Here is a 130,165-nt window from a genome sequence, read left to right as displayed (position 1 = left end):
CAGGGAGGCGGCGGCAGGGGGATCTGGAGGAGAGGCCAGCCTCAGCTACAACCAAGTTTGAGATCAGCCTGGGCTACATGAGACCCTGTCTCCAAAAGTGGGGTGGTGGTAGGTTCACAACTGACAGGAGGGGACAATGTGAGGAACAGCTGGGCGGGAGGTCATGGAGAAGCTGTCCATCCGGCTGTCCTCCGGCTCAGGAAAGCTTAGTCTGTCAGATGACATCAAACCAGCGTGTCTGGAACAGTATTATCAAGGGCTTCGGAAATAAAACAATGGATGTAGTGTGGGCAGCCAGGAAAGAAACAGATGATTCTGGAAATTACAGGTTCCTTCACTAACTTTAATCCTTAAACCAAATACTGTAAGGGAAAAGTCAGCTAAGACCTGGGGAAGGGCGGCGCCTTCTCCGTGGGGCAAGTCCACCTGGGGAGCAGAGCCCCGAGTTCCATGCCAGCCCGCTCTTTCCAGGGTGCTGCCCACCTGAGGGGCTGCACTGGGCACACACGTCAGAGAGACCCAGGAGGGAGGCCTGTGAGTGGCAGACTTCTGCTAGGGGACCAAATTCCTTTGAATTACTGGAGACCTCAAGGTCCTCAGGAGCCCTGAGCAGAGAAAGGGGTTCACTCATCTGCCAGGTTAGTTAGGTTCGTGACTGTGATAAAACCCCGATCAAAAGCTACTTGGGGGAGAAAACGGTTTACTTCTTATGCTTTATAGTACATCGTTGAGGGATGGCAGGGATGCAGGCGGGGATCTGGAGGCACAAAAAATGAAGCAGAGATCATGGCTGAACGCTGCTTGCTTACTGGTTCCCTCAGCGACCTTCTTTATACTAGTTAAAGACCACATGTCCAGGATGGCATCCCAGGCCCCAGTGGTGGGCGGGACCTTTACATCAGTTAGTAATTAGGAAAATACCCACCAACTCGTCCACAGGCCAATGGGATGGAGGCAGCTCCTCATTCGTGGGTTCCTCTTCCCAGGTGTGTCAAGTTGACAGCTGAAGCTAGCCGTGACACTGGTGGCACACCGGCAGATGGTGGACTTCTTCCAGTGCCCCAGGTGTGGTGAGGAGGCTGACCATAGGCAGGTCCAGATCACCATGCACCATCTAGGAGATAACCAAGGGGCTCGGGATGAAGCTCAAAGGAAGGGCACTTGCTGCCATGTACAGGCCCCGGGTTTGATCTCTAGGACTTGTTAGGCATCCTGGTGCCATCCCAGCACTCAGGAAGCTGAGGCAAGAGGAGTCTAAGTTCAAAGTTAGCCTGAGCCGTCTAACGAGTGATCCTGCATCATCACCATCATCATCACCATCATCATCACCATCATCGTGTGGGCCTCCCTGGGGGAGAACCTGACCCTGTGGTGTTGAGGAATAGACACGTGGGGGAGAGAGGGTAGAGTGGGAAGAAACCAGAACGGTAACCAGGACAAACTCAGAGAGCACATGGCAGGCAGAGCCTAGATGTCAAATTTAGCGCTCCAAGTAATGGACAATTTTTATAGTGCATAGAGTTTTATTAATTTGTCCCATTTATTTATTTTTTACAGTCTTCTACAGAGTGAGTTCCAGGACAGCCATGGTTTTGTAGAGAGACTCTATCTCAAACACACCACACACCACACACACACACACACACACGTCCATCTGTCTACTGTGGGAAGGCAGGTATAGGGACCCACAATATTTCTGCATAGTAGGTACCATATGTGACCCTCCGGACATGACATGGGGACTCTCACCCAGTGACTCTCACCAGTCAGTATGCAGGTGTGTGGGCTCTGACTGACCTGGGGGGGGCGGGCAGATGGAGAGGCTCTAAACACCCCTATTAGAAAGTGGGGGTCTGCAGGAAGAGAGCTGGTGAAAACAGCCTGGGATCCCACAGCTCAGTCAAGTAAGTGGATCAGGTGCCTCTCCTTAAACTGTATCCCCCGGGGGCATCTCTAGAAGGAGACAAAGAGGTCCTTTGAGTAGCCAGCTGAAGCTTCCCGCCTTCATTGGCTCTCTGTGGGGCATCGTCCTCATGCCTTAGAGCTATAGCCTCCTTGCTGCTGGCTGCACACACAGCTGTTACAGGTTCTGAAACTGAGGCCTAGAGAAGAGGACTCGGGATTTGGCCGGGGGAGTGTGAATGGGGACGGTCCACCCACTTATACCACCCTGCCTTCTGTCTCTGCATGAGGGAGCTCTGGCTGAACCAAACTCAGCTCACTTGGACAGACTCTGTGGGTGGCGCAGTCTTGCTCACCTGTGTTATCACAGGAGATACGGGCTTATTTTTCCGTCCCGTTCACTAATGCCCCTCCCCCTGCACTTGGCAGGAGATGATATAGAACGCCTGAGCGGTCCTCACCAGGGCTCCGTTTCCTCATTTTTTCTGGCATGGTATTAACAGTACTGGCTTATCATATTAACGAAATGCTCAGCATAGGGCCAGGCAGCCACCAAGGTGTCTGTGACTGTGTTGTGTCCTCAGGAGGACCCGCCCACCTTGGCTGGCACCCGGGCCTTCCTCATAGTACTGGGAGCTCACGGTCTTCCTACGAAGGAGAGGCCAGTCCCCTCACGTGGCTGCCCACGGTCAGCACGGCCTTCAGTTGCCCTGGCTCCCAGGTGGCCCGTTGGTGCCTCTTTATCCTCTTGGCAAGCTACTTGTACCGTCCATTTCTTTCCTGTGTGGTCAGAGATCATTAGTTGTCTGAAGCAGTATCTCTCGACTTGTTTCACACACTGGGACATAAGGACCTGGCTGACTGAGACCAGTGGGGCCTTCCTAGCAGCTGTCACATGTTTGGGGAACAGACAGGACCTAGAATTTATTCCAGTTATACCACAGGACATGAGTCTCTGAGGGGTCCCTGGTGGCCATGCCTTGTAAGGACAGTGGCTCTGCCGCCTCCTGCATTGTACTTATTGAGGACTCTCCTCACAGGGCTGGGGCAGCCCCAACTTCCTGATCTGGCTCTCTCTTCCTCTTGCCAGTGCAGGCCTTCTCTACCTTGAATTCTGTCCATTGTCTTAACGCGGTGGCTCTCAATCTTCCTAATGCTGTGGCCCTTTAATACAGGATGTCCCCCAACCAAAACATTATTTTCATTGCTATTTCATAACTGTGATTTTGCTACTGTTAGGAATCATAGTGAAAAGATCTGTGTTTTCCAAAGGTCTTAAGCAAACCTCAAAGGGATCACAACCCACAAGTTTAGAGTCACAGCCTTAACAGGAAGTAGATCACGGAGTCTTCCCGGTGCCAATACACAGGAGGTTTTATGTAGACCAGGCTAGCCTCAAACTTGCTACATGACTGCAGAGGACCTTGAACTCCTGATCCTCTTGCTCCTCCTCCTGACTGCTGGGATTATGGGTCACGACCAGCTAAACATTGGCTCTTCTTTCTCTTGTTGCTTTTTAGAGACAGGATTTGTCTGTGTAGTCTTGGCTGTCCTGGAACTCACTCTGTAGACCAGGTTGGCCTTGAACGCAGAGATCTGCCTGCCTCTGTCTCCCGAGTGCTGGGATTAAAGGCCTGTGCTACCACAGCCCGGTTAAACATTGGCTCTTTCGGTACTAAGTGTATCTTCTCCTCGCTCTTACCTGCCTCAGTGCAAGATGAATAGGTGAAGTAGCGGCACAGAGGTCAGAGCACACCGGGCAACAGACGCAGAGCAACCTTGCTGCCCTCTGCTCAGTCCCCCCACGTTGCAGTACCAGTTTCCACCGCATCTTTCTTATCCCTGCAACTTCTCTTCCTGTTTGCTTTTCACTTCGTCATCCACTCTACTAAGTTAGCGTTGAGCTCTTGCTCCTCCTGCCTCGGCCTCCCTAATGCTGCGATTACGAGCGTGTATCACCATGCTTGGATCTCAATTGTTTCGTTTTGAAAAAAAACACACACATCTATTTTTTATACCTTTTCATATTTCATTTTTATTTAGCAATATATCTATATTAGAGGGATGCAGGTGGGCACTGCTCAGCAGCAGAGCCCTTGCTGATCCTCCGTGTGGTCCTAGGTTTGAGGTCCAGTATCACAAAAGCGAATGAATGAATAAATGAATGAATGAAAACTGCAAACCCAGCAAAATGCTGAGGACCGATGAGTTGAATGGAACCAGATGATGTTATCTGGCTGACACCAAATTGCTACTAGCGGAGAGATGACCAATTAGTGCCGGTCTTGTCTGAGACAGGCCTCGGGATGCTGCCATGTGCCGGGCGGTGACTCAGTTCTCCCCACTTCTCTCTGTTACTGCGCACTTCTGTTTGCACAGTGGGCTGTTACATCACTTGGACCTCACTTGGCTTCCAAGCATCATTTACACGTTAGCCCCGCCTCTGTTCTCGCCTTGCTCGCCAGCAGCAATTAAAAAGGCCTAATCCACGCCAACACAATCACAGACACAAATGCAAACTTGGGCAGTGAGATTCCATGTCAACAGTAAATTGTAAGGTGGCCATGCTGACGGGACTGATAATGAGTGTAATTGCAGTGGCTTGCCTACCCGTCAAGGCCTCACACACACACACGGCTCTTTCTTTCCTTTTCTTGTTTTTTTTTTTTTTTTAAACTCCTTTTTTTTTGTTGTTGTTGTTTTTTTGGTTTTGTGAGACAGGGTTTCTCAGTAGCTATGGAGCCTGTTCTGGAACTAACACTTGTAGACCATACAGGCCTCGAACTCACAGAGATCTCCCTGCCTCTGCTTCCCGAGTGCTGGGATTAAAGGTGTGAGCCACCATTGCCTGTCTCTTCTTTCTTTTCTTTTCTCATACATCCTAGACCTGCCTTGAGCTTCCTAAGCAGAGGAGAACGACCTTGAACTTCTGCTTCTCCTGCCTCCACTTCCTAAGCACTAGGAAGGTACAGTACCATGTCTGGTTTAAGTGATGCTGGGGATCAACCCCAGGGCTTTATGCATGCGAGGCAAACACTCTACCAACTGAGTGATATCCTCAGCCCACACACAGGGTCTTATTTATTCCTCTCCAAAGGCTAGTGAAAGAAAAGAATCCATTTTACAGATTGGAAAACTCAATCTTGATCTAGACCTGATGTTATAGACCTGAAATCTCAACTACGTGGGAAGGAAAGTCAAAAAAGTTGGCAAATTCTTGGTTGGGCAACTTACTGAGACCTTATCTCAAAGTGAAAAGGGGGCTGAGGACGCACTACAGAGCTCTGGGGCAGAACTTGTCTAGTCTGGACACAGCTCTGTGTCCAGTCCCCAGAGCCACAAAGAAACCACCTTTCTCCCGGCAACTGGAAGACAGAAACCACTGCTCAGTCTTAGGGGCACTGAATATCTTGCCAAAGCTACCTGTTTAGGAAACATTGTCACTGTTTCAAGCTGTTTGTCTAACTCTGGGGACTACTAGGGCAGGTGGGTGGCAGGGCCAGGGACCCAACTATGGTCTTTGCCATCAGTTCCTGGCAATGGGAGCTCCCTCTGGCCAGACCTGGAATGAATGGGGCCTGAGGCAGTAGATAGAAGGGAAGCAAGGTAGGTGGTCACGTATCTGCTGGAATCTGGACTCCGGAAGTACTTTCTCGGGTGGCCCGTGTGACCTGGACGCCTCTCACCCACATCAAATGAGCAAACACACACACCACAAATGCCATTGAGAAGATAATGGCCGAAGTCCACGACTGTGACAATGAGTCTGCGTCAGGTGCTGGCAGAGGAAGGACTAAAAGTTCTGTATGATCTTGCAGAGTCCTTGGCAGGCCAGCCTGGGCTTGGGACTGGCAAGGTTGAAGATGGGCGTATGTGGGGCTGGGTTCATAGAGTTTTGTGGCAGATACTTGCCTAGCCTTTGGCACACACCCCCCACACACGTGCACAAACCCATACGGAAAACACACTCATGGTCATTGTTCCCTGGCAGCAGCCCCCCTTCCCCTCCTGCCTCACTCCCTTCCCCACCTCCTATGTTCCTACTGCCCTTTGCTTATTCCCTGTTCTGGGCCTGTTGGCACCTGAAGTTGGAACTCTGTCTCCAGAAGAGGCACAGCGTAGCCAAGCAGGCCTGGAGTCGGGGCCTCCAGCCAAACTTAGATCCCAAGTCACAGGCAGACCTGAGCGTCATTGGATTTCTTAGGCGTCAAGCAGATCCCTGGTTCCAGTACCAGGATTGCTGACCTGGTGGTAGCTTATGACAGGGACTGGCTGCCACCTTCCTGAGCAGCGGTCCAGGGTGGGTAGTTGTCCAGGAGGGTTATCTAAACACATCAGGCTGAGCCCCAGCCCCATGCACTCGCTTCTCTAGACAAGAGACTCCAGACAAGGATCATAGAGCTCAAGAACACATCAGAGCAGGGCAGGTCCACCTTCTCCATTCCAGTACCAGGTCTGAGGATGCCAGCCACTCCCACTGTCGGATGCGGCCACCTGGTTCACCTCTGCTCCAGCCTGGGCCCCACATAGCCGTCTGTCTTTGCTCATCCTAGACTAACACAGTTGACTGTAGACACTAGACTCCCAGTAGCTTGCGGAACGTGCCAATCACTAGCAAAGCCCAGGTCAGGGCCCCACCCTGCAGTGTCCAGTGCCATCACGTGATTTGCTGTGAGCAGGTGTGTGCATGGGGGGACTGTTCCTATTCTTTTACCTGGGTTTGGTCTCTGCTGGGATCTAAACTTTTCCTACTTAGGAAAACATTTACTTTCTTACATTACAAAAGAAAAAAACCAAAAAAAACATTTTTTGTAAAGACAACACTGCCCTCAGCCTGTGCCCTCCTTACCTTATTTATGCACCAGGCCACACTGGTAACCCTGGTGTTTCTGTCTGTCCAACCACCTTCCCACCACAGTGTCTTTGCCCCGCCCAACCTCTGCCCGAGCCCCTCTTCTTTCATGCCCACTGCAACCCTCCTATCTTCCGGAAGCTTCTCCCATGTCACCTGAAGCTATTTAACTATGTTAAAAGCACACACGGCCCATGGGCCGTCTTCACCCCCCTCGCGTTTCCCACGGTGTGGTGTCTTCCGCCACTGGGTAGACTACACTCGAGTCTCCTTTGTTTATTTATTGCCTTTCTCCCCCCCCCCCCCCGGAACAGCAGGTCCAGGCAGGCAGGGGCTTCTCCGTTTTGTTCACTCCTGTGTCTCTAAGGACCAGAAACGTGCGGTCACCCACTGGGTGATGCATTGATATTTGCTGAATGAATGATTTCACCGTGGAAAATTGCATGGCAGAAGACTTGTTTCTACATAAAACCATGAAGAAGTAGAAAATGAGCCAGGAGGTGGTGGCGCACGCCTTTAATCCCAGCACCTGGGAGCAGAGGCAGGAGGATCTCTGGTCTACAAGAACTAGTGCCAGAACAGGCTCAAAGCTCCAGTGAAATCATGTCTTGAAAAACCAAAAAATAAGTAGAAAATGCCTAGGCGGCCCATGCCTGTATCCCAACACACAGGAGGGAAAGACAGGAAGATTGGGAGTCCAAGGTCACCCTCAGCTACCCAGTAAGTGTGAAGTCAAGCTGGCTTCTGAGACTCTCTCAACACAACTCAAAACAAGGCTGACTGCGGTGGCGTCTACCTTTCACCCTCACTTGGGAAGCAGAGGGCTTCAGAGCACTGAGTTAGAAGCTAGTCTGGTCCAGGGGTCCATGTCAGCCAGGGAGACCCTGTCTCAAACAGACAAAAACCAAACCAAAGGGGCTGGAAAGATGACTCAGTGTTTAAGAGCACAGGCTGCTCTCTCAGAGGACCTGGGTTCAATTCCCAGCACCCACATGGCAGCTCACAAATGTCTGTAACTCTAGTTCCAGGGGATCTGACACCCTCATATAGGCATCCATGCAGGCAAAACACCAATGCACATAAACAGACAAACAAAACAACAATAACCAAAAAGAAAAAAACAACCCTGGAAGATGCCTGGACTCCGCCACCCTTCCAGATGAGCTCACTGTTTCTGGAGACAGTCAAGTGGAAGCCAAATAGCCTTTAGGGGAGGGATTATCCTTTATGTTAGGATTATAATCCTAACGTAGGATTAGGAACATTAAATTTCTCTGATCAGTAAGGTGGCAGTGTCAGAGAAAGGCAGATCTCTGTGAGTTCGAGGCCAGCCTGGTCTGTAGAATGAGTTCCAAGGCAGCCAGGGCAATGCAAAAAAACCTTGTCTCTAAAACCAACAAACACCATATATATTCTCTGCTTAGGAAATTTCTGGAAGTTTGCAGAACATCTCCTACCTTCCCTGAGTGGGAATTTTGAGACCACAAACGACTTTTCTAACGTGAGGCTTTTCTCTTGGTCCTCGGCCCTGGGTGGGGAGTCCTTCGACCCAGAAGGCTTGGGAAACAGGGTGGAGTGGAACCGCCCATCAGAGCCAGATGGTCTCACAAGGAAACAGCAGAGGCCTGCTCAGGGCTTCACAAACAGACACGGGTGGGGTGCAGCCAGCCTCCGTGTGTACCAGCCTGGGTTTATTCAAGGACTGCAGTCCCAATGGACACGGGGAACCTCAAACGGGTCCCCCTCCACCTACTACACATCCTAAAATCCCACCAGGAGAGCCATTTAGGTTTCTGAAATTTTGTTTGAGACAGGGTTTTTTTTGCTGTGTAACTTTTTAAAGATGCTGCATGGTCCAGGTTGGTCTCAAACTAAAGGTGCTCTTTCTGCCACACGACTCAAGTGCTGGGACTACAGGTGAGCCACTACACCTGGCTAGTGTTCCGCTTTCAGTGTGCGTGTGTGCATGTGTGTGTGTGTGTGTGCGCGCGCGCGTGCACAGCCAGGGGTGGGTGGAGGCCAGAGGCTAACCTGAGGTATCATTGTTTGTTTTATTCATTTATTTATTTATTTGGTTTTTCGAGACTGGGTTTCTCTGTAGCTTTGGAGTCTATCCTGGAACTAGCTCTTGTAGACCATGTTGACCTCAAACTCACAGAGATCTGCCTCATTGCTTGCTTGCTTAAGACAAGATCTCGCCCTAGAACCCAAGAGTCCTGCGTAAGCGAAAGGGCTTGGTGCTCCAGGATCAGTCCTCTGGCTCCTGAGTTCTGGGGTTACAGGTATGTCCTACTGCCTTTATTTCCTGGGTGGATTTTTAACCCAGACCCTGTAATTATTTTAAGGACTGAGCCATCTATCTCCCCAGCCCCCGTTTTCTGTTTTTAAAACGTCCTCACGGGGCTGACTGTGGCCCGTCCCAACTAGAGTGCCTGTCTAGCAGAAGAAAAGGCCTCAAGGCCAGTCCCCAGCACCTTTGAACAAACAAGAAAACTAAAACCAGACTATGCTCCAGGGAGAGCTACGTGTTCTACACGGCAGCCACATAAACCAGGTCTGATGCATGTATGTCATCCCTGGCTGTGAGGTAGGCTGAGGTCAAGGGAAGCAGGGACAGGACTAGGAAAGGAGGTGACCTCAGAGTCTGTTCTCCGTGACAGGAGTCCTCAGAATTGAGGCCTCCAGACAAGGGTTGTGGCCTCATGGATAAACCCCTGTGTGGGGCCCTAGCCCTTATCTGGGGCAGGAAGTGGCTACGGGAAGCCAGAGCCAATGAGAAAACCCCTATGTGCAGCTTTTTCCCTCAGGGCTCATCTTCACAGAAACAGGTTACTGGGACGTCTCACCTACGAGGGACATTAGGGGAACTTCTTGAGGGTTCACCGAAACAGGCCCCGTGAGCTAAGCAAATTCGCAGCCCACAGTCAACACTTCATCTTAGCTGTGGCAGGCATTGTCAGTCCATCACGAGGGACAGAACCCTTTGTCCAAAGTGCTCTGGACAGCCACGGCTCCTCTGTCAGGATTTACCCACGAGCCCTGGGTATGGTGAAGCAGGCCTAGAATCCCAGGGCTTGGGAGGCCAAGGGAAGAGGATTATTATGAATCCAAGATCAGCCTGAGTTACTTAGGGAATTCCAGGCCAATCTGGGATACACGATATGTTCTGGGCTAGCCTGTGGTACACAGCAAGACCCTATTAGTTTTTTAGACTGGGAGCTGTGGCCCCGGATGCTGGACCTAAGAAAAAGTGCCCATGTGTGACATGCCAGGCAGAAGATCCCATGGCAGTCCTAGATGTCAACAAGCAGAGTGTGAAGACTGCTTGAGTGACCTTATAAAATGTGGGCTTTCTGAGTCCCATGAGTCAGCTGGGCAGCACCGGACAGATGTTAGCAGCAAATGGCCTGGGGACCAGGCCCAGATGGGCAGCTGACTCCTCCTGTCCATTTGAACCTTTGGCCTCAGTGCCTGTGTCCTAGGCTGATCCCACAGTGCCAATGGTACCTTTGCTGGATTACGACATGGGTGACACATATGTGTCCTGTCTCTCGGATTAACCATCCTGGCACAGATGGCAGAGCCAATGCAGCAGAACAAGTTTGCCTTAGGGTGGGCCCCGCTCTGGACAGGTCACCTCTACCTCAGATTCCTGATCCGTTGCTGAGGAATCTGACTCAGAAATAAGTTTGTGGCGCCTCAGTTTTTTCATCCATTAAATGGGGATGATCCCTACCCCGAGACCATATCACAAGAACAGGGTGAACTACGTCTATAAAATGCTTGGCGTGATGCCTGGCACACACCGGGTGCTCACACAGGACAGTTGGCAAGAAGGCATGGCTGGAAGACTTTCCCAGCTGTAAGAAGCCAGTCTGTGCCCCATACCTTCCTGTGGGAGCTGTTACCTTACACCTGTTGAGGAGATACCGGAGGCCAGAATACATTGGCCAGATTGGGAGGGTGAGAAATTTTTTCTCCATGTGGGAAATGGTAGAGGGGGTTGCTCTTAAGCAAACCCTCACAGAGGCCTCAAGTTCCCTGTGGCCTTGCTAGTGTGTGACCAGGGCCCTTCTCTTTCCTATCTTCCCAGAGAGGATTCTCAATATCTTCTGGGACCAGGGTGGGTAGCCTCAAAATGTGCCCAGTTGAGAAGAATGTACCTGTCCATTCTGCACCCTCATGTACCCCAGGCCGTTTGTTGAACCTCAGTCCCACTTGTCTTACCAGAGAGGAATGGGAGGCTCCAGGTGGGAGGAAGTGTCGTTGTCGTTTATATTGATTTACTGATTTTTATTTTGAGACAGGGTCTAAGTTGCCCAGGCTGGGCCATGAGCTTTTATTTCTCCTGCCCCAGCCGCCCTAGTATTGAGGTTAGGCCTGTATTCCCTACCAGACCCAGCCAAGGCCAGTCATGGGCTGTTTGTTTCTCTTATGTTTTTCTCAGTGTGTGGATCTGAGATTCCTTTCTGCAATGCATTTTATCACTAGCTGCCGCTCTTTGTCCTATGCTAAGGAGCACAGGTGAGGTGCCAGGTCCTAGTCCCAGCCTTGGAAAGCAAACAGGAACCAGCCTGGTCTAATGTCAAGTTCCAGCAGGATAACATAGGAAGATCCTGACTCTCTCTCTCCTTCTCTCTCTTTCTTATACACACACACATTCACACACACACACGCACACACACACACATCCAATTAGTACAATCACCTCTACCAGATTCCACACACCCAGAGCCGTGAACACACAAGGTGAGGGCTCTACACTCCCAGCCCTGCTATGGCTGTCAGAAGACCAAATGAGGAGGCCTCAGGGTTGGACTGCGTGCAGCTGGGAACTCAGCACGCCTGTCTATCCTTCACCTATCTAAACGGCCATCAGCCTGGGGTGGGTGGGTCCATTGCTCAGTCTCTAGTCAGCTTCCTTGTTCCTCAGTCCTTGGACACCTTCTTGCAGTCACCTGATAGAATTCCGACCTCGAGTCAAAGGCAGCTGACCTTGAGAAACTCAGGCCCACGGCCCCGGGAGTGGGGGTAGGAGGGGGTCTGACCCCCCCCTCCCCGAGGAACTGGGCCACAAGGGAGGACAGTGACCGCGAAGGTGAGGTTTTTCCCACATCCTTTAGTCGGCTTCGCTGCAGCACTGCTGACTCAGTCCTTTGGAGGACTAGGAGGAAGTGGCTTTCTGAACAGTCCCTGAGGCCTGGGAGCCCATGCCCCACCTCATGTCCCCACCTGCAGGGTCTCCTCCCTCTGGCAGACCTTCACAAACACGGCAGGCTGTGGCCACAGACGTACCATTGTTGGGGCTCTGCCACCTCACACTGCTCTGAAGTAGCTTCAGTGAGGCAGATCTGCCCATACAGAGTGCTAGTGACCGGCCAGAGACCAGCGGCTTCCCTCCACAGTCTTCAATTGCAGACACTGGAAGGGCTCTTGACATTTGGGCGGGGACAGTTCTTCGGGTGTGGCTGTTCCTACCTCTGTTTAGCAGATAAAGACCCTTCCTCCAAAGACTTCCTGTGGGGTGGGGCAGGAGAGTGGAAGCCTATAATGCCAGCACTTGAGAGGGATTAAGTTCCAGGTCAGCTAGAGATGCGCAAGACGCGTCCTCAGAAATCAACAACAAAAGGGTCCCTGTCCTGGCGAGGACAGGGGCTGGACTCACATCCAGACGGTCTAGGATCCCGCCACCACAGACTCCTGGTGAAATCCTAATATAATCCCATGTCCACTACCTAAGAATGGTCCCAGAAATGTGTCCTGTCTCAGACACTATTCTCTATTCTGCCTTCTCCTGAGGTGGAACCCGACTTTTCTCCCCAGCAACTGCCTGCTGAATGAAACATGGTAGAAGCCATACTGTTGGCCTCCAAAGTCAAGAATCCTCCTCTGCCCCCATGCTTGGTGTCTCAACCCTCTCTCTGTTGTGGTGAGGAAGCCCAGGTTACATGGCAGGGTCACACCACCGGGATGTCCAACTGATGCTCAGCCTCTCTGTTGGTGTCCCCAGCATTAAAGGCCAGCTATGTTTGTGAAGGAGCCCTGGGGATCCAGCTGTGGCCCTGAGGGCTTTACTCAAAGGACTGACCCAAGAACCCGGAAGTCAGTGCTTGATTCCCTTGAATAGGAAGCCAGGAAAGTTTCTGCTTCAGGTCAGAAACCACTGGGCTTTTGTCCAAGAAAGTCCTGTGATTACAGCAGGGGCCTTAGAGGCCTTGTGCAGAGTGGAGAAACCAGGGGTAAGTGAGGAGACTCCTGACCCAGTCCAGGCCTCTGTGAGGGGAGGCAGGGAAGTGAGGGCAGAAGGGAGGGTGGGACACTGGAAAGAGCCCCAGCTGCAGGACTTGGGCCTTCAAGCCCTGGGAGGCCGAGACAGGAAGGTGCCTGAGTTATAAAGTGAATAAAAGGCTGGGCAGACAGCTTAATGTGACCCTGTCTCAAAAGGAAAAAGACAGAAAAGGCTGGCTGACCTCTGTGGAGATTCCGACCGAGCGAGAGTGAAGACTTGGCCTAATTATGGTGCTACAGGGGAAGCAGGGAAGTGACTTCCAGAAGGTCTGACCTACACACACCTATACTGTGGTAGGGCTGCATTCACTCCCACACACTGCCCCTTCCTCACACACACACACACACACACACACACACCCCACCTACACACATATATCCACACAAACCCCACATACACATACCCCCATATACACACAACCCATACATACACACACATACTCCACATACACAAATACCCCACATACACACACACATTCACACACACACCACCTCCCACATACTCAAACACACACACATTCATACCCCCCACAGACTACTAATAAAAATTAAATAAAATTTAAACACACGCGGGGCAGTGATGGCACACGCCTTTAATCCCAGCACTCAGGAGGCAGAGGCAGGTGGATCTCTATGAGTTTGAGGCCAGCTGGGTCTACAGAGCTAGTTGACAGGCACCAAAGCTAGAAAGAAACCCGGTCTCGAAAAAAAAAAAAAAAGTAAACACATACACAGAGAAAAAGAAAAATTTAAAAACAGGGAGACAAGAGTTTTCTTTCCCTTCCTTACAAATTGTCTCCAGCGCTCAAGGGTTAGGCAGCCGCACTTTTCTGGGCCAGTCTATGGTGAGAAGAGGCCTCCTCCCAAAGACTCTGACTTAGCTCCCACCCTCCCAACAGAGCCTGTGACTGCTTGGTGGGCCTGCTGGGAATTGGATTTCACTTTCCATTTTGTTCGACTGTTGTTTGATGGCTGTGGATTGAGCCTGGAGCCTTGTGTGTGCTGAGCCCACACTGCATCTGAACTACAGCTCTGTTTGCTCCCTCATGAGTACACTTACCTTGGTTTCCGTGGTCAAGTCCCAGGCTTGATAGATGTGTTGCAAATCTTTATTGGGATGTATCTTTTTAACCTTTCTTAAATCATTTTTATTATTGTTGAAGCATTAAAAAATTCTGTTAATGATTCTGTTATCATTTGAGACTACTTGGCCTAGACTGGCCTAGAACTTACTATATGGCCCATGCAGGCAATTACTGGTATGGACCACCATGCCCGGCTAAGAGTTAAATGTTCGTGTTCCTTTAAAAACAAACATTGAATTGTTTTGTATGTGGGTATTTTGCCTACATGTATGTCTGTACACCGCATGTATGCCTGGTGCCCTGGGAGGCCAGAAGAGGGTGTGGAGGCCCTGGAAACATCATCCGGGTGCTGGGACCCAAACTGAGCACTGTCTGCAGCCCCATCCATGTTTCTTTGTGCCTGTTTTTACTTTTTTCCAGAGAAGATTTCAAGTATCCCAGGCTGGCCTTTTACGCATTAGCAGAGGGTGGCCCCGAACTCTTGATTCTCTGGCTTCCAACCCCAAATGTTGGGTTTCAGGTATCCAGAGCACCGTTGAGTGCAGAGCCCAGTGCTTCCTGTCTGCTATCCAAGGATTCTACCAGCTGAACCCAACATTTAAATTGGTTTTTGTTTGTTTGTTTTGTCTGTTTAAGACAGGGTTTCTCTGTGTAGCCCCGGCTGTCTTGGAATTCACTCTGTAGACCAGGCTGGCCGCAAAGTCAAGGACCTGCCTGTCATTGCCTCCCTTGACTTAAAGGCCTGTGATACCACATCTGGCTTTGTGTACTCCAGGCTGGCCTTGAACCCCCCACATAGCCGAGGATGCCCTTGAACTCCTGGTTCTCCTGCACCCACCTCCCTTGTACTGTGATTTCTTTTCTTTTGGGGGCAACACTTGGGACTGAACCCAGGACCTTGAACATGAGCTCCACCCGTGGCCTTAGGTCGGAGGAGGGAGGCGCTGTCACGCGCTCCGCAGCGTGCACAGCTGGATTTACTCCACAGAATCTTATCAAGCTGCACGCTTGGAAGAGAGTGCTTGCTTTGTGTGCGCAGTAAGTTTCAAGTGGACTTTAACAAGGTGACTTCTCACTGGGAGATCACACAAATAGCCCCCTGTATTTTCCTCTTCTCAGAGTTAAAAGTCTTGTTATTTGTGAGCCCCGAACCCACCTGGAGTTGGGAAGGAGCTAATTTTACTCGTTCCATATGGACCACCGCTTGCCCCGACACCGTTTTTAAGAGAGCCTGTTTTCTCCTGGTAGCTGGCGTTGCCTCTGTCAGATGGTGAGCTCTCCTGTTGGCACTGTTCCGTGACTGCCCTGCCCCCATTGCTTCTCTCCTTAGCCTGATGCCAGCGTCTTTCTGTCTCACATCTTTCTGTCTCACTTTCTTTAAAAAGATTAACCATCTAATGGGGCACAGTGGCACCTGCCTGTCTGCTGCTTGGTGAATGGGAGGTCTGGATTACTTTTTGCGGGGGAATCTTAGAAGAAAGCAAAAGTCTCCCAGTGGGTCCGACCAGTACTAGAAGCCTGGTTGGTGCTGTTTGGTCATTGTTTCCTAAAGTCTTCATTATTGTTCTTTTACCTTGTTTTTATTTATTTTTAAATGTTATTTATAAGATGGGGGTAACGGCGAGTGCCTTTAGTCCTAGTTCTTGGGAGGCAGAGGCGGGCAAATCCCTGAGTTCAGATCAGCCTGCCAGGGCTACACAGAGAAACCCTATCTTGAAAAACCAATAAAAAGGGCTGGAGAGATGGCTCAGCGGTTAAGAGCATTGCCTGCTCTTCCAAAGGTCCTGAGTTCAATTCCCAGCAACCACATGGTGGCTTACAACCATCTGAAATGAGATCTGATGCCCTCTTCTGGCCTGAAGGCAGGCATACACACAGACAGGATATTGTATACATAATAAATAAATAAATACATATTTTTTAAAAGTGCACATATTTTTAAAAAAAGAAAAACCAATAAAAATTGTTATTTATATGTGATTGTGTGTGTGCATGATGTGGGACATGTGTGCTCCAGAGTACTGAGGTCAGAAGGTGGAGGTCAGAGGCCAGAGAGCATCTCTCTGGAGCTGGTGTTCTCTTTCTGCCTTCACATGAATTCTGGGGATCAAACTGAGATCGTCAGGCCTGAATGACACTGCTTTTATCCCCGCCCCCTCCACCACTACCCCACTTTCAGACATCTCACTGTCCCCCCCAGACATCTTACTGACCTCCCCCTCCCCCACCCACCTCAGATATCTCATTGGCCTTGTTTTAAATGAAACTTAAATCAGAAGCACTTTGCATGGGTGTGTGCGTGTGCATGAATATTTCGCTCGCATGCATGTATGTTCACCGTGTGTGTGCCTGTTGCCCTTGGAGGTCAGAGAGAGTACTGGATCAGCTGGAACTGGAGCTGTGGAGGGCGTGAGCCAAGCGGTGTCAATCAAGTGCTGGGAACCGAATCCCAGCTTTCTGCAAGAGCAAAAGTGCCCTTAACCACGGAGCCCTCTATCCAACCAACCCCATTTGGTTGTTTTTTTGAGACAGGGTTTCACGTAGCCCAGGATGGCCTTGAACTTGATTCTTGGTCTTTCTAGTGTTGGAACTTCCTTTTTGCTAATTATTAACTAATCTGTGTGTGTGCATGTGTGTGTGCATGCCTGCAGGTGCCACGGTGCTTGTGTGAAACTAGAGAACAACTCCTAGGAATCACCTCTCTCCTGCCACTTTGTGGGTCCCGAGGATCGAACTCAGGTTGTCAGGCTTGGTGACAGGTGTCTTTGTTTGCTGAGCCCCCTCCCGAGTGGGAGCGCCAGGATTTCAAGTCCCTGCTGCCACATTCAGTTTTGATTTTAAGACCATGCTACCACATCCAGCTTCACTGGAAGATGCGAAGGGAAGAAATGGTGGGAAGGGCGCTGTGACCAGTAGACTGGCCAGATAAGGCCAGGACCGAAAGGTCAGGTTTCCATCCGGTAACTGCTGCCGTGTCCAGTTGAGCAGTAAACAGCCTTAAATGTCAATGGTCGGGAGACGGAGATTAATGGACAGGACTCTACGAACCATTGAGCATGGGGTGAAGCCAAACTCAGAATCAAAGATGACTCCTTGGCTCAGTCCTAAATGAGAGGAAGGCAGGGTAATCAGCCGAGACAGGAAAGGCCTGGGGGATGATGGGAGCTTGGGAACATCGCTTAAAAATGTCCACTAAAGGGACTGGAGAACTAGCTTAGTGGTTAAGAGGACAGGCTGCTCTTCCTGAGGTCTGGGACTTGACTCTTAGTTCCCCGGCAGCCATTAAGAAGCATCTGTAATTCCAGTTGCGGGTGATCTGATGCCTCATTGGGCAGGCATTCATATAGTGCACACACATATATGTATGCAAAGCACCTGTACACATAAAAATGAAAAGTAAAACATCAAGCTGGGTGGTGACGGCGCACACCTTTAATCCCAGCACTTGGGAGGCAGAGACAGAAGGATCTCTCTGAGTTCGAGGCCAGCCTGGTCTACAGAGCAAGTTCTAGACCAGACAGAGCTACACAGAGACACCCTGTCTTGAAAACTAAAACATAAAAACAAACAATTAGTCTTTAAGTACCTCCTGCTTATGTTAGGTACTGCTGGTTCTCTTAGGGCCTCGCACTAGGTCCAAAAATGCTGGATCGCTTGCCAGCAGTGAGGCCCGGGTTGGTGACTTCACCTTCTGAATAATTACATCCTCCTCTGCCTCTTTCTGCCAAGGCCTCCTCCAGTTGCTGAGGGTCACGGGTGACGATGCAAGCAAAACCATGAACTCGGTAAATGACAATTCCTGTTTCATGAGTAATAATGATAGAGCTGCGATCAGACACACTGCTTCCTATTCCTCTCAGGAACTCAGTCCTCTCGTGTAGCCCGAGCTGGTCTTAAACACTCTCTGTAGCTATGGCTGTGATGTGACTTGTGGTCTGCTTGCCTCTGCTCTCCTGTGCACCATTCAGGCAAAACTCACCAAGAGGAGAGGTGCGGTGAGGACCGGAGGGGCCACTGTAACCTTGGGTCTGAAATCAATGTCAACAGACAAGTTTGTCAGTAGACAGTTTTTGCGTGGATCTGAAGAGGGCAGCCAGCTGCAACTATTCGGAACAGAATGGCGGTGCTGGTTCTGAAACGGCAGAGTGAATTAGGAAGGTGTGAACACGAAAACAGAACAGAAGACAAACGACTAAGTCATCGGTGGAGGGGCATGTCTTTTGGCACAGACAGCACTTAGGAAGCTGAGGCAGGAGGATCACCATGAACTTGAGGGCAGCCAAGTCTGCAAAGCGAGACTAAGTGGGGAAGGGAGGGGGAGTGGAGTAAAGGAGGGAATACGGGTGGGGGCAGCTAACGCTAAGGGCCATTTGAGGGTCATATGGAAACCTATTGTAGAAGCTTCCTAAAATATATACATATGTGAAAGAAATGGAGTCACCAAATAACGGGAGAAAAGGCTTCAACTAGACATCATTTGCTACCAACTGAAATCTCCTGTGTGGGGGAATGGGTTACATCAAAGGGGCCCCCACAGGAACCCCGAACATCTCAGGCTATTGCCAAGGTGATTGGTTGCACAAACTGATAAGAAGACCGTATTGCTAAAAACACATATCTCAGTGGACAATGGTGGCTGATTAGAACATTGACCCCTACTGATTAGCGTTCATGGTACTGGAAGGTGCCCTGCATGCTAACAGAGGAGAAAGATAACCACCAACCTAGCTAGAAACCCTCTGAGCCACAATGGTGACCTGCCTTTAAGATACACCCGTGTAGTAGCGGCACAGTGTGGGAGAAACCAACCACTATCTGCTTGAATTTAAGCCCCTCTGCCTGAGACAGAACCCATGCTTGACACTGCTCAGGAGGTCAAGAACCTGAGATTAGATAAACTATGGGCCTAGGAGAAAACCAAATACTATTGTTCTCCTGAAGGAATGCAGCTGTGAAATGACTCCTAATGCCACTCTGCCGTACCATAGATCAGTGCCCCGCTCAGCCACCATCAGAGAAGCTTGCTGTTGCAGTAGGAACTACAACAGAGACTCACAACCGAACAGTGCAGAGAATGAGAGACTTTGGAACAGGATGTCTTCATACAACTCCTTTCCTCAGGGCTCAGGGAGCTATGCAGAAACCATGTCCTCCAGACACTACAGACCTGATAGACACATGAACTCATAGAGACTGTGACAGTACGCACAGAGCGTGGACAGGGTCAAGCCAGACAGGGTCCCGGTGGACATGGACCCCTCCCTTAGCCAAGAAGCCATCTGCAATTGACACCTTCTTATGAAGGATAAATTACTTTTCCCAACAGCGTCTCACTGAGTATATTAGCCATATTTAAGGGCAAGCCCCATGCCCAGAAGTGAACTCAAAACAAATTCAATGGTATTTCTGTAGATTTTGGGTCTCATATTGCTTTGTTTGGGCATTTTTGTCTTATTGGTGTTTTGCTTATATATTATGATTTCTGATTTTGTGTTTTTAGGTTTTTTTGTGTGTTTTAATGTTTTTTGTCTGTTTGCTTGTTGACTTTCTAAAGAGAGAAAGAAAAAGCATGAAATTAGGTGGCTGGGGAGGATCTTGGAGGATTTGAGTAGGGGAAATTGTGAGCAATACGAAGAAAATATTTTCAATTAAAAAAAAAAAGAGTGGGGCCAAGGGAGAAGGGCAGCTGCCTGGTTAACTAGAGACTGAACCTGCAGTCCACATGGGAGCTAGGCAAGCTTTGGACCCACGACCCTACTGAAGGAGCTAGGTGAGTTTTGAACTCACGACCCTACTGAAGGAGCTAGGCGAGTTTTGAACTCACGACCCTACTGAAGGAGCTAGGCGAGCTTTGAACCCACGACCCTACTGAAGGAGCTAGGTGAGCTTTGAACCCATGACCCTACTGAAGGAGCTAGGAAAGAGTTCTGCCCACCAAGCCATGCCTCAGCTTCTTCAGGGTATTTTCCGAAAGGATTAAGGCAGAGGGGGCTTTCTTAGTGGGTTGACTCAGGCAGATGGAATTTTTTTCAGGAAAAACTGGTCTGTTAGGGGATGCATCTTCTTCCTTAAAGCTAGAGTATGCGGCTAGCTGTGGTGGGGCCTGCGGATCCTAGGCCTTGGGGACTACAGGGAAGGGGCTCAGGAGTTCCAAGTCATCCTCTGCTTAGTTATGGAGCTTGAGGCTAGCCTGGGCTACACGAGACCTCATCTCAAAATATAAAGTGAAATAAATTGCTAGTCCTTGATACAGGCGCTCTTCCATCAATTAATAAACATTGCTGATTTGTGAAAATCAACACAGAAGCAAAAGAGCTCGCCATAGTGGTAGACCCTTGGAATCCCGCACTCAGTCTGGGGCGGGAGGTTTGCTACCTGATCAAGGCTAACCTGGGCTACATATCGAGGACCACGGCAGACAGGGCTATGTAGCAAGACAGTTGTATCCAAAACCCGAAGCAAAATGCAAAAGAAACTGGGCTCCGCGTCTAAGAATGCTGTCTAATACATGCAGCATTTCAAGAGACTCGCGATGGCTTCTCTGGCTTGGCCCAGTGGGAGAGGCGACAGGCAGCGAGGCTCCTCAGCCTCTAGGCTATGTGTGTGTGTCTGCTCACGCGTGCGGATGCAGGTGTGCCTTACTGCTAGGGAGGTCAAGCCAGCCGGCCTTTGCCCTTCAGGAGCCTCTACTGCGTCTGCCTCCCATTTCCTGAGGGGAAGGTAGGGCTGTAGACTCTTGCACTACCGTGCCTGGCCTTTACTTGGTTTCTGGGGATCTGAACTCAGGCCTCAGACTTCTGCCAGAAGTGCTTTTACCCATGCAGCGAGCTAGCTTCCTGGTCCTCTTCCTCCTTGTCTGCTCAGTCCAGGCTCTGGAGGGACAACAGTGACATACGCACTGTTCTCAAGAGCTCCGGAGATGCCAGGGCTGGAAGGGGACACTCAGGGATGTGGGTACAGGGGGACCCCCAGGAATGTCTGCGGAGCCTAGAGGCCCCAACTGGTGAAGGGAGCAAAACACAGCCATTGCTGCAGAGTTGTGGCAGGGCCTGGATTCAGACATAAGGGCACCATGAGTGCAGGGCGGATGTGTGTGGTGGGGTAAGGAGGCTGGTCAGGTCAAGGCCCATTTCCTTGACATCCTTGGGCCTCCTTAAGCGCTGGGGCCAGGCTTCTTCCCAAAGACTAAGCTAGACTCACTCAGGTGCCCGGATGACACGCTGCCTCCACAGCTGTGTCTCTTCAGCACTCAAGGCTGGCAGCCATTACCGCCCTCTGAGTATAAGGGGAAATACAAGAAGAAAGTCTACTTGGGTCCCCGAAGTCAGCTCCTGGGAACCTCCTGCGGGCTGAGTCTGGGTCAGCCCTGGGTGAGGGGTCTGCGGGTGCCTGGCCTCTTTGATTCTTCTCCACAAACCAGCATGAAACGGCACATAGGAGAGGGCAGCTTTCACAGCATGGCTTCTGCTAGCAAAAGATTTCAAGGAGCCTGGCAATAGTGGCGCACACCTTTAAACCCAGCACTCAGGAGGTAGAGGCAGGCGGTGTCTGGGAGTTCAAGGTCAGAATGGTCTACAGAGTGAGTTCCAGGACAGCCAGGGATACACAGAGAAACCCTGTCTTGAGAAACCAAACCAAGAGAACAAAGAGGGTGAGGGTTCATGGAGATGCTCATGGGGGGCTTCTCTTGTACCCCCATGAATACATATTACCTTAGTTGCTTATTTCGTGTCCATGGGGCTGCCGCAAATGTCTTAGCTGGGAACCTTCCATAGTCTTCCCTCAGCCTCCCTGCTTCGCCTGACTCCTTCCTTGGAGGCCCGAAAATAGGAGGCTATTTCCACCTTGACCAAAGGTCAGCAGAGAGTTGGAACTTAACTTTCCTCTAGTTCCTTCAAGGTTATTGTGCTTCTCCCTCAAACAAAGGTCCCACCCAGTTGTAGACCAGAGAGTTCTCTCTCAAGGTTACCGACAGGCGTGGCAGATAACACAGATAACAAGATTTTGTGCTCCAGAGAGAGAGAAACAGATCTGTTCCCACCTCCTACAAAAGTCTATGGCCCTACTAAGTTCCAGTTCCCTTATGGAGATAACTTGGGATTCCATCCAGGGAGTGGTTTGCCTATTGAATGTTTTGGCCTAGGAAGTGAGAGATACTCGTGTTTTGTTCTAGCAACAGACTGTTTAACTGTGACTGTGGCCCGCGACTTTCAATTGGTTTGTTCATTTCCTTGTATCACGTTGATTCAGTTTTTGTCTCACTCCTACCTTTTGGGGTCAGGGCTATTTTAAGCAGTTGGAAATTAAACGCGGGAGAATTTTCAGCACTCATTGGAATTCCCTCCCGATTGGCATCTTCACATTCTTGACTATATTTCTAAATCCCCACGCCTCTACCCTGGCGAGAGGTATGTTTGTTGGGGCTGGTCCCCGATACACTGGGTCTGTGGCAGAGGAGAGAGGCGGGAGATGGAAGACTTAGGAGCCGGATGACCTACCAGTCCCCACCTATGCTACCTATTCTCCACACCTTGCCTCAGTTTCTTCATCTGTAAAATGGGACGGTGTGCACCTCCCAGACGAGATGAGCATCTGGCAGAATAGGCCTTCAATAGCATAAATGTGGGGCTGGAAATGCAGGCCAGGGGGCAGCATCTGATAAAACCAGGTGCACACTTGTAATTCCAGCAGCCCTTGGAAGGCAGGGGGAGTAGAATCGGAAGTTCAAGGTCACCCTCAGTTATTATATAGAGCTCCAGGATTGCTTGGGCTACCTGAGACCATCTCAAAAAACGGTGAACAGTACTTGTCTGATGGGAACTTCTAGGTGGGGTGGGAGACCCGTGATTTGCTGGGTCTGCAGAGATGAATCACAGTTTTGGCGCTCTGGGCCTGCCTGTCAGCTCTGTCAGGAGTGCTGAGCCGCCCTCGCAGTGCGGCAGACGGTACACTGCAGGGGAAGAGTTCACGCCGCTCTTTCCTGAGGCTGAGACACGGAGGTGACAGCCCCTGCCCTCCCCTGGTGTCCTGACATTCACCTGCCCTGCGAGGGGTGGAGGTGACCTCAGTTCACCCCAGTCTTGGGAAGGGGGCTTGTGCTGGGGCTAGCCCTGGCCTCCCTTCATCCGGAAGCTCAGTAAGGAGCTTGGCAGGCACGGTTCAGGCAGCTTTGGGGGAGATGGTGGAGGTTACATGGGGTGACACCTCTCAATGGAGCATGGGGTCTGGGCTGAAGAAGGGAGCCCTGCTGACATTGGCCACTAGGCCTAGTCCTGCCGAGAATCCTCCATGGTGTCCCCTAGAGTCCCAGTAGCCGGGGTTATTTCTCTAGGAAGTCAGGTCTTCCCAGGAAAGATGACAAAGACCGTATTTTCATTTCAACTCACTATCGCTTCCTTTTTGTGGGCAACGGGTGACATGATCTAGCTCTGTAGCCCAGGCTAGCCCAGAACGTATCATGAAGCCCAGGCTAGTGTTCAATTTGTGCCTATCCTCCTGCCTTGGTTTCTAGGAGGGTTAGGCTTATAATTATGAACCACAAAGTCCAGCTTTTTTTTTTTTTGACTTATTGAGACAGGATTCTCAATTATTATGAATTCCAGGCTGGCCTCAAATTCATAATTCTCCTGCCTCAGCCTCCCCAGTATTAGGCACACAGGCATGGGCCACCACGCCTGGCCTTCTGTATCACTAAGTCCCACCCCTTTTTTTGAGTTCACATCTCATCATTCTTTTTCTTTTGGGGGCGGGGAAGAATTTGAGGCAGGTTTCTCTGCGTCACAGCCCCAGCTGTCCTGGAACCCACTCTGCAGACCAGGCTGGCCTTGAACTCACAGAGATCCTCACACCTCTGCCTCCTGCACTACCCAGAAGGTCCATCAGTCTTCCAATAACTAGGCTCGCCCATCATCTCCTCTATTCCCGGCAAGGAGCTTGTCACACCCCTGCTTTGCAGATGAGGAAATCCCCAGCTCCCGGAACTTGGCAGTTTGTCTAGCTAGTAAGCGGCTGTGTGCCTTCCTGACTCTGGGCATGAGGCTCCACAGGGGTTGGAGCCAGCGGGACGAGGTAGGGCTGGATCGTCCCACAATGCTCGGGAGAGGAGGCCCAGTGGGCATCAAGGAGTGACCGGCCTGTGTGGCAGATATCAGGGGAATGTTTCCTGGAGGGGCTGGGTGGGGGAAAGTTAGGAAGAAAACAGAGTTCAGTCCTGACTGACAGAGTGAAGCTGAAGGCGTGGGGACTCTGCTCATGAGGGAGGGAGGTTGGAAGGACCTCAGGTGCCAGGGTGTCCTGACCTTCTGCAGCCTGCCCGGAGGCTAGCTAGGAGATACCCGCCTGCGCTTAGGAACCCACTCTAGGGCAGACACTTTTGGCAAGACAGGTCACTGGCTCCTCTTTCTGAGAGGGGTTGAATGCCTGGGAACCACCTTGCCTTTCTCAGTAATTTCTCAGTCACCCCAGCCAGAGGTGTGTGTGTGTGTGTGTGTGTGTGTGTGTGTGTGCCGCGCGCGTGTGAGATCTGGAACCAAACCCAACACTTTGAGCATGATAGTTAAACACTCACCCGAGTTACATCCCAGCCTTGTCTGTCTCCAAATACTGGAAGCCCAGGCGCACGCACGTCCTGTCCCACAGCCTGATTCACGCTGGACGTCTTATCTTTAGCTGTGACCTTCAGAGACTCTGGCTTTTCACAGTGTCTTCCTGAAACACTTATTTACATTAAACTGTCAATGACTCATTCAGCTTAAAATGGAGTGACGATCAGGCCTGAGTATTCATAGGAATCATCTGGGGTGTGTGTGTGTGTGTGTGTGTGTGTGTGTGTGTGTGTGTATGTGTGAGAAGGTGATAACTACAGTTTGACTTGCTCGTTCTCAAACAATTCAGGAAAAAACAAAGACTAGGGTGCCCCCCCCCCCCACTTAGAATACCAGCTTCTGTTGGAAACAGTGGTGTGTGTTCCTGTGAGTACAGCATTCTTGAGACTGAGGCAGAAGAATTGCCATGAGTTCTAGGCCTGGGGCTGGGGCTGGGGCCATTGCTCAGTTGGTAGGATGCTGGCCTGGTATAGATGAAACCTTGGACTCAATTCCTAGCATTTCATAAACCAGGCAAGGAGCAGACACCTGGAATCCTAGCAGTCTGAAGATGAGGCAGGGAGAGCAGAAGTTCAAGGCCCAGTGGGAGGCAGAGGCAGGTGGATATCTGTGAGTTTGAGGCCAGCCTGGTCTATAAGAGTGAATTCCAGGACAGGCTCCAAAGCTACAGAGAAACCCTGTCTCGGAAAACCACACACACACACACACACACACACACACACACACACACACAAGACCAGCCTGACTTATAGACCCTGTTCACCAACAAATAGAGGCTGGTGGGATTGCTCATTGGGTAAAGGTATTTATCACCAAATCTGAGGACCCGAGTTAGAACCCCAGCATCCACAAGTGGAAAGAGAGAACTGACTTCTTTAAAAGTTCTTTGTAGATATATTTATTTTATGTTGTGTGTATGAGTATTTTACCTGCATGTATGTTGGTGGGAGAGAGGCCGCTTATTGGTTCCTGGCCGCTTAGCCCTGAAATAATCACACAGAAACTCTATTATTTAAAACACTGCTTGGCCAATTACTTCAGTGTATTGCTAGCTAGCTCTTACATCTAGAATTAACCCATCTCCATTATTTTTTAAAAATATTTATTTACTTATTATGTATACAATATTCTGCCTGTGTGTATGTCTGCACGCCAGAAGAGGGAACCAGACCCCATTACAGATGGTTGTGAGCCACCATGTGGTTGCTGGGAATTGAACTCAGGACCTTTGGAAGAGCAGGCAATGCTCTTAACCACTGAGCCATCTCTCCAGCCCCCCATCTCCATTATTTTATATTTTACCACGAGGTTCATTGCCTAGGTTCCAGCGTCAATCTCAGGCAGGGCTACATGGCTTCTCTCTGATTCCACCTCCTTTCTCCCAGCATTCAGTTTAGTTTTTCCCGCCTAGCTCTGTTCCCCTATAGCTCTGCTATAGGCCCAAAGCAGTTCCTTTATGAACCAATGATATTCACAGCATATAGAGGGGACTCTCACATCACATGTATGTATGTGTTCCATGTGTATGCCTAGAGCCACAGAGGACAAAAGAGGGCATTGGATCCCGAGACTGGAGTTACAGACAGCTGTGAACTACTGTGTGGGTGCTGATCATTGAATCAGGTCTCTGTAAGAGCCACACGTGCCCTTGATCACTGAGCCATCTCTACAGCCCGAGAGAGTTGACGCTGGACAGTTGACCTCTGACCTCCACACATGTACTGTAGCACACAGGAATGAGCATAAACATACCCACAAAATTAAAAAAAAAGTAATAAGAACTTAAACGAATAAATAAGAACACCAGCCTAGGGGTGGGTTTTCTATTTCATTTTTCAGCTCTATTCTTAGCACCTAGAACTTCTTGGTACAAAGTAAATGCCCACCACAGCCATAGTCCTGTGACAGAATCGGGTGAATACCATATTACATATTAAAATTTTGTTCTCTCCCTCCCTCTCTCTCTCTCTCTCCCTCTCTCTCTCCAGAGTCTCACTAGCATGGAATGTCCTCCAACTCATAGAGATCAGTCTTATTCGGTCTCCTGAGTACTGAGATTAAAAGCATGAACCACCATGCCCAGACTCTTTTTGTTTTGTTTGGAGACAGGGTTTCTCTGTTGAACAGCCCTGGCTCTCTGTAGACCAGGCTGGCCTAGAATGCAGATATTCGCCTGCCTTGGCCTCCCGGGTACTGGGATTAAAGGAGTGTGCCACCACAGCTAAGCTTCTTTCTTTTTTTTTTTAATATTTATATATTTATTTTATTTATTATGCATACAATATTCTTTCTGCGTGTATGCCTGAAGGCCAGAAGAGGGCACCAGACCTCATTACAGATGGTTGTGAGCCACCATGTGGTTGCTGGGAATTGAACTCAGGACCTTTGGAAGAGCAGGCAATGCTCTTAACCGCTGAGCCATCTCTCCAGCCCCAGCTTCTTTCTTTTTCAAGACAAAGTCTCACAATATAGTTTAGACTGACCCCGAATTCATAGTAATCCTCCTGCGTCAGCCTCCCAAGCACTAGGGTTACAGATGTACACCACCACAAGCAGTGGAAATGCCCTATTTACACAGAGAAGTTTGGTCCTGGAGACAGGGACAAGGGAAGGTAAATGCTAATTTGGAATCATTCCAGATGGGACTGGGCTACTATCTGTAGCTCGGCCACAGAACACACGTGTGAGACTCTGGCTTCAGTGTCCAGCACCAAGAAGAAAATGGGTGATCCTCCGGCTGTCCACTTCTACTTTTTGTTGTTCTGAGACAGGACCTCACTATGTAGCCCAAGCTGGCTGTGAGCTTGCAGCAATCCTCCTGTCTCAGATTCCTGAGTGCTGAGATTACAGATGCCACACGCTTGGGCTGAAGACTGAATTTTATTGGGAGTTCAACAGAAAAAAAAAAAAGAAACAAATTGCTGAATATCGAATCAATCTTTTCACAAGATATATTGGTCATGAAGGATTTATCGAAGGCTAAAGATGATTCCCAGTTAAGAGCTGGGAACACGAGGTGAAGGAGATGAGTGAGTGGGTGAGGCCTTGCTACAGGAGACCTGAGTTCGGATTCCAGCACCTACCTACAAGCTGGTAGAAACGAGGGGGTGGAGGCGGGTGAATGCTGAGGCTAACCGGCTAGCCAGTCAGGATGAAACAGAGCTCCAGGTTCAGAGACTCTGTCTCAAAAAGAATGAGGCTGGAGAAATGCTCAGTGGTTGAGAACACTCACTGCTCTCCCAGAGGATTCGAGTTCAGTTCCCAGCACCGACCATAACTCAGCTCCAGAAAATCTGAAGCCCTCTTTCGAGCTCCTTGAGCTCTTGTCCTTATATGCACAAACCCACACACACACATACAAACACATAATTTAAAAAATAAAGTAAGAACTGGGCGGTGGTGACATACACCTTTAGTTCCAGCACTTGGGAGACAGAGGCAGGCCGATCTCTGTGAACTCCAGGCCAGTCTGGTCTACACAGAAAGTTCCAAATCAGCCAGGACTACATAGTGAGAACCTGTATCAAAAATACAAAACAAATGGCTGGAAATGGATCAGTGGTCAAGAGCACTTCCTGTTCCTGCAAAGGACTAGAGGTCAGTGTTCAGTACCCACGTTGGGAGGGAGGCTCACAACGGCCTGGAACTCCAGTTCCAGGGGATGACTAGCCCTAGGCCTGACCTCCTTAGACACACACATATGGCATACATACACACTGTCTCACACATACTTAGAATAGAAATAAAAATAAATCTTTAAAAAAAATTTAAAGGCTGTGTGAGCCTGGTGGCCTGAGTTCCATCTCCAGAACCCAAGAAAAGGGAAGAGAGAATTGGCTCCATACCGTTGCCCTTTGACCTCCACTCATGTGCTGTGCCATGTGTGTCCCCCACATCATGCTTGTACACACACAATAATAAGTAAATTAAAAAGAGAAAAGGTAGAAAGCAACTGAGGAAGACATCCTGATGTCAACTTCTGGCTTACATACACCCAGACACATACACCCCACATGCATACACACATGCACACATGTATACATGCACACATACATGTATACATGCAGAAACAAGCGTGCACACACACGCACATCTATACATGAACACACATGTATACAAAAAAGACATTGGAAGCCAGATGTGATGCTGTGTGCTGCAATCCCAGCTCTCAGGAGGCGGAAGCAGAAGGATTTTGAGGTTAAGGTCAGTCCCAAGCTGCACAGGGAGATCTTGTCTTGGAGAATGTTTACTGTCCTTTGCTGTGATAAACCACTGACCAGGGGCCACTAGAACAGGTTTATTACCCCTTTCAGGCTCGAATCCATCGTCAAGGGCTGCAGGCTGAAGAACAGGGCTGGAGCCCGGAGGCAGGCACTGAGGCAGGAGTCATCGAGGAGGGCCGTTTATTGGCCTGCTCCACGTGGTTCTCAGCCCACTTCTCTATATAATCCGGGACCACCTTCCCTGGGGTGGCACTACCCACAGTGCTCTGGACCCTCCCACGTCAATTGTTAATCAAGAAAATGGCCCATGCATTGCCCCCGGGCCAATCTGATGGGAGCATTCCATCAGTTAAAGTTCCATCTCCCAGGGAACTCTGGCTTGTGTCAAGTTGGCCAAAAAAACAGCACAGAGAAAAAAGAACCAATGCTTCCCTTAGGATAGAAACATTTCTTGGACTGAAAAGGATCCCTTCCGCCTTCCATCTCCCTCCTCCCAAGATTTTATTTCTTTCTGGAATAGAAAGCTTGGCCTCACACTTCTAAACATGTACCGTGCCTCCGGGCCACGCCCTCAGGCTCTGGATTACCTATTTTTTTTCTTTCTTCTGAGCTGGGCATGGAACCCAGAGCCACACACAAGCTAGATAAGTGGTCCGTCCGTGAGTTATAACTCTGAGCTCCAGTTACCTCATACTTCAGGGGACATGTGTCATCATCAAACCAAGGCTGTGGAAACCTGGCAGCAACACAGAGGATCCTGTCAGAGAAACGCAGATGAATGGTGCCCGATGGAATGCAACCGTCCATGGCCCTGTGGGTATTGGTCAACTCTGCATATATATGTAAATCTATTCAGCATTCTTTCTTAGCCTACATATATGTGTTCCAATTTTCTTCCGAACCAGCTGTCATATATTATTCATTCCTTAATTACTTAACAAGTAAAATTTTTGACATGTGTTCATTTTATATTTGTATGAGAGTCAGGATTTTACCACTTTAAAAAAAATAGTACTCTTTTAAACGGCTGGCTAGATTTCAATGCAGGGTAGTTTTAGTCTTACTTCCGAAAAGGACTCATGGGTGCTATTCTCTCTGACCTTTCCATGTTCTCTATAAATCTGAACAACTTCACTGGGTGCAATATTCTTGGCTTCCTCTTTTCCACACAACTTTGAAGACTCAGCTCTCTTGCCCTCTGGCACTGAGTGCCATGAGAAAGCTTGACGCCACATTGATTTCTTCTGCTTTCTTCTGTACGGCGGTGTGAGCGTGTGCGCATGTGTGCATGCACAGCCACACGTGTGGGCGAGCATGGCGGGAGCAGGTGCACCTGTGGAGGCTGGAGCCCGACGTCTGGGGTCTTCCTTTATACACTGAGGCAGGGTCCCTCACTTGAAAGCAGAGCCTGTCCATTCTGCTAGTCTGGGTAGCCAGCCGGGCCCAGAGAGCCCCCTCCCAAGCACTGGGATTCTAGTCTCTCGCTGGTGGAGGTGCAAATCCAGGCCTCACGCTTGCATTGCAAACACTTTACCCACAGACTGTCTCCTTTCTTTTATTCCTTGTTTCCTACCTTCCTTCCTTTATTTCCCTCCCTCCCTCTCTCCTTTCCTTCTTTCCTAGAATCTCACATCCAGTCTCACCACAAGCTCACTAGAGCCAAGGATGACCTGAATCTGCACCCTCCAGGCTCCGCGTCCCAAGGGCTGGGACTGCAGGTGTGTGTGCCACCACACTGGGTTTTATGCTGTGCTGGGGGCCGAACCTAGAATTTTGTACTGCCCGGCAAGCGTTCTATCCACTGAGCTATCTCCCTTCAGCTGCTTTGTTGTAGACATCCAGGCTAGCCTTAAACTCACGGGTCACCAAGGCGGATTGTGCCGGCTGACTTTTGTCAACTCATCCGGGAAGAGGGAAGCTCACTTGAGGAATTTTCTAAATGATAGAGGCCTGTGGGCATGTCAGTGGGCCATTTTAAAAGTCACTGCTATAGGAGTGGGTGGCACATCCCTAGGCAGGTGAGTCTGCACTGTGTGAGCGAGCTGGTTGATCATACCTTAGGAGCTAGTAAGCATCTTGGTGGCGGTATCTGCCCCAGGTGCCTGCCCTGATTTCCCTTGTGATGGCCTGTCACCTGAAGTGTGAGCTCAAATACACCCTTCCTCCTCCAGCTTGCTTCTGGCCTTGAACTCACGCACTGGCCTCTCTCCCCACCCCCTTCTGGGGAATGTGACTGATTATTCATTTGTTGTGGGTGTACTCTTCCTTTTTTTTTTTTTTATGTTTTGAGATTTAGTCTCTGTATCGTATCCCTGGCTGGCCTCAAATTCAGAGATTCACTTAGCTCTGCCTCTGTTTCCCTACTAATGTGAGTAATGGTGTGTACGGCCATGCCTAGCCTTCTTTATTCTTAAAAAGTTTAGGGACCAGGAAGTTGCCTCGCGGGTGAAGTGCTTGTTGCACAAGTGTGGAAAACTGGGTTCAGATTTCCCCAAACTCACATCAGTCTGAACACCGTGGGGCCTGTAATCCCCGTGTTCCTTGGCAGAGATTGGGGTTGAGGAAGGCCAACCCCCGGAGACTCTCACCAGCAAGCTTCAGGTCATCTCACAGAAGGTGGGAGGCCAGGACCAGCACATGAGCACCACGACCCATGACCCCACTCACACACGTAAACATATGCTCACAAGAAAGGTTTTAAAAAAGTCTGGTGAGCCAGGTATGGTGGCCCTTGCTTGTAACTCAACACCTGGGAAGGAAGCTGAGGGAGGGAGGCTGAGGCAGGAGAATTACCACAAATTTGAAGTCAGGCAGGACTATGTAGTGCATACCAGGTAAGCTAATCCAAGCATGGAGCATGTCCCAGCACACGTCCCGCCCAGCTTTGGGGACCAAGTGCTGGTGAGTCCTGATGGTCTTGTGACTGTTGTACTGAGGGTCTGGGCTCTGTAAGAACACGTCTTTCTAGTTGTGACTGTTGTACTGAGGGTCTGGGCTCTGTAAGAACACGTCTTTCTAGTTGTGGGCTGTTGCTGTCATGCTCTGCCCCTGCCATCTGCTTTGCCTTCTAGACGGTGTGTACCCCCGGGTGCAGTCTCAGCCAGGTAACTGGGAACAGGCGCTGTTGGGGTTCTGGGCGTATCCTAGGCCCCTGTAAACTTTCTTTGCTTGTGTTGGTGCTCCTTTCTGCCATCCGGCACAGTCATTTTTCTGCAGCCTGAGGGACCAGTGTTCAGGAAGCGGCCTGTGGTCCCTTCCCCAGCCACTCATGTGATTTCCTCCCTGGGCCTGCCACGTGTGAAGCTCTCACGCGAGTTCCTGTCTTACTGTGAGTCAGTCCCCCCACCCCCCTGAGATTGCTGATTCTGCCGGTGGAACCAGGCCACCCGTCTGGCCCTCAGCACAGCTGTGGCAGACAGGCATGGTGGCTCATGACTGTGATTCCAGCACCCAGACCTGAGGTAGAAAGTCAGCCAGCAGTTCAGGCCTAGACTGAGCTGCGCAGTGAGACTCTGTCCTGACCTCCTAGCTGAGGCATCCCTGGCTGGGACCATAGGTAGCCTTCCTGCTATCTTTTTATGTGCCGCAAGCTGGCCCTGCCCAGCTCGGACAGTGTCCACTCTTAAGCAATGCTGCTCTGTGGCCCGGGGGCTTTGCAAAGGAGGCTGTCCGTCTTCAGGGTTTATGGTTTCATTCTCCTGCAACTTGCTGACAATCATTTTGTCAAGTATGGACAGGAGGGAGTCAGGATTGCCTTCAGCCTGCTTTCTGGTCTCAACTCCCCAAGCAGTGTCTTTCAGAAGCACGTCCCTGGGCTTCGAGCCCCTCAAACTTGTGTGTTCCGAGGGTCTGGCTGGATGGCCGCCTCATGCAGGTGATGTGGGCGTGCAGGCCTGGGGCTGCCTATGGCTGACTCATGCCCAGGGCGTTTGTTTTCTAGTCAATAAAGGCACGCAGTTGCTTAGGTTAGTCCTCACAGCGTCCAGCCTAGGCAGCCTTGGAATGTCCAGGTGGGTGGGCAGATTTGATCAAGCCCCCATGCAACTGGTGAGGCCTCTGAGGCCCAGAGATGGGAAGCGACTTGTCTCGGGTCATACTGTAAGTCTCAGACAAGCAGGGTTGAGAATTAGAAATGTGGACTTCAGCTCTGTGGCCTAGGATCTGGGTGGTCCGTCTCTGAGGGCAAGAAGGTCTTTGTCTATTCCACTAGGAGCCCTCTGCTCATTTCTGGGCCTCAGGACAGAAATGGTTGTGGCCTTCTTCTGGGGATTTTGGTTATAAACTTCACCGAGGGAAGATGGCCAACGTAAGAGGACTGTAGCCAAAGCTAGTCCTCTGAGATGAGTGGCCACCTCTTCCCTGCCCTGCCTAATAGCAGCTCCAGCAGGCCTTCCAGTTAGGGGCTTGATGGGGACCTAGGCCCAGGCAGCAGGGGGAGCAGTCCAGGTGTGTAAACAGCATAGAGAAGGTGGGCGGTCAGGGATGGTACAGGAGAGTGATTGGTCTTCCTGGGAGGATCCCATATCTGCTCAGGGTAGAAGCTACTGGGCCACGGCTGGGTGGCGGAGCTGGACAGAGCAGTTGGGCCAAGGTGTCCTGGGTGCTATCAGCTCATCTGTGCTCTCACCCTGTCTGACCTATTGGTGAGGTAGGACGCCATCAGCCTGGTGAGGAAGCCCAGTGCATTCTGACGACCCCTCACTCACTCCAGGTGGCACAGGAGCAGCAAACGGCAACCTTGTGGGGGGTCGAGGCCAGAGAAAGTGAGAAGGGAGCCAGAGGAGGCCCGGCGGAAGGAGGAGCGTGAAATGGATTCGCCCCACAGGTAACTTAAGTTTAGGAAGGGAATCTCACCGTGAGAGAAGTAAGTGCAGTCTCTTCTATCAAAAACAGACAAAAGAGGCCCACAGGAGGCCGGGTGTGCTGGCTGGCAGGCAGCTGTCATCCCAGCAGGCAGATCCCGGTGAGTTCCTGGCCAGCCAAGAAGTGACACCCTGCCTCAGAAAAAACAAAACACAAAGTGAAAAACTAAAAAAATCAAAAAGCACACAGGACTGCTACCTTTGCCACACTACCTTCTACCTTGTTAACTTCTTCACCTCCTCAAACTTGGTTTAAGCAGAGGCCTTGCTACAGGACCCTACTTCTTTTTCTTTCTTTCTTTCTTTCTTCCTTTCTTCCTTCCTTCCTTCCTTTCTTTCTTTCTTTCTTTCTTTCTTTCTTTCTTTCTTTCCTCTCTCTCTCTTTCTCCCCCTCCCTCCCACCATTCCTTTCTTTCTTTTTTTTTTTTTTAATTAGGCAACTATAAAAAACATGAGAAGAGACCCCAGCCAGTGGGGAGGAAAGAGTGTCCTTATGCTGTGACAAAAATCTAAGGAACATGCCACCTGGATAAAGCAACTCACTGCACTATTTTGAAAGTCAACGTTGCCAATGCAGACTTTTGCTTTAGGTGAGCGTGTGCCGTTAGCATAGCCCTCCGACTCCAGATTTCATTTCCTACAGTCATGAAGCTGCAAAGCCATTTCTTTCTGGGCTATTTCTGGTCTTTTTCTTCTACACAAAGTTTTCTCTTTTCTTTGTGTACCCTGTCTCCATCTTTCAAGATCCCTGTCTCGGGGACCACAGCTTGGCAGCAACGCTCTTTGCATGGCTCTTGTGAAGACGGTGTGCTGACAGGGTCCCTCAGTGTAATGGAGTCCGTCAGCCACAGCCTTGGCTCCAGGAAACCACTGGGAACACATCTAGACAGTGCAGACTGGGAATGGGGAAGGGGGATGTTCTGCTTTTGGGGTTCTGATGTCCCAGGAACCCCAGGGAGGAAGTGCAATGTACCCTAACCCACTGGCCTGGGCTTCTGAGCTCTTCAGTGCAGCGCTGAGGGAGGCAGGCCAAGCAGCCATCACCCCTTCTGGAATTCTGTTTGCCAGAGAGGAAGCCGAGGCACGAGAGGCAGAGTGCTCTGGGAGCAGATAAGCCGGCGCCTGACTGGACTGGCCCACCACTCCTTGCTGTGAATGTCTGAGCCGCAGGGACTGTGTGGTGTGGTGCCTCCTCCCCTGGCCCGCTGCCCTGCTCCAGTGAACACTGCATTGCCAGTCTCTGGTGAGACAGGTCCTCTACCCTGAACCTCCCCGGTTCATCTCTCCCTTCAGTTCTTGCCTCACTAATGTTATACCACACCACTGCCCAGGGCTTCCCTCCTAATGTGCCCCCAGCATCTTATTTGTCTCTAGCTGTGGGGACAAGGAGCAGCCTGCTGGCTTCAGACAGCCCAGCACATTCCTGGAAGTGGCCAAGCTAGCCAGGCTTTCTTCGGTTGCTTCACCTGTTGGCGACACTAGCTCCTTTGAATGAGCAGCCTCCTCCAACATTTGACAGCTGCGATCCCAGCCCCAGCAATTGATCACATTATCTCGGCGGGACTCACAGGTAAGTTAAGCAAGGCCCTCAAGCTCACACAGTGAATGGTTAACTTGACCTTCAACATTCAGAAACCTGAGTCCATTCGAAAATCTTCCTCTGCTATAAAAAGACTTGGCCATCTCCTGTTAGGAAGTATCTGTTCCTAGACAGGTTGGTTGGATCCTGTTGGGCTCTAAGCAGGGAACGCTAAGCAAATATCACAACCCGTGTTTGGTAGAAAGCTGCTGTTTCGCACTGGCTCCCTCAGCCCCTAAGAGTCCTCCCTAGACCTTATCACGAAGCAGCACTTGCCTGGCTCGGCAGGGAGACAGCTCTGCCTTGGGCGGATCTGGGTGATGATGTGCCCTTATTTGACCCTACAGGCTGGCAAGGCCTGGAAAATGTCAGCTCTCACTTGCTTCTACAGTTTTCAAGAAGTTTCCTTTGCTTCCAGCACACTCTGCAAAGTGCATGCTGGGACTGGTGGGTCTGTTTCTTGTTGTCAAATCTCTTTAAGATGTACTTTGAGGGAGTTCCAGCCAAAACACCATTAAAAAAAAAAAGATGCACTTTGGGCACGATGCATGGCGTTTCATACCTGTACATGATGCACGGCGTTTCATACCCGTAACCCCAGCACCTGGGAGGCTGCGGGAGGAGCAGGTCCACAAATTCAAAGCCAGCCTGGTCTACGCGATGAGTTCAGGACTAGCTAGGGCTGCAGAGTGAGAAGCTGCCTCAAAACCACACAGGCTGAGATGTGGCTCACCTGGTAGAGGGCTTGTTTACCATGCATAAAGCCCTGGGCTCCACAGTCCCGGCACGACACAAAGCTGGGCACGGGCAAAGGCACGGTGAAGATCCTGCTAGCGGAGGCAGGGTGAGCAGAAGTTCGCCATCTCTGCCTACACAGCAAGGTCAAGGGCATTTAAAGATATAGAAGACTCCTAAGTGTCTCCCCACCTCCGCAGCTGCTCTTCAGAGGTGGAAGGGCTCAGAGCCCTGCCCCTCTTATGGGCGAGTGTGTTTGTGGCAATCACCTGGGCAAGGCTGTTCCACTTCTGTGTTCACACTCTGTGTCCCCATGAGCAGCCATTTCAACACCGAAGATGGAGGTAGCAGCTATCACGGAGTACAAAGTCATTTTTGTCATTTGAGACAAGGTCTCAAGGTTGTATATGCTGGTTGTAATTCTAATTTTTATACTTGGTATCTGTTCTTATCGTATATAGTTTTGTATTGGGTTTGGAACACTCTTATTTAAACAAAAGGGGGGTGCTGAGGGAGCTCCTTAAGCCAATGGCCTTTGAGATGCTGGTGGCTTTGGGTACTATATAAACAGATGTAGAAGCGTGCACATCTGTCTTGGCTGCTGGATTCGGTTCCTGTCCCTGCTCGTGCAGAGGACTGTGATCTGAGTCTACCCCTAAATAAAGAACGCTTTATTATGCTCCATTCTGGGCTAGTGTGGGACTACTTATTGTAACCACCAACAATGGAGGAAGCATAGTTGTACACAGATGAGGTAGATGAACCTCGGGGCAGTACACAGATAATAGAAATGGGTAGTTTAAGTTTAAAAATAAAAGCTAGCTAAAAAGAAGCCTGGGCTAAGGCCAAGCATTCATAATTAATAAGCCTCCGTGTCATGATTTGGGGTTGGAGATCCAAGAAAGCTGGCTACACAGGAGCTGTTTAGGGGAGTGGGGTCTGTTTCAATCTGTTTTCTGTTGCTATAAGGGAATACCCGAGAGTGGGTCACATATAAAGAAAAAAGTTCAATTAGCTCAAAAGTTTAAAGGCAGTGAGGTATCTACGATCACAACACCTGATTAGTTTCTGGTGAGACTTTGTGTGGTTTGACTCATGGCAGAAAGTGAAACCATGATGGGACACACATGCTTTAAATGTACTTGTGAGATCATTAATTAGGTGTTTTTTTTTTTTTTTGTCAACTTGACACAAGCTAGAGTCATCCATCAGGGAAGAGGGAACCTTAATTGAGGGACTGCCTGGAGGCAAGTCTGTGGGACATTTTCTTGATTCACTGCTGCTGTGTGAGAGCCCCTGCCCACCACGGGTGGAGCCACCACAGGACAGGTAGCCAGGGGTGGAATGGGAAAGCAGGCTGAGCCAGGTTAGAGCGAGTAAGGAGCACTCCTCAGGGCCTCTGCTTCAGTTCCTGCCTTGAGTCCCTGCCCGGCCTTTCCTCAATGGTGGAGGGGCGGACTGAAAGCTGTAATAAGCCTTTTCCTCCCCAGACTGCTTCTGGTCATCGTCTATGGCAGCAGAAGAAAGCAAACTAGGGCACTAATAAAGTCTTAGAGAATTAGCCCACAGGAAAGGCCCTCTCTTCGAGGCCCCACCATCACCACCCACGATGACATTAACATTCCAGCTTGCTTCTGCATTCTGATTGGCTGTGGTTTTCTGTAGCGGTCTCCATCTGCTGCACAGAGAGGTTCTTCGACTAGGGGTGCAGACTACGCTTCCCTGTGGGTATAGGGACAAGTATTTAGACTGTAGTTAGGGATTAGGCTGATTTAGTAAAGTGTTGTAGTTCTTTTACATATATGCATAGAACAGCAATTAAAGTAGAAAGGCCATGAATTTGAAAGAGAGCAAGGAGGGGTATGTGGGAGGAAAGGAAGGGAAAACAATATAAGCATAATTTTTAAAATCAAAGAAATAATAATAATACAACTCAGCAGAAGAAGTCTTCCACCAACCAGCTCCCAAACCATGACATGGAGACAATATTAATTATGAATGCTCTTAGTTTGTGTTTGTCCCACTAGCTCTTAAAACTTAAGTTAACCTGTTTCTCTTCATCTATGCTTTGCTTCAGGGCTTTTTACCTTTCTTACCTTCTGTGTCTGCCTGGCTGGGGCCAAGTTTGTCTCTCTCTCTCTCTCTCTCTCTCTCTCTCTCTCTCATTCTTTCCTCCTCATTCTAGAATCTTCCTCTTATTCTCTCTACTCTCCAGTCCCGCCTAATCCTCTACTCCTAGCTATTGGCCATTCAGAGTTTTAATCAGACCAATCAGGTGCTTTAGACAGGCAAGGTAAAACAAATTCAACATATATTTACATAATTACATAATTAAAGAAATGCAACATAAACAAATCTAACACATCTTCTAGTTAAGGTAATATTCCACAACATAAACAAATGAAATATATCTTTACATAGTTAAAGTAATATTCCACAACATAGGTCAGATATGTGGCTCGGCTGACAGTCTAACATGCACGAAGCTCTAGGTTCAATCTCAGTAGCACACAAACGGGGCAAAATGGCACACATCTGCAATTGCAACACACAGGAGGCGAAAGTGGAAAAATCAAGATTGAAGGTCATTCACAGCTACACAGAAAGGAGGCTAGCTTGGAGTAAGCGAAACTGTCTCAACAACAGTTTCCAAGGACACAGGGTCCTTGCAGAGATCTGGGTCCCCACCACCTTCTGCCTGGGCTGGTGACTTGGCCAAGGGTGACTGTCTCTCAAAGCGAGGGAGGCACCAAACTGTGGAGGTTTCTGATTAGGAAGGAGCTCTCCAGATGGCGAGACAGGGGTCTGTTCTTTCTAGTAGGTGAAGGGAAAACAAGAAGGTACAGAGCACCCCAACAGGATGACCAGACCCCAGCTCCCTGGCCTCCAAGTCCCACTGCCAGTCCAGCTCCTGTGCAGACTCCGTGTCATCCATGGCTGGCGCCCTACCCCATCCCTTACTCTTACAGTGCTTTGGCTGTCATTCTTTTTCTGGAGGTGCCATCTTGCTGAGGGCTAGGGCTGGAGGTGGGGCCAAATATTTGTAGCGAATCTGACCAAAGGGATACCACAGCAGGGCATGGTAGTGTATGTATGCCTGTGATCTGTTACTTGGGAGTTCAGGGCTAGCCAGAGACACAGAGTGGGACCACATGGCCTGCCTCTCCTTAAAGAGAGGATAAGCCACAACCTCCAGGGACAGAGGCAGCGACAAGGCAGAGGCTGTTCACCGTGGGGATGAGAAACTGAGCCGGTTCTGGTGGTGGTGACCTATAATCTCAGCTACTCTGGAGGTTGAGGCAGGATTGCAAATACGAAGCCTTCCTAGGCAATTTAGTGAGACTCTATCTCAAGAACTGAAGAGAGCTGAGGATATGGCTAAGTGGGGATGCTTGGATAACACGTGTGTAGACCATTTCAACCCCCGAGGAGCTTGGCAGGGTCACAGGGCTTACAGTCACTTGACTTCTGAGGTCAGGGCAGCGTCCTGATGGTTCTACCTAGGCTATCCTGGCACCAAGCACAGACAGTTGCGAGGTGATGCCGCTGAGTGGTGCTGGAGTAGGCCTGTGCTACTGCACAGTTAACCTCCAGCTACACAGCACAGCCACCAGATGTTGACAATCCTCTGTGACAATAACGGGGTTGCTGTCAGTCCCGGAGGGAGGGAGCTCGAGGTCTCGCCTATGGAAGGATGCTGAGCTCCTGCTGGCCTCTGGCTATAAGTCTTGGTGTCTCTGCAGTCCTTCCTTCCAGGTCAGGGTGTCAGGCTGTTAATGATCACAGGCCCCCGGTTTCTCAACTCCAATCTTACCCTGTTCCAAGGGTCACTGCCTGGGGTTTTTCTTTCCATGAGGAAGTCTTCCCTGGGGGAGGTGGAGCCCTGCCTTGGCAAAGGGTCACACAGTTCCCAGCAGAGTCTGAGATAGTGCCAGGCCAGGCTGGCCCTTGTATAAGAATCACTGTCCCTGTATGGTATCTATGTGGCAGACAGGTCTTTTGTGGGTGAAGACTTCAGTCTAGAAGCCATACAGAGAATCATTCCAGCACCTCCTGTTGGTCCCCAAACCAAACAGCACACTTGACTGGATATAAGGACCTAGCTAGCCCCAGGAACTCAAGTTCTGTCTTCTTGGTTGTCCTCTTTGTTTGATTTTTGTTTTTATTTTTTTTTTGAGACAGGGTTTCTTTGTGTAGTCCTGGCTGTCCTGGAACCTGTTCTGTAGACCAGGCTTGCTCTGTAGACCAGGTTGGCCTTGAACTCAGAGATCTGCCAGTCTCTGCCCGCCGAGTGCTGGGGATAAAGGTGTGCACCACCAGGCCAGACTTGGTGGATTGTTATTCCAGTCGTCAGAGGTTCACAGGTGTGAACAGGTGTGAAAGCTACCCTCACCACTGTGTAGCTTGTTCCCTCCTCCTCCCCTGCCAACAGGGAACACATGGCTGAATGAAATAGAGGAGAAAAAGCAGGAGACTGTTTTGGAAGCCCAAGCCTGCAAAGTCTGCTCCCTGGAGCTTTGTTCTGCTCTGCTTAACTGCAGACACTGAGCCCTTGCCCCAGAGCGTCCAGGAGCTATGCACAGAGACCACAGCACCCTGCAGGGTCACGCAGGAAGTGGCCTCCTGTGTGAGACCCATTGACTTGCCTCTTTGGTCTCCATCAGGGAGGTTATACAGAGGCTGTGGGGGTTGACTTATGAGGCTGTCAGAGCTATGAGGGGACTCTGTCCAGGCCATGGCCCCTCTGCTTAGAGGCCTCAAGCAGACTGGAAGCTGGGCTTCCAGGCCTATAGAAGTCCCCTACCTACACAGTTGTGGAGCTGAGAGAAGAGATTCAGCCAGGCTTCTGGAGTTTTCGAAGGATGGAGGGACTCTCCCAGGCTGTGGTGGGAGGTGGAGGTGTATCAGTTTCTCAAGAAGAGCAGGGCCCTGGGGCTTCATCTCCTCTTGCGGAGAAAGCTGCAGCTGAGCTGTGCTGGCTGACACTGCAGACTGGCTGTCCCTGGAGCCTGCTGCAAGGGAGTAGAACAGGTCAGGGCAGGTGGCCCCTGAGGCTTTGGAAAAATGGGGCTGGAAGAGGAGGCTGGGAGTGCTTAGAGAAAGAACAGAGATTCTTGAGCACACAGACCTGGATTGCATGTAACTGACTGTCCTAACTGGAACACTTCTGAGAATGAAAGGGGGCTGTGTTAATCACACCAAGGAAACAGACGCAAACTGGGGCTCCGGGGCAAACAAGAGGCCTGTGTTACCCAGCTCACTACCATGTCCTAGCTGTGTGTCTTCAGGCAGGTTATATAACCTTTCTGAATTCTGCTCCTACATAAAAAGGATATCATGAAGCGCTGCTTTTCAGGGCTGGCTGCTGGATGACCTTGGCGTAGACTTGGCTCTCGACCTTTCCTCTGTCACAGAAGGTCGTTTGTCCCTGGAAGTGATCAGGGGAGTCAGCCTCAGCTCTCTGGAATCCAAGGGTCTCATGGGGATGTGCATAAGACAAGTTCTACGGACGCTGGCCGGAGCTGAGGCGTCAAGCCTCCTGCTGAGTGTTTCTAGGGGAGGCCCCAGGTTAGACATTCCTGGTGGATGGGTCTGTCTCTCACCTTCCCTTAAGCAATGGATGTGCTGAGCATCCTCATCAGGGCTCAGCCCAGGGCAGCTCCACGGTCACTTGCCTTTGCGTGCCTCCTCTGGGGGTTGCCCACACGGACTGGTGCATTCCTTGGGGTATTTGCTCAGACTGGAGCCCAAGCTGGAGGAAGGAGGCAGCTGCGGTTTCTATGTCAGTTCCAACAGTTCCAAATTAGAATGTTTCCCTAGAGCTGAGTGAAGTCTGTTTCTGCCGCTTGTGGTTATTAGATTCTGGACAAATCAAAGTCCCCAGGCTCTGGGCCCCAGTCAGGAGGTTGGGAGAACTGTCCTGTCCTTTTATTTTGGAAATAGGGTCTCATGTGGCCCAGGCTGTGGTCAAATTCATGGCATAGCTGAGGAGGACCCTGAACTCTTAACCCAGCTAGCCTAGAGCAGAGGTGGCAGCAGCCCTTCCTTCCAGATGAGCTGCCACAGGGAATGCTGGGTCCCTCTAGACCAGAGCTCTCCTGGTAACCCTGGCTACTTGGTTCTTTGTTCCCTCTTTTCGATCCAACTGGAGTCATGGCTTGCCACCTCTGGAAGGCTTTTCAAGCCAACAGCTCTTAGCTAACTCATTTGACTAGTCTTCCCACTAAACAGCCAAAGGCTCCTGGTGGTAGGAACTAGGTGGTCCCTCAGCATAGGTATATGCCCACCTCAGTGCTGAGGTCTCAGGACAGTGGTCTGAAGGCTTCTACTTCCCTTCAAGAAGCTGGGCACTGCACATAGGACAAGCCAGCAAGCATATCAATATTTAAGACATTTTTTTTTTTTTGTAAGCAGAGTCTATTGGCTATTTCCATCCAGTACAGACTAGGTAGTTTTTTTTTTTGTTTTTTTGTTTTTGTTTTTTCTGTTGCTGTTGCGTTTGTTTGTTTTGCTTTCTTTTTTTGAGACAGGGTTTCTCTGTAGCGCCAGTCATCCTGGATCATGCTGGCTTCAAACTAAGAGATCCACCTGCCTCTGCCTCCCGGAGTGCTGGAATTAAAGGCCTGTGCCATCACCGCCCAACTAGCCTTTCTAAGAGAATGGATCTGTTGTCCAGGTTGGTCCTGAACTCCTGGGCTGAGGTGTTCCTTTAGCTCAGCCTCTGATGTCACTGAGACGTTTGGCTGTGTGACACAACACCCAGCCCCATTGTTGACAATTTGACAAACAAACAGCACCTCATGCTTTAATTTGTACTTTTAATTGGGGAGATCGAGTCTTTCTCACATATTTGTGGGCCATTTGAGTTTTCTGGGGGGGAGACTCTTCTATCCACAGCCTTTGTTCTGTCTCTTCTGTGCTGACTTTCTCTTAACGATTTATAGATACTCTTTGCATATTATAGGAATTATTATGTAATATATTTTCTATTTTCTCTGTCATTTGATTTTTGTTGAGGCTGTTTCACACAAGAAGTTCTACAGTTTCACAATGTCCCATGCTGCCTTTTCTTTTGGCTTCAGTGTGTCACGTTATACTCAGAATTTCTCTAGGGTAGATGATTCAGCCATTGCTTCAGATGCTCTGAGAAACAATGGCCACCACACTTGCAGTGGCAGCAAAGAAAATGTTTATTTAAAAATAAGAACTATCACACGAGATACATTTAAATATTAATAGATAGAAGTGAAAACTTCAAATGGTGTAACAAGACTAACAGCTTTCTGCTTGCAGATGGTCAGATGCCGACAAACAAGACCTGTGTGCTGAGAGGGGCTGTTAGGAGAAGCATACGCAGGCCTAAGGAATGTTCTATTTACAGGCTGTTAGGAGAATGCATACGCGGGCCTCAGGAACGTTCTATTTACAGGCTTCGGAGGAGCCATAATCCCCAGTCTACTTGCTGCTGATGTTGCTTGAGAAGCACACGGAGCTGAGTTGGATCCAGTTACACCAGAGAATTTACTTTTAGAAGACGTTTTTCTGCTTGTAGTAAAGCCCCTAAAATGTGGCAAAGAAAATAAAATTAAAATGTTAAACAAGACCAAGTTAATGGTCTTTGTTAACTTGCTAAGAAAACAAGCATGATTTCCTTTGTCTTGTGTCTGTCTACATTTTCTGCCTGGAAATCCGGAAGGTAGAGTGAGTTTCCCTTTCTAAAGTGACTCGATTCTGTGGGCTGTGACCACCTACGGACCCTCTCTCCAGTCACACCTTCCACAACCTACAGTCAGACGCTCTGGATCTGTTCTGACAAAAGAGGAAGTGAAGACATCTCTAAAAGACCCCAAATCTCTGGCCATCAGAAACCCTAGAATTAGCGAACTGGCACAGTTTCAAGCAAGACAGCTTTGTGGGTAGTGGAGATGGGCAGAGCTTCTGGGCGGCCACTTCCTAGGCACAACATGGATCTTGCTCTGTAGGGAGGGACAAAGTTGCCTCATGCATTGGTCTGGCATGTGTCCGGGCCACGTAGCCAGCAGCAGCTCCAGCTATACCCAAAGACCAGCCAAGTCTTCCTGCTCACTGCCTCCTGCACACAGGGAGGAGGGTCCTGCCATAGCCTGAGCTGAGTCTGTGTATCATTTCTTTGTTGACCTGTGGATAGCAACCCTGCCAGTGGGTTTACAGAGACAGTGGGCAGCCCCTTCAGAGGCTCTGCAAATCCACTGAGGTCCACCATCAGTTCTAGAATCCAGGGCAGTCGATGGCATTCCAGGGCACACTGCTGGGGCTAGGTAAAGAGTTTTTCAACATTTTAAACCTCTTGCTGGAGGGAAGGCAATTTCACTGCAGATCTGGCAGAGAAGCAGCCTGAAGTTTCCCTATGCTGACTTCCTTCTGAGAAATGAAGCCTGGAGCAAAAACCTGCTGTTTATGTTGATTTACAGAATGAATCTGCCAACAGCAGCCTCCATTTCAACGGCTCATCCATTTTCCTCCCACTCAGAGAGTTTAGAACACACCTGGCTCATTGTGTGTCATTCTGGAGATGTGAGCCCCAGTGGTCTGATGGGGTGAAGGGCTCTGGCAAGGGGCCCCAAGCAGTCTCCCACTGCACAGGTGAGCAGTGTGGGGGCTGGAAACCCTCTCAGGGTTGGGTTGGGAAACCCAGAGGATTAGAGCAGATGCAAAGACAGCGACTAGTGACTAGTTACCGAGCTGGTAGGCAGAGACTAATTACACCTGGCATGGAAACTGGTGCCGGCTGTAGGATACTATGATGTTGGCTTTGTTTTCTGAGAAGGTGTCACACAGCCCAGACTGGCTTTGAACTCGGTATTACCTTGAATTCTCATCTTCCTGCCTCCCACCTCCCATGTGCTAGGGTTAGAGGCATGGCCTTTCACGCCTCGCTTAAGTATGAGTTTTACTCCTTAAACGAGACTCCAGGAGACACAGCAGAGAGCTTCTTTCTCACAAACAAATGCTGTGAAAATGAAATAAAGGAGCCAGCAGCAGTGAACGTGTTGGCCTCCTTTCTTCTAACAAGCAAAGCCAGATGACAGACCGCCCACGCTTTCAGAGTCCAGACAGGCAGAAGGGAAAGCGCTCAAGCAGTTGGGTCAGCCAGTGTCCGATCCCCCTTCCCACGCAGGCCAGGCCGGTTCCCCACCCTTAACCTGACAGGGTTGGACCAGAAGCTTTTTAAGGTCTCCTGTTCTGTGAGCAACCAAGGAAACAAGCGTCTCTCCAGGGAGAAGAATAAATGAAGGAAATGAGAAAACGTCCCCACTGAAGAGTATCTGATGGTCGCTTGCGCACTTAAAACCACAAAATCAAGCCACCATTTATGAAGGCTATTAATTCTGTATTCTGGTAGAAGGGTTAGCACATGTAAGAAGTCTGTTTATGGATTTAACAAGAAAAGACAATTTGGTGACATTGCCTTCTTTTCTCTTCCCCCACTTAATCTTGTTTTTATCACCCAGAAGGAGAAGAGGCAGAAAAACTGCAAAAGCAAACACAACAGCTTGCAAAAGTCACTGCAGCTTTGTTTCCTCCTTTCTAAGCAATTCTGTTACAATACGCAGTTCTGTGGGGCCCACCATATCTGGATCAAAGGCAAAGATGCAATGCAGAAGGTGGAGGACACCTGGCATAGGCTGGGAGAGGGGCTGGTGGACATGGTCCAATGGGGAGAAACAAACCTGCTGCCAAGACCTGGCCACTCTACCTGTTTCTCCCTGTGAAGACATGTTGTAGCCCAAAGCCGAGCAAAGGGAAGGGCAGGGAAAACAGAAGCCACTTACACAGCCCTAAAGAAACCTGGCTTGCCTGGCTTTTGGATTTCCCCATGTGGTATTTTCTCAGCTACCCTGCTAAGGCTAGGTAGGAGCCACCTCTCCAAGTCACTGAAAGCAAGGGGAAGGCTGAGATGTAGTTGGGCTGGCAGGCTTGTTTAGCATGCAGGAGGCAATGGGTTTGATCTCATCACTGCATAAACCATATGTGACGGCCCATGTAGCTAATGTCCACTTTGGAGGTGGTGTCAGGAGAAGTTTAAAGTCAGGGTCATCCTCGGTTATAAACCAAGTTCAAGGCCAGCCTGTGACACGTGAGACAGCAGAGAGCCCAGAGAATCCTGCAGTCACAGAGGAAGTGTAGCCAACACTGGAAGCTCACAAAAGCCCCATTATTATTTACTCAGTGTGCATGAGCTGTGTTTTGGGTGGAAAAGTACCTTAAGAAGAGTAATTACCTCAAAACAAACAAAAATTCCAAGGTTAGGTCAAAGTTTGAGAAGTTTTTGTAAACTCTGAAATAGATTATTTTAAAAATCTGAAGCCATGCTTGTGTTTTGGTTTGGGTCTTAACCATCACCCATTACCTAATCATGGCTAATTTAAATAAGTTCTTTGACTAAACTAGAGCATTTATGTGCACCTCTGCTCTTTTCCCCCTTCCACCGATACTGCAAAGGACATCAAAGACCATACCCCTTTGCCTTGAAGCCACCGTTACTAGCTCTCCTCCTTTTGGGCCGTTGGAAGGCTGGCATTTTCTTCCTCTTTCTTTCATTTCTAGTTTGATTTGCAAAGTAGTGAGAAGATACAGGCTCCTCTTCGTCAGCCTCCTCTGGCGTTTTCCTCCCGGGGCAGCTCATGCCTGGGGAGCTGTTCTCAGCTGCAGACAGGAAATGCAGACATTTACAGGTGACCCTGAGTTTGGAGCCCAACACTAGCTGCTTTCCTGGTGCTTCCCCGCTGAACGGATTCAACAACTCAGCAGGAATCAAATACTTCTAGTTTTAAAAGCTCAAGTGTATTAAACGGCAATTTATATCTAATAAAAGAGAGTCAAAATTCATTACTTAAAAAATTTTGTGATAATATTTAAATCAACTGGAGATGTCAGGTTTAGTTCACACTCTGCTGCATGAGGCCTATGTCCATTTTGCACTGTGTAGCTGCACAGTGAGCTGAAGTGAAGGATGCCACAAGAATTAGCTGATTTTATTCATCATTTTAAACATACTGAGAAAATAAGTCCAATATAAAAAGGCAACAAATCCCTCATCTTTAAGCAACAGTCTCCTAATAATAAACACACCAGAAAATTCAGTACCATATTTTACTCCTTGCAGACGGATGCCATTTCTTTGCATAATTGTTAGGAATACTTTACATATCAGGCTAACAAGCAGGAACCTGGCCTGATGGAAACATCTGCAAGGGAGAAAGTAATTTTCATAGGTATTTGCATCTTTTGTTTTGTTTTGTTTTTCAAGACAGAGTTTCTCTGTGTAGCCCTGGCTGTCGTGGAACTCACTCTGTAGACCAGGTTTATCCTTGAACTCATAGAGATCCACTTGCTTCTCTCTGTCTCCTGAGTGCTGGGATCAAAGGTATACGCCACCACTGCCCAGCTCTTGTTTTCTTGACTGATGAAGGAGTCCAGCCCACCTTTGGCTAAGCTGTCCTTGGGAAGGTGGTCCTGGGGTGTTGTACAGGAGGATAGGCTGAGCAAGTCAAGTATGGAACAAGCCAATAAGCAGTGTTCTTTCAGAGCCTCTGCTTCAGCTCCTGCCTCGGCTTCCCTTAGTAGACTATGATGTGGATATAGAAGCCAAACAAACCCTTCGCTCCCCAGCTGCTTTTGGTCCTGGTGCTTACCCAGCAGTGGGGACCCGACTAAGACAGCAGGCCTACTGAGGGTGATAACTTACTGTGCGGCATAAGCCGCCCTCTCTCTCAGTTTCCCTCAGCCAGTGGCTCCTACACCAGTGCTGGGGCTTGTGAAGAGACATCACAGGACAGACCTAATGCAGCCTTGGGAAGCTCCGCTTTGATGTCCTCACTGAGTCAGGCTTGTGTTCCAGTGACATGTTCATTTTCCCAAAGCACTTAAGCCCAACTCTTACATGTTATCTTAGACATGCTTGTTAGATAACATGTTCCTTCCTCAGATAAGGACACTGAAGCACACGGAGGTTGCTGGTATCCTGCCAAAGATCACATAGTGAGATGATGGTAGATCTGGAATGGGTCCCAGAGCCTGTGACTCCCTGGGCACTTGCCTTACCAGAACACTGTGCAGGACTGAGGGCTCAGAGGTTCCCATCTGTCCTCCATTAGTAGCTTTATTTTTTTCTTTTCTTTTTCTTTTCTTTTTGAGACAGGGTATCTCTGTGTAACAGTCCTAGCTGTCCTGGAACTCGTTTTGTAGATTAGGCTGGACTTGAACTCACAGATATCCACCTGCCTCTGCTTTTCAAATGCTGGGATTAAAGGTGTGTGCCACTACCGCCTGGCTCCATTAGTGGGTTTAATGACTGGCTTCCCTGGGGACCTAAACACCATATCCTCTTGGGGGTGCGTGCCACACCATGAGGGGCTGCTCCTAGAACCTGGATTCCAGTGTGACAGTGGACAGTGTGGTGTAGGATGCATTAATCACATAATTAAATTCAGTGAGATACATTGCTTAACACTAAAATAGGCTTTTAGAAAACACGTTTGGTGGGATACTGAACCTGGCAGTGTCCATTCTGAGTATTTCTGTAATATTGGAATCACTTCTGCACCATATTTTTCCAGCTTGTCTTCAGTAACACCATCAATCTGAAGCAAAACCTCAGGATCAGAAGATAAAGATTCTGTACATGGACATAAAATTAAGAATTTAAATTAGCACTCATAGAAACCCCACTAAATTCAAGTGCAATCCACTCATTTGGCTCATATTTGTTAAGACCCCAACTATTGCTGGGCACCAGATACCTGGGTAGTTTTCTAAAAGGCAAAGTTAGACTAGAAATGTAGCAAACAGGTTGGGGGGGCAGGAGCCACCATCCAATTTCAGCAGCAAAGACATAGACACCAAGGTAGTGAGTGTGAGACAGCCGAGTGTCTGGGGAAGCAGGAGGGTGGGATCTGTGCTGTGTGCTCAGCCTTTCCGCACACCCGGCTCTTGTCCATTGCCCTCAAGACTTGTCTAGCTGCAAGACTGCTGTCCCCGCATTTGTTGTGAACACCCACATTCTACTCCTAGCTCTGATTCTTTCCCTGCAGTGCAGGCATGCACATACCACCTCAAGAGACACACTGCACTGCTGCTGCCCCAGCCCAAGCTTGTTCCTCATCGTCAGTCCCACACAGGGCGAGACAAGTGGAGCCTGGAGTCCTCTGCAGAGATAGCACACACAGCTTATGGCTGGGCAAGCCTGGGGTTAAAAGGTCACCCTGGCTGCTGTATACATGTGAAAGAGTAGAAAGGCGTGTGTGTGGTTCTGAAGGAAGAAGGACGGGGCAAGTCAGACGTGGTGGGAGAGACTAGGAAGGCCTGGCTCTGTTCTGGAGGCCAGGAGTGCTGGCTTCGGAGAGTGAGCGGGTGTTAATCCCTAAGTTTTTGACTTGAGCAGAGGGTGGATTTCAGATCCTTTCCCATCTGTGATTTTCACCTCATTCCTATGTTTAGAAGAAAAGCGACAGACTGTGGGGTAGAGCAGAAGGTCCATGAAGAAGGCTAGGGGGAGATGAAGTGGGAGAGGCAAGCAGATGCAGACCCTTTGACCCTTTGGCAGAACTGTGTTGTATCTAGTGAGCTGTTGTAGCTTTAGTGATTTTGGAAAAATTAAAAGCATACTATGCTCACATCTGGAACTAAAGAGACCAGTTAGGAAACTACATTAATAGCCAAGGAAAACCACCCTTTTTCACTGACAAACGCACACTGTTTCTGAAGTCAAGAAGTGTCTCATGAATACTGCCGGACAAGCAGCAGTGTTCTGTGCTCACTCCTGCTTGTGCATGTGAGATCTTAAGTACAGCTATTGATAACTAACAGTCGGCAGGTCAACAAGCTCCCTGATATTGGCACCTCACAGAGTGAGTTTAATGACATGAAATGTCTTCAGAAAGCCGAGGAGATGGCTCAGTCAGTACCATCCTTGTTGCAAAGGCGCGAGGATGGAAGTTTGGTTGCCAGCAGCAATGTAAAAGCTGGGCACATAATTCCAGTGCTGGGAGGTAGAGGCAAGGACATCTGGGGCTCAGTGGACAGCTGTCAATCCTAATTGTCTAGCCCCACGTCCCAGTGAAAGACCTCTGTTGGAAAAATAAAGGTGGATGGTGCTTGAAGAGGAACAGCACATGAGACTGTCCTCTGGTTACACCTCACTGAGATTCTGTTGACAGCTTCTGGTACCATCAGAAAAGCACCTGTACTGGAACAGTGGGGCTCAGGGTTAACTCCCCAGCACAACAGCACTAGAAACCAAAACCAAAACCAGATCCCAAAGCCAGGATGGGAATGTCAGAGGTGGGCAGCTGGACAGGGAAGGGTTTGATGTGGGACGGCAAAGCGGCAGACTGATGATTACGGGTTTCATGAAGAAGGAGCACAGAAGGATGCACAGCAGTCAATGGCAACTCATTTCCCAGAGGCCTTACCACTCAAATTCTGGGCTAAGCTAACTCAGCCCATGCAAATAACTCAGATCAGCAAATATTTCTTAACTAAAGACACAGCAGTGTTATAGATCCAGATTCAAAGAAGTCTAAGACAGTTTCTTTCGTGTTTAGATCCTCGCTGCAAAGTACTTGGACAGAAATAGCTCAGCGTCATGAAAGAAAGCAAAAAGTAATTGACATCTGGCTTTATAGATGGTAATTATTCATATCCTAACATTCAGCTCTACAGAAAAGTATAAGATTAAAATTATAGCACATATCTGAACTGTATATATCTTAAATATTTTTACTTCAAGAAAGAGCTTAAGTGGTGTCTCTGGGTTGAAAACCCAGATATTAGACCAAGAATAATTAAAATAGACCAAGACTTTACAAAGCCCCTTAGCAGCAGCTCATGTTTACAAGCCCAGCACTCAGGAGGCTGGCACCAGGGGATTAGCCATTGTGGCCACCCAGAACTACATAAGGTCCTGTCTCACCATGGCACAGTGGGGCACAGCTTTAATCCCAGCACTTGGGAGGTAGAGGCAAAGGCAGGCAGACCTTTACGAGTTCAAGGCCAGTCTGGTCTACATAGTGAGATCCAGGCCAATAAGGGTGACATGGTGAAACCTTTTCTCAACAGCAACAAATTAATTAAAAGACCCTGTCTCTGAAACAATAGTGTCCTTTAGTAAGAACTTCTGGCCACTGATCTGGGCCAGAAGAGCAAGGCACACAGGCACTTACCTGCAAGCTTCTTGAGTGTAGCTGTATTAAAAATATTGAAGTAATGAACACCAAAGACTTTCCCCAGCAATTTGCAGACCTCTGTAAGTTCTCCAAGACATTTCTTAACTACCTCTTCTCTTTGGGATACTTTGGCCACTAGAGCTTTTTGTTTTTTAATACTGCTGGAATTTTCTGTTTCCATGAAGTCCACCTTAGTGAGAAAGAAAGTAATCAGAGGAATGGGCGGAAGCATACTTGTTCCCAAGGAATGACATCTTTCAGTGTTTGACTTTTTTTTTTTTTAAATTTATTTTAAAATTCTATTTACTAATATTGTCTGTGTGGGCATGAGTGTGCACATATATATGCCATGGTGACTGTGTAGAGGTCACAGGACATTTTGGAGTCCGTTCTTTCCTTCTACCTGGGTTCTGGGGATCGAATTCAGGTTGCCAGGCTTGAATGGCAATACCTTTGCCTATTGAGCCACGTTGCCTACCCTTGTATTTCTTTTCTGCCAAAAGGTATAAAAACCCCCTTGGGAACAAGGACTGTACATTTTCCATCTTTCTATTTCCAGGGCTTGGCACATACACAAGAGTACCTTTTGATAAACGTGTATTTAATTTTTTTAAATTTAATTGTGTGCATGTGTACACTCATGCACTCACATATGCATTAATGGTATGGTATGTATGTAAAAGGCAATTGACAAGAATCCGCTCTCTTCTTTGTCCATGTTGGTCCCAGAGATTTAACTAACGTCATGAAGCCAGGTAGCAAGTTCCTTGGCCTACTTGCTAGCCCATCAATGTTTATTTAATGAATTTAAATGAAGATTTAGTAGCTTGAATATCTATTAAATTCATTTTGACAAATATCATATTAATTGGTTCAATTTCAAGATCTCTTTCCAATTAAGATCATAATACGCTCCTAAGGGAAGAACATCAAACTTTAAAGTCATCTGGCACATTCACTGCGAGATAGCAAAATGATCATTTAAAATACCTTACCTTTAAGTGGCCATTTAGCACATCTTGGGCTCTAGTTCCTAGCATCACATAGGCGATTGGTTGGTCATTGGCATTGATATATAAGTCTTCATCCAAAATTTTGTCTAGTATCAGCTTTTTAAAAAGTCTTTCAGCATTGTGTCGTGAATAAGAAGATCCCTTTCCGAATATTCCTGTCTGAATCTTTGCACTCTTACTCCCTAAAAGGTTCAAAAATTTAGATGAGTAAGAATAGCTGTATCATTATTCATACAGAAGAGGCTAAAAAGTCACTCAAGGACATCTCTGGACAAACAGAGGGGAATCATCTGTTCCACAGGAAACCCCACAGTACAAACAGACCTCATTTCTGAGTTAGGAGCGTATCTGAGGAGAACTCCAAGGTTCCTGTGGTTGCATGTACTTTCGCTCAGTGACAGGGTAGGAGCCAGCACCTTGTGCACACTGAGCTTGTACTCTACCCCAGCCCCTGGCTGCTCCTACTTCTTGTTTTAAAACATGTTGACCAAATCACAGCAAAATTTAGCTTGTCATTTCAAAATGCTGCATTCACATTTTATAAAACTGCATTAGAAAAATAGAGCAAAGAATAAAGAATTTATGTATGTGCTAGTAGCTTTATACTACTGTTATACTTTATATTTCTGTGCACTGTTGATAAAGTTACACAACATTTTTGTTGTTGTTTGTTTTTTGAGACAGGGTTTATATAGCCCAGGCTGTCCTCAAAGTTACCTGAACTTCTGATCCTCCCATTCTAAGCACCTTCCAAGCACTTAGAATTACAGGTATGTGCCCTCATACCCAGTCTACCAATCTTTTAACAAGTATTTTTTACTTATTTATTCATTGTGTGTACACATGTGCCACAGCTTATGCTGTAGAAGTTGAGGACAACCTTGCAGGAGTCGGTTCTCTCTCAATCGGGCTGAACTCAGGCTGTCATGCTGGGCAGCAGGTGCTAGGGCTGAACCAAACATCTTCCACATGCTAGGTACGAACTCTACCAGAGAGCCTTTGAATTGGTTTTCTAAATACCATCTCTGGTCCTACTTATTTAAGTATCTATTTGATTAAAGTAGACACTTAAATCTGCATATTTTGTTACACTCTGATAAAGCACACACAAATTCCGAAACCAAAATGTAGCATTTCACTAGATCTCAAAAGAGGTGAATCAGAAAGTGCCTGCATTGCCTCTTTCGCCTGTCACCTGAGAACGTTAACACAATTTTAAATGTTAAGCTAAAAATTTTCAAAAAACAAAAAACAAACAAACAAAAAAACCCAGGGTATATTGAAAAAAAGTTTTTCTCTTTTTCTCGCTGGGCTGTGGTGGCACATGGCTTTAATCCCAGGACTCAAGAGGCAGAGGCAGGCAGATCTCTGTGAGTTTGAAGCTAGCCTGGTCTATGAAGAGAGTTCCAGCAGCCAACAGATGAGTGATATGGGCAGCAGAGGTTAAAGTTAAGCCTCTACCTGAAGTTCTCCATCTTGACTAGACGGCTGGCAAGCTCCTGGGAGCTTCCTGTTACTCCCACTAGGGTTACAGATAGTATTGTGAGGCCAGATCTTACATGGGTGGTGGGAAGCAGATCCCCATAATTCCTGCGGTAAGTACTGTATCCACCGAGCTGCCTCCTTAGCCCAAGTCTGGATTTCTTCCTTTCTTCCTTTTCTGAGACAGGGCTTTCCTGTGTAACAGTGTGCCTCCTATGTGCTAGGATTAAAGGTGGGCACGACCATGCACGGCCAGTCTGGATTTCTTTACGTAGGTTCTGGGCATCAGACCCAGTCTTTGTGTTATCGTTCCAGTTCTATTACTTTTTTCTATGTGAAAACTCACCTTAGTGACTTTTTAATGCACTTGTAATCACTCCTTCAGATGTCTAATTTTAATAGACATAATTCAAACAATACAGCAGAGGACTTACCCAAGAAAATGTCGACCAGCATGTTCAGAGTAAATCTTCCAGAAGGACCTACAGCTCTAGCTCCTGGTGATGAACTGTGTTCTCGAACAAATCTTAGGATATTTTTCACATCATCAGTCACATCTTTTGTTTTATAATCCTATGAATAAAAAATACCTTCTGCTATAATTAAGACAAGGAGATCCAGTTACTAGACCTTAATATCAATTGTGGTAAAACTTACAATTTATTTTCACACTAAAATGAAGATTAAAAACTAAGAAGTTTTAGGGGCTGGAGAGATGGCTCGGGGTTAAGAGCACTGCCGCTCCTCCAGAGGACCTGGATTCAACTCCCAGCACCCACATGGCAGCTCACAGCTGTCTGTAGCTCCAGAGTATCTGACATCCTTATACATCATTCATGCAGGCAAAACACCATTGCACATGAAATAAAAAATAAATAAATCATTATAAAAAAAACCTAAGAAGTTTCAAATGTTCATTCTTAAATTCTAGAATAATTAGGCCTCTATTGTGGCCATGTTATTGCTGCTTCAGACATATATCTTGTCTTTCAACTACCTACCATTCTTGAGTAGGAAAAACATGTCCTTCATCCTTCACAATTCTTGGAACAGTGCTCTGTCCCTTATGAGATGACAGACTTTAGGATGAAAAGCACTGTCCATAAGTGCAATCCACAAATCTCTAATCTTTCTAATCTCTTGTCAGTCTTTGGTGATATATTTTTTTCCTGGAACTGTGTGGACCAGGCTATCACTGAACAGATACACCTCCAGAGGGCTGGATTAGCTATATGGGTCACTAAACATGACGATCCCTCTTAGTTCCTCTTCTCATTCCTCATGAGTAGAGGACCCTTCTGCCTTCATCTACCCTAATCCTCCATATTGGCATGCACCCTACGTTCCTAGAACAGCCTGTCACAGGGTGGACACAGCGTGGGTAGGCATCTCTAGGGTGTGGTGGGTGGAAAGGGCAGTGGACCTAGATGTGCCCTGCACACTTCTGTGTCACCGCTCACTGTGCTGTATCACACGTCTGCCCCTTCAGTGGGTGCTCCTAGCCCACTGCAAGTGTGCAAAACCGGGGAACGGTGAGGTACCATAAACACGACAACAGGAAACTGTAAGCCAGGTGGTGGCTCAGTGTCCGTTATATCAATACTTGGGAGAATGAGGCAGAAGGATTGCTGCAAATTAGAGGTCAGCCTGGTCTACTGGTTTAGCCTGATTTCTGTTGCTGTGATAAAACATTTTAACCAAACCTAACTTAGCGGGAAAAAGATTTACTCCAATTTATAGGTATGCCTATGAGAGAATTTGGGGCAGGAACTTGGAGCAGAAATCATGGAAGAACACTGCTTGCTGGCTGGTTCACACTTAGATAGCTCTCCTGTACAGACCAGGACCATCTGCCCAGGGAATGGTGCTGCCCACAGTAGGCATCACAGGCTAATCTGATCCTAGCAATCAATCCCTCAATTGAGACTCCCTTCACAGCTGACTATAGATTGTGCCAAGTTGACAGTTAAAGCAATCTAGGACAACTATAAGGATCTTGTCTTTTAAAGTATAAAATAAAAAGGGTGGAGGCTTGGGAATATAGTTCTTTGGTAGAGCACTTATTGAGTTTTGAGACATGATCTTACTATGTAGCCCAGGTTGGCCTTACACTCTCTCTTGTTCCTGTCTCAGTTTCTGAGCTGCTGGGATTGTACCTTCACGTCCTTTTCATTGTTTTCAGTTAAACAAACAAGTAATTTTCAAACATAATACTATTGTTACTACTGTTTTAAGAATGAGATCTCTAAGTATAAGTTACAGTTGAATTTAAAATACCCTACTTGACCATGTTGGATTATTTTGGATGTTTACTTTTTTGATTTTTTTTTTTTGTGACTTTTTGAAATGAGGTTTCACGAAGCCCAGGCTGGCACGGACAGATTATGTAGTAAGGACACCTTGGATTCCTGACATTCTTGGTACTGCCCCCCTAAGCACATGTTCCACTATGCCTGGCCAACGTTACTATTTATTTACTTATTTTTTGGAGACTGGGTTTCACAAAGTAGCCTTAGTTGTCCTGGAGTTCACTATGTAGACCAGGCTGGCTCAAACTTGGAGCGATCTGTTTACCTTATTCCACCACCACACCTGATTTATTTTTTTTTAAGCTAAAAAAACATGTCAGCAATTTTATTAATTACTCTGGTTTTGTTTTGTTTTTTGTTTCTCTGTTGCAGCCCTTGCTGTCTTGGAACTCATCCTGTAGACCAGGCTATTCAAGAACTAAGAGATCTGTCTGCCTCTACGTCCTGAGTGGTGGGATTAAAAGTGTTGTGATACCACCGCCTGGCAAATGTTAAGTGATTTTAAATGACACATTTTACCTACCTTTGTTTTACAGCAGTTGTCACAAGAAACATCTGGGTATTTCTTACAAAAATCAGGGTTAAATCCTTTCTCACCAAAGTAAGCCAAAAGCTGTATTCTTCTGCATTCTGCTATATTTTCACAGTAATGGACCATGCTATATAAATTATTGAAGTGAGTCTCCTTCGTATGAGAGTTTCCATCTTTCTCCACTAAAAGAGATGAAGAACAGAACAAAAAAATTTTTTTTTCCAGCTTCTTTCAAGACAGGGTTTCTCTGTGTATCTCAGGCTGTCCCAGAACTCACTCTGTAGACCAGCCTGGCTTCAAACTCAGAGATCTGCTTGCCTCTGCCTCCAAATGTTGGAATTAAAGGTGTGCGTCACCATTGCCTGGCCCAAAGTAAAAGCTTTATAATAGAAAACCAAAGAATACAAAAATAATATTTTTTATTGACTCATATAACTTACTTTTTGTTTGGTTTTGGAGATAAGGTCTTGCTATGGCTAGGTGAGCTTTAAATAACCCTGCTAAATCGGTTTTCTGTGTGCTAGGACAGCAGACATGAGCTACTGTGTTCTGCTAGATTTAAATACTAAATAAGAAAAAGACTATTACCAACACAGTGTCAACGACATCCTTTTACACTGCAGTTCACTGGATGTTGAAGTTCATATCTCATGGTTTTAATTTTATAGAAATGTTGGATTTCTTCTTCTTCCTCTTTTTGAGGCAAAGTCTCATACTATACCCCAAGTTGGTCTTGAAACTGTGAAATTCTCCTGTCTCAGCCTCCAAAATACTGAGATTACTGGCATAAGCTATTTCACCCTATACTGTTTAATTTTCCGTTTTCAAACTGAATTTTCTTTACATCTTTATCATCCCCAATGATAGAGATTTGTTTTACACTTTCTCTCCAGGTAGATATGTGCTGAGCTGCGTATCTAGAGGAAGCAGGCAGTCCCCGTAGCTGAACTCCTAGTGAAACTAAGGCTTCTAAAACTGTGGTCAAGAATCCAGGGGACTCTAGGGAGCTCAGAGACAGGATGTCCTAAATTTAAGGGAAATAACAATAACTATATCTGTTGAACACTAGCCCAAACTAGTTATCTGAGGTAGTTCATGATTTAACATTGCATTATATTATATTTCTGGTGAAGTCACGGCTCCGTCAAGTTGGAATTTTTGAAGGTGCTGTGATAAAATGAGCAACGCACTAAAACAAACGTGACAACATGAAGGTACACCTGTGACCCCCGCTGGGGAGGCAGGAGGGCTGAGTGTGATATGCGCCTAGGTTACAAAGCGAGACCCTATCTCAAACAAGGCAGGACTGGTCTTCTATTCTAGCACTCAGGTGGGAGAGGCAGACAGATTTCTGTAAGTTTAAGGTCAGCCTGGTCTACATAGTGAGCGCTATTGTCTGGAGACCCTGCCTCCAATAACCATCATGACCCAACAAAAAGTCCGAAGGACTGGGGATGCAGTTCAGTGGTAGAGCTCCTGCAAGGCCCTGGGTTTCATCCCTAGCACGTCCTACACAACCTTACAGAAAACAACCTAGGAGTGGTAGTAACTTATTTGATTCCAAGCTTTAAAACAAGAAATGGGGCTGGTGAGATGGCAGAGTAGGGTAAAGGTGCTTGTTGTTAAGCCTGATGACCTGGGCTTAATTCCTGGAGTCCACATGGTGAAAACAAAGAACCAACTCAAGTAAGTTGTCCTCTACCACCGCACACACGCATGTGTAGCACACATGTGTACACACGCAGAAAATATACTAAAATGAAAAAAAAACCCACTGGTGTATATTTTCCATTAATAGGCAAGCATGGTTACTTACGAATAAAATTATTATTTTGCTTCCAGTTTTGAGCACTATTTTTTCAAACGGTTGCTAGGATACCAGGATTTAAATACTTATTAAATGATTTTTGCTTAACAATACAAATGTTTTAGAGTTCTGAAAGGTCATATGTTGATGTACTTATTTTAAGCTGAAAATATCATACACGGGACACTGTACTTAATGCACCTAAACGACTGAACATAGCAGACTGTAAACTGCTGATGATTGACCCTTGTGGTTGTAAAGCAGACGTCAAGCTAAGGCTGCTAACACCCCACACCACAAGAGGAGACCAGATTGTATTTTGCTAGCTCATAAAAACCTCAGCATTAGGGGCTCGGGTGAAGGCCCAGTGGCTAAGAGCACTTGCTGCTCTTGCAGAGGATGTGGGTTTGTTCTCAGCAACTACATGGCAGACCATAATTGGCTATAACTCTAGTTCCAGGGATTCTGGTGCCCTCTTCTGATTTTCATAGGCACCAGGCACATAAGTGGTGCACACATACATTCAGGGATTTACACATACACATAAAATAAAAATTAGAACCCCCCCCGCAAACCTCCCCATACCAAAATTAAAAACTCAAAGCATGGCTCAATTGAAGCCATAAACCTATCACAAGGCTGAACTCAGTCAAGCCACCATGAACGGAAGACTGCTTCTCCAGGTTTTGTTTAAAAACACAAATCGGCAGCACAAATGTGAACAGCACACTGCTCTGTGCTGAAACTCATCTGTGCAGTGACAGAGTCACGCACGGGCTTTGCAGCAGAGGAACTCGGGACCTGCCGCTCTCAAGCTCTGTGTCTCATTTCTCCCCTGCAATGAGGTAAGCAGTCGCCTTATCTTCTAGCGCTGCGGTAAAGATAGAATGAGCTGAGAGGCAGCAAAGCACTGAAAAGAGCATGCAGAGCTGGCTTGGCGGCTGATTGCTGCAGCACTGAAGAGGCTGAGGCAGGGGGATAACAAGTTCTAGGCCAACGTGGGATACAAAATGAGACCATATCTCAAACGAAAAATCAAGAAAAAAACCCAACAAACAAACACGGGAAAAGCATACGTGAAGTGCACATGCAGCAGGGCCAGTCTGTTCCCTGAAGCTATGAACCTATTTGTGGCTCACTTCTTTTCACAGGAGCAACTGTACATCCAAAGCCAGCTTTTATGAATAAGAAAGGTAATAAAGGTGACAGAGTCCCAATGTAGCCAGTGCCATTTCCCATGCTCAGTATCTGTGCCAGAGTAAACGACAGCAGTCTCAAAAACAAAGGAGCAGGATTACAAAACAGTTAACTACTTCAAGAGGAAAAAAGGTACACAAATGATAAATTATAAAGTACAGGTTCATTTGACCTACAAAGACAGTTGAAATTTACCCTCTATACAGAATTCCACAAGTGCTGTAAGACTGTACAAGACCGTCCAGCATAACTTAAGGGGATGGTTTTAGTAAACCCCAAATAACAAGACTATGTAATTGGAACAATTACACAATATACCTACATGAGTCTATAATATAATTCTATATACATTTATTTTAAAATTACATTCATTTATGTGTGTAAATGCATACACGCATACAAATATGTGCATGTATGTACACGTGCTAGCTCAATATGCGTGAAAGCCAGAGGACAATTTTTGGGGGAACTGAACCCAGGTTACCAAGCTTGGTGGCAAGCATCTAACTGTTGAGGCATCTTGCAGACTACCACTTACATTTAAACACTTGCATCTGGGAAAGGGGAATACCAAATATAAGATGCTGCCAGCCTCTAATGGAAGAGGCTCAAACTGAAGAGGGCTGCTGCGCAGGGGTTGCTTCTGTTGCCCCTTCTTTCCTTCTGCTTGCTTCTTCTGAGACAGGGGATTGTTATGTTGTCAGGACCAACCTCGTACTCAGCTCAACTCCTAGGTTAAACAACAGTCCTACCTCGGCTTCCCCAGTGAGACCCAGCCATATGCTTCTATATTTGGTTTCCCCCACTAACCCTTAAACTGGGCTGTAGTACAAGAGTTCATTATTTTCTCTTTTTTTATTTTTATTATTACTTTTTTTTCCTGGAAATGGTGTTGGGTCTAGGAGGGTATAAAAGAAGTCACTACCTGGAGGCTCAGCCTGCCTGGTCTGGAAATGCTTTGCTTTGTGCACGCCAGTGTCACCCAATTTTACCAAACAAATATGCAGTACCTTCATAATGAGCTAAAATAAACGTTACAATATGTATTAAAAGCCTTTATCTTTCTATGACTATTTAATGAAACCAGGATCCAAACACTGTAACACGGGGCAGAGGTGTGTGGCTTACTCATTATAAGTCTCTTCAGTCTAGTTACATCGTGGTAGGTGTAGAAAAGCACGCAGTGAGATATCTCCCCATCTCTTCCAGCTCGCCCAGACTCTTGGTAGTAACCCTCCACAGATTTAGGGAGAGACGCATGAATCACAAATCGCACGTCAGGTTTGTCAATTCCCATTCCAAATGCAATTGTTGCACAGATAACCTGGTATGAAAATAAAAGCCTATTTATTAGACTCATTGGTCCTGATATTTACCATGAACAAGGTGAGATTTTCATATTGATAACTTGCAATTCTACTCAGATCCAAGAAGGTAAAGAGATGTTCAGGGTAGCAGAATCTTTCTGTGTGACTTGGTCTTACCATCTGAAGGACCCAGAAGCAACTGCAATCAGCCCTTTGTGTGCTGACTGTTTACCCTGTTTCTGAAAGGGTTGTGTGGTGGGTGCTGCCAACATAGCCATGACATCCAAGTTAAGGTACTGGGTGCTCTCGAGCCCTCAGAGCTAACTGCTGCTAGCTCTTCCCGTGACTCAGGAACAGCGACATTCTCACCTACTCCAGTGCTTATCATCAGCCTTCCACACGGCACCAAACGATCACACACTAACTTACTTTTTAATAGGGGATTTCAAAGTAAAAGCTTATGAAATTTTAACTGTCTTTATCTAATTTAACTTAGATAAAAGTCTTAAGCTGCTTATAAAAAAACAAAACAACAAAAACCATAAAAACAAAACAGGCCAGGGATTGTCTTCTTTGTCCCACACAGATTATTTAGCGGAAGCTAGGCAATAGTTAATCTTAAGGAATGTGACAAAACTGTTTTTAAGAGTATCCATTTCAAGGTCTGGAGAGACGGTTCAGTCGTCAAAGAGTATTATAACCTGCGCTTGCAGAGAACCAGAGCTCAGTTTCCAGCACCCATGCTGAGCAGCTCACAATTGCCTAGAAACCCCAAGTGATCCAACACCCTCTTCTGGCTTTTGTGGGCACCTGCACTCTGCACATGGATTTTAAAACAAAACAAGCTGGGCTGTGCAAGCAGCACTATAATTCCCTGTAACTCTAGGCCAGGGGAAATCCAGCACTTCTTCTGAACTGAAGGCATGTGCACATTCTGACCCCCACCCCCACCCATAGACACAGTTAAAAACTGAAAATAAATCTTAAAAGATATCTACTTTGCCGAAAATCTAGGATTTATTTGACCAAGGCTAAAATATTGTATTTTCAGGCAAAATTACATTATACAAATAAAGCTGTCTTTTTTTAGTATTCAAAAAATGACTTGCTATTTCAAGAACAGCATTTCAAAAGTGACAGAAATATCTAGCAGCCATACTAAGGCTAATGACATGATTTTGCCATTATGACTGAAAGAGGAACTACAAACCACACGCACAGGGTCAGCAAATCAGGATATTACCAGCACGGGATGTACTCAAGGTTACTCATCCATCTAAACTTAAGACTGTTTGATTGAAAGGAAATGTCCCTGGGAAAAGAAAGTTTACAGCGGCCTCTAATGAAGGAAAGCTGGCAGAAGGCTGTGCGCATGAGAGATGCCGGCCCCAGCTCCACCAGAGAGCCCTGCAGGCTTCTGTGAGGTGTACCTCTCAGTGTCAGGTGAATACACGCTGTGAAGCACATGGTACAGGTCACCAAGAAACCAAATGATGCCAACTCTTTCTGAAAGTTCCTCTTCCTTTGGTTTTTGTTTGTGTCACACTCTCATGTAGCCCAAGTTGGTTCAAATTCACGAGTCTCTGGTCTGAGCCTCCCAAGTGATGAGATCACAGGCTACAGCTATCATGATCAATTATGACACTCTTATATAGCTGGGAAAAATGGCTTTGCTGAATTTTAATTTCCTTATTTCTTTATTGTTTTTAAAACTTGATGCTACACTCGTTGTTTTTTTTTGAGACAGGGTCTGTCTCTATGTAGTCCTGGCGGTCCTGAAATTTGCTATATAGACCAGACAGTCTTTGAACTCACAGCTATCCTTCTGTTTCTACCTAGAGCTGGGATTAAAAGTGTGCACACAATACCTGCCTCATATATATATGTACTTAAGCAAAAAATTAACCTCTTCCATTTTATATTCTGAAGATATAATTTATGCTGCTGTTTACCTTTTTCTTATCCATGTCCAAATGCTTATTTTAAAGTCACTGTTAGCAATTACCTTCTTCTGGGCCATTTTAAAGCTTAGTTTCTCAATTACTCAAGAGCATATACATAATAAAACACCAATCTCAATCAGTTCTTTCCACTTAACCTCTATTTGTGTGTGTGCACACATGGTTGTGTGTAGTGTATGGATGTGATGCATGCTCACGAGCATGCATGTCTATATGTCTGTGTGTGCAATGAGGTGAACATAGGTGGTGCACATGTTCAAGTATGTAGGTTTGTATGCCTGTGTGTGTGCATGCAGAGACCAGAGCATGACACTGGGTCCTTTTCAATGGCTCTTTGCATTCCTGTCTTGAGACAATGTCTTTCAATGGAAAGGAAGCTAGGTAGGCTGGCCAGCCAGGGAGTTCCTGGACCCTGCCCATCTGCTCCCAGTACTATTGCAGGCATGCCCAAGCATGCCTTGCTTTTATTTTCTTCCCCTCATGTGCATATGCACGTATAGTGCCTGTGTATGGCGGCCATAAGTTAGACTTTCTTGATCACTCCCTACTTTGTTTGTCCAGGCAGGGTCTCTTACTTGAACCCCAAATTTACCTACACACAGTCTGGTTTGACAACTTGTCTTGGTGACTTCATGTCTACCTTCAGCTCTGGAATAGAGGTGGGCCATTTACATGGGTTCTGGGAATCTGAACTCCAGTCTTTATGCATAAATAGTAAGTACTTTGGCCTTGAACTCATGTCAGGTTTCCTGACTTAGTCATGTACAACCAGGCACAGCAATATGTTTTATTTTAAAATAAAATACTACATTTATTTATCATGTGGCAAACATGTGAGTACACACATGTGCTTACATATGTATGTACCATAGTACATGTATGAAAGTCAAAGCATAACTTGTGAGAACTGATGCTTTCTTTCCACTATGCGGGTCCCTGGGATCCAGCTCAGGTAATCAGTTTTGGCAAGCACCTTTACTCACTGAGCCATCGCTTCAGCCCTGTATATTTTATTTTAGTATAAGATTCTAAAATGGGCTGGGCGGTGGTAGTACATGCCTTTAATTCTAGCAGTTCAGAGACAGGAGGATCTCTGTGAGCTCAAAGCCAGCCTGGTCTCAAGAGAAAGTTCCAGAACAGACAGGGCCACACAGAGAAACCCTGTTTTTAAAGACAAAAAATAAAATAAAATAAAATAAAATAAATAAAAAGAAGCAACTCAAGCAGCCCAGGTCAGCCTCAAACTCAGTTCAGGATGACCTTGAACTTCTGATGCACCTGTTTCCACCTCCTGAGCAGGGAGGTTATAGGCACGTATTGCCATGTGCAGTCTTCTGTGGTCCTTAGGACCAAACCCAGAGCTCTGTGCATGAGCTACATCTCCAATCTCACTTCTCATGACATTTTTATACTTTATCATTTATTGTTTTTACATGTAACACACTGCAAACCAGTATTCATGCTATTCTTTCTTGTGTTTAGTTTTCCCAAAATAGGGTTTCTCTATGTAGACCTGGCTGTCCTGGAACTCACTCTGTAGACCAGGTTGGCCTTGAATGCACAGATTTACCTGCTTCTCTGCCTTCCCAAGTGCTGGTATTAAAGATTAAAGGCATGCAACACCACCACCTGGCCATGTTATTGTTCTTATTGCCAAATTCTTTTTATCTTCACTTGAATATTCATCTAGGAAAATTTTAGAAAAAGTTTTCAAAGAAAAAAATCTTGAAGCTTTGATTAGTTAAATACACAGACTCATTTGAGAAAACTGAACTGTGCCTATTTCAGTGAAGATAAAAAACTACTTTCTTATCTGAAATATTTTTTTTCTTTTGAAGCAGGGTTTCACATTAGAACCTAGGCTGGCCTGGAATTCTTAGCAAACCTCCTGCCTCAGCCACCTGAGTATCGGAATTACAGGAATGGGCCACCACACCTGGCTTTGCCTCTATCATTTTCAGCAGAAATGACAATGAATGGCTAAGAAACTCTTCTGATTCCAAAGACTGTCCTGTGTTTGGTACATGTATCGTTTTTGTTTGTTTTTTTGAGACAGTGTTTCTCTGTGTAGCCCTGGTTATCCTCAAACTCAAAGACCCACCTGCCTCTGCCTCTCAAATGCTGAGATTAAGGGTGTGCGCCATCACACCCAGCTGGTACAAAAGGATGTGCGCCATCACGCCCAGCTGGTACAAGCATCTTCTGAATTAATTTAGAATACATTTGACTACTTCATCTGTGTCCACTAGCCTGCTGAAGGCTTCCTTAGATGCAATTATTATTTTAGGGTGAATCCCTGTTCCCTATTACTAAAAACAGCATTTTAGCCCTCGCCTCAATTTTCGTCTCCTTTCTCTAGTTATTCACTGCATCGTGGATTTACTGTCAGTCTTACTTTGATGTTTGTTACCTTACGACAAAAACAAGCTCAGAGTCGCTAAGTCTGAAGATGTAAGTTCCATACCTGGGTCCCACATTGTGGGAAAAAAGAACAGTCTCCTAAAAGTTGTTTCTGACCTTCAAACGACAAGTAGTGTGTGTGTGTGTGTGTGTGTGCACACCTTATAAAAACAAACAAAAAACAAAGCTAGGTAAGAGGTAGAGGCAGGAGAATTTCAAGGCTGGTATTATCTAGACAAAGCTGCTGATCCACCATGAGGGTCTGCTGACTTCTGCAAGCATCACCTGGCAGCCATCCTGGTTGATCCACTTGTTCTGCACCTCGTCCCTGGCAGAATCACTGAGGCCCGCATGGTAAGCCAGAGCAGCCAGACCATCTCTTTGTAAGGTGTCCGCCATTGTGTCACACTCCCTCCTGGAGAGGCAGTAAATTATCCCCGAGTCATCTGCCAAGAAAGCCAGAGAGTTGAGGGAGCAGGGTTTTTCACTTCAACAACACATCTACACTGTGGTCTTGAAACACAAGGCCCTGTATAAGAAGCCTTCTTATAGGCTGGTCACACAGAAGAGCTCAAAGCAAGGGATTCATAAACACAGGAAATAAGACTGAGCCTGCAACCCTGTTCCTGCAAGGGCAACCTGGACTAATCCTGGGCTGTCTTGCACCGGCTCAACAATGGGGAGCTACCCTGATAGGAATTTTGTAGAAACATGGCACAGTTATCAAGAGCCTGATAAATACCCTTTGACTCAGGTTCCTTCCAGGAAACTAACCTAGGAAATAAAATGGTACAAGGACTTAGGCCAAAAGTTTTGGAATGAAAGCTCAATAGGAAACATATGGGGATAATTAAGATAAAGAATTATGAAATGAACACACTATAATTATTAAAAGTTCTTCCTAAGTTTACAAAGTCATGGGAAAATGATCAAGATGTTGAAAATGTGTTACATGGAAAATGGTTATGAACATCAGAATCTCATTTTAGTTAACATAACTTAAAGGCAAACACACTTGAGAGAAGACACTAAAACAAAGGGCTGTGTTATTCATACACAGATAGACACCAGAGAAAAAGACGCTGAAACCAAGAATTATAATGTAGGTGTGTAGGAGGCATATTTAATATATTTTTGCTAAGGTTTATTGTTATGGAACCAAATGAGATTTCAAAATTATAATATTCCCCACAAATAGCAAGCTGGTACTATCACAATGCAAGAAGAAATGTTTAATATGCAAGTTTATATATTCTATTGTAGTTCAGTATATATATATATATATATATATATATATATATATATATATATAAAAGACTTAAAATCTAGACTTTTAGACAAAAGTAATTACCTGACTGTACTCACATGGGTGATGCTTTCTGATCCATTCTAGGCAATCAAATGCTACCTTTTTGGGCTTCTTTGGTAACACATAGTACTTCAGATTGTGTCTGTTAAAGCTCATGCTGAACCTAAAAGACCCAAACATTATATTTAAGTATTATGAGAAAATACAGCTGTACCCACTATCATAACTGAATGTTTCTCACCCAAAGTACTTCCCCCAATACCATGGCATTAGGAGACGGGGCCTTAGGGAAGTAATTAGGTGGGGAGGGTAGAGTCACCAAGGAGATTAGGGTCGTTATAAAAACAGAGGGGCTGGAGAGCTAGATCAACTGTTAAGTGTAGGTGCTGTTCTATCAGAGGACTGGAATTTGAATCCCAACACCCACATTGGAAATCTCAGAAACATCTGAAATCCAGTTCCAAAGGATTCAACATTTTCTTCTGGCCTCCACAGGCACCCACACAGACACAAGGATGTGTGCATACACAGAGTAAAATAAATCTTAAAGAAAAAAAAGGACTCACCCAAACAGAGACTTCACTGTCCCTTCCCTCCCTAGTACTTATGGCTCCAATGGAAATACCACAAAGTACAAAGCAGAGAGAGGGACTCCAGAAGCACAAGATATAAATTTCTCTTGTCTGAATCACAGTCTATGACACTGTTATAGCAGCTGAAATGAAGGCAGCATCTTTAAATATTAAATACTGATTTTTTCAGTAACAAGCTGTCTTATATAGACCATTATTGCTGGCAGGTGACATAATGGAACACTGAAATGGACATTAGGTTAAGACTCAATGAATTAAAAAAATGGTGATAAAGAAGAAGATACATCTACAGATTAGATGATGGAGATTTGGACTGCAGATTAAAAAAAAAAGACAAACCAAGAGTACAGTCTCAAAGACAATATGAACTGAACCCAGAGGTGGGGTCAAGGGAGACTGCTCTGTGAGTAAAGGGTTCGCTATGCAATCATGAGGACTGAATTTGGATCCCTAGCAACCACACAGAAAGCTCCGCACAGTGTATATTCCAGTAATCTTGCCACTGGCAGGCGAAGACAGGAGAATCCCAGGGACTCTCCTGGCTAGCCAGGTAATGGGCGATTAGTCTAGTCTAATGGGTAAATTCCAAGCTCATCAAGACACCCTATCTCAATTATGGTGGAAAGAAAGACACGAGACACTGACCTCTGGCTAATGCACACACTAGCACATATACTTGCGTCCATATACATACAACACACACACACAAGCGTACATGTGCACACACACACACAGAGTTTCTTTTTAAAAGCAGAAATGGCAAAATAGACGGTGTCAAAAAAAAAACAAACAAAACAGCAGAGATGGTTAAATGATTAAGCAAAATTATACAACAAGTGTAACTTAAATACTTAAAAAGATAAAAGGGATAGTGCACATACACATGCTCTAAATAAATACACGGAGAGAACACGGACCACTTTGCTTTTGTTCTGGGCTGCAAACGCAGGAACTCTGACATGCACGCTCCTCCTCCAGGTGATTGCTCTTGGCTCCTATCTGCTCCTTCACGTTTCCTTAGTTCATTCTCTGCATATCTTCTGTACTCCTAGACTCTCCTGTCTGAGGAGCATATTCCAAGGGCACGACAGCTTCTCCTGACCTATATTCTCTCCCCTTATACCACTTTCCCTCCTATGGAAGGTTTCTCATAAGATCCGGTTCTGTCACGTCACATATCCCATTTTAATGCTCAGTACTCTCCTTTTTCTACTGCCATCATTCTATCAAATATTTGCTGCTTTGCTTTATTTCTCATTGCTCAAAACTTTATGTATTTATTAATTATGGGGAGTGTCCATGAAATATGTGCAAAGGTCCAAGTTAGGTTCTCTCTTTCCACCACGTGTGTTCCAGGGCTCAAACCCTGGTTGTCAGTCTTCGTGAAAAGCACCCTTGATCACTGAGCCACCTTGATGGGCTTCCTATTATTTTTAAAACTAAAGTAAGGTAGAAGGGTTACTACAGGGTCCCTACCCAGGGGCTCTCTACTGATCCAGGTGTCATCTCTGCCCAATCTATGGAAAGAATACCAAGTTCATGTAGAGTACAGTCTTATCTGTGCCTGAATCAACATAGCAAACAGTTATCAACCTCAGTTGATAACCTGTACACAGGGATTGGGGAACAAAGGTGAGAGAGAACCAACACTGGCTTGCTCTACTGGACTCTAAACCTGAGCTAGATGGGCAGCGTACGCAGCAGGCAGTGGCACTCAGAGTACATGTGTAGTGGTGGTCCTGCAGACCTCTGAGGTTCCACGCTGTCGGCAGGCCATCCGCTCTACTCACTCACAGCTCTAGGTACTGATGGACCTTCCCTCTATACCTGCTGTAGAAGTTTATTTTAAAGTGGGTTGCTTTCGTTTATGCTGTATTTGTTGAATTCTGTGAAGCTGTGCTTCTTTGCCTGTCTAAAACATCTGACAGTCTATAATAAAGAGCTGAACGGCTAATAGTGAGGCAGGAGAAAGGACAGGTGAAGCTGGTAGGCAGAGAGGTTAAGTAGAAGAAATCTAGAGAGCAGCAAGGAAGGATCAGGAGAATAAGAAGGGGAAGATGCTAGGGGCATCTTAAAGAAGTAAGAAAAGGGAAAGGTCCAGAGGCAAAGGTAGTCGGGATAAGTTAAGGAAAGCTGGCTAGAATCAAGCCAATCTAAGGCTGGGCATTCATAATTAAGAAAAGGCTTTCATATGTGTTTATTTCGGAGCGGGATGATGAACCCCCCAAAAGAGCTAAGAGTAAAAAGAGTAAACAAACAACACCATATGGTGTGGGATTCCTATCTGTGTGCTGTGACTGTGTTTTGTTACCATTGGTTATTAAAGAAGTTGTTTTGGACCTATGACAGCGCAGAATAGAGCAAGGTGGAAATTCCAAGCAGAGGTAGAGGAGAAAAGTAAGCAGAGTCAGGGAGCCGCCATGGAGCCGCCAGGGTCAGACATGCCAATCTTTTCCAGTAAGCCACTGCCACATGACAATATACAGATTAATAGAAATGGGTTAAATCAAGATGTGAGAGCTAGCCAATAAGAGGCTAGAGATAATGGACCAAGCAGTGTTTTAATTAATATAGTTTCTGTGTGGTTATTTCGGGGCTAAGCTAGGCAGGAAGCTGGAAAAAAACAAGCGGGCCTTCTTTCCCAACAACAACCATACACCTCTGACTTTTCTTCCTTTGCCTACTCCTTAAATGAGAAGTACCTCCAGCTGGGCGGTGGTGGCACACACCTTTAATCCCAGCACATGGGAGGCAGAGGCAGGCAGATCTCTGTGAGTTTGAGGCCAGCCTGGTCTACAAGAGCTAGTTCCAGAACAGGCTCCAAAGCTACAGAGAAACCTTGTCTCGAAAAACCAAAAGAGAGAGAAGTACTTCCAAATATCTGGATGCCTCTTTCCTTCTTCCCAATTGCCCCTCAGTTTAGGTTGTTTTCAGAATTCTGAACCATATTCCAACATGTGTTTAGACCAACACACACATGCATGTCTAAAAAGGGGGTATGCACACCCCAGGGCTTCATCAAGACCTCCCCCAACCCCAATACAGGGTTTCGCTGTGTAAACAGCTCTAGATGTCCTCGAACTCACTCACTCTGTTGGAAATGGAGACTGCACTTTCGTTTCTCGGCCACCCGGACCCAAATAATCACACAAAGCTATATTAATTACAATACTGCTTGGCCGATGGCTCAGGTGTATTTCTTGCTAACTCTTACATCTCAAATTAACACACTTCTATTAATCTGTGTATTGCCATGAGGCTGTGGCTTACCTGATAAGGTTCCACCAGCTTTCTCCTTTGGCTGCTACACAGCCTCCCCTGACTCCACCTTCTTTCTCCCTGCAATCAGTTTAGTTTTCCTGCCTACCTATACTCTGCCCTGCCATAGGTCAAAGCAGCTTCTTTACTAATCAATGGTAATAGAACACATTCAGAGCATACAGAGGGGAATCCCACATCACTCTGTAGACCAGGCTGGCCTTGAACTCAGATATCCACCTACCTCTGCCTCCTGAGTGCTAGGATTAAAGGCATGTGCCACCACTGCCTGGCCATCAAGACTTTCTAAGAGACACTTCTAAGTCAGCAAGTTCTCAACCTGTTGGCTGCAAACCCTTGGATATCGAATGATTCTTTCACAGGGGTTATCTAAGACCATCAAAAAACATATTTACATTATGATTCATTACAGTAGTAAAATTACAGCTATGAAGTAGCAATGAAAATAATGTTATGGTTGGGGTCACCACAACATGAGGAACCATATTAAAGAGTCACAGCAATAAGAAGGGTGAAAACCACTGCTCTAAGGGAACCCAAAGTCTCAGCTTTAATATTACTTTCCCTAAAACAGACATGGGAATGGCCCTGCACTCCAGCTATCCTGCTGGTCACTCCTTTCTTTCCCATTTCCCCCTTTATAAGCCTCTTTCTATTTTCTAAATAAATACAACGAAATCTCACCTTTCACCCATTCAAGACAAAGTAAATTATGGCATGGGTACAGGTGAAATTTCTCCTATCAGAGCATTAGAAACCCTTGGCAGAGCTGCCTGTGTTTATCTGTGTTACATATTCTTGTTAAGGGTAAAGAGTATCACTCGGAACAGAGAATTCCAGTCTTACTGGGGCTTCTGATTTCAGATATAATGTCAACAATGTGGTGGGCATGACTCTCACTTCAGAAGGGCTGACCCTGAAACTGCCACAGGATGCAGGACTCTTGAGTCTCGTTAAAATACTAACAACCACTTACTACCAGCCAAGAGAATATGGAGTTTAGAGCTAGACAGAGCTAATTAGTGAGACCCTGTTCAAAAAATTGCCTAGAAATATGAATGATGAAGAAATTTCCAGAATTAGGTGAGCTGATGTGGGCTTCCTACTGACAGGAAAGCCAGGGGAACTGAGTACAGGAATGACTTTACGTCTCCCCGCTCCCCATTTTAAACTACATTTTATGTTTAGGAGAGTGTTTCATTCATTTAAGACAACAAAGGCTTTCGATCATGGGCTCCAAACATTGGAATGTACATGGAGGAGTCAGAACCTGCACAGATGGATGTTGGAAATGTAAAATGTTGCAGCCTCTTTGGAAGACAGCTTGATAGTTCTTTAAAGAGTGAAACAGGGGCTGGAGAGATGGCTCAGAGGTTAAGAACATATAAGTCTAGCATAAATCCTGACTTTGGTAACCAGCACCCACAACAGGAAACTCAAAACTGCCTGGACTTACTTCCAGGGGATCAAACTCCCCTTTCTCACTTCACAAGCACCTGAATCATTTCCTACACATACATACAGGCTGGCACACACAAACACACCATAAATAAATCTTCAAAAGGTGAAGTAGAGCTACCATACGACCTGATAATCTAACTGCTAGGAGTACACCAAAAGAAATGAAAACACACGCCCACACAAAAACTTGTATAAGAGCCTTATTCCTAACAACCAACAAAATGGAAATGATCCTAGTATTAGGTGAGTGGCTAAAGAAGGCACTAAAATAACACAATGGAGTATTTTTCTTCAGCAACAAATCTTTTTTTTAAAAAAATAATTTATTTCACTTTATGTGCATTGGTGTGAAGGTGTCAGATCCCCTGGAACTGGAGTTACAGACAGTTGTAAGCCACCATGCCCATGCTGGGAACTGAACTCAGGACCTTTGGAAGAGCAGGCAATGCTCTTAACCTCTGAGCCATCTCTCCCGCCCCTCCAGGAACAAATCTTAAAATAATCTGTTAATGGGGCCGGAGAGATGGCTCAGAGGTTAAGAGCATTGCCTGCTCTTCCAAAGATCCTGAGTTCAATTCCCAGCAACTACATGGTAGCTCACAGCCATCTGTAATGAGGTCTGGTGCCCTCTTTTGGTCTGTGGGCATATATACAGACAGAATATTGCATACATAATAAATAAATAAATATTTAAAAAAAATAATCTGTTAAAAAGTAGTCAAGGGGGTAGCGAGATGGCTTACTGGGTAAAGTATTTGTTGCCAAATCTGATGACCCAAGTTTGATCCCAGGACCCACATGTGGAAGAAGAAAACCAATGCCAGTGAGCTTCTGACCTCCACATGCTTGCCATGGTGTAGACACACATGCACAAAATTGAAGAGGTCATTCATAAAAGATGATATACATACAGAATGAATATTTATTTGAGACACCCAGGATAAGCAAACCTATGCACAGAAAGTGCATAATCTTAGTTGTTGCCTAGGGCTAGTGCGGTAAGTGGAGAAAGGGGAAGGGAATATGGATAATAGGTGAAGTGTTTTAGTGGCAAATTGTGATGATGGTGTACAAATTAGGACACACCATAAACCACTAGATCACAGGTTAAAAATGTGAGTTGAATGATGTGGATGAATCTTATTAAAAACATCTGGAACATAATCCGAAATGGTTTGATTTGTGACATAATTGGAAAAACAGAACTATTTACTACTTAATTTGGTCAAATAAACCTTTACTAAAAAAAAAAAAACAACAAAATGAAATGAGATTTAAACATAAACTTGTAGATCACAAATCCAATTAAAACCAAAACAAACAAATCATTCTACCACAAAAGGTCTGCAGGCCACTAATGGAGAGCAACATTCATGAGTCTGTTATGATGGAAAAGTAAACAGAAACTCAGAGTTTATTGCTTCTAACAAATCCTGCATTGCCTGTTGGAAAATAGGATGTTAGAGATCACCAGATATCCAACTAGAGACAGTGCCTACCAGAAAATAAACGGAAAAAAGACAATTTGGAACTCCTACACAAATGAAAACTTTTCAACCACAAAAATGAAGAATTAAGGTTGCATGTACAGCTCAGGGGTCAAGTCCTCACCTGGCACTGGTGAGGTCATGGGATCTACACACACACACACACACACAATTACCTAGATGATTCTTGCAAATATGCCCAGTGAAAGAAATGAGAGAGGAGAAACAAAGAGTTGAGCTTAACTCAAATCCATTTTGGAGGATAATGTAAGTACATTCTAGACTTAAGCTGTAGGGACAAGCACATAATTTTATGAAAATATAAAAGCCACACACAACTGTACCTTATGAATAGCTGAGCTTTATGGCACATGAATTATTTCAACAAGTACTTAAAAAACAAACAATCCAGCTGGGCGGTGGTGGTGCATGCCTTTAATCCCAGCACTCGGGAGGCAGAGGCAGATGGATCTCTGTGAGTTCGAGGCCAGCCTGGTCTACAAGAGCTAGTTCCATGACAGGCTCTAAAAAGTTACACAGAGAAACCCTATCTCAAAAAAACCAAAAACCAAAAACCAAAACCAAAACAAACAAAACAAAACAAAAACCCCAAACTAGATTTCACTGTATCTTGACTAAGACTGTATTAAAACATTGCCTTTAAAATGACAAATTTGCCTGTAAATGATAAATATATGTCTGTAACTCCAAGTGCTTGGGAGGCAGAACCAGGAGGATCAGGAGTTCAAGGCTAGCTCAGTTATATAGCAAGTTTAAGGAGTTTAAGGCTACCACAAGCTACAAGTCTCAACAAAACAAAAACAAGCCAGATGTGGTACTCAGGAGCCAAAGAGCTCAGGAAGAAGAGGTAAGTTGGTCTCTCTAAGTTCAAGTTAGCCAGGTCTATAGTGAGTTTCTGGACAGCTAGGGCTCTATAGCAAGAACCTTCCTAAATATATTTTTTTAAGAAAGGTTAACAGAAAATCTTGTCAAGACATTTCAAACACATCAGATACAGGGTAGCTCCTCTATAAAAAGTTAAAAGAATATCTCACATTCATTAGATAATACCTAGTAAAGTCTTTAACAGAATATGGCCCAGAAAAAAACACTAAACAATAATATGCTTGTTAGTCAAATACTTTCCAATTTTTTACGTCCCCAAAATTTAGAATACTTAACTGAGATGCCAGTTAACAGATCATTAAAAATAATTTTTGATGACAGATCATGATGTAATTTTGGCGTATGCTTCAGAAGAAATTCGAATAATTGAGTGTTATTGCTGTAATAAAATGCTTTTCATTTCCATCTACATGTTTATGTCAGCAACATTTCCCAGAGCTTAAACCCTTAAAAGTAAAAATGTATGAACCGAATCAATTCATCTGTAGATATGTAAACTAAAAAGAAAATTCTTAACTCATTAACAGATATAATCTCAATAAAAAGCTTATGCCTAAAATTATTTTTGAAACATATTTAAGCTAGATGTGGCAGTGTATTTCCCGAAGTTTCAGTCACTTGAGAAGCTGACCCTGGCTGCACAGCAAGACTGTTTAGATATACTAAATGAAGTATGCATTTAAAGAAAGTAACGCAGACATGTAACTACTCCAATAAGGATGAGCAATGATTTCGCTTATTTGTGTGTGTGTGTTGTGCGCACTCACGCCTGCATACTTGTGGGAGTAAGCTCTCTCCCTCTACCATGTGGGTTCTGGAGAACAGATTCAGGTCATTAGGCTTGGTAGCAAGTGCTGTTATCCACTGAGCAGTTTTTCCAGCCCCTAACTAGTAATTTTAAGAATTAAATCGGATGAAAATTTTGGTTCAGGAGATGTATATAACGTTTTTTTATATATATTTATATAACTTACACGCATGTAAATGTGATAGAATAAGCAAAACCAGCTCACACTACAGGAGGTGGTAGTGCAAGCCTTTAATCCCAGCATGTGGGAGGCAGAGGCAGAGGAATCTTTGGAGTTCACAGTCAGATTGTCTACATAGTCTACATAGAAAACTATGGTTATAGAGAGACCCTGTCTCTCTGTATCTAAATTCTGTAAGAATTAAAGCACTTTTCTTCCTCCTCCCATTTTTCCCAATGCTAGGGACTTTCCCGGGGCTTAGATGTGTTCTAGGCTAATACTGCGCACTCACATTCTAAGTGATAAATATTAAAAAATTAATTTTATTTTTTATTTATGTATCTGTGTAGATATCTTGTGTGTGTGGGTGCACTCCAAAGTCAGAAGGCAGCATGAGGTCTGGAGCTGGATAAAGGCAGCTGTGAGTAGGTGCTCAGAACTGAACTCAGGTTCTCTGAAAAAGCAGTAATCACTTTTAATCACTGAGCCAGCTTCCAGCTCTAAATTACACTTTACAATGGGCTTTGTGAATCTCACTTAGTGAACATAAAATGGTGAGTGTATTTGTTTGGGCTGCTCTGGAGAGGTAGCTCATTAGTTAAAAGTACTTGTTCTTGTAGAGGACCTAAGTTCCATTCCCAGCACTCACATGGTGACCCATAACCATCAGTAACTCCAATACATAGAGATCCGATGCCCTCTTCTGACCTCCACAGGTACCAGGCATGCACATAGAACACATACATACACACAGGCAAAATACTCATGTACATTAATCTAAAAAATTACAAAAACAAACAAACCACCTCTTGCTGTTTACAAAAAAAGCACTCGCTCGCATGTGCTTGGTTGTTGTTGGGTACTGGGGACTTCAATCTAGAGACCTGGGGCAAGCAAGGAGGCATATTAACCAATGATAGGAAAAACCCGCACCTGACCTCATCTGACAAACAGGATGGTGTGAAAACACAGACACACTACAACCACTGTTTAAGAACACCTTCCTGGGCTGCAGATGCAGCTCAGCTGGCACAGTGTTTGCCTAAGACACGCAAAGCCTGGGTCTGGATCTCCACAACCACATACTGGATATGACGACACACACCTGTCACCTCAGAACCAGGGAGGTAAATACAGGATCAGAAGTTCACAGTGATCATCTGTTACATAGAGTTTGAGGATAGTCTGACATGCATGTGATTCCCATCTCAAAAGACGAAATAAGATGAAAATAAATAAAGTGATCTTCTTGAGCTGGGTGATATGCTGCACACCTGACTCCTCATGCCAAGGTAAACAGACAGAAATCTGAGGTAAGGCTAAGCGACCTAGTGAGTTCTACACCAACCTGGGCCACACTGTAAGACACTGTTTCAAGGTGAGTAAGCGAAAGCTAGTAAGATGCCTCTGCAGCCAAAGGGGCTTGCCACTAAGTCTGACAACCTGAGTTCAATCCTACGGACCCACATGGAGGGAGGGACCCACTTTCTGCAAGCTGTCTCTGACTTCTGCACACAGCACATGCATGCTCAAACATGCACACAATAAACGTAAAAAAATGTTTTAAATAACTGAAGTAAAAAAATTAAAAATACTTCCCAACTCTGTGTATAAAGTATATATGAAACAATGAATCTCATGTTTAATTAGCCTTAAGTCTATCCCTAAAATAGCTCTTTTTTTATGTATATGCAAATATTCCAAACCTAGAAAAACTTCTAATTTAAAACACTTCTGGTCCCAAGCATTGGGGATAATTAACCTGTATGCGAAATGTCCAGAATAGCAAAAATCTGTGAAGTTGGAAAGTCAATGAATGGTTGCCTGGGGCAGAGGAGGAAAAGAAATTAGCTGTTAACGAGAACAAAGTTCTTAAGGGAGACAAAATGTACTAAGAGTAGATAGCGGTGACGATTGTGTAACTCCATAAGAAAACGGGAAACACTGCACTGAATCCTGGACTCTAAATAGGTGAGTTTACGGTGGTATGAAAGGCAGAAATCAGTACAGCCACACTGGGTTATAATGCTGACTTCCTGATTACCCTAGTCTACAATTACATCTTTAATCATGGCTTCCTTTTTGCATTTTAAAGTACTATTTATAGGGTTCTGCAGCCAGATTGCTAGGATTGTAGTCCTCACTCCTATATTTGCTAGGGTTATGAACTTTGCAAGTTACTTCATTTCAGTGTGACTGTTTATCTTTTTTTTTTTTAAGTTTTTTGAGATAGGGTTTCTCTGTGTAGCAGTTCTGGCTGTCCTGGAACTCACTCTGTAGACCGGGCTGGCCTTGAACTCACTGAGATCTGCCAGCCTCTGCTTGGCAATGCGAACTGCTGAAGGGCTGGTGAGACAGTTTAGCCGGGTTCAGCACTTGCTGAAAAGCCTGATGACGGAGCTCAATCCCCAGAGCCCACCCACATGGTAGAAGAGGACCAATGAGGCACGAATAATAAAACCCAGAGACAATATTGGGGTTCAAGCTGAAGATCAGAAATGTATAGCAGCCAGTCACTAGGGAGACCTTTTACCTCTACCAAATCTTCAGACCGAAAGGATCCTATCTTCATGAATCCTCAGACTCTAGACTCCACTGAGCTCCTGTCTCTTCCCCTTCATATTCTTCTCTCTGCCCAGTCATAATCCTTCCTGTCTCCACTTCCCTGGTGCTGGGATTAAAGGTGTGTGCCACTCAAACACTGAGATTAAAGGTGTGAGCCACCACCACCTGGATCTGTTTCTGGGTTGATCTTGTGTAGCCCAGGGTAGCCTTGATTCTCCTGAGTTCTGGGATTAAAGGTGTGTGCCACCACTCCCCAGCCTCTAGTGGCTTAGTTTTGCAATCTGATCTTCAGGCAAGCTTTATTTATTAAAATGCACATAAAATATCACTACAGACCAACTTCTACATAAAAACAAATTTAAATGACATTTTATTTTATTTATTGTGTATGTGTGCATATGTATGTGTATGCATGTGCTATGGTGGGCATGCAGAGGTCAGAGGACAGCTTGAGGGAGCTGGTTCCCTCCACCATGAGTATTGAACTCAGGTTGTCAGGGCTGATGACAACTGCCTTTACCCACTGAGCCATTTTGTCAGTTCTTTACATTTTAATTTTTAACATTTATTTGTTATGTGTGTGAATGTTTTACCTGCATGTATGTCTGTGCACTACATGTAGGTAATGTCCTCTGAGGCCAGAAGAAGGCGTTAGATCCCTTGGAACTGGAGTTATAGATGGTTGTGGGTCACCATGTTGAGTGCTGGGAATTAAACCTAGGTCCCCTGGAAGAGCAGCCAGTGCTCTTAAACTACCGAGCCATCTTTCTACCCCCACACTTCCCAATATATCATGCACTAGAGGCTCTAACTTGCTATGTATTGAAGATGATTTTGAACTTCTGATCCTGCCTTTACTTCCCAAGTGCTGAGATGTTTGTTGGTGTGGTGGTGTATGTCTTTATCTCAGCACCCAGGAGGCAGAAGCAAGTCAGTCTCTCTAAGTTAGAGACCAGCCTGGTCAGCTTAGCCAGGGTTACATAGTGAGACCCCGTCTCAAAACCACAAAGCAAGTCCTGGAATTTCAGGTATTTTCTATCATGGGTGCTGTGATTGTTTCTTTATCTAGAGAATGAGGAAATGGAGGATTACACATCATGCAGGACTTTTATGATGGTGGATACACAAAATGTCATATACATTGCGAGGAGTAGCAGTTGTCACACTGTGGGGCAAGCTGTGTTAGCTACTACTGAAGCTGTGCACTGTTCATTTATTAGTCTGACTCTGTTCTTTCCTAGTTCATCTGCTAGGGTCCTATGAGAACTGCATGAAATCTTGTGTTTAATAATTGGCTATTCTTGTACTTCACAAATCAAATTTATTTTTACAAGCTAAAGAGGACGAATATTATCCCAGAATTATAGGAAGAGAGGCACCTGGGACCACCACTCTAAACCGAGGAGCACCTGAATTCACTAAGACCATGACACAGCAGCAGCTGGCAAATTAATTCAAATAGGACCCAATGGCAGAAAAAGATCAGGAGACAATGTATCAGAAAGCACTTCTTAAAATCTACTTCTTCTATGGGAATTAGAAGTTTCTAAAGCAGAAATACCAAATATATTAAGGAATCAACAGAGTTTCATTTTATCCACATTCACCACACCCTTCCATATGTTTCACTTATTCATTCTTACTGAGTATCAGATTTGCACAAGAAACCATGTGCTAGTATCCGGATATGTGTAATTTTGCTTTCTCAGGCACATTGCTTTCCCACAGTTCCAGGAAACAGATTCGAGGTGCCTGCCTCTAGATAAATATGTGCGCTGTTCATTCAAACATAAAACATAAGCCCTATGTTTCCAGAAAGTCATTCAAATGCAAGGGAATTTACATGGTTTCTTCTAGCTGTGGGCTTTTGCCAATTAATATAACTGACTGACAGCTCAGTGGTACAGCATTTGCTTACCACTTGTAATCCCAACACTGGGAAGGCAGAGACAGGTGGATCCCTGGATCTTTCTGGTCAGCCTAGCCAACATGGTGAACTCCAGGTCAAGGCACATGTCTCCTAAGGAACACCAGGCGTTGACCTCTGGCCAAATACATAAGCACCTACATGCACATGCACACAAGGACAATACACATAACCCACTGCAGTGGTGCACACCTGTAATCACAGCATGTGGGAAGGTGAGGTGGCCTGGTCTATATTCTAGTTCCAAGTCAGCTAGGGCTTAATATCAAGACCCTGTACAACATCTCAACAAAAACCACAAGGAGGGGGGCAGGAGTAAACAGTTTATAGAAAGTACAGCATTTGTAAAAACAAATTTCTAGCATCCAGCATTTATTAAAACCTAAAGTATAAAGTTTTAAATATAGTGGTAAAGCACATATCTAATATGTAAGCAAAATATATTTCTTATCCCAAATTTACATAAATATCTCTCATTGCAAATGACATTAAATTAAAACATTCCACTTCACATTTTGTGATTATACACACAAAATTCTGAGAAATCTAAAATTCTTGCACTCAAGAATGGTCATTAGTGGTATATAAGAGATATTAGCAACTAAGTATGTTAGGCTGGTACCAAACAACTTAAAGGCTGGAAGAAACCTAGAGTGCTTCATGAACTGCTTGCTCTAGGTATGAGAATTTAGTAGTTGCCATTGTGATCTGCAAAGGCTTTACAACTCTGTTGCTCATGACCCCAAAGTCTTCATATAAATTTTCAGTTCAGGGCACACCTCTTTGAGAGATACTTTTGTTATTTTTATTTAGATTTATTCATTTTATGTGCATGCGTGTATGTACAGCATTTGTGTGCCTTTTATTACATTTATGCTTACAGTCTACCAAGCGATGGGATTAGTGGCATGCACTACTCTGCTGCGCTATGTTTGCAGTATTCACACAGCCAGTTTCCCTTTTCTTTAGAGGCTGGGTCTTAATGGTGCCTAGGCCATCCTTGAATTCATAAGCTTAAGTCATTCCCTCATGCATGAGTCACCATATCAGTTTGTTATTTTCTAATGACCAAAAGCTGTGCTTGAAAAATCCACCTTGGGCTGGAGAAATGGCTCAGCATTTAAGTAAGAACCCTGCTGCTCTTCCAGAGGATCCAGGTTCAGTTCTCAGCACCCACATGGTAACTTACAACCATTTGTAGTTCCAGTCCCGGGGATCTGATGTCTTCTGGTTTCTATGGGCACCAGGCACTAGTGCAGTGCCCAGACACACATGCAGACAAACACTCATACACATAAAATAAAAATAAATCATTGCAAAAATAAAATAAAAATCCTCAATATTCTGTTCAACCATTATTCCTTCAGGCCAAAATAAGATGTGTGAAAAGAGATTGCACCAGGCTCGCCCAGTACCAAATTTGATTTCTCCCAATTCTAAAGAATATGGTGGGATAACTTTACTTTTGCTTATATTTACTTGCTTGTTTATTGGGACTTGCTTGTGGAGGTCAAAAGGCAACAAGGCAGGAAAGTGTTCTTGTTCCACCACAAAGATACCAGGCATTGAACTCAGGCAGTCAGGCCTGGACACAGGCGCCTTTATGTGCTGTGCCATCTCAGCTGCTCTTGAGAGTTCATTTTGATAAGTAAAGAAAAACCCCAGATTCTGTTCCCAAATTTGACTGTATCTGGAATCACTTGAATTTTTTTAAAAAAAAAAAAAAGCCTTCCAACTTTAAATACTCTGGTTTAGCTGGATACTTGGAGTGTTAAAGCCCTATAGTTGATTCTAATGTACAGGGCTGAGTCTCAAAAGCCATTCCCTTTATTAACTTACACCTGAGGTCTGAGGATCTTCAGTTGCATGAGGATGTCCTTCTGCACCCTGGGGTTCGCTGTGGCTGTGAGAGCCATCACCGGAACAGAAGGAAACTTCTGGCGAAGCATATTCATCCTTTTGTAATCTTGACGAAAATCATGACCCCACTAATTGGGGAAAAAAAATACCGCTTTTAGATTATTTGTATCTCTCTTCTATGAAAGCAAACACTGGTCAATACAGAGGAAGCACTTTCTTCTTCAGTGGGGCAGCAGAATACACACTCAGAGTACTACTGGAGGTATAAACTCGCTCATCTTCTGAGACACACTTACCTGACTCACACAATGTGCTTCATCAATGACAAAACGTGCCAAGAGCTTCCGCTCATACAGATTCTCCAGAGTGGAAATAAGCCTGTTACTTGCACAAACCTGGATCAGAGACAAGGGAGAGTTCTGAACGCGCATCTGAATGACACTGTCACCATCATACAATTACTCCCTATTAAACTAGCCCATATCTACGAAGAGAACAGAAGTAAATAGCAAAGGTGACATTTTAGTATGCTTACTCACATTCAACAGTTCTACTTACCAGATTAGTGGCTCAAAAACTCTTGTCTGCCTCAGCATATCTGAGGGTAACCATTTATTTACTTTGGTAACAGAACTTAATTTTTTTTACATTTATTTATTAATTTTATGTTTGTGCATGTGTGGGGTGGGTGCGTGTACACAATGGTACACATGTGTGTAGGTCAGAAGATTTAATGTGTTTGGTTCTATCACGTAGGTCCCCATGATCAAACGTCATTGGGTTATATGGCCAGCACACTTCCCCGATAACAGGATTTGAGATGTGTGTTTTGTATGTGTGTGACATTAGGGAAAACTCTATGTATTACACATATAGACAGTTATAAGCTTACACTCTAGCTTTGTCTATAAGCAAAGACGTCCCAAGCATGTGTCGACAGGGACATATGTAAAGGACACAAGCCAAGTTGATGACGTTTCCTCACTGGTCAAATCTAGGCAATTAGAACATCAAAATACATAGTGGTAATTGATTGAAACTCACTAAATAAACAATCCACAAGTTCACACTGATAAACACTTAACTCTCATTATGCCAGGATGGACTGACTATATTAGTAAAATCAGAACTCGACATTCATTAAAGTAATAACTGAGAACGAATCATTAACGGAAATTAATAACTCTGCTGTCTGACGGGGTAGTTCTACAGCCTCGGGAACCCCTACCACAGGGTTTCTACTAACTCCAAAGACAAAAGGAGAACGAAAAAGTACGAAGGAGAAGCAGCCGCAGTACTATTTTAATCAAGTGATTGGTTAATTGGATGAGTCAATACCAGTGTCCTCTGATAGCACTTGTGGGAACATGCTACCACATCTGCCACAGCCCTGTGGCTAAGGACCATGAATCTAATCAGCAAGAAACAAATTGAGGCACAGTCTTCCAAACTGGCCCACAGGCTCCTAAAATGTCAGACCCACGGAACTGTTTAGAGAAAAGAAAATTCAACAGGGATTTCTCTTTCAGAAAGGTCCTCACTGTAAGGTTAACAGGGTAAGGAACAGTATGTGTCGCTGTACATTTCCTGATGGGAAATCACACTGTGGTTACTAAGGGAAAGCTAGATGGTCAGGAGATGCACACTGAAGTACATTAGGGTTAAAACGGTAGGTCTGTAACTCACTCTCAAATGTTCAGAACTGGAGAAAGAATGAATCATAAAGGAGATGGAGAAAATTTTACCATTTGTGGTCTAGGGTGAAAGTCTAATTCTTGAAATGTATATAAAAAGTTATGACCACGTCCTTAACACAGATGTATTTTAGTGCGTTGTAACGTTACTCTGGAAAGAATGAGGCTAATACAAACCTTCTCTGGTGTGACATACAAGAGCTTGATAATTGGGTCTTTTTTTGATAACTGGAGGTAAATATTTGCTGCTTCTGAGTCAGTCTTATCCCCCGTCAGATATGTAGCAGGAATCTAAGTTGAAAGCAATAATTTGAATTTCATTTTATTTATATATTATTCAGACATGATTACCTTTTAGATTTTATAAAGTCACATATCACACCTGCTAAAAGAAGCAAACAGCCTACTATAACAATCAGCGCACAAAGTTTTAAGTTTTTTTTTGTAAGTCAGAATCTTACTTTGAGACTCAAACTTACGATTCTCCTGCATTATCAGCTTCTGAAGAGCTGATTATAGCTGTGTGCCATATTTAGCTAGTATACATATTTTTAGAAATTCATATTAAACACAACTCAAAATAGCCTTCCCTCCTAGGTGTGGTGGCACACATGAGGGATCCCCGTACTTGGGAGGCTGAGAAAAGAGGACAAGGAGTCCAAGGCTAGCCTTCGCACCATAGCAAATCTGAAGCTAGCCTGTGGTATGGCAAGATGCTTCTATGTCAGGAAAAATTGCAAAAACCTCCCCACTGTTCCTTTCATTTTCTATATTGCCTTATCTCTTCTATCTGTAAAGAAGACGAGGGTGTGTGTGTTTCTGTGTGACAGGGTCTCAGTATAACCCTGGCTAGCCCGAAACTTGCTAGAAGGCCAGGCTTGCTTCTAACTGACACAGAGGGTCCTGGCTCTGCCTCCCAAGCGCTGGGATTAAAGGTGTGCATCACTGTGGTTAGTCTGGCCACTTTAAAGGTTGTGATGCATCTTCAAGGTTTCATGTGTGCTGACGCTGGGCAATGTTACCATCACTGCATTGACATTCTCTGGAAGGAAAATCAAACCATTTGTCATCAACAGTGTAGCCAATCCTTTTGCAATGTGAAGAACTTAACAAAATGCAGACATAATTCCTTCAATTCAGAAATGAGAAAAAAAACCAGGTGTACAAGCACACACATGTGCACAGGGATAGAGAACTATGATGATCTCACACTAGCCAAAAAAAGAAACCCCTTTCTATTAGTAAAAAAATTACATCAGCAAATATAGGTTAAGAGCTCTCACTGAAATACATGCTCGTAGAAGAATAAAATCAGATTGAATTACAGATGGTTATTTGAATCAAAATGATTTAATACATGTGCTCAACTCTAGAGTTTAATTTAATATATGTTTTATTTATTTAATCTTATTTTTTTATTTTTTTGCAATATGCTAGGCAAACACTCTGTCATATACTCTGAATGTCAAACACTCTGACCTATATACTCAGAATAATTTGAGAATTATTCTTATAATTCAAATAGCAGTTAGTAAGATTTCCTGGCACACTGAAATGTGTTTCTAAGGCACATTTCTATTAAAACTTTAAGTAATAACTTACATCAAAGGAAGTCAGTTTTTGGACTTGATCTACTATTAGTGATCTCAAGGGAGAAATGACAATAGTGACCCCCGGAGAAACACAGGCAGGCAGCTGGTAACACAAGCTTTTACCACCTCCTAAAAGACAAATAATAAAAAAAAAAATCGTCAGCTTCCATCTTGAGTGTGAATGCGAAAGGAGACCAAATATAATAATTAACAGGACATCAAATGGTATTGTCCACGGATGGGGCCAGCAATCTGCCATAACACACAAGACGAATTCTTCAGGGAATGCAAACAATGAGCACCAGTCTCTCGGGACACCTTGTACAGGCACATGCGACAGAAAAGGCAAGAACCAGAGCAAGACACCGGAACCAAGGGAACTGGTAAGAAAGTCTATCAGAGAAATCCAAATAGAATAAACTTTTTTTGCTTCTTGCAATATAAACCATCTCTAAAAAATCTCAAGCCTAGGATTAACATAATTGCGTTTTATAAAATGCAGTAAAATATACAATAGTAAAAACAAAGATTTTGGCTTAGTATTAAGATATCCCTCAGCCGTACCTCCCTTCCTCCACCCCTGCTGGGGGTCCTGCACACTTGGGCAAGAGCTTTCCCACTGAGTTACATACCCAGCACAGACCTCAGAATTTTAAAAACCATAAGCAGAGTCTTCTAATATAGCTTTAACTATCAGTACTCTGATTTCTAAAGTAACAATCCCAATCTCCCTTTGAAATAAAAGGGCAAAACTGCATGTGTGCATATTAACAGAAGATAATGAAAAAGAGAACTTGGAAATCTAACACAATTTTGCTATTTACTCCAATACAAAATAGCAAGATGTTAAGTGCTTATTTATTTCTCTCTCTGCCTGTCCCCACTGGGGCTCAAACCTAGGGTTCTGTACAGAGCAGGCAAGTACTCTACCACTGACCTCCAGCCCCCAAGAACGTATTTTAAAATAACTGCACGATTATATTTTAGTTTGCAATCTCACTCTCTACAAATGGCAAAGGGTGGGCTAGGTAGTTTTGAGGACTTCAGTGTGTTCTAAACGTATGTCCTGCATTCCTTCTTTTCCACAGTGAGCAAATTTCATTCTGGCATATACATGGACATGTCAAGGCAAGAGTGGGATGCTGAGAACAGAGACGTGCTCTCCCACTTAATTAGCTGCATGAGCTCAGACAGGCCTCAATTTCCTCATCTGTAAAATGCATGAGGCCACCGGTTAAAGAGCTGTCCAAGGCTGGGTGATGGTGGCACTCAGCAGGCAGAGGCAGGTAGATCTCTGAGTTCCAGGACAGCCAAGGTTACAAAGATAACCCCTGTCTCACACAAAACAACATCAAAAAGGGTTGTCCAAAAGAAACTTTATTTGTAATCTTTTTATTGTATCTGTCAAGAGATTGAAACCAGGGTAGGAAGGAACTGACAATACCTCCTGAAGCTGGGAAGAGTCATTGAGAGCCCGATTAGACAACTGCCAACGTCCTTTCCAGTCTCAGAGCTTCCAAGGGCCAAACCAGGGTGGAAATGGAGGCACAATGTCACTAAATTAATAAAGTCTGAAATGTGGATAAGCCAACACTGTCTCGTCTTTAAAATCAGTTTGAGGACCTGGATAAAAGCTCGCTGTCTACGCCTGACAACAAGAGTGACATATGGAATGCATGCAAAGGTGGAAGCGGAAAACGGATTCATGAGGTTGTCCTCTGCCCTTCATATGTATGCCTTGGCTCGCACACAGCTCTCCTGACCATATCTACAGCTATGTGATAATTAAAGAAAAAAGATTTAAAGAGGTTTGAAAGAATTCAGGTGTCAAGTCAATAGCATGTGATAGCAGCAGCAACAACTGGGACTTGTTAGAGCCCGTAACAAGGAGAGCAACACACAGGAGGTCTACATGGAGACACTGAACCTGCTTCCTAGCTTAACCATATAGCTAACATCTTATGTGTTTGATTTCAAAACACTGAGCCGCTCTTACAGGCTTTTACAACAATGCACAGTCCTGGTCTCTTCCAAATTGAGGCTGAGAAAGAATCACGCTGCATCATTTTCATTTGAGCCTCACCTGTGAAGTGGGCACCATACCGCATAATGTCCTGAACACACCCACAAAGAGTCGAGTGGCTTAACTGTCCACAGGTACACCCCTCCCTGGCAGGGGGTGGAGCTACACTGGAAGCCTGAGCCTTCAGTCCAGAACAGATGACCAGAACCGCCAGGCAGCACTAACATTAGCCAGAAATGGTCATGGTCTCTCACATCCATCTTCTGTTCCCTTCTAGGTTTGTTTAGATTACAGAAAATTGTTCAAAGAAAAGCTCTACATCAGGTCAACCCAATGAGCTGTGTGTTCACTTCCTTAAGGAGTAGAAACCTTGTGTCCACCCGAACAGAGGCTGAGGGGACAGACTTTCTTACTGAGGTTTGCAGATTTTAAAGGGTTTCTAAACAATAAGAATAATGGGAGGTGTTCTTTCTATTTCATTAAAGAGTTTTCATTTAACATCTGCCGATGGACTCCTGCCAATTCATATCTAAAAATACATACCAGTGGGCATTAGGATAAAACAATCTTCACCAAGCAGCGCAGCATTGATCGCCTCTAGCTGATTAGTTCTAAAATTATGTAAGCCAAATTTCTTATGAAAAATCTTCATCATTTCTTTTGTATGAGGAAAATTAAGACTTTGGAAATGTTCATGTTTCAGATTTTTTGATGATAAATTTTGTTCCATCTTATCTACAAAACAATGTTTAAAAACATTAGTGCATTAATATAGTTACATAGTTTAACATTCACCTTTACTCTGCAGGACCAACGGCACACTTTAACTGTTCACATGACTTCCTTCCCAATCAGTCTCAGATGTTCCTTGGGGCCTACACCGAGTCTCTCCTTGATTCTTCTGCAGTCCCTATCAACACAATTTCTTCATCGTTTCTCTTCTCCCTTGGTTTCAAGATAATCATACCTTTTCTATTTGCTTTATTTTATTTCTTCTGTGCTAGCAAGCAAACCTATGATTTGGACATGCTAGGCTGTAGTGCACCATCATCAGGACACAGTAACCATACCCCAGTCACTCTACTGGCTTTGAATTACCTCCCTTGGCTCCACTTCTCCTTAACTTTGGGAGTCTTTCAAATACCTAGGACTAGGCTCTTGATGCATTCTGATTTGGAATTTTTCTAGTCAACATAATCTGTGTGCAGAGAAAGATTAGCCGTTTCTTGATGTCCTCCTAAGCTCCCAACCTACACACATCCTACTGCCTGTACAATACTGCTTTCTTTTAAAAACATTTTAAAAGTTTATATAATTTTTATTCTATGGGTACAAGAGTTTTGTCTGCATGTATGTCTGTGCACCACATGCATGCCTGGCACCTGAGGAGGACAAAGGAGGGTGTTGGCTCCCCTAGAACTGGAGTGACAGACAGCTGTGAGCTGCTATGGGAGTGCTGGGAACCTAACCCAAGTTCTCAGAAGAACAGCCAGTGCTCTAAACTGACAGTCCATCTCTACACACAGCTACTGGAATGACTTCCAGTTTCAAGTTCAATAGTCTGAAATAGCCCTGCTCAGCTGTGTTCTATATCCAACTCTGCCTTCTGACCGCCCTACTTCTGTGGATGGTGTCACAACCGCCAGTGTTTGAGACCTAAGTGTCACCTGAACTTCTCAGATACTTCCTTCACTCTCTCTCTCGCATCTCTCTCTGCGCTGCATTCGTACCGGGGCGGTTCTGGTTCAAGAGAACAAGAGGTTCTCACACATCAGCTCTGGCAGCTCCTCTCACTCCAACACTCAATGTCTCAGAGATAATTGCAAACATCAAGTGTGACACATTCTAGCATACCAAAATAAATCCATTAGTGGCTATTTTAAAGGTCAGCAGCATCACTGTAAGAACAAACTCAGAGCTATTAAGTCATCAATGGCAAAAATAGGGAGGGCTGTACTTCCTAAAACTTTGCACACGCATTCTTGTTTCAGTAAAAGCACTCTGAGATAACTTTACAGGGCTGACGTAAGGCTCCACATTTATTTAGGCTTTCCCGAGCTTCTGCAGTAGCTTAGTTCATTCCTCATTAAACTGTAGCTACAATACAGCATCTCTGAAATCTTCCTAGAGCCCAACTCAGGACATGACACACTGTAAGTCTTTACTGAACTTTTAAGAGATGTCTGTTCTGAGACAAAGTCTCACTCTATAGTTCAGGCCAGCCTCAAACTCACTGTCTTCCTCCTACCTTAGCCTCCCAAGTGCTGGTATTACAGGTGAGAGCCACCATGATTAACTTTATATTTGCTGAATTTCAGATTTCATATCCTTCTTATGCTGCCTCACATTTTAATGTTGTGAGACATGACAGTTTTCTGCTTTATAAATGGATTACTTCTCATCATCCAGAATTCTAAAACTATGCATATTTCAAGCATATAAATTCACCTTTCTACTTGTCCTTCCCCCAAATCACTAAGAACGTGGCACTTGTGCACTGTTTTAGGGACTAGAAGGTGCTAGTCTGAAGGCAGAGCGCGCTGTGATGACTTCAGAGCTCTACAATAGGTTATAATTACACATTTATAAACCTACAGCTGCTACAGAGACAAAAGAGCAACTTGCTTTTGAAATTGTGATTTGTAACTCACATTATCAGTAGAAATTTGCGTAAAAACAATGTGGCTTTCAGGCAATGGTTTGCTGCTGTGCCTGTTACCATACAATTCTTATTTTGGATGGTTTTGCTTTCCTATAATATTTAAGCATTCAATTACTTCAGACTTACCAGTGTAACTCTTCTGAGCAGCTGATGCCACTGGAAGAGACTGTGTCTTGGCTGAGGAAATCCTCTCTGACAGGGATTTAACTGGCCCACCTTCCTTGACAGGTGGGTGGGCAGCTGTGGAGGGTCTGACGGCTGAAACACTGTGCATTATGTTTTCCCAGTCGTCATCATCATCGTCATCAAAGTCATCAATGTTAAAATTATCAATGTCAAAGGAAGCCTGGACGTCTCTCTCTAAGCTATTTCCCAAAGCAGCGTGTTTATTCTGATCTTTCACAGTGGTGCTTGTGAGAACATTTCCTGGGAAATAAGAGCTTTCGTTTCTTCCTTCTGTCCTTAGTGTTTCAGCCCAGTTGCTGCTTACAAAGGACGTCTGTAAATGGGAATTCAATAACGGCCTTTCAAGGAGGTCCTTCGTGGTGGCTGAGAACCCTGTCTTTCCTGGAGTGGTGGTTGGGAAACATTCCTTGGTGGAAAGGGAATGTGAGGGAAAGGATGGAGAACTGTACTTCTTACTAGGGCACCCCACAGGGCAGGAATCGCCCTGTGCAGTGTTACCAGGTGAGTCAGGCCTGCATCTCCACAGTGAACCCAGAATACCGACACCCTTTCCATTAAAATCAGCTTCAGTCAGGAGCTTCCTTCTGAAGAAAGAGAACATATTAAATGTGAATAGTTTGTTATAGTAGCCACAAAGTTGACTTTCATTTTTAACCCCAATAGAAACTATAGGAAAATATGTCATTTTTTTTCTAGTCTAAAAAATATGAATACAAATCTTAAACAAATGGTTTGAAAATTAAATAAATTTAAAACTTAGTGATGTGACTATCATCCTTCTGTCTAGGCCAGAAAGCCTGGACATTCTGCCCATTTCTTGACTTGGAGTAGTGAAACTACAATCAGATATCTTCCACAAGGAGGACATCAAAATACCTTAGGTTTCGCTGTTGAAGCAGCTCATTCCCACAACTCAAAGCTTTCAGTTCATCGGTAGGAACCGTATCAACTAATTTACAGATGTGCTCCATCACACGAATAAGTTGCTCCTGTATACTCATCTGTTTGTCTAGGAAGCAATTACAAATAAAGAATGAGGGTGAAACCCAGAACCCCAAATGCCCAGCAAGCACTCTGCCAGTGTGCTGCCTCACAAACCACCCCGACTTCTTTATCAAGCCACACAACAAGAGACAGGATTTCAAAGGAGCTGATGTTTCCAATGAAGGAAAGAAAGTGAATGATTTAGGGAAGCAATATAAGCAAAGAAGACGCCCACTCAACTCCACATGGTATGAAGGAGGCGATGCCAGTGTACGTGGGCTCTGGGGAGACAGCACTCTCTGGAGGCAGGGGGATCAGAACAGACAAAAAAAATGCTCAGAAGAAAACAGTCAGCTGACGGGTTTAAGGGGCAGGAAGAAGACAGAAGGGAAAGATAGGGCCATACAAAAACAGTGAGGGAGCCGGGAGGTGGTGCACACCTTTAGTCCCAGCACTCAGGAGGCAGAGGCAGGTAGATCTCTGTGAGTTCGCGGACACTCTGGTCTACTGAATGAGTTCCAGGACAGCTAGGACTGTTACACAGAGAAACCCTATCCTGAAAACCAAAAAAACAAAACAAAACAAAAAAACTCAAAAAAAAAAAACCCGCAAACAAAAACAAAACAAAACAAAACAGTGTAAGGAAAACCATCTGCTTGAGAGAGACTCAGGAAGTGTGGATGCCCGCTGGTAACTATGGGCAAAGGGCATGGCTGGGAGGTATTGGTTGGAAAGCTGCTGAATTCCTATGTCATTTTGGTTCTCTATATAAGGAGTCTCAGTCTGGAAAGAAGAGATTTCACAATGGTCTAAAAAATTGAAGCTAAAGTAGGCTCAGAAATACCATACCTACACAGTGGCACTGTACTAGACAGACCACATCCTACCTCAGCCTCCAAGGAAAACCCTGGCCAAGGCCTCCAAGGAAAGTGAAGACAGACATTGTTCTGATTAAAAAGAAAAAAAGAAAAGAAAAAAAATGATTGCCAAAAGCAACAAACTAGTGACCTTGGTGTTGACTCAAGGCAAAACTCTAGAACACACTATCAAAACGCTGCTTTGTAGCTCTCCAAGAGGAAACAATTATGGAGGTACGGAACGTTCATAAAAACAAAACAGCCATCTTAATGCTCCTTCTTTGGAAGGATTACTAGACTAGCAGATAAGAACAGCTCACATTTCCTGATGGCCTACAGTACACCTTGAAATCTAATAACTATCCAGCAAGACAGGTATTATTCTCTTCATTTTCTACAAGAAAACCTGAAAGCAGGGTGGTGCTGCATGCCTATAATCCCAAGCCTCAGGAAGCAGAAGTAGGATTATGAGTTAGAAGCTGCTTAGGCTATAGCATTAGACCCTAATTCAACCAAAACCCAAAACTCAGTAAGGTCCAAAGACATTTAGTTGAAATGCTGTCACTGTCAGGAACAGATCCGTCCACAGGTTGCTCCATCCCTTCATTCTTCCTGCCTCAGACTAATTTTTCTGGAGTCTTATAACCTAGTCTTTTGTAATTCCATAGAGAAGGAAGAGAAGTATCTTGAAGAAAGGTTCATAATTAGGTGACAAATTAACTGATGTCAGCTAAGTCTCTTGTGACACTAAAGGACTCTGTCCACATTCTTGTAAGTGCAGCCATTATAACAGGGAAACTTAGAGATGGAGAAACCGACTAGCACCATGGTTGTCAGGGTGAATTCAAGAGCCTCCACACTGCGGGTTCAAATTCTAGCTCTGCTGCTGCCTTCATTCTGCAACATTTAATTATTAATTCTTCTGTACGTCAGTTTCCTTATTTCTATGGTAAGAGGTAACAGCAACTACCTTAAGGTGATGGGATGGAGATTAAACAGTTTGTATTGTAGGACTTAGAGTGAGATACAGATATTTTAGGAACATTTCCAGCAAGATAAGCAAAGACTGAAATGAAATACAATAAACTTAGAGAAAACAAAACCAGCAGAGAAGACTATCTGCACGGAAGCGCATGCACTACAGGAAGAGGACAGATGTGTCTAAGGAGATGCTCACGACAAGCTCAGAGAGTAGGAAAGAGCTCCTGGGTTTCCAGGAGCTGAATAGATAAAAACATCAATTAAAAAAAGTTAGTGATAAAACGGGGAGAGCTGGCCAGGTGTGGCGGTGCTGGCACTCAGAAGGTAGAGACAGACAGCTCTGAGTGTAAAGCCAGCCTCATCTATATAGTGAGACCTAGAAAAATAAGAAATAGATGAGAACATTAAGGAGGGGTGTGTGTCTAACATCCAAATAGCATAGGTTCTAGATAGAGTAAGAGACAGAAAAAAACAAAAACAAAAACAAAAATAAACCACTACCAGATAAATTCCCCAAATGAAAACACACATTTCTGGCATGTGTGCCTAGAAGCTGAAATCAAAGGTGTTCCAAAGGACTGCTCTTTTTCAAAGTCTTCCAGAGCTATTGGCTTATTTACACTAGATACTTGAGCAGAAAGAAAAAACAAGAGAAGCAGAAAGAACTGAAACAGGGCTGGAGATACAGACAAATGGTAGAACACAGAGGCCCTGGGTCCAATCCCTAGCATTAAAGGAAGAGAACAAAGGAATGAATTAACAGGCCAAAAAAAAAAAAAAAAAAAAGATTTAACTTACAATGGATAACAGACCCAGATCATAATATGTACAAGGGAGGAGCTGAATGATCTACAGAAATCAATGTGGCTGTGAAGAGGACTCAACAGGTTTAGGTGTGTGTGTCTGTGTGTGTGTGTGTGTGTGTGCGCGAGCACACGTGTGTAAAACTTACAGGAACGTCCTGTAATTTCAGTACTAAAGAAGCCAAAGTAGGAGGACTGCCAATGAGTTCAAGGCCTGCCTGGGCTACATAACAAGACCCTGTCTCAAAACAAAACAAACAAAACCAACAAAAGTCACAAAATTTCTAGGGGTTTTTTTATTCATCTAACAAGGATTAAACTTACAGGGAGGCAAAATTTGGCTCTACCTGTGAAATGAGTCAACAAGCAGCATTTTCAAAACAGAATAAATCTTGTGAGATGCTGAGTTCAGGAGACGTTCAAGAAAACACTAGCTAACAAATGAAGAAGAAGGATGATTTATGGTATCAGAACAAAGGACACAGTACATATACCATTTTATACTATGCAGCTATAGTATTCAAATATAATTATTATATTTAGAGAAGTAACTGAAACATGGTTTTTATACCGTCACAGTCTGTACTGGCTCCTGGATCAGGCTCCTGGGCATTTGTTTTCTCTGATTTCAACAAAGGGTCTTTTGAGGTGCTAAGAATGCCTTTCTCTTTATCCGAGTCGTCAAAATCCTTTAGCATACTACAAGAAAAAAAAAAGGGGAGGGGGCTATATCAATCATGCTATAGGCAGAATGAATGTAAACCTTGTCTCCCAATCTTTTAACAGACAATGGAAAGGTTTTCTTTTCTTTTGTTTGTTTTGAGACAGGGTCAAAAAGCATAGCATGATCAGGAACTTGCTCTACGCCCAAGGCTTCCAAGTGCTGAGATTGCACCATATCTAGCTGGGAAACACGTTTGTACCTCTCTTTAGCTAAGCCTTCACATCTTCTATCTTCTGGTCCCAAGAGACCCTTTCAACTCCTATCTCCAAGTATATCCCTTCAGTTACACTAGACTCCAATCAGACTGCACCACTGATATGCCTCATGAGCTCTATGTTGTCTAGGGTCATGGATTCTCTCAATTTGGAAAACCTGCTGTCCCAAGCTCTCTGTACCCAAACTCTACATGTTCTTAGAGTCTCAAGCAAGTCTTCACTGCTCTCCCTGGAAAGCAGTTATTAATGACACTGTTCTCTGAGATTCCAAGCAGCTTTACCTGAACTTCTCATATTAGGGGGTGGCACTATTAGCAAGTGTGCTTTGTTAGAGGAAGTGTATCATTAGGGGTAGGCTTTGAGGTTTCAGAAGCTCAAGCCAGGCCTAGTCTTTCTGTCTTCCGATCTAGATGTAGAACTCTCAGCTACCTCTCCAGCACCATGTCTGCCTGCATGCTGCCACGTTCCCCATCATAATGATAACGGACTAAACCTCTGAACTGTAAGCCAGCCTCAATTAAATGTTTTCCTTTATAAGCATTGCCTTGGTCATGGTGTCTCTTCACAGCAATAAAATTTTTAATTAAGACACAATATGTACAGTTATTCACTTTAGGCAATAATGGAAAAATAACCAACCTTGTAAATAATCATTTCCAATTGCTAAAAATCTAAATATTATGCTTTGGGTATGAAAGATTCATGTTTGAACACCTGGCAACACTGTTTTGAGAGGTTGTAGAAATCTTTGGGACGTAGGGCCTGGCTGGCAGATAGAGGCCACCAGAGGTGAACCTTGAGAATTTAGCTAGCCTTACTTCCAGTTTCATTTTTACATCCTGATCCACCACCCTGGGAAAGTGAGCATCATACGCTCCTGCTCCACATGCCTGCCCTACTGTGCTAGACCGCAGCCTCTGAAACTGCAAGCCAAAGCAAATCCTTCTTCATACAGTGTCTGTCACAGCATGAGCAAAGTAACATGCTATGCAAAGGTACCCGTGGCAGAAGAACTCAGTAAGTTAGGAAAGGACACATTTTAAAAGCAGCAATATGGAGAATAATGCCAAGAGAAAAGAATCAAAGTCTGAAATTACACCTGTTATCAGTCACAACAAGAACCAAACAAGAACAAGAAATAGTTTGTTAGGGTTTTGGAACTAAAAATATTTCTTCCCGCTTATTTAAAACTCTAGTTAAGGTGGCAACAATGTCATTTGTGCAATGCATATATTTAATAAAGAATAAAGCTAAGCATTCAACATGGAAACAGAAGGGTAAGGAGAGAGTGCCACACTGGATCTTAGCTCACGTGTTACGAACTGTTTCACCCTGGTGAGTTCCTGACCCTTCCTGGCCTCAGCTGTTAGATGAGAACACCAACTTAAGAGTCTTGGCGCACATGACCTTTCACTCCAGTGGTTAACTTTCTATGCTTGTCTGGTTCTCTGTCAGCAAGGAAAGGAGACAGGTGAGTGGGTACAGATCTTCAGTTTTGTAGCAAACAGTAATCATACTTCAACCTTCACCACTTCCTCAGACACAACAATACAACTGTTAAAGCACAAGCCAGGCGCTGGAGACATGGCTCAGAGGTTAAGGGCATTTGTTGCTCTTGACAAGAATCCAGGTTGAGCTCCTAGCACCCACACGATGGTTTACAACCACCAATTACTCCAGTTTCAGAAGATCTGATACCCCATTCTGATCTCCTTGGGCACAAAGCATACATGGTAGTGCATATACTTAAATGCAGGCAAAACACACATAAATGAGTAAGTCTAATAATAAAAATTTTAAAGCACAAACCAGAAGTTACATATAAAACATTTCCTTCTCTTCCTAATCCAGATGATAGACTACAGGGATCTGTATCTGTCAAAATGGTGACTTAAACGGGGCTGGAGAAATGGCTCAACAGTTAAGAGCACTGGCTACTCTTCCAGTGAACAAGGAAGGGTTCAATTCCCAGATGCACATGGCAGCTCATAATTGTCTGTAACTCCAGTTCCAAGAGATCCTTACACAGACATCCTTGCAGGCAAAACACCAATGCAGATCTTTAAAAATATAACCAGTAAAATAAAATAGTAGCTCCCCTTCCCTCCAATTATGGTATTTCCCACCTGTAATCTTGGTACTTGAGAGACTACGGCAGGAGGATCCTGAACTCAAGGTCAGCCTGAGTAACACAGTAAGAGTTTTGTTGCTGTTTTTGTCTTTGAAGAGTTTCACTGTGTAGACTAGGCTAGTCACAAATACAGAGATCTGTCTATACTGCGTCCCCAGTGCTGGGACTAAAGACATGACTTACTAAGCCCAGCAAAGAATGGTTTCTAAACAACCATATAAATAATAAATAGCAATGTTCTGGACACTTTCATTTGAATACAAAATAAATCACAGAAGCACAAAGAATACTTACATAGAAATGATATTATATACCTAAGCTACATACTTAAGGCATCTTAAAAACAAACAATAATATTTATTATTAACTATTTTACCTGGAACATTTCAAAGAAGAAGAAGCTGTAGAAATAATTTCTTCTTCTGGAGAAGGTGGAACAAAATCTATATCATAGTCATCATCATCAAGTTGAAAGTATAGAGGTTTCTCAGTTGACTGTAAATGAACTTCGTCTAAGTGATTCTTCTTTTCACTATTATCTAAAGAAAAACAGTTGGTAAACACAGATTATTTTAATAATTAACGAGACAGAACATGCACAAGCTCCTATGAGGGCTTTTTTGGGCAAGTCAAAAACAATCAGAACATTTTGTATGGGAGTCTCCTGCAGGTTAATGTTGGCTGATTTCTTCACGAATAAGGGAATCAACTGGAAGATGTCCAAAGCTGGACTAAAGCCAGAGATCTGCTTAGGAATTCAAGACCGATTTCTAGTTAAATTACAAAACTCTTGTTTCGCTTCGGTAATTTGCAGCCGCACAAACGCTGTGGGCTTGTTCTGAGACAGGGTCTTGCTACACAGCCTACATTTTTGAACTCTTTATCTTCCAGCCTCACCTCCTCATCCACGATCACAGGTGTGGCATACACCCAGAGCTGCACACACTGCTGCTATACAGAAAAACCATCTCCACCACAGAGGTGTCCTAGCTATATAAGCATCTCTCTGGTGTTCTCTGGTTTTGCCGTTTACCATCTACCCAGTATTCTCTTGAGAAACAGCAACACAAGAGAGTAAACTAGAGTTTTGCTGTTTTTTTTTTTAAATCAATTACTTTTCAGCCCTCTCTCATAGAACTGGTGTTTACAATTTTAGTCTCAGGATGCTGCATGTAGCTGTGATCTGAGCTGCTAAGGAGGCTGAGGCAGAAGACTGATCTATAATTCCAGCTACCCAGAAGGCTAAGCGAGGAAGACTGCAAGCTTAAGGTATATGTAGAGAATGTGGAGAGATCCTGTCACAAAATAAACAGTAAATAAGAAGCTGAGAATATAAGTCAGTGATAGTGTTTATCTAGTGTGCACATTCCTAGATTCAGTTCCTAAAATATAAGGGAAGGGCAGTGGTGGTAATGCCTTGAGTCCAGGAGATCAGGACAAGTCTGAACACAAATTTATTTATTTTATTTATTTATTATGTATACAATATTCTGTCTGTGTGTATGTCTGCAGACCAGAAGAGGGCACCAGACCCCATTACAGATGGTTGTGAGCCACCATGCGGTTGCTGGGAATTGAACTCAGGACCTTTGGAAGAGCAGGCAATGCTCTTAACCTCTGAGCCATCTCTCCAGCCCAAGACCCAACTCTTAAAAGAATTTTAAAGTCAGTGAGCTTAAGGCCAGCCTGATCTACAGAGTAAGTTCTAGGACAGTCAGGATTGTTTCATAGAGAAACTCTGTCTTGAAAAACAAAAACAAACAAACAAAAAACTATATATAATAATAATAGTACAATGCCCTACTCTTCTGTTCTGGTAATATAACTACTTACAGTATATTATACTAGGCATGGCACTGGTGTATATATTTACCAATGCCTTCCATCTACTGTAGAATATTCTCATACAGGCTTTTCAAGAGGTTATTCTAAACTGGGTGTAGGGCTGGAGAGATGGCTCAGTGGTTAAGAACATTGCCTGCTCTTCCAAAGGTCCTGAGTTCAATTCCCGGCAACCACATGGTGGCTCACAAGCATCTGTAATGAGGTCTGGTGCCCTCTTCTGGCCTGCAGACATACACACAGACAGAATATTGTATACATAATAAATAAATAAATAAATAAATAAATAAATATAAAAAAATGAAAAAAAAATAAACTGGGTGTAGTGGTGCCTAGGAGACAGAGGAAAGTGAGCTGCTGGTCAGATAGGGCAATACAGTAAGATCTGTCTCAAACATAACCGAAGAATAAGTGGTATTCTATAAGAATGCACAGAAGAACCAGGTGTGGTAGTGCACACCTTCCATCCCAGTCCTCCCAAGGCAGAGGCAGGTACCACTCTGTGAGCTGGAGGTTAGCTGGGTCTACATAGTGAATCCCAGGACACTTAGGGCTATATAGAGAAAGCATGTCTCAAAAAACAAACAAAAGAAATCAAGGGGCTGGAGAGATAAGTCAGTGGATCAGAGGACTAGTTGCTTTTCCAGAGAACCCGGGCTCACTTCCTAACACCCACATGGCAGCTAACATGCGACTCCAGTTCCAGGACTTCTGACACTTTCACAGAGATTCAGGCAAAACAAACAGAATGCATAGAAGATGAGGATTATTTCCTGTTATTGACCTTCGGGGGGTGGGGGATGTGATGGGAGAAGACAAGGATGCTCACGATCCTGACCCTGTGTTATGTTAATGTTCATGTCCTAGTTTAAAAGAGCATTAATAAAGAAATGGAAGATGGAAGGGAGGGAGGGAGGGAGAAAAAGAAGGAAAGGGAAAGGAAGAAAGGAAAAACAAAGGATGAACTGGGTCTGGTAGCTTATAACCTTAATTTCAGCACTCAGGAGACTGAGGGAGGAGTAGCAAGAATCAAGAGCAGGGACTGGAGAGGTGGCTTAACACCTTTAAAATACTTGCAATTCATGCACAGGATCTGGGTTGGGTTCCCAGCACCCATAAGATGGCTTATAACCATCTGTAACTCCAATTCCAAGGGATCTGATGCCTTCTTCTGATCTTTGAAGGCACAAAGCACACACACAAAATCAGGTAAAACACTCAGACACATTATTTCTTAGTTATGGTTTCTATTGCTGTGATGAAACACCATGACCAAAAGTAATTTAGGGAGGAAAGGTTTTTTTCATCATGTTCTCCACCATCTAGGTAGTTAGACCGGGGACTCAGAAGGAATCTGGAGGCAGGAATTGCTGCAGAGGCCATGGAACACTGTTTATTAACTTGCTCATCCAGTTTCCTTATAGCACTATCAGCCCAGGGGTGGTACTGTCTAGCGAGCTGGGCAATATTTTGCATGGTTCTATAATCATTTTTTTATGATTTAAGGTAAGCATGACTACAAGAATTAAAGCTTAAAAATTACAATGAAGCCGGGCGGTGGTGGCGCACACCTTTAATCCCAGCACTCAGGAGGCAGAGGCAAGCGGATCTCTGTGAGTTCGAGGCCAGCCTGGTCTACAAGAGCTAGTTCCAGGACAGGCTCTAAAGCTACAGAGAAACCCTGCCTCGAAAAAAAAAAAAAAAAAAAAAACGAACTAAAAGTAATTATTGAGGAAGTGTAAATGTTTAATGAATTTGCTCTAAGCTAAGTGCAGTGTTTACAATGTACAGAAATGGCTAGCAACATCCTATGCCTCCATATTCAATGCCATGCGCTCAGAAAGCTTCTTGTTCTCAGCTCCATTTGTAGTGTGTACTCTATTCAGTACAATATTTATATTTACTATACTTTTTGCATATTTAGAAATGTTTGGATACACAGATATATTCCATTGTGTACAAACACCCACAGTATTCACAGATGGTTTTGGAGCCTCTGAGCAAGAGGCAAACGATATAGCCTAGGTGTACAGTAGGCTCTTGCCATCTAGGTTAAAGTGCTCTATGGTATTGGGAAGATGACATGGCATAATAATGTGTTTTCAGAACATATCCTTGGGGCTGGAGAGATGGCTCAGAGGTTAAGATCATTGACTGCTCTTCCAAAGGTCTTGAGTTCAATTCCCAGCAACCACATGGTGGCTCACAACCATCTGTAATGAGATCTGGTGCCCTCTTCTGGCCTGCAGCTGTACATGCAGACAGAACACTGTACACATAATAAAAAAACAAAACAAAACATATCCTTGTCACTAAGTGATACATGACTGTATTAAACAGAATGATTAGATATTACCATCAATGTAGACCTTACTTTCTTCATGTATAAAACCACAGAACTAACCCCGGCATAGCAGATATTAAGACCCTCAAGAACAAAACTGTTTTCCACTGTTCCCAGTGGTTAGCTTTTAATTTAAAAAAGTATTGTAAACATACTGAAATGAAGATGAAATAATGGCTACCTCTTTCAGCTCCCAAGTGAATTTCCGAAGACTGACTTTCCTGAGTCTCTTTCTTCATGAGCTCTTCAGAACAAGGGTCATTGTCGATGACAATCACATCACTGCTCAGGCACTCCGACTCATCCTTCTGGTCCTTGGTTAAATCCACTTGTGAGTTTTCCGGGGAAGAAGACGTCAAATAAGCCTTTATTGTACTTGCTTTATGAGGTGGTGGTTTAAAAAAGTTTCTCTTAGTCTTTTTTGATTTCTGAGCGGTGCTTGCTCTTACGGCAGGATTTTTGGTCTGAGAAACAAATGCAGCAGATGCTGAAATATCAAAGTCATCCATATCAGCCCAATCATTGAGGGAATCTGGTGAAGAACTAAATTCTAATTTCTTGAAAACAGCAATGTGGGATTTCTTTACAGCTGGGGTTTTTACAGCTGAGACTTCCTGAGGAGTCTGCGCCAAGTCCAGCAGTGGTGGTTCAGGACAGGGCCCCTTAGTTTGCTGTCCTCCTGGGGAGGTTTTGAAGGAGTCACCAGTCCCAGGCTGCTGCTTTGGTGTGTGCAGCGGAGGCTCCGTGACTGAAAAGGCCTCAGACACATTCACATCTTTATCACTTAGCGCAGGGGTTTTTACCATTGACACACTGGTTACAGACACATCGCCCTCTGATGTTTTCTTTTTAAAAGTAAAACCTCTGAAAAATAATAGAAAAGCTGAAATTAGATTAATTCATTTGTTTCTGATGCTGGGGACTGAACCCAGGGCCTCATTTATGCTAAGTGTTCTAACATAAGCTACAATCCCAGCCCCTAGATAGATCCATTTCCATTTTACCTAACTCACTCACCTATAAAACACATTTTCAAATGCAAATTGCATTAGTTTTATTACAAATAAGCACAGAATCCATCTCCCTCTGTGGCTTTGAAATTTTCCCAGGTAACAAATACATCTGGCTTCTCTGATCCCTCCCATTCAGAGGCTAACTACTGAGTCTGAGAGTCCCAGGCCCACACTTTATTTCTCAGGCTGCCAGTCCTTAATAACACCTTCAGAAGGAAGAGACAGAATGTATGAAGAAAAAAAAAAGGTTGGTACTCTAACTGGCTTTAGTTATTCTGATAAAAAGAATTTAAGAGACAAAAGAGTTAAAAAAGAGGGGCTGGAGAGATGGCTCAGCGGTTAAGAGCATTGCCTGCTCTTCCAAAGGTCCTGAGTTCAATTCCCAGCAACCACATGGTGGCTCACAACCATCTGTAATGAGGTCTGGTGCCCTCTTCTGGCCTTCAGGCACACACGGAATATTGTATACATAATAAATAAATAAATAAATAAAAAAAAAAAAAAAAGAGTTAAAAAAGAAAGAAAGAAAGTAAAAACCCTGCTGAGATCTGAAGGACATAAAGGAGGCAGGAGTCCAGGCTAGGTGCTGAAATCAATGGCAGAAGGTCAATGGTGCACCTGGAGCAGTGCCTGCACCCTCGGGGCAGAACAAATAAAAATTATTATTAGGCACCATTAGAAACTTGGGATATAGCTTGCAGGAGACATCAGGACAAGAGTGGTCGTTTCCCTACAAAGTTTGGCAGATCATATGAGATTATATTCAAGTATAGTATCTGCTCATATTTACAAGAAAATTCATTACTTGTTCATCCAACTTTGCTGAATAAGTAAGTATGTGCCAGGAACTGTGTAAAGCTGCAGAGCAATCACTACCCAGATCTGCCTGAATATGCTCTACTAGCAATTTGCAAAGTTAGAAAACCAACGAGCCCCTCACCTCCTCTGTAAAATGGCCGAGCCGGAAGTAGCACGGTGTGGTGACAGTCCTGGCACACCTAAGGCAAGCTGCTGCAGGTGTGAGGGAAGCTAGCCTGAACCACAGTAAGTTCTAGGCCACTGAGAGCTACAGATGGGATCCTACTTCAGACAGAGCTGAGCAACAAGAGCTCCACTTGTACAACACGAGGTATTATCCACATGCTGATGAAGATACTTACGAAGATTTGGGTTTTGTAAGATTCAATTTATTATTAAGTTTTCTGGCTGAGTGACGTTGCAGTTGCTCCTGTAGATTGTTCAGAGGAACAGCAGCCATGATCTAAAGAGGAAAAGGACAACCATTAGTGGAGTTAGGTGATTTGTATCATTCAACATATTTATTGAGACAGTAAAGGACTGGACTCGGTCACTGTTCCAAATGTGCCCAGAGTAACATGCTTTTATTGCTTCTTTTACTTTCCTTTTTTCTTTTTCTTTTTTTCTTTTTCTGGTCAACAGATTGCTTTACCATTTACATCTGGTGACATTTAAAACACATAATTTTTAACTAGCTAAAGATTTACTTGAATAACAAATGGCCTGGTTTCCCCCCTTTCCTCAACACATGCTAAAATCAACACAATAGATGCTAGAGAGGCAATGATTAGAAAAGGGCTGTAGAAAAATGGGGCCTGGCCTAGGCTTGGAGGGTAAAAGGGAAAAGGATAAGAAGGGAGGGGGAGGAATAATCAAAGCAAACTAGCAAGAACACCCAGTCAGTGAATTCTCTGTCCAAAGGTAAAAATCTGGTAAAGATAGAAGAGCATCTGCAGCGAGTGCAAAGGTTGACCAGCAAGAGAGCGTGCTGCATAGTCAGCTGGCTCCAGCCTAGAACAGTGTCACATCCATTTATATCCCTTGTGTAACAAGTTGCTGCACTGCTTAGCGTTCACCCAGATAAAGCACAGCTCAAACCACCTGGATATCACTGAGCTAAAGAAAGACAGTGGTCATCTATGAAGAGTTTAAAAGGTTACTTCAGATAAGCTATACCCCCCTTTCCCACTCTACCTGGATTTAAGCAGCATTTACAATTAGTGTATATGTGTACAGCTGCACGCATGCATGATGGAGGGGCACCTGCCACACCTGTGGAGGTCAGAGGACAACTTTGTGCAGCTGCTTCTTTCTTTCCACCTTTATGAGGGTTCCAGGGATCGAACCTGGTCCTTGGTTTACAGAGCAAGCACCTTTACCCATTGAACCACTTTGCAGGCCCCGTTTTTTCCTGATACAAGGTGTGGTGTTTTAATTAAGAATGGCTCTCACAGACTCATATATTTGAATGCTTAGTCACCAGGTAGGGGAACTCTTTGATAGGATTAGAAGGATTAGGAGGTGTGGTCTTGTTGAAGGAAGTATATTACTGGCTTTGAGGTTTCAGAAGCTCCAGCCAGGCCCAGTGTCTCTTTGCCACCTCCCTCCCTCCTTCCCTCTCTCCCCTGTCTGCAGATCCAGATGTAGAACTCTCAGCACCTTCTCCAACACCATGTCTATCTGCACGCTGCCATGCTCCCCACCATGATAACAATGAACTAAGCCTCTGAAACCTAAGCAAGCCCCAATTCTTTCTTTTTAAAGAGTTGTGGTTATGGTTGCTCTTCGTTGCAACAGAACAACGACTAAGATAGAAGTGTTTGCAGTTTCAGGAGGGATAGTTCTATCATGTTAGGTGTAATAATCACCTGGTTAAATATATAATGCATTTTCTGATTCTATGTAGAATAGTTATAGCATGTTAGATATAATTATGACCTGATTATTGTTTTCATTTGGAAATTAAGCATGACATAAGGAGATATGATTGTGCTAAGTTGACAAGTGGTAGACTTTTAAGGTGGCAACTCTTGGTAGTCAACTTGACTACATCTGGAATGAACTAAAACCCAAATGGGTGGGCATACCTGTGAGTGATTTTTTTTTTCTCTTAATCAAAGTAGAGGGTCAAACAAACTGGAAAACCATATCCAAGCCAGGCATGGTGGCTCACACCTGTAATTCCAACACTTGGGAGAATCGGAGTTTGAGGCCAGCCTGAGGTACACAGTAAGCTCAAAGTCAGGATGGTCTACACCTATCCCAAAAAACAAATGATGAAAAGAATACCTGATTGTAGATGGAGGTTTCTGTCCTGCCTGGCCCCAAAGAAACACACAGAGGCTTATAAACTGTTTGGCTTATTAGCTTAGGCTCATTATTAACTAGTTCTTACAACTTAAATTAATCCACAATTCTTATATACTTTTAGCCATGTGGCTTGGTACCTTTTCCCACTGTAGCATTTTCTTTTTTTGTTTTGTTTTGTTTTTTGGTTTTGGTTTTTCAAGAAAGGGTTTCTCTGTGTTTCTCTGGCTGTCCTGGAACTCACTCTGTAGACAAGGCTGGCCTTGAACTCACAGAGATCCACCTGCCTCTGCCTCCCTGAGGGCTGGAATTAAAAGCATACACCACCACCGCCCAGCTCAGTGCAGCATTTTCATCTTGCTTCCTCTACATCTGGGTTGTGACTGCAGATTCAGCCTTTCCTCTTCCCAGAATTCTCCTAGTCTGGTAGCCCTGCCTATACTTCCTTCCTATCTATCTACTGACCAATCACCGTTTTATTAAATCAATACAAGTGATAAATCTTTACAGGGTACAAGAGCATTATCCCACAATAGATGATTAAAGGAATCTAATTTGAACTATGTCTTGAATTAATAAGATTTCAGATCAGAAATCGAGGGAGCCTATATTATTTAACAACCAGATCATGATATTCAGAGGTAGTCTTTTTTTTTTAATTTTTGGTGGTGCTAGGGATTGAATTTAGGGCTTCATACACTCTAGGCAAGTGAACTATCACTAAGTTACATTCTTACCCCTTTAAAAACTTTGACTTTGAGACAGGGTCACACTAAGTTTTCCAGATTGACCTTGAAACCAAGATCCTCCTGCCTTAAGCCTCCCCAGTAGCTGGACTACAGGCCTCTGCTACCAGCCAGGGCTCTAAGGGAAAAATTTTCTAAAGAGTCCTCCCCCCCCCCACACACACACTTTAACTTTTTGCTTGTTCTAATTTTGCTGTTTTGAGGCAGGGTCTTTCTATGTAATCACAGAGATCTGCCTACCTCTGCCTCATAGCGCTGGGTTTACAGGCTCCTAGGATTTAAGACCTGCAGCCTCACATCCCCTTTGCCTTTTTTACCAACTATTTGTCTGTTCATTGAGTGTGTGGAGCTCAAAAGATAACTTGCAAAAAAATCAGTTCTCTCCTTTCACCACAGCAGTTCTGGGAATCAAATCCAAGTTGTCAGTTTTGGCAGCAGGTGCCTTTATCCACTAAACCATCTCATCAGCCCTATTTATGGAGTTTTAAAGTAGTAGAAAAGGACTTTAGCCATTGGTCACTTCAAGGCTTATCTTTAAAACTAGCTATTTAAAATTATCCAAATAATTTAAGCAACAATGATCATAAAATTAAATAAAAAGGGATTGGAGAGATGGCTCAGTGGTTAAGAGCACTGACTGCTCTTCCAGAGGATCCAGGTTCAATTCCCAGTACTGACATGGCAGCACACAAATGTCTGTAATTACAGTTCCAGAAAACTTGACACCCATGGCAAAACATCTATACACATAAAAATTAAAACATAAAAACTAAACTGGGTGGTGGTGGCACACACCTTTAATCCCAGCACTCAGGAGGCAGAGGTAGGCAGATCTATGTGAACTCAAGGCCAGCCTGGTCTACAAGAGCTACTTCCAGGACAGGCTCCAAAGCTACCGATAAACCCTGTCTTGAAAAACGAAAATCAATCATCAATCAATAAAACAGAAGGAACTGATTATCTAAGTTAGCCAGGTATATCAACTATCCCAAAAATACTAAGACGGAGCTGGAAAAGATGGCTCAGTGGGCAAGGGCACTGTCTGCATGAGGACCTAAGTTCAGATCCCAGAACCCACATAAAAAGCCAGGTGTGGCTAGGTGCCTACAACCAGTGCTGGAGAGTGGGGAGAGGTAGGAAAATCACTAGGGCTTGCTGGCCACTAGCCTACGCTCAGGGTCGGTGAGAGACCCTATCACAGAGGAATAAGGCAGAGAGTGACATACAGAAAAACATCTAATTTCTTCTGGCTCCCATACATGTGGGCACACACAGGCTCACGCATGTACACATATGACCATATGCTATACATGCATGCCATATAATACAAAATTATAAACAATAACAAAGAGTAATAAGGGCTACTGCTAGAAAATATATAATTATTAAAACAAAAGAAAGATTTTTTAAAAACCTTTAATAAGTATTGCCAGGCAGCGGTGGCACACACCTTTAATCCCAGCACTTGGGAGGCAGAGGCAGGTGGATCTCTGGGTTCGAAACAGGTAGAGTGAGTTCCAGGACAATTGGCTACACAGCAAAACCCTGTCTTGAAAAACAGAACAGAACAAAAATGAGCCAAGCATAATGGCATAGCAGCACTCAGAGGCAGAGACGGGCGGATCTCCGTGACTTTAAGGCCAGTCTACACAGTGAGTTCCAGGACAGATTACACAGACTGTCATAAAATCAAACAAAATCAAGTTGTAAACGATAGATAAATAGATAAACAAACCTCTTTAATAACACAGAGACTGACAGAAAAGATTTTGTGGGGTGGAGGATTCCATTTCTTTCAAATAAATGAACAATTTTTAGATTTCTCAAAATCAGGACAACTTCTTTTTCTAGGTCAAACTTTGCTTTTATTCCTTTCGTTGCAACAAGAGCTACTTCAGAATATCAAGAGGTGGACTGCCAAAGAGACTATTCCTTACTCTAGTTCTCTGCTGAAAGCACAGCTTTTAGAAAGTCATTCCTGAAAATACAGCCAAGCTCTGCAAGCCTCACCAGGTGACTTGCCAGTGGGGAAAGGTGATCTTCCCTGGGGCAAAAGTGGTAAGCCTCAACACATGAACAATCATAACTTCATAAAGCTCAACTGGGACCCTAGAAATAAGGGGTTGTCTAGCAAACCAAACATCAAGTAAACAATTTCTGAACAGAAACTTTAGATAGGACTCTCACTAATGTCAATGTCTCTCTAAGAGGGCTAATTTTGATTATCAACAGAATCTAGAATCATTTGGGAAATGAGCCTGTAGGTGTGCTGTGAGAAAATGGACTCATTACATCACATGAAACAGGAAGAGACATCTTACTTATGTGTGGGACCTTCCCTGGCTGGGGAGGCCAGGCCGTGAGTGGAGAGCGGAGCTGAGCAGCCACAAACGCTTTCTGACTGTGGATACCACGTGACCAGTTCAAGCTCCTGCTGCCTTGACCTCCCTGACATGATGGACTGTGCATTGAACTACAAGTTAAAATAAATCCTTTCTCCCTGGTGGTGCTTTGTCAGGGTATTTTATCATAGCAACAGCAAGGAAACTGGGACAAGACATGTAACACTCTCTCTAACCTAAAGTAGAAAAACAGCTGTCCAAATGTATTCCTGAATTAATTATGGCTATCAGAGCTTCAAAACCCATTTTCCCAAGAATCTTCTCATTTACAGTTGCTTAAAAAAATAGATTTATCTCATTTTTTTTAAACCTACCACATGATCATCTCATCACATGCTGAAAAAGCCTTTGACAAAATCCAACAATCCTTCATGATAAAAGTATTGGAGAGATCAGGGGTAAGTAAGAAACATACCTAAACATAATAAAAGCAACTTACAGCAAGCCTATGGCCAATATCACATTAAATTGAGGGAAACTCAAATGAATTTCGCTAAAATCAGAAACAAGACAAGGCTGTCCACTCTCTCCATATCTATCCAATACAGTACTTGAAGTCTTAGCCACAGCAATAAGACAACTGAAGAAGATCAGGGGGATACAGATTGGAAAGGAGGAAGTCAAGGTATTGCTATTTGCAGATTAAGATATAGTATACACAAGTGACCCCAAAATTCCATCAGAGAACTCCTGCAGCTAATAAATACCTTCAGCAAAGTGGCTGGATACAAGAGTAACTGAAAAAAAAAAATTGGGAGCCTTCCTATATACAAATGACAAATGGTCTGAGAAAGAAAGCAGGGAAACAACACCCTTCACATAGCCACCAGTAATATAAAATATTTTGGCATAACTCTAACCAAGCACGTGAAAAGACCTGCATGATTTAAAAAAAAAAAAAACTTCAAGTCTTTGAAGAAGGAAATTGAAGAAGATTATCAGAAGATGGAAAGATCTCTCATACTCATGGGTCGGTAGGACTAACATAGTAAAAATGGCCATTCTACCAAAAGCAATCTACAGATTCAATACAATTCTCATCAAAATTCTAACACAATTCCTTACAGACCTTGAAAAAATAATACTCAACTTCATATGGAAAAAAAAAACCCAGGATAGCCTAAACAATTCTGCACAATAAAAGAACTTCCAGAGGAATCACCATCCCTAGCATCAAGCTGTCCTGCAGAGCTGTAGTAATAGAAACCATATGGTATTGACATAAAAACAGACACACTAATCAACAAACTTGAATCGAAGACCCATACACAAATCTACATACCTATGGGCACCTGATTTGACAAAAAGGTCAAAATTATACAATGGAAAAAAAAGCATCTTCAATAAATGGTGTTGGCTTAATCAGATGCCGGTATATAGAAGAATGCAAACAGATCCATATCTATCACCATGCACAAAATGCAAGTCCAAGTGGATCAAAGACCTCAGCATAAATCAGACACACCAGACATGATAGAAGATGAAGTGGGGAGTAGTCTTGAACTCAATGGAACAAGAGACAGCTTGAACAGAATACCAATAGTGCAGAAATTAAGATCAACAATTAATAAATGACACTTCACGAAACTGAAAAGCTTCTGTAAGGCAAAGGGCACCATCATTAAGATAAAAAGGCAGCCTATAGAAAGGGAAAAGATTTTCACCAACTCCACATCTGACAGAGAGCTAATATTTAAAATATATAAAGAAAAAAAGAAATTGGATATCAAAAAAATTAAACAATCCAATTTTAAAAATGGGGTACAGATCTAAACAGAAAATTATCAACAGAGGAAACTCAAATGGTCAAGAAACACTTAAAGAAACGTTCAACATCCTTAGCCATAAGGGAAAGGTAAAACAAAATGACTCTGGGATTCTCTCTTACAGCTTTCAGAATTGCTAAGATCAAAAACACTAATGACAACTTATGCTGGCGAGGATAGAAAGCAAGGGGGAAACTTCTCCACTGCTTGTGGGAGTGCAAACTTGTACAGACACTCTGGAAATCAGTATGGTGCTTTCTCAAAAAATTGGGAATCGACCTACTTCAAGTTCCACCTATACCACCTCTGGACATACACCCAAAGGATGCCTGATCCTAACACAAGGACACTTGCTCAACTATGTTCATAGCAGCTGTATTTTTAATAGCCAGAGCCTGGAAACAACCTAGTTGACCCTCAACCGAAGAATGAATAAAGAAAATGTGATACATTTACACAATGGAGTACTACTTAGCTGTTAAAAACAATGGCATCAGGAAATTTGCAGGCAAATGGAGGGAACTAGAAAAAAATCCTCCTGAGTGAGGTAACCCAGACCCAGAAAGATAAACATGTTACGTCCTCACTCACAAGTGGGTATTAGCTGTAAAGTAAAAGATAAGCATGCTACAGTCTACAGACCCAGAGAGGCAAAGGAGGGCTTAAGAGGGACACATGGATCTCCCTGGGAAGGGGAAACAGAATAGATCTTGGGGGTGGACTGGGGGCAGTGGCACTGGCAACAGGTAGGGGATCAAGTGTGTGCATGTGGAATACTAGGAGAAATGAATGGAACTGGGGGGGGGCATTTTGGGGGTGAGGTGAAATCCTAGTGCAAAGGAACTCCATGGAATCTACAAGAGTAACCCTAGCAAAGATTCCTAGTAATGGGGAACACGGAGCCTGAACCAGTCATCTTCTGTAACTAAGCAAGGCCTCAAGTAGAGGGACTAGGATACCAGCCACAAAACCTTGCAGCTTGCCCTACCTGCAGAGTATTCTGGACCAGAGCCCAGCACAATCCTCATCAAAGAGACCAGAGATTCCATCCAGCAGCTGACGAATGATGCAGGGTCCCACAGTCAAACATAGGCGGAGCTCAGGGAGTCTTGCAAGGAGTAGCTTGATGTTCTTATGGTATTCCTAATGGGGGGGGGGGGGTTGTTGCCTTTTTTGCCTACTTGTGGGACCCTTTTTCGCCTACTGGGTTGCCTCAGCCAGCCTTTATGTGATAGTATGTGCCTGGTCTTATAATAGTATACAATGCTGTGTTTGGTTGTTATCTCTGGGAGGGGTAAAAAGGAGGGTGGATCTGGGAGAGAGGGCAGCAACTGGGCAGAGAAGAGGGAGAAAAAACTGTGGAAAAGTAAAAAAAAAAAAACTACAGTAAAAATACAGTCAAGTAATTCTCAACCTTTTACAAACAGGTTATGTTTCAATAATGTCTAGTTAACAAAATTAAGCAAAACAATTGACAAGAAATATAAAAAGAATCTACATGTTCAAAGGAGAATTCAGGAATTAAAAAGTTTAAAAACTGCCTAAACTATATCTAATCTATATGACCAAAGAACACAGCAAGAAAAGAAAGCTAAATCTAAAAGAGTAAAGAGAAACTAGGTCTGTTGTACACTTGTATAATCCCAGCACACAGGCAGAAGGGTAACCAGTAAGATCTTGATTGAGACGTCACCTAGATTACAGTGAGCAACCTCAGCAATAAACAATACAAGGCCTAGGTAGGTGCAATTTCTGAGACACACACATCCACCCTTGGGTGCATAGCCTTTCTCTCTTTCAATGTCTACATTCAAATGGATTAAAAGCTTTTCGTAAAATCCATCTTTACTTTTATGCCAGGTGACGGTGGTGCACGTCCTTAATCCCAGCACTCAGGAAGCAGAGGCAGGTGGATCTCTGTGAGTTTGAGGCCAGCCTGGTCTACAGAGCGACTTCCAGGCCAGGCTCCAAAGCTACACAGAGAAATCCTGTCTTGAAAAACCAAACCAAACAAAAAACTCACCTTTGCTTTTGTAAAACAAAAGCTTGCTCACCTCACACGGTTGTTAAGTAATTTATTTAAAAACTTCCTCCAAAAGTCTTCCCTCTTAGAGGGAATCCTGGTCCTTAAGACACAGGATGTTAAATGGGAGGTCAAACAAGACCATGCTCTAAGTCAAAGTACAACATTCTATCCTGTTGAGCAGCTTGTTAGAATCAGGAAGAAAATACTCAATGACTTCAGGAAGTTCCTGAAACTGACCAGTCAGTAGGTGCCCCCTGCTGCCAGCATACACACTCACTCACATGCATGCAGTCAGACCGACTGTGCAGCCTAGAAAGACACCATCTGAACCTGTTGAAATGTGCCATGCACTCCAGGTTTCCAGTTGTCGCCCATGCTGGGATGGGCTTTAGTGAGAGTTATCCTAGTCCACTACCGTAGGAACAAATACCTTCCAATTGGAGTACTTATAGCTGCAATTAACATTCATTTTATAATTAATTATCTGATTGGCTATTTTCTCACTAAATTGTAAATACAAGCTATTATTAGTTTTTTAACAGCATCTCTAAGGGTTAAGAGCTCAACCAATATTTATTTATGTATTCAGGGACAGGTATCTCACTGTGTAGGCCTGGCTGGACGTATTAAGTAGAAGCTGGACTGAACTCATAGAGATCTACCTACCTCTTCCTCCAGAGAGCTGGGATTAAACAGGTGTATCGCCATGCCTGGCTCAACCAATATTTACTGGATGAGAATGAAAAGTGTTAAAGAATACAGAAAAGATGTCTGAAGAGGATTAAAATTGTAATCAACTATGACTTACCCCAGAAATGTAAGTCTGGAACAAATTAAGTTAAACTATTAATCTACCATATGAACAGTTTAATTAATAAAAACACATATGATCGGATAAATAAGATTTTTATATGTATGGAGACGTAGCATTTATGCAACGCGAGGCAAAAGTTGTGACTTTGGTGTATTTTTCTTTGTAACAAGGAGTTATCAAACATGTACAAGGATCCTGGATTCAGTTCCTAGCACCAAAAAGGAAAAAAAAAAGTGTTAAAAGAGAAAGAAGAGGAGGAAATACCAAGCACAGTGGCATACACCTATAATCTGAACACTCAGGAGCAGAAGCAAGAAGGATCAAAAGATCCAGGTTAGCCAGAGCTATACAGCAAATAAGGCCTTTTTTTTCTTTTTAAGTAATTAGAAATAAAGAGATTCCAAATGATAAATATTCAGTAACCTGCTAAGAGCAAATGAGGTCATTTTACATATGGTCGTTACATACTTCCTTAAAGTACATCCAGAGTGTCTCGAAACCAATCCCTCATAGATAAAGGGACAACTGTATGTTGACACACAAATTATTTCACATTTGACCAATGGGAGAGGTACTGCTTCAAGCTGTCTTTTTAAACTTGTACATTGCATGAGGCTACATATGACACATGATTACCATCATCAGTTTAGAGTGTTCTGTAAGGCAGTCAAGGCAGGCAACAGGTAAAAGCCCCTACTGGGCCCTACGACTTGATTTCAACCCCTGGAACCCAAGGTAGGAGAAAATCAAGTCTGAAAATGGTTCTCTGATCTTCACATGTGCATCGTGGCAACAACGAAAAAAGTTAATCGTTAGTGTTCATGAGAGTGGCACAGCTGTACCACCAAATGCCAGCTTTAAATTCTATAATACCAGCACTTATCCATTACTAACACCATCTTCTGATCTCCCCATCTTAGACACCAGCACCCACTGCACTAGTCTGCTGTGTCTAATTCTTCAGTTAAGTGGAATCATAGAGACCCTGCTCTTTGCAGTTGGCTTATTTACTGAATATAACATCTTCACTCAAGTAGCATGAGTGAGAACTTTTCATTTTTAAAGCTGGGCAATGTTCTAAAATATGTATATACTACATTTTGCTCATGTTTATCTCATGATGGGAATTTGGATTGCTTTCACTTGTTGGTTATTGTATTAGTCAGAGTTCTCTAGAGGAACAGAACTTATAGAATGAATTGATATGCATATATAAAGGGGATTTATTAGAATAACTTACAGGCTGTGGTCCAGCTAATTCAACAATGGCTGTGTACCAGCAGAAGTCCCAAGAATCCACAAAGCTGGATGTCTCAGCAGTTTCTGTATATGCCAGAATTCCAAAGCAGGCTCTAATGCCAGTGAAGGAATGGACTTGCCAGTGAGACCAAGCAGATAAAGAACAAAGTTTCCTTCTTCCATGTCCTTTACATAGCCTTCCAGGCTTCCAGCAGAAGGGCTGGCCTAGATTTAAAGTGTATCCTCCCCCTTCAAGTGATTTAATTAAGAAAAAAAATCCCTCACAGGTGTGTGCAGCCATTTGGGTTTTACTTAACTCCAGTCAAGTTGACAGTCAAGGGTTGTATCACAGCTACTATAACCCTGCTATGAACATGGGAATAGAAATACTTGACAAATTAGCTAACTTTCTTGTTGCTGTGTCTGAATAAATGCCTTAACAACTTAAGAGCTGTCATTAGTTTGGTTTATGGTTTTTTAGTGTGTGTCCATCATGGTGGGGAAGGAATAGCAGGGCAGAACAGCTCACACCACTCAGGTCTGGAAGCTGAGGAAAGGGCCTATGAGGGACTGCAGGAAGATACAGCCACCAGCGAGCCCTTCTTCTACTAGGTACCATCTCACAACAGGCCATCACCTCATGAATTGATAAAGGGCTAATCCACTGACTGGGCCAGAGTCCTCAGGATCTCAGGAAACACCATTACAGACTGTGCTTTACCAGTATCCGAGGCCTTCCCCAATCCAATCTAACTAATAACTAGTTAGTTATAAGCCATCACCACAGGGTGGGAAAGATGGCTTCGCTGTTAAGAGCACTTGTTGCTCTTGCAGAAGACCTGAGTTTGGTTCCCAGGACCCACACAGTGGCCCACACCCTCTGGAACTCCACCTCAAGGGGTCTGGCGCCTTCCTAGGCCCCAGGCATGCAAATGATGCACACACACACACACACACACACACACACACACACACACACACACTCAGGCAAATACTCATACACATAAAACAAATAAATCTCAAAGAATTTAAATAATTAACCATTACATTTGAGATCTTGATTTCAGTTGTCCTGGATACAACCCAAAAGTGGATTTAATGAAGCATAAGGCAGTTCTCTTCTTACCATTTGAGGAGCTACCATACTGTTTCCCTCTGTGATACCATTTTCACACTGCTACCAATAGTGAACATAGATTCCAATTTTTAAGCATCCTTAGCAACATGTGCTATTTTCCGGCTATTTTGTTGTTGATTTTTTCACATTCTAAAGGATGTAAGGTCTTCTTTTATCCTGATTTTTATTTGCGTTTCTCTAACAATTTATGAAAATGAGCATTTTTCATGTGTTTACTGGCCACTGTGTATCTTCTCATGAAAAATCCTTCGCCCTTGTTGTGTGTGTGTGTGTGTGTGTGTGTTTTGTGCTAGAAGCAAGTTCAGGGCCTTTCAAAGGGTACAACCACTAAGTAAAATTCTTAACTTACCTATGCCCTTTCAAACTGGATGTTTCTAATTTGCTGAGCTTTAGTGTGTGTGTGTGTGTGTGTGTGTGTGTGTGTGTGTGTGTGTGTGTGTGTATGATTTGTTTATACAGTCTGAAGATGATTTTAGTGTTTGGTAGGGTGTGGACTCAGCACAGGAGATCCTCAGGCGTATAGGGCCTTGTCCAGGGCACCACAGCTGGGGACATTTCTGATCCCAAAGTCACCAAGGATAAACAACTTCTCAGCTACCATGTCTTCAAATTAATCTGCATTAAACTTGGTAAAACCTCACTTCTTTGCAATGTGGATCTTCTGGTGGCCAGGGAACTTGAACTTGGCTCATACAAGGTCTCAAGCACATATTCCTTATTCTGAAACTTGGTGAGGATGGACATGAAGACCTGACCAATGTGAATCCTGGCCACTGTGCTCTAAGGTAGCATGCATACACGCCTGAAGCCTAGGTCAGAGACATGAATACTAACCAGAAAGCTGTCCCCAAGGTCCAGCAGGGCAACACACACAAGCAACAGGCTGCACACACTTCCAAGAAGGGGCAGTAACTTGAAGCCACTGCACACAAGGCTCTCATGAGGAAAGGACATGACCAGCTAAACTGGTAGTACCGAGGGTTAATTCTTTAAACTTACAGTATAAATCACCAGCGGCCATCTGGTCCTGAGATTTTTTTGGTGTCTAAGAACATTCCTGATTAATTCAATCTACTTACTAATTCTAGCTCTGTTCAACTTTTCCTTTTCTCTTTTTCATGATCCAGTACTTATGCATTTCTAGAATGTGTACATTTGATCTACATTATCAAGTGTGCTACAGCTTTTCTGTCGTGTCAGAATACCTGAAACTGGGTAACTTAGAAAGGAAAGGTTGATTTTAGCTTACAGTTCCAAAAAGCAGGAAGTCAAAGAGCATGGCTCATGTAGAAAAGAGGAGATGGGACAGACACATTCCCATGAGAAAGACACTCATGAATCCTGAGGTCTCTCTTTCCATGATTCAATATTTCCCAGTAGGCCCCGCCTCTCAACAGTCATACTGAGGAATGGAAGTGCCGACACCTGAGCCCCTCTGAAGGTTTTTTAAAAAGGTTTTCTGCATATGAATATCTTGTCTGCATGTACTTTGTCATGTGCGTGCCTGATGCTCAAAGAAGCCAGAAAAGGGTAGCAGATCCTTTGGAACTGGAGTTGCAGGTTGTTGTGAGCCTTCGGGTGGGTGCCGGGAACTGAACCTGGGTCCTAGAGAGGAATCAGTGCTCTTAACCACTGAGTCACTCTCCAGCCCTCAAATCATAGTTGCTAACATACAACTGCTCATAGCTTTTTCATAAAATTCAAAATTTTCTTTGAGTCTCACCTTATGCTGGGAACAGAACCTACAGCATTGCCACCGAACTACAACCAACCTTTTCACTTTCAATCTTGAGACAGGTCTTATATATTAAGTCATTCAGGCTTCCCTTAAACATACTCTGTAGCCCAGGCAGGACTGACCTACAATTTTCCTGCATCAGTCTTCTGATGGGAAGTTGAAATTATAGGCCTGTACTACCAGACCAGGATAAAAAAAAAAAAAAAAAACCAAAAACCTTTTACTTCTATAGTCAGTTATAACAGTCCTTTCATTCCTTAGTTATCTGAATCTCTTTGAATCTCTTTTCCTTCTGTGAGGTTTGAATTAGAATGGTCTCACATTGGCTCATACATTTGAATCTTAGTCCACAGTTGGTGGAACTGTTTGAGAAGAATTAGCAGGCATGGCCTTGTTGGAAGAGGTGTGGTCTTGTTGGAGATGTGTCACTGGGGGACTCTGAGGTTTCAAAAGCCCTTATCATTCCAGCTGGCGCTCTCTCTCTCCTCTCTCTCTCTGCCTCCAATTTGCAGGTTAGATGTAGGCTCTCAGCTACTGCTCCAACACCTGCCTGCCTACCTGCTGCCATGATGGTCACGCGCTCTCCTGCCCTCTGGAGCCATGAACCCCCACTAAATGCTTTCTTTTATAAGCTGCCTTGGGCATGATGTTCTGTCACAGCAACAGAAAAGGAACTAAGATACTTTCTTTGTTCATCTAGTTAAAAGATGGTCAATTTAAAAATACCTTTTCAGGGGCCTGTGATGATGGCTCAGTAATTAAAAGCACTTGTCACCAAGTCCAATGACCTTAGCTAGATTCTCAGAACCCACGCGGTGGAAGCAAAGAACAACTTCCTCAAGCTGCCCTCTGAACTCCACATCTTTTTAAAGAACCAACTCTTGATTTTGTCTATTTCTTAGTTGCTTTACTTTCTGTCATTTTGGGGGGGGGGGTTGAGGCAGTATTTCTCTGTATATCTTTGGCTGTCCTGGAACTCGCTTTATAGACCAGGCTGGCCTCGAACTCACAGAGATCTGCCTGCCTCTGCCTCCAGAGTGCTGGGATTAAAGGCATGTGCCACCACACCCAGGGTACTTTCTATATTTCACTGGTCTCTATTGTGTTCTTTATTACTTCTTTCCTTCCGCCAATTATGGATTTAGGTGCTCAAACTACAGGTGTGGAACACCATACCTGGCCTCATGGTTTTGCACTCTGTTTGTTCTACATGAACTTTAAAACCAACATGTCTAACACCAGAAAGAAACCCTGCTGATATCTTTACTGAGACTACATTAAATCTGTGTCAACTTATGTAGATCCAGTGCTCTCAGGGTGTTAAGTCATTCTATCCTGGGAAAAGACTTTGCATTTGATTAAGTCAACTTTTGTAAGATTTAGCAGTCTTAAAGATTTCTCCATTTATGTCTTAAAATTCCTAAATGCTTTAATCTTTCTGTTTTTACTATAATGAGACTATCCCCTTCTCTATATAATCTAACTTATTTGTTAAATAATTGATTTTGCAAGTAAATTGTACACTGTCATCTTACTAAACTCTCTCTCTCTCTCTCTCTCTCTCTCTCTCTCTCTCTCTCTCTCTCTCTCTCTCTCTCTCCTGTGCATGCTGTTTTGGAGACAGTCTCACATAGTCCAGATTGGCCCCAAACTCACCATGTAGCTAGGACAACCTTGAATACAATTCTAATGTAATCAAATCTGAGTGCTGGGATTAGAGGCATGTACCATCAGGTCAAGCTAAATTCTTTTTTAATTTAATTATCTCGATTATTATTTGTGCTCTAGACACTTCTATTATCTGCAGGTAAGGACAGTGATACCTTTTCCCCCAAACTTTGTGCCTCTGAATAATTTCTCTTACCTGATTTCACTATCTTAAGTCGCCAGGGCAATATTGAATACCTGGAATTGGTGAGCAATTGAGATCAGGAATTCAAGGCAAGCCTCGGCTATATAAAGAGTTTAGGACCAACCTGGGGTGTATGAGATCCTGTCTCAGAAGAACTGTACGTGCCAGGTGTGATGGCTAATGCTGAGTTTAGGGCTGGCTTTGGCCACACAATGAGTTCTGGGTAGTCTGGGCTATCACATAAGACCCTGTCTTTTTTTGGGAGGGGTGGGCGAGAGGAAGGAAGTAGCGAGCAGAGAGTATTCTGAACATTTACAGTAAAAAACACTCCAATTTCACACAGACAACCCCAGAGCACGGACCAGCTTCTCACTTCTCTTACTGTATGTACATCTGCATCCGAAAGCAAACACTGCAAGCCAGCTCAACACTGAAAACACCCCAGGCTTAATTCTTATTCACAGATGTAGGTGCACAAATTCCAACTGACAGCAGACAAAACCCAGTTATATATAAAACCAGGGCCATATTGTTGTCTCGGGAATACAAGGCTAGTTCATCATTAGAAAATCAGCTAAGAGAGCTCACCACAATACTAGATTACAGCTAGTTCCAGGACAGCTAGGGCTACACAGAGAAATCCAGTCTCGAAAAACAACAACAACAACAACAACAACAACAACAACAACAAAAACCAGAAAACTTATGATTTACGTACAGTGACATCAACAATATCCAACAAACTATGTCCATACACACACACACACACACACACACACTCAAGAGAAACGACCAAATCATTTAAAAAATTAAAGAACAAACGAATGAGCCACATTCATGACAGAACGGAACTATTCTCAAGATGCTACTTCTTCCCAAACTGATCTAGACAATAAAATTCCAATCAAAATTCTCACTTTTGTTTTTCTGGAGGAACTTAAGAGCCGAGTCTAATAATGTATAAGTGTGTGCACACTGGGATGCATTCACATGGCATGTACGTACAGGACAATCTTCAGTTATTGGCTCTTAGACTTTCTCCACCACCATGTAACCCAGGCTAGCTGGCTGACAAGCGTCTAGAGACTCTCCTGCCTCCATCATCACTTCCCATCATGCACCGGGGTTACAGACACCCACATGTCTGCATCCGGTTTCATGGTCGTCAGGCTTATGAAGTGATGACAAGCAAGGATCCTCTGCAAGGGAAACAAGTTCTCGTTACCTCTGGACCATCTCTCCAGCCCCCTTTTTAATACTAAAAAAATAAATAAAATAAAAAAAATAAGTACTTTGTTTATGAGTATTTTTTTTAAAGATTTATTTATTATGTACACAGTGTTCAGCCTCCATGTATGCCTGCAGCCCAGAAGAGGGCACCAGATCTCATTACAGATGGTTGTGAGCCACCATGTGGTTGCTGGGAATTGAACTCAGGACCTCCGGAAGAGTAATCAGTGCTCTTAACCTCTGAGCTATCTCTCCAGTCCCCCTGTTTATGAGTATTTTGCCTGCATGCATGTCTGTGTACCTCTGTGTCTGGGTGTCCTCGGGTGACAGACGAAGGCATTAGATCACCTGGAACTAGAGTTACAAATGGTTGTGACCTGCAAAGTTGGTGCTGGGAATCAAACCTGGGTACTCTGGAAGAATAGAAAGTGCTCTAACTACCGAGTTATCTCTTTAGCACCAATTTTTATACCTTAAAAATATATTTCATTGGGGCTCAACGATTGTTGCTTGTTGCTCTTCCAGGTTCAATTTTCAGCATCCACATGGCAGCTCACAACTGTCTGTAACTCCAAGTCCATGGATACCAACACTCTCACACAGACATATATGCAGGCAAAACACCAATGCCCATGAAATAAAAATATTTAAATATATATTGTTAATAAATTGAAACTTTGTGTTATGTAATTATACCAGTTGTTTTCATTTTATTGTGATAAGAACACCTGAAATCTACCCTCTGAATGGATTTGTTTCATTTTTGGTTTTGAGACAGGGTGTTACTGTATAGCCCAGGTTGGTTTTGAACTCTTGCTTGCTGTCTCAAATTTCTTTAGGTGAATAATACAATATAGGCAGAGTGCTGTCCTGAGCATCTCCAGGTATCTTTGTCTTTCACTCCTAAAGCTAATCAAATAGAATTTGCTCATCTCCCTACACATGGCAACTTTACCCTGCTGTAAGTGGAGTAATATAGTATTTGTCCCTCTGTAACTGACAATTTTGCTTACTAGAATGTCTTCGAGGTTCATCTGTGTTGTGGGACTGTCATCTTCTTTGTTTTTTGTTTGTTTGTTTGTTTTTGTTTTTTCTTTTGAGACAGGGTTTCTCTGTGGCTTTGGAGCCTGTCCTGGAGCTAGCTTTTGTAGACCATGCTGGCCTCAAACTCACAGAGATCCGCCTGCCTCTGCCTCCCAAGTGCTGGGATTAAAGGCGTGCACCACCACCGCCCTATACTCCCAGTGATCCTACTGCGGAGGCTCTTGAGCACTAGGGTTATAGTTGTGCACCACTGTGCACCACCATGCCTGGCTCCATGCCTTTCTTTCGTCTGCTTCAGACTCTAACCACAAATAGGGGATCCCAATATTATCCACAACTTCTGTCCAACCTACCGCAAGTCAAATTTCTATGATAAGGTATGTGTGTGTGTGTCAATGTGTGTGTTGTACTCACAAGTGCAAGCGTGTGAGTACGTGTGTGGAGGCCAGAAGCCAATTAGGTGTCTTTTCACTGAACCTGGAGTTTACCAATCTGACCAGACTGTATGGTCAACCATCTCCTGTCTCATCTCTGTGGTGAAATTACAGGTTTGTGCCGCTGGAACTGGCTTTTTTATGTGGGTTCTGGGATCTGAACTTAGGTCTTCGTGCTTGTGCAGGAAGCACTTTCCCAAAAGAACCACTGCTCTCGACCAGATGCATCTTAGAAACATCATCAGCTGCTGGAGTATAAGTCAATGGTGGTAAAACATTATAAGTATATAAGGTATAAGCCAATAGGTGGTAACATGCACCTATAATGCCAGTTCTCGGAGGCCTGCTAGTTAAATCAGTAAGTTCCAGGTTTAGTGAGAGACTGTCCCAAAAACTATGGTGGAAAACAACCGAGGAAGATGTATCTGGCCTGTTTACACACACACACACACACACACACACGCATAAACAAGGACACACTCATCCCCACTCCCCCACAAAAGACACAGATCTGCACAAACAAGGACACACTCATATCCCCACTCCCCACAAAAGACAAAGGAAACGTACAGAAAACAGAGAGACAGCTATATGCCCATCAACCAAGCTTAAGATGTTACATTCTATGCTAGGCTCTCTTAAAGGTATACATTTCAAAAACATACAATTTAAAATATCTGGGGTGGTGACACGAGCCTGTAAACCCCAGCACTTGAGAGGTAAGGCTGTAAGATCAGGAGTCTAAGGTCATCCTCAGCTACACAAGTTTGAGAGCCAGGTTGGAAGACAAGAGACAAAACAACAAAAAAATTGATAGCCACTCTCTGTCTTGGGAGCTAGCATTGAAAGTGATTGGGCAGTGGTGGTGGCCCACGCCCTTGCCTCCTCCTCCAACATGGGAAGCAGAGGCAGGCAGATCTCCGAGTCTGAGGTCAGCCTGGTCTACAGGGTGAGTTCCAAGTAAGCCTGGGCTACACAGAGAAACCCTGTCTCGAACCCCCCTCCCCAACCCCAAACGTGATTTGACACCTAGAAATTCCATTTCCTCCAAGTAAATTTAAAGCGACCATCTGACAGAATAAGCAGCCAGGCTAACAGACTCTTGATTCGAGCTGGGTGTGGTGTTCAGCGAGTCAGCACTGGGTGACTGAGGAAGAGTCTTTCAGGTTCCATTACAGATCCAATGCTGTCTTTCCACTGCTCCACCTTGGGACCCCTCAATCAGTCTTTCCTACCCCTGCCCCTTAATGGGGTAGGCACAGGAGCGTTGTGTGGCTGAGGATGGCGCCGGGAGCTGTCAAGTGGGAGGCGGGTTCATCTCAGCCAGCAAGCGACCTATGGATAGGTTGGCAGTGGGACACGCTTCCGAGCTGGGCAGGTCTTATTCAGATTTTCAAGCTCACGTGCCCTTTAGGCCGGAGCTTCGGATTCTCGCCGTCTAAAACCAGGGCAATTCGTGTATTGATAAGGGGGTCGTTGCAGCCTTAGACTCCGGGGAGCAGATGAGACCATTTCTCGCGTGTGACAGACAAAAAGCAAGATCCTGGACTTTAAGGAATCTGTGTGGACAGCAAGACTCAAGCCTCTGCCGCCTGACACGAACCTTCTCTGGGGCTCCGGGTCCCTTCTCCCGCCAGGGCTTCTGGCGAAAAGTGAGGCTACGAGGAATTGGGGCGGACGACTAGGGAAATGGCCGAGGCCTAGGACTCCGGGCCGGATCGGGGAGAGCTGGGTACCCGGCAGGGTCACCGCAGCCCCGAGTTCGCCGAACTCACCTCACTCAGGCTGCCGCCGCGCCTGTCTAAATCGCTATCCAAACTCCGCGCGCCGACGAGGCCCTCCGGCGCCCCGCTCCGCTCGCTTCGCGCCGCAAGAAGGAGAGTTCTGATTGGATGAGCCCTGGGTAGACTAACCAATACCGTGGCCTCTGGCACTCGGTCCCGCCCCTTAGAGCTGCTGGGGCGGGATCCCCAGAGCACACACTCCCAAAGCCCAATCAAAAGCCAGCTGGTGGATCAGGTGATCATGGCAAACGTACCGGGCTTCCGGCGCTAGTAAGGCTTTTGGTGTTTTTTGTTTGTTTTTGTTTTTTCTAGTGTGGGGGAAGACTACTGAATCGCAGGCTCTGACATGATAGGAATTTTCTGGTGTTTGGAGACAACCGAGACTTGCTAGTTTCCATAAGTCAGGCGAAGTGTCTGTGTTCCTTCTTTTGGATCTGATGGTCTGCTCTTGTGAGATTTTGGTGGTCTTCCGCTGCTGTCACTGGTGGGGAACTGGAGTCGCAAACCCAGATGCTTCAGGGGGTTTGTACAGCGCCTGAATGTGAAGCTTCAGTTCTAACGGATAGTTGTCACTAAGAATGTCGCCCTTGGGGCTGGAGAGGTGGCTCAGAGTTAAGAGCACTGACTGCTCTTTCAGAGGACCGGGGTTGAATTTCCAGGCCCCACAAGGTACCTCTCGACTGTCTGTAACTCCAGGATCCAACACCCTCACACAGACATAATACAGGCAAAAATACAAATAAAATAATGATAAAAGAGATGTGGCCCTGGGTGATGCCCGATCTTCTAGTTTTGTAGTTTTTATTGTTTCTGAAAGGGGACCTTACAAAGCCCTGGCTGACCTCAAACCTCCAACAAACTACCTAGCAGATGACCTTGACCTTCTGACCCACCCGCTTCCATTTCCCAAGGACTAGGATTACAGCCTTGTTTCACCAGGCTAGGTTCTTCTTTTTAACCCTTTCTCTTCCCACCTTCTCTTCTGTCCTTACTCTCTTATAAGAAGGAATAAATCCAAATTGTTTTGGTCATATGGAATACAGTACAGAGGATTTCAGAGATACTAAAAATTAAGCCACCCAGCAATATCTCTCCTGATATATACCCCCCAATATTAATAAATGATACCTTTCACAGAGCTATCTGCTTTTCTTGTTTATTGTCTCATGATCCACAATAGGCAAGCTATGAAAATAAGCTGTCAGGAGTGGAAAGAGAAACTCTAGTACATAAAAGAATATGAATCAGTCCTGTAAAGAGAACCATAGCTTACCATTTGCCACAAAATGGATGAGCTTGAGAGAAATTGTGCTAAGTGAAACAAGCTAGACACAGAAAATTATTGCGTAGTCTTATATGTGGAATCTTTACAAAATCCCAATATTCATATCTAAAGAAGACTGGTGGAGAGATGTGTGTGAAAGGACATATAGGGAGAAAATATTTAGAGATCCAGTATACAATATGCAAGTCCTGTATATTGCATTTCTGTTGATTAGGCTTTATAGAAGCCAAGAAAGGAAAACTACAGATGATGATGAAATTCATTTGTTTCGTTATAGTAGCCTTACTATCTATATGTATCTGCATCTTCAGGCCTCATGCTGACAACTTGATACAAAAATCTTTTAATATTTTTTTTCAGCGTCTCACTGTATAGCCCTGGCTGGCCTGGAATCTACAGAGATCTGCTTTGCCTCTGACTCATGAATGCTGGGATTAAAGGCAAATGCCACCACACCCAGCTTCTGCTGATTTTTACACATTGCATAAACAAAGCTGCTGTTTCGAAACAAAACCCAGTCTTACAGTAGTCCCCTAGAGGCCCTTCTTCGTGATAAACTAAGAAGAAACTTGGTTTTGTTTTGGCAGCACTGGAGAGCGAACCTAAAGCCTACTATATGTAGTTTTGGCGCCTGTTCTGGAACTAGCTCTTGTAGACCAGGCTGGCCTCAAACTCACACAGAGATCCACCTGCCTCTGCCTCCTGAGTGCTGGGATTAAAGGTGTGCACCACCACCACTTCGCATTCTTGTTTGTTTTTGAGACAAGGTTTCTCAGTGAAACCCTGGTTATCCTGGAACTGTTGACCAGGCTGGCCTTGAACTCAGAGATCCTCCTGCCTCTGCCTCCTGAATGCTAAGATTAAAGATGTGGTCCACCAAGGCCCAGCTATGCATTGAAACTCAGTGCCCTTGTGTTAGTATCAAGGCACACCCTGGCACAGCTCCTCATGCCCTGCGCCCTGTGTCATGCCTGCCTGCACAGCAGACAGTACCCTGTCCCTTTAAAAGACTAGTTCTGCCCACTCCTAATCTCTTTCTTCCACTGCTAAGGCAAGCAGGTCTCTCCATCCCCACCCTCTCCTCTCCTCTCAATAAAACTCCACACTCAAACTCTGTCTGTATGGTATATTCTGTCACCCACTGCAGTCATCACCAACATTGGGACCTGCGAAGGTCTTGTCACAACACCTTGCCTTCTAAGAAAAAGGCCTGGGGCCAGGCAGTGGTGGCACACGCCTTTAATCCCAGCACTTGGGAGGCAGAGGCAGGCAGATCTCTGTGAGTTTGAGACCAGCCTGGTCTACAAGAGCTAGTTCCAGAACAGGCTCCAAAGCTACAGAGAAACCCTGTCTCGAAAAACAAAAAAACAAAACAAAACAAAAACAAAAAAGAATGAGACCAGGTTACACGAAAACAACAACAAAGCCTCCAACCCTCTCAATTTTTGTGTTGTAATTTAGAGATGATTTAAACTATATCATAGGGCTGGGAATGTCACTAAATGGTAGAACACTTGCCTAGAATGCTCAAAAGCCCCTGTCTTGTGCAGGGGTAGGGGTTGGCAACACCCATATTATAATTGTATTTTTTTCTTTTTTAATTAATTAATTTTATTTTATGTGCATTGGTATAATGGTATCAGAGTCTCTGGAACTGGAGTTACAGACAGTTGTGAACTGTCAGGTGGGTGCTGGGACTTGAACCTGGGTCCTCTGGAAGAGTAATCAGTGCTCTTAACTGCTGAGCCACCTCACCAGTCTCCCCATATTGTGTGTTCTAAGAAGAGAAATGAATGTCTTTATTAACACCACCCTGTGATATAAAGGGAACGGCTGTTTGTCAAACCTCGCACTGTGACTGGCATACGTAAAAATGGTCGCGATTGTCATTTACATCTCGTACTTTCAGGGAGCAAAAGTTCTTTACCTTGGAGGGGACAAATTTGAAGTAATGGTTTAAAAAAAACTTTTGCCTCATAAATGTGAAAGTGAAAATATCTGTTAACGGGGCTGGAGAGATGGCTCAGAGGTTAAGAGCATTGACTGCTCTTCCAGGGGTCCTGAGTTCAATTCCCAGCAACCACATGGTGGCTCCCAACCATCTGTAATGAGGTCTGGTGCCCTCTTCTGGCTTGTAGGCATGGAGGCTGAACACAGTGTACTAAATAAATAAATAAATAAATAAACAAATAAATAAATAAATCTTTTTAAAAAATATCTGTTAACCAGAGCATCTTATGCTAAGGCGGTCGCCAAAAGATGGTCACATGCATAGGCCTCCAAGCCTGTCCTTTAGAAGACACCTTGACTTGGGGCTGGAGAGATTGGCCTGCTCTTCCAAAGATCCTGAGTTCAATTCCCAGCAACCATATGGTGGCTCACAACCATCTATAATGGGATCTGGTGCCCTCTTCTGGCCTGCAGGCATACACACAGACAGAATGTTGTATACATTATATATATATATATATATATATATATATATATATATATATATATATATATTTAAAAAAGGAGACACCTTGACTTATAAATGGAATGCCACTGCGCTCTCTGAGCTTCACCCCACTTGGTGACTGGCAGTACCCTCCCATAAGCCATGGATGCCCAGTACTGCCCAATTCATCCCAAGGAGCTGCATTGCCTAAGGACTTCGCCTAGCACCGTAGCATCTGCCTAGGAGCTGAGGATAGTGAAAACCACCTGCAGGTGGATTTACACTAAAGGGCCCAGGGTAGGTTCCACACTGGCTTTTTGTTTCTTTGAGACAGGGGCCTGTAAGGCAGGATAGGTGGGCCTTGAACTCAAGATCTGTAATTCTCCTATCTCCGCCTCTAACTGCTGGGATTGTGGGTGTGGGCCATCGTGGCTGTTTTTTTTATATGCAGTGTTTAGAGAAGAAATCCAGGCCCTCACACATTCTAGACAAGTGCTGTATCAACTAGGCTGCATTTCCAGTCCTCTGAACTGACTTAAGGAGGCCTTCATAACTGTGCCAAACTTGTGGGGTACAGTTTTCATGACCTAAAGTATAGTTGGCAATATAGGCGGTATAGGTATAGAGGGTCCCAGACTCAGGGATGATGAGAACCCTTATTTCCTGGAATTCTCCAAAATGGAGCTAGTTGCTGGCCATTTTAAGAACGTACAGTATGAGACTTCTCACATCAGAAGCCTCATAAGTAGTCTGAGGCTGAAGGAAAAGCATAAGAAGTTGCCAAAGCTTCTTCAGTTTCTAAAGGTACTGACGGCATTGCCTGTCAACCCTGTGTGTGTTCAACACAGGGTCTAATATATCCCAGATAGGCATCAAACTGGCTATGTAGCTAAGGATAAACTTGACCTTTTAATTCTCCTGCATCCACCTTCCAAGTGCTGAGATTGCAGCTGTGTCTCACCAGGCCCGGCTTGCTGGTTTGTAAAGGAATTAAGAGACAGGACCCAAAAAGGAACCCAGAATGGTGGATGCAGAAATATCTTGTGTGTGCAACTAACAAAGCTGATGGGATAACACACCACACTGCCCAGGAAAGGTGTATTGTGTCCCTGGAGAGATGGGAGCAAAGTGTTGAAAAATAGGCACTGAACACAGCACAATGGGCCAAGTGCTAATAGGTGTGCAGTGTGCTTGCCACTGACAGAAGAGTCAATATTCGGGGTAGTGGTTGGGAGAAATGCTAATGAATGGAAGCAGACCATCAAGACTGTAGTTTTTCCACAAGGAGATTCTTGCTCTGGACTGAGTGTTCATCTCCTCACTCCATCCCTGCCAAAAACAAAAGCAAACAAACAAAGCCCACATGTGTTGAAGTCCTTACCTCTATTGTAACTTTATTTGGAGATTTTGTACGTTTGGGAGTTTAGGGAGGAGACTAGATTACATGAGGTTGTAAGGTGGGACCCCCAACTCTGATGGGATTATAGTCCTCTCAGGGGAGATATCTGTTTCTAGGCACACACAAAACATTTGAATTTACTATGCACTGTGTTGAATGCATTGGAGAACCTGTGCCCCGTATGGGAAACGTCTGAACACTAGGAACTGAACACAAGGTCTTGCTCGTGATAGGCTAATGTTATATCACTGAGATATAACCCCAGTTCTGCATTGGCTAGCTTTAGGGCAATGAAAACAAATTCTATGGGGAGTTTAGGCAAGCCTAGCATTTTTTTTGTTTGCTTGCTTTTCTTTTCTTGGATTTTTCGAGACAGCATTTCTCTGTAGCTTTGAATCCTGACCTGGAACTAGCTCTTGTAGACCAGGCTGGCCTCGAACTCACAGAGATCCACCTGCCTCTGCCTCCGGAGTGCTGGGATTGGATTAAAGGTGTGTACCACCACTGTCCAGCAAGCCTAACATTTTTAAAGAGAAAGTTGAGGCTAAGGATGGTGCTCAGCTGGTAAAGTGCTTGCCAGGTAAGCCCTAAACCCTGGGTTTGATCCCCAGCATCACATAAACCAATTGTGGTGGCTCGTGCCTGTAATCCCAGTACATGGTACATAAAGGCAGAAGATCCCGAAGTTCAAGGTCATCCTTGGCTATATAGTAAGTCTGGGGCCATCCTGCACTACATGAAATCCTGGAAAGAGAGTGATGGAACTGGGTATGGTGTCTCCTGAAACCCCACACTTAGGAAGTTTGGGGGTTTTTGTTTTGATTTTTTTGTTGGTTTTTTTGTTTGTTTTGTTTTGTTTTTGAGGCAAGGTCTCATGTAGCCCGAGCTAGCTTCAAACTCTCTATATATAACTGAGAGTGACCTTGAACTTCTTTTGCTCCTTCTGTGTCCACATCTCAGGAGCAGGGATTATAGGAGCAGACTGCCACACCTGGTTTTGTGTGTGTGTGTGTGTGTGTGTGTGTGTGTGTGTGTGTGTTATGACATAGACAGCCTGAAGGCTCCCTCAGGATTCAGTCATCCCTCATACCCTCCTGAAAATGTCATTATGCTGTGTGTGTGTGTGGGGAAGCTTCAACACATAAACATCTGGGCCATAACACCCCCCATAACACGGGCAGGCTTTGTCTAAGCAGTTGAAAGCCAGGACAGAACCAAAGATTGGCTTTTCTCTCATGTAAGAGGAAGTTTACAGTAGACCATCTTAAATTTTACTAGTCATGCTGGGTCTTCCTTCCTGATGACATTTATTTATTTATTTATTTACTTACTTACTTACTTACTTACTTATTTACTTACTTATAGACAAGAGGTCGTGTATCCCAGGCTGGTCTTAAACTCACTGTGTAGATGAGGATGACCTTGAACTTTTGCTGGGATGAGGGGCTTTGGCCACCACACTTAGTTTGTGCAGCACTGGCGATTTAACCCAGGGCCTTGTGGACCCTAGGCAAGCAATCTACTAACTGAATTCCATCCCCACCCTCGAGACTTAAAGACTGAGTGCTGGCTGCTGTCCCAGAGGACCCCAGTTTGGTTCCCAGCACCACCGTCAGGCAGGTTATGGCCAATTGTAACTCTAACTCCAGGGTATCCGACACCCTCTCTGGCTTCTGTGGACACCTACACATGTGGCATAAATTTATATGGTGCATGCTCATATAAACATTCACGTGTGTGCAGGTGCACGCACACACACACACACACACACACACACACACAAATAAATCTTAAAAAAAAACAGAATACTTATTCTCTCAGAGTCTGCTATACCACCGGGCCACTTTACAGATTTTGAATTTACCAGTCCAGTAATCGCATGACCTAGCTCCCCCTCACCCTGCCTGTGGCCCCAGAACTGTCATGTCTTGTCTGCCAACAGCCTCTATCTTGTTTGTAAGCCTCCACAACATTGC

The 130,165-nt window shown here is 44.7% G+C and overlaps 1 protein-coding gene, 1 long non-coding RNA gene and 1 other non-coding gene across 3 annotated transcripts; all 3 read right to left on the bottom strand.

The window, feature by feature from the left end:
- Positions 1-17,537: 17,537 nt before the first annotated feature.
- LOC146889885 (uncharacterized) lies at positions 17,538-24,808 on the bottom strand. Its single transcript, XR_014999406.2, has 2 exons — positions 24,695-24,808; positions 17,538-18,259 (listed from the first exon to the last, which is right to left on the bottom strand). It is a non-coding gene; the product is annotated as an uncharacterized LOC146889885 (long non-coding RNA).
- Positions 24,809-42,931: 18,123 nt separating this feature from the next.
- Positions 42,932-123,146, bottom strand: Blm (BLM RecQ like helicase). Its single transcript, XM_048434937.3, has 22 exons — positions 123,060-123,146; positions 102,911-103,011; positions 100,919-101,601; positions 96,928-97,090; positions 94,053-94,180; positions 90,733-90,865; positions 89,797-90,440; positions 87,552-87,743; positions 84,996-85,114; positions 83,571-83,684; positions 81,996-82,094; positions 81,679-81,827; positions 66,710-66,816; positions 65,630-65,790; positions 60,805-61,000; positions 56,664-56,854; positions 54,266-54,404; positions 52,332-52,531; positions 51,334-51,526; positions 48,666-48,788; positions 46,630-46,816; positions 42,932-43,690 (listed from the first exon to the last, which is right to left on the bottom strand). The coding sequence occupies exons 2-22, from the start codon at positions 103,006-103,008 to the stop codon at positions 43,516-43,518; spliced, it is 4,194 nt and encodes a 1,397-aa protein (XP_048290894.3). The 5' UTR covers positions 103,009-103,011; positions 123,060-123,146; the 3' UTR covers positions 42,932-43,515.
- Positions 115,826-115,961, bottom strand: LOC125400854 (small nucleolar RNA SNORA70). Its single transcript, XR_007232115.3, has one exon. It is a non-coding gene; the product is annotated as a small nucleolar RNA SNORA70 (small nucleolar RNA).
- Positions 123,147-130,165: the final 7,019 nt, after the last annotated feature.

This window comes from Myodes glareolus, chromosome 24 (assembly GCF_982192425.1).
Source record: "Myodes glareolus chromosome 24, mMyoGla1.1, whole genome shotgun sequence".
Lineage (NCBI taxonomy): Eukaryota > Metazoa > Chordata > Mammalia > Rodentia > Cricetidae > Myodes > Myodes glareolus.
The sequence above is the reverse complement of the archived record's forward strand: the minus strand, read 5'-3'. Positions and strand labels throughout refer to the sequence as shown.

Excerpts from the sequence above, each read along its gene's own strand:
- Blm (XM_048434937.3), bottom strand. The coding sequence starts at position 103,008 with ATGGCTGCTGTTCCTCTGAACAATCTACAGGAGCAACTGCAACGTCAC. Across the intron at positions 90,866-94,052 it reads AGCCAGTACAGACTGTGACG|ACAAACAGATGAGTATACAG; the intron begins GTATAAAAACCA and ends ATTGCTTCCTAG. Across the intron at positions 51,527-52,331 it reads TGCTAAATGGCCACTTAAAG|GTGGACTTCATGGAAACAGA; the intron begins GTAAGGTATTTT and ends TTTCTCACTAAG.